Below are 144,179 nucleotides of genomic sequence, written 5' to 3'. Positions count from 1 at the left end.
TAAGTCATACACTGTACATTTTCAGATAAAGGTGCCATCCTGGCTAGTACATAAAAAAAAGATGTTATGCCACTGACAACTTGGGTTTTAAAGGAGTTTTGTGTAATGAGTTACTCACAGGTAGTAATTATATTCATTAGCAACATGAGCTCAGAGTACAGGTTCTGCGAAAGAAGATAATCCCGTAAACTAGCAGTTTAACAGACAGAGAAATTAAATTAACAAAATGTTTTCACCTACAACCTGGTGTAGCTTCTCACTTACATGTTGGAATTTATCATACAGGATTGTAAATGTCCTTGATATGACAACTAGCTCAAACCTTTCACATGATCTTTTATACATAAGCTTGTACTGTCAAAATTGCCAAAAATGCCATCAAGCCTTATACACCACAAGCAACAGCCACCAGTCATATTGCATCAATTTTCCAGCTAGCCATTTTGTTTGTACAGTATTTTTTAACACATAGGCAATTCGGGAAGTGATCACCTATTAATGTTAGGGTACCTTGTGATTAACAGATCACATGTTCACCACACTTTAGTGCGAGGGAAGAGAGAGACAGTGACATCCAATCTGCCTCCTGTTAATAAAAGTAAGTGAAATTATGACTCAGTGTCGTGACAGAAGGTGCAAGATCTTCACACGCCAGGGATGTGTAGAAATTGGAACGTTGGTAAAAGTGTTAACATGAGTGCATACACACAAAGGAGTTGCCTTCATTAGTCAAGACAGGCTGCACAACAGCTGTGTAAGTCAGTCTATAACTAGTATAATCGCAGCATAAACGGCGATGCGCTCCGTGAATAATAAAACTAGTTTATTTGTTGCAGCCAGATTAGCTTAGAAAGTGCTGGTTTAATGCCCGGTGTTGAGAGGCAGGTGTATTTCAGCTCTGAGTTGCAACTGGAAACAGCTGTTGTCACATGTGCTGTGCTAAATTCTCTTGAGCAAGGCACTGAAGCAATACAACTGCTCCAGAGGCATTGTGATGTGGCTTCACCTATACTGATCAAATGTACATGTATAGGAAGACATTTAAACACTGTTTCAAATGAAGGTATCCAAAGAAAAGCCATACAGGCTGACATACTGCCTATATTACAATAAAGCACACTCGCAAACATACTTGAAAAATGAGAGCGTTAATAGGCAGGAGTGAGCGTGATATCACAATGCAGTGGAAGCAGACAAGAGCTCTTTGTAGAAAAACACCATTAGCAGTTGGCTGCTCTTCAGCGGGGTTGTGGGTTCAAGGAGATGCAGGGCAGTGCCAACAGGCTGATGGGTAATCTAACATGACAATATTATCGCGTAGGAGGGCACAGTTGGAGCTTTTCCCTGCCATCTCCGCTCGGCTCCACTCAACTCTGCTAAATTACCGAACACAACACAAAGATTTCTCCCTTTGTGAATGTTCCCATCAAGACGGCATAGATGGAGAGAAGCACTTGGAAGTCAGGGGAGGAAGCAGGCTGAGAAAGATAAAAGAGAGAGAGCAACAGAGAGGGAGAATGACTTGTTGAAGTGGATTTGTTCTAATGAACTTTCACCGATGCCTTTGTTCCTTCTTAAGTTAGTTTAGCACAGTCGAGCTTATACTCATTCAGCACTCTCACATATGAACCACTCACTTGAATTTTCTTTATCGTATCGTATCGTTTTCTGCTTTAGGGTGGACAATAAAAGATTTACTAAATTATTGTTAAAAGAGAACCAATATTGTTCTCACTCCTAATATCCCTGTTGACATGTATGTGTATACTTGTGTATATATACCTGTTGATGCATCTCTTTTCTTTTTCTTTTTGTATTTAATTTAATTTAACATTACTAATTTCTAAAGAGTCCTTTTGACATGTGTTATCAATTAACGTTTGGCTAACAAACACTAAACACCGTGCATCTGGTCTTTGTCCTTAAATGTTACGATTATAATGCTACTGTGATGTCCATATCAACTAAACTAAACTAAAGATGCTGATGCAAAAATACACTAGATCAGAGGCCAAAGTTATTATGTTCATTAGAATTTTGGAAGAGAAACACCGACAGACAATTTATTGCCATATCAGTTCTAGTCCTGTTCCTATGGATGCCAAAGGGACAATGGTAAAGTATACGGAGAGAGATCTTGAATGATTAAATAAAGCAAAAAAGTGAAACATACTTATCTTGTGTTAAGATTAATGCAATGATATAAGGAGAGTAGAATCACTCATTTAAATAACCTTGCTCAAAATAGTGGAGAGCCTCATTAATCTTCATGTCATTCCCAAGGATAAATGGGAGCTGTAATTACACCTAATAGGAATTTCATTTTCCTTCCATTTTGTAGAGTTATTATTCACTATCTGTCCGTAATAGAAAAAAGAAAATTCTGGATTGCACAGAAATAGTCAGAACTTTAGTAGAGTGTATGATAGAGTGAGGTTCTTATTGATTTTCTCTCCATTTCACTGCCAATAATAGAACATGCCATACAGAGGACATCTAACGTGAAAATGAATAAACGTCAACTTAAAGGTAAAGGGTTATGATTATTTTAAACATGTTTCAAGGTTAAACAGAGTATAAATTAACATCACAGAGTACAGATTATTAGCATCAGCCATTGAAATATATTGAAACATATCGATAGACCGAGAGTTACATATTTACTGGATGTAATCTACATTTTCTGCCAAAGAAACTGCTCCGTTAGTTATAAGAACGACCTTTCAAGACTCAACATATGCATTTAACAACCTTTTAATGGTTTTAATAAACTGACTGGTAGAGTAGCGTTTCTTCTAACCAGGCGGTTGTGTTTTGCATTCTTGATCTGCTTTGAAAATCTGACCTTGGAAAGTAAATAATTGAAGCACTACCCCCGGCTCACCAGAAACCCCAGAGAAACCTTTGACCAGCACACTTATTAACCTCCAGCTTCTGAAGTAGAGCTGCTCAGTGGCACACTGCAAAAGACCTGCAGATATATTGGGTTTCTTCCAGATACTTCTCAGCATTTGGAAGGAAATTGATTTGATGTCAAGCAGTTTAATGAAACAGCATTAAAATTAGGATATTACATGAATTATGTATATTAACATTACATGCAATAATATTACTGTGTATGTGCACTGGCAAATCTAACACTATTACTGCAGTGGCATAATAATAATAATACAATTTTGTATTGTTTTTATTGAGAAATAAGCCCAAGAGATCCTATTGAACCTGTGACAGCATGATGGATTGTAGTCATCAAAATGTCATTTCAACAACAGTTGTGTGTAAGTTTTTCAAAGGTGTCAAATGCCAAAAAATGTCAAATGTAGCCCAGTTTTAATCAACAGCAAACAACATATCATCACCTGCAAATCAACAAATGTTCACTGTATTGAGTGTTACCGGCTGTGTGTTACACGTAAAGGTACGTAATGTCCATAACAGATGCACCATTGCTCATTTGTTATAGACGATACACTGTAAAAGAAGCAGTATATAAAAAGTGATTATAAAACACCGTTAGGATTCTTCAGTAGTCTCACTTGTATGGATTTGTTTATGTGCTATATTGTTATTTTTAAGTCTATTCATCGAAAATCCAAACAAACCAAACCTTTCATTTAGCAAATGACTGAAGTACTGCAATGACCTGGGTTTGGCACAGTGAAACACTTCTGGCACCGTTGAAAACCTCCAAACTTTCCATTCGGCTGAGAGAAGTTTTTCAAATTCCCCATTTTTATGGAGTTCATTAAGTTTTTATGATTAAAAAAGAGCGTTTAACTCAGACCGTAAAGATGAAAAAGTTCTGTTCCTCTAATGAGCAAAGAGAATAGAAATGAAGAACACAACTCTCCAAATAACCAGGATAAACAAGATATTTGGGTGCATTCCACATGTAGAGTCACCCTCTCTAACACCTTCTGTCTGCCATGCATTTGCAGAACATTGTCATCTTGTTATGCACTTGGGAGAAAGGAACAATTATGAGAAGCGGTCCATTTCTCACATGAATTGGTTAAAATCACATTTCCTAACATAAAATGACTCCCAAAAGACCACAGTTTAACCGTGGGGGCCCCAGTGCCCATCCATCACCAGAATCGAAAGGATGATTTACAAAAGGCTCCATGAGACCTCAGAGAATTCTACAAGTGATAAATTACCTGGGAAAATATCCTTTCTTATTCTCCTAAGGATCATACCCTAAATGCCATTATTCTATAAGGTCTTGTAACACCTCACTTTCAAGGCTTTTAAAAGAAAATGAATACAGCTATTCCAGTGTCACCAGAAATTGCATCAAATAACCATTCTTTTAGCTTTCATGCTGGATTATCAAATAATATAATGCTAAATGCTTAAAATGTCTGAGTGGCAGTCTCAGTTATTACAAATTGTATGGCTTAAGCCAATATAATACAGGCATCCGCCATTAAGACACAATCTAAAGTGCTTGAATACAACAATTGAAGCTGTGGAAAGAAGCCATCCAGCCGTGGATTCTTATTTTCTTTTTTCAGTGGTGAAAGATCATGAGCAATTTCGGGGCCGGGTGGCCTGGAACACATGTTTTGCCTGAGAGAATTGAGTAATGGTGTGGTAGTAGTACATCCACAGTAAGTAAGTCCTCCAAAAGGGTGTGAGAGTTGTAGTTGGAGGGGGGAGGGGACACCCCTGCTATTAGATACAAACACTATCTCATACATAACTAGTGTCATCAATCTCAGTTTTATCATGCAATCTGGTGCTGGAATATGTTTAATGGTCCTCGTGGTACTGGGCGCGCGCTACACAGCTTGCATCATGCCGTGCTGACTCCATGCCCTTGTAGTCTGACATTGTATATCAGAGCTCCATTAGGGCGACGCCGTGACACCATCTCTGTTATGCATTATCAATACAATGCGTTTAATCTGCTTGTAACACTGTTCATTTATAGTTATTATAATGACTTATAAGTATTTATCATAATACTTCATAATTGCTGGTCACTCACTGAAGGATGATCCTTGCAAAAATATTATACATGACCTTATAGGTCATTCTGAAATGCTTCATAATCAGTGTGATTATTGTTATGAAGCATTATGAATATTGCTTATCACTATAATTACACAGTGCTATAAACAGATTATAACGCATTAGAAGTATATTTATAATGCAATGTAGACTTGGTCGTCATAGAAAGTGTTTCCCATCCATATTGAAAAAAAAAAGAGAGCAGGACAAATGTTTTGGTGTTGGATTACCACTGAGGGACTTATGCTGACACCCACCAGCGTTCAGATCACAAGTGTCCTGTCCCACTGTAAAAGTATTTTTGATAACCATAAATGTGCATAAGCCTCTTTGAGCTGTCCCAGCATCTGTACAGCTGCACGGAAGAATCATTCCCTGCTACCACATCTAAGCCACTTTGCTCACCTCAGCAGGGAGAGAGAGAGAGAGAGGGAGAGAGACAGAGAGAGAGATGAGAGAGAGAGAGTGAAAGAGACAGAGTCACTCTGGGACGATAACCGCTGTTAGGAATTTCAACCAAAAAGAGATTAGGCTGCATTTAACTGCAATGAAAAAATGACTATAGGGAAATGCTATCTTCAGAATATAAAGCAACAAAGAAAGAAATGTACCAAAAAACTGAATATCCTTTTGAAAAGTGGGAGATTTATTGTACAAATACTTCTTTCTGGTAATGAAGATTTTTAACTGAGTTCATATTGGGATTTTTAACAATACAGCAACAGTCCACTCAAGATAACACACCGCTGGAGACCACTTCTTATGGATTTCCCCACTTCTCTTCATGTGGCAGTGAATGTCTTGCATCTTGATGTAGGATTCATTCCTGTTATGCATTTAGACTGCCTTGTTACATAACCGTTTCAAGTACACATGACCACACTAGCCTGAAAAAGCATGAACAATAGCTTGCCTTAATGAGTGGTGCATATTCTTGTGTGTGTGTGTGTGTGTGCGCGTGTCGTGTTTGTGTTTGTGAGTATAAGCCTCTCCAGACAGCTTCACAGTTGATGGGATTCATTTTAGCATACTCAGCAGTATGTTGATGCTTTTTTTTCTATTCCTTTGTTGTCCTACTCCATTCCCTCAACTACACATTGAGTTTGTATTCTATGGCTGTCTTAGGGGTGCTTTAAAGCCATGGTTCTGCAGCACAATGATCAACACCACCCCGGTTAGACCACTGCGGGAATATACATCAGGGTTCACTTGAGGGCAGACAGCATTCGTCACTGAAGTGCTCTGATGTTGGTTATGAGCCATAGCTGTCATTATGGCTCAAAAACCTCCCAACAGTACAAAGGAGTACAAAGTTGTTTTGACCACAAGAGACATACAACAGTGGCATCAATATGGCAGTTCTTGGTTGTTTGATAGTGAGCCAGCAAAGCGACCAAAACTATTGAGGGGTCAGAACATTATGTTACTTGAAATTGGTTTTGTCTGGCTGCTTGAGCGTTAACTCTTCCTTTCTACTGTCATCCTCTGCATGCCTCCAAAAACCTTCTTGTTACTGTGATAACCTCAGATGCAATTAGAAATGGACACCATTGAAATGAAGGCAACTTCTGCCATGGAGGTTATGTGTTGGTCCGACATCTTAAAAGATGCTTCATGGATTTCAATGATATTTAGTGCAAGAAATAGGGTTAGGCTTATTAAATTAAATTAATTAAATGCTTCATTTGTTCTTTGATTTAAGCTGGTGGCACCGACTGAATAAATAAATAATTGATCAAAGTTTACCTGGATCATCTTGTAAGAAAAAGAATATCCTGAGTAGTTTTGAGTCATTCACAATCAGTGAAAAAGAGAAAAACATTCCTTTTGAAAAGACTATGGGCTTATATTGTGGTGGTCTGATAACAAACAAACCACCTTCATTACAGCCTTCTTACAGTTTCTGTCGAGGCCAAAAACAGGTGCTCCCATCTAAACTTCATCTGACATCTGATTCGTCAGTCAAGCTATTTATGGAGCTGTCTATGTCTGTCTCACCACATGACTTGTCAAATACATTATCCTATAAACAAATCCAAGGCTTCAGTAAAGTAACTCCTTATTTGAAAAATGATTTGAAATATTACAATGTTTTTTTGCTATGTTATATAAAAGCCCAGTGGGAGTGTGGGAATCCTTTTTTTTTTCTTCATACAGTAACCACACAGGATGATATCATTTGCAGTGCACAACTTATGCATACTATGATGTGAAAACTAGGACAAATACAAAATGTTTCCTTTTTTTGGTAGTTGTTTCGTTTCTCTCTGTCGCATGAGATAGCTTTCTTTTAGTGAATCATTACACATGGCTGCGTTGGATAAATAAATAAAGATATTTCATTGATGTTACTGGATATGTAGCTCAATCACATTTTTACATTTCTATTTATAGTTCATTTTTTTGTTCTGCAGTTATTGAGACATGTATGATTTGTGTTTGTTCTTCTATTTCCTCAGCTCAGACAAACCATTACCAGTTGGACGAGCTGTGACAACTTTGTTTGTTAGAGCCAGAAATTGAACCTGGTTCACTGCAGCGTTGAGCAAGTGTGTTTTTCCTCTTGTACACCTAGTAAAGAAAACCTTTCAGTTAAACCAAGAAACACAAAACGAATACGTCACTGTCAGGTTGTTCTTTTTTGTAACAGTGTGACATCAGATGTAGGGCTGATGTATAATGTAGCGTTAACTTGTTGTTAAAAAAACGTTTCATACAGTAGCTGTGAGAAAGCATTGTTCCTCTATTCTAATTAACTGTATCACAGCTGTGCCCAAAATAGATTCAAGGACTAATTTGTTTTAGGCATGTGAAGACGGGGAAAACGGATGTTCAGATAGAACACCCAAGTCTGTGGGGAGAGAGACCCTGAAAACCTGCATAAATTACTCAAGTATATTGTACACAGAAATCTTTAATTTCTCTGTGTAACGTGACCTAATTTCTTATACCTGGGGGACCCGGCAGCATCTTTAACTCCCCTCCGTCTCTTATTCTAACACATGCAGAGGGAAGCATTGCAGCGAAGCACAGAACAAGCAGAAGATCGAGCTCTTTGATTACCTGAGGTGGAATGCAGGTCAACACAGGTCAAACTCTGGTATGTGAAGTTGTACTTCTGAGTACTTATATATATATATATATATATATAGCCTAATTATGAACTACCAGCTGCAACATAAATGATGAACACATTAATGATCAATAATGAATTATATAATTATATAATCCATCCATATAGGCCAACTGTAAATATTATTTGAAATGGGCCATTCTCCATATTGAGTATACTTTTACTGTGAGGAACTTTGAACTGGTAATAGAACAGTCTCAATTTAATAGTGATACTAATACTAATACTTCCTCGCCCTTAGCTTGGAGAAGCAGACACGAGTGGCAATACAGCAGCAAAGCAATGTCAGCAAAACATATTATAGCTATTATTTTGTGATGATAAAGTCTCTTTTTTTGTAAGTTCTGATCAGGCTGTAAGTGTTGTGAATAGGCCAGGAGAGCACAGCAATACGTGAAGATCAATATTGCATAATGGGTAGCTCACTGTTTCAGCGGAACGATTGTCGCTCTGAAAGCAGGGACAGTTCCACTTAACGTGTGCCTAAAAATGACACAACTTCAAACCAAAGAGTAGGAGGGTGAAGGACTAAGAACTTGATATGCAAACAGGCATAGCATTGCAGCAGCTAGCAATAAACATGCTAATTTAGGAGTCACTTATCGCGAGCCAAAAAAAAAAGGCACATCAAAAATGGCTCATATCATTCTCAACTCCTCTGCAACAAACAGAGGCAGGAGTTAGCAGTCACAGCAGGCGTTGAGGCATGAGGTGGAGTGCCATAGCTACAGTTGGTTTTCTGACTTCCACCCACAACTTATAAAATATTAAAAGGCTATTTTGATTAGAATAACATAATCATCACTTCTGGCATTTACATATAAAGTGTGTGCTTTCAATGGAATAATGCATCTGCTCAAGGGCAGGATAATACTGTTTACGGAAAAAAGTCTAGAGCCTTTTATTTCTCTGGGCCCTCGCTGCTGTGTGTGTGTGTTTGTGACTCATTAGAATATAGTCATTTTCAATTGCACAATAAAGTAAATCGGAAAAAATTATAATACAAAAATAATACAACTTCATATAAACAGTAAATTCTGTCCAATATGGCATTTGAATTAGAATTAAACTTGCTATTCTGTTGCTTTGTATGTTTGTCTGCTAATAATTACAATTTTCAGTGTATGTCTCGATTTTTGCTTCAGCTGGTTTTAAATCCAATTCCCTCGTGAGGTGAGCAGCCCTCACTTAATGGAGTAATGAACTAAAGTTAAACATATATGGTGGGTATTTATGACATTTTAACCATATTTCTATCACAATAGAAATGATTTATCTTGCTAAGGTACGTGCAAAGAAAGTCAAGATAATGGATTAGAAACACTAGTTGTTACCCCACAAGTTAAAGCCGCTGGTGCTTCTGTTATTAGATGCAATACTTCCACTCCATTATGAATTTCTGTTTTGATGGGAATGGGGTTTCCCAGGAAGGTTCCTTTTTACCTGGTGATTTGAAAAGCATGACAGATGTTACAGAGTCTCATCAACAAGCAGAAATGATGTCGGATGAATTGTGGGCAATTCTGAAAAGGCATTAGAGATGGTGGAGTGCATGTTCACTCGCTATCAGTTTGTGTGGTGTTGCCCTTGAAGAAATAAATTGGCCCAGTGCATACCACAAGAGAAAATCCTACTAAAGACTTCTATTTTGACAGCATTATCGATCTACTTGTCTCTGGTGCAGTTTACAGAGGATTGTCTTAAGACACGTACTTTCTGATTAATGGAATTAAAGATTTCCATTTTTCAATTGAAAGTGTGAATTTAAGAGTTTGAGCATTGACTTTTGTCGCTTGTATTATCGTGATCTTGCATTTTGTCTTGCATCGGAAGTTCTTTCCACTAACTTCAAATTCCTAGAATCATGCACTTCAAACAAATAATTATCCTGTTCATAGTGTTGCATTACCAACATTCATTGTTCATCAACAAACTTGAGCTGCTTGGATGTTATTTTATTGTATTTTGATCCGACTGAGGTATGTTATTTTTGTATACTTACCGTATAGTATACTTTGGTTAAACCAAACAACATTTGGGTTTTCTTTTGGTTATAACTTAACACTCTATGTGTATCTATTTACTAATTAATCTAGAGTATTGTCCATAAGCCATTAATTGTCCCACTATCTAAACGTAATCTGTATAACATGTATGGCATACACTCCCTACACATAACTCATTACACACATGTATTCTATCCCTTCTTCTTCTGATGTCAGTGCTATTGACACAAATACAATATTTGCCATTTTCTTCATTTTTCTTTTTGTCTCTTTTTCTTATTTTTTGGAGTCCATTTCCGTCTTGCTAATGACTTTTCTCTGTTGGTATTAGCTTTACTTTCTTCCCCTATCATTGCAGCTCTCCATGCCCATCTGTCCATCTATCATCATCTCTCATTTGCAGCCAAGGGTTGAGCCGTGGGAATATCATCCCACATCTAACTTCTGTAGCAGCTGCCAGCCACACCGTCTATTTGATAAGCACTTTGATTTCCAGCTATGATCCTTTCATCAAAAATCTCCAAGGGGAGTATATATTCAATTTACATTTACAAGTATTTCAGGTGTTTTTGCAATAAACAGGCCCAGGTGCCAATGTAATGTTATGGCCATCGCTGCATGTTTCACATTTATGTTGATTGTCTGTTTGGTTTATGATCACGCCATCAAATCTAATGAAAGTCATTTGAACCCCTGTGGCAAAGGTGGGGAAGAGGGCATAAGCAAAGCATACACTTTAAAATGAAGATCCTCATGAGCTCCATTATAAACAAGACTTTAAACTTTCTCAATGATTTCATTTCCCTTAATGACGTAATTTAATTGGCAGTTGGCAAAGCATTTTAAAAAGGAATTAAAAGTTTGAGAAAGGAGTCGGTTCTAGATTTTAGAAGAATCATGTTACCTATAGATATAAATAGTCACCTTAAGTACAGTTACTCGTGTAACTCGTCACAAACAAACAGGAGGAGGCAGGAGAAAGATCAGTTTTTGTGTTTCATGGTGCATCCAAACACCATGAAACACAAAAACAGATCAGAGGTTTTCAAAATGTGAGGAGGGTTGAAGAGGAGGTGTGGAGTAACAGATGCTAGGCAAAGACACAGTGAGCTAAATAGGACAGGTGCATGCAGTGTGTTTTGAAAACGACTGGATGTTACTGTAGTTCTGCCAGATGTTTTGGATCGTTACCAATGCCGTCGGCAGTTGCAGCAGTAGCTGTGGCTGTGACACACACTTCATGGAGGCAATTGAGGCAGTTTAAATACCTTAGTGCTCAGACTCCTTCTCTGAGTCACAACTTAACACTTGAAATACTTGAAAATCTTGGGTAAAAAGACGTTCCTTATAACTCCAGAACTTGCTGGCCAATCTGAAGTTTGTTTTTATGGGCTGTCAATGAACCGGCCTGTACCTTTTTACCGTTGTAAGAATTTCTGTAAGTAGTATTATATAGTAATGTACTGTATATACTGAAAAATAGCACTTACTGCCTATACATTGCGGCCAAATATGGATATTGCAACCTATGCAAGAGGAAGCGACAGAAGGGTAGAGCGGGTCGTCCCTCAATCAGAAGATCGGCAGTTCGCTCCCCGACTCCTCTAGTCCGTGTCGATGTGTCCTTGGGCAAGACCTCAAATTGCTCCTGAAGGTGCCATCGGTGTATGAATTTGTGTGAATGCTTAAATAGTCCTGATGGGCAGGTGGCACCTTGCATGGTAGCCCCTTGTCTCCAGTGTGAACGGGTGAATGACATGTTGTGTAAATGGCTTTTAAGTGGTCGGAAGGCTAGAAAGGCACTATGCTATTCTTTGCGGAATGTTTAGACCTTTTCAAAATGGAGCTGAATTTTTACTTTTAATTTATATTTTAACTCATATCATGGCTTGTTTTGGACCTTACAGTGTCAGGACTGAAACAGTGTGGATTTATTTAGGACTCTGATAACTCAAACAACTCAAGTTCAAGTTCTTAATAGATCATATGCTCAACAATTAAAGACAAACATAAATCACAAGCTCCTCTCTGTAGGCAGGGAGGAGGTGATGAAGGATTTGACTATCACTTGGCATCACTTCATGTTTGTTGAGGTAAGTGCTATTGGACGGTAGTTATTCAGGCGGGCTTTGGTCTGTTTGGGGACAGGGATGAAAATGGTCTTTTTCAAACATGTGGGGCTACAGACCAGAGCAGTCACACATAGAAATGTCTGTGAAGACATCTGCCAGTTGGTCTGAACGCACCTTGAGAGCTCGGCCAGGGATGACTTCAAGTCCGGGTGCCTTGTGCGGATTAATCCTTTTGAGAGATCAACCCACCTCTGCCCTGGGTATTGGTAGTGGGCTTAATTACTAGTTCTTAATGTACCGTTGAAAAGCTGCCCTGCTCCTGAGTTCGTCCAGCTTATTATCTAGTGGCTAGACATTTGCTAGAAGACTGACACGTTTCCTCAGCCTGACTATGACCCTTGTTTCCTTTGTCTGTTCCATTTTCCACGTATGGCAACAAGTAATCCAAGCAATGGAATTCTTTAATGATTGTTGGTGACAAAGTGCTGTCTGCAAATGGTCTAATGTGCAGAAGTTGTTCTCTTATCTGCTCCCTTTGGTGGCGCGCATGTTTCATCAATGTAAAAAAGATTAATAACAGTAAAATAAGGAAAAGAACAAAAATGAAGAGGAGCTTGAGAAACGGCAGCCATCCTCAGAGACATTTTACACTCAATAAGAAAATCAGGGTTATGGTGCATGTTTTTTCAAAGATATAATTACTGTGTAGGGATAGTTTTAGTTGACCAAAGAAAATCCTCAGTGAAAATATCTTTACTCAGAGAATGGTAGATCACATTAGCCTTTACTGCTTTTTATAACTTTCCCAAACATCACCAGACCGTCCAAATCAAGTTAAGTCTATGATGCAACTTTAAAAAATTACGTAAAGGTATGATAATACAAACATAAAATACATCACTTATTGTATGCTCAGCAAAAAAAGCTCAGCCAGATGGAAGATCAGTTGAATGGCAATTGTGCTGCCAACATATAACTAGCTATCTCTGGTTTAGCGTTTTGGCTCTCTGGCGTCAAAGATTTTATAAATGTGAGAGTGTCTGCAGTTTCATGACACATGACAAATAGGCCGCTGTAAAAGTGTAGCATGCAATATTAATGGCAGTTCTGAGTGGAAAGTAGCCTTCAGCTTGGGATGATGATTCATGATGATCTGATCAGTCTTGTACTTTTAGGCACGTTAAATAACGCACATTATTTTGGTTTTGTTATCAAATATGTTCTGCTTTGTGTTTTGTTTACATACTATACAGTATATGACTCTCTCTCTCTCTCTCTCTAAAAAAAAAACTATATCTTCTTTCCTCTTGATGATTATCTGCAGAATGTATTTGGAGATATTAAGCATGCATCCTGTTGTGTGAACACTGTTTCTGGCTGTGGAACTGTAGTCTATTGAGTTGTATTCATTTTCCATGATACATTATAAGAAGCAATGAAAAGTGATATTCGGCTCACATTTATGAGATGAATCATGTCTAAACAGTTTTGTCTGTTTAGTCATGATAAGAGGTTTTTCCTCACACTACTGCTGCTGCTTGAGCCAATCATCATTCAATCATGCAGTGTTTGGCTACTTCTCTGCCAATGTCCCTGGCCATGGCAAAGTACCAAACCATTGGTGACTTGATTTCCACTTATGAATTTTGTACAAAAATACTTTTAAGACTCACAGATGGCAGAGCATCGAGCCCAAACCCAGCAGAACAGATCTCCATGGCAGGAGTTGTTAAGTGCGTGTAGTGAGATTTTTGAAGCACTAAAACTTAATTTAATTTGTCAGGGAGATTATTGCATTTTTTAAAACCTGTTCTCAGTCTGTTAACACCATTTCATATGCTATAATCTTCATCTGCAGTTGTTTGTTACTCCAATTTAAATGCAAATAGTCCTATTTTATATAAATTAAATTAAAAAGAAAATGATGCCTGGAAATACTGTTATTACATTGCTACATAATAACATCTCTCAACATAGCATTCATGGAAGTCTTTTTATTTTTATTATGTGATATCACAAATTTACTTTGCAGATCATTTTTGATATGTTCAAATTTCATCCTCGAGGCTGACATTGAAGTGGTTCATTCTAACAGAAGATACATTCACATAGCTGTCATTGAAATACAGGCGGCTAAATATGTCAAAAAAGCTCAATCATGCCTCTGTTGATTCTATCTGGTAGGACAGTGTGGTTAGCATAAAAGCAGTATAAACTGAAATATGTTCCTGCATCACGCACATCACTGCAACACTGCATCCTGTATTTAGCATATAGAATCTTCTGCAGTCACCAAAACAGGAATGTGTGTGTTGTATGTAGTGCAGTGTGTGTGTGTTTGTGCTCCAGCACTGATGCTATCGTCCCCTCAGAGGTATATAGTAAGTGAACAGTCTGTTTGGTTCTCCAATTTTCTCGCTAACTGACAGAACTTCATCTTGTGCCGAAAGACAGCCAACACCTTTGGCATGTTAAGCCAGTGCAAGAAAATGAATAAATCATGATTAAGCAAACATCCACACATCATAGACATCTCACATTTTGTTGATGTGTTTGATGTTTCTACAGTCAGTCTCTCTTATAGCTACACATTATTTTTTTCTCTCTCTCTCTCTCTCTCTCTCTCTCTCCTCTCTCCCTCTCTCCCTCTCTCTCTCTCTCTCTCTCCCTCCCTCTCTCCCTCTCTCCCTCTCTCTCTCTCTCTCTCTCTCTCTCTCTCTCTCTCTCTCTCTCTCTCTCTATGTACAAAGAGTGTTGAACACAGAGCTTGATTTATTGGTAGTGGTCTGGATGTGACCCTGTGAGATGGTCATGATAAATCTGTTCAGATCTTAATAAGAGACGGAGACAAGCACATCGCTTCATTAGCAAAGGAGAGAGGGAGTTTTAAAGGCTTAGTGGTTCATGTTTCTCCGGACTCCTCTAAGTATTACACAGCTCTTACATTGAGAAATAAATACAGGGAGCCTCTTGAAAATGAAGTTTGTCTGACTTCTTGCCAGATAGTACATAGAGAGCTTATTCCAAAGTAGCCCAACTCACTCAGGTTACTTTCTGAGACACATTATTTCAGCACTCTCACAGGAAAACACTCTCAGATTTCACATATTCCTTTATCTCTTTATTTCTATCATTCACGTCATTTGGCTAGTGAGACATCCTCGTTATTAAAAACATGTGTTTCAATAAGTTTGTATCTCTGACCTTGCATTCATTGAACTTCAAGTATGTAAGACCCCATCATCACTCCCTCATCTGGACTCAATCAAAGCCTTTAGTTTCAACACTGTCCATGACAGATACATTTCCTCTCATATCCTGAGAAATATGCACTGTCCCCAGTGGGTTGTGAGTTCCTGCAAATATCATTTTGGACATCAGTAGGTCCATATATTTTCTAGTTTACAGTCACAACAGGAACTGTCTCAGTGGGGGAGGGAGGTGTGGGATACAGGGTGGACACTGACTCCCATATCATGTTGGACGCTATCTCTCTTCGGGTGTGATCAGGGTTAAGTATGGATATAAACTATGAAACAGATGTGCTTGACAGTAATATTAGGGTTAACCCGAATAACTGAGATAACACACACACACAGCCTTTAGGGTGGATATCATAGTAAACTGATGAATGGTTGCATTCAGTTAGCTTTTAAAGTGGTCTTGGTCTGTGTACGGCAAAATGGTATCAGCGTTTGAATTCATACACCAGATTAAATACACTTCAGGCCTCAAGGAAACAGTATTTTGATTGTATATCCCTTCTGCAAACAAATAGTGGTGTGTTTGAAACAAAACAGCACTAAACCAGATGAATATACAGTCTGGTATAAGTTGGTATACACCGTGCTGTAGAAAGTAATCTAACAAGTTGAAAAAGTTACTTATTTCATTGTGACACGTTATTTATAACTCCACCGTCAGACACTCAGCCTTTGATATCTCCATGCACCATTCTCTATTAATCTGAAGGATTCCTCAATGTACTTATTGTGATCATTCATTCAGCACTGCTTCAAGAGTTACCCAATTTCTGTAAATGCCTAAGCCATAAAAAGAGATGCTAAAGTCTATCCTTCCATACAAATAAAAGGGCTTGCTGCACCAAATGTAAGACATCAATGATTCAGTCATCATATATTGGGTTCATTTTGCAGTCCCCTTTGATTGAACAACTGCCTGCATCAGTTGGAGAGCTAATTCCCTCTGTGGCATGCGCTTGCATGAGTGCAAACCCCCAGGAACCCCTTTCATATCAACCTCCCTCTCTTCTGTATCCAAGACATTGAGAATCCTCCCATGTGATATCTGACTGGGGACCAAGCAGCACACCAAAGACAGAGTAATTTACATATCCCACATCTCCTGTTTACACGGCTCCTATTTATTATCAAAGACAAGTTCATGGATAGGTCTTTTAATGGACGAGCAATATTAATCAAGCACAGATCCAGCAGCAAACGGAGAAATCAGAAGCAAGAGGCCAGCATCTTGTCTGTGTGGTGGAGGCCCATGTCTTGAGTAAATATTGCATGCAGATAAAGTGTACGGGTAAGCAGAAAAGGCAAAGGGAGGCGGCGCAGCTTGCAGAAAGCAGCTTTCTTGGACTCAGCATTTTGGCTTTGCCTGATGTGCTGGATTATACAGTACACTGGTGTTTTAAGGGACACGGTGATATGTTTGCAAGCGGCAATGTTAGTTTTCATTTTATGCTACAGGGCACTGATAACATCGAAAAAAACATAGTGTGTTAGACGAGTAGCAGTATAAACATGCTCCATACGGGCAGCTTTGAACAGTCGTTGTTGCTAAACCTGAAGCTCCATGCTGTACATCATTGAGAACAAGGAAAAGAAAAAGAAGAGGTTACAGTGGTTTACAGTAGGTGGTGATTTGAGCTAAAATACTCACATATCCTAGTCTCCATGGAAACATTAAATGGACTGTGATAAAATACCAGGCAGCAAAGGCCACTCACTGTAGAGATCCATCCTGACTAAGGTCTTAAGGTTCATGGTGGCAACTCTGCAAGGCTCTTAAAGAGCATCTCCACATTAAATCTGCTGTGGAGGAAAATCATTGCTCCACTGACCTCTATGGGCACCCGATGTCAAGATTGCCACAATGCCACTCGACTCACAGTGGTGAAACGGACCCACACACAAATCAAACTGTTTCCCCCGGGCATTTGACTATGCTATAACAACAATGATAGTGTAATCTGAATAATCTGTCAGTTTTTTGATTGATAGATCATTATGAATTAGGACTGGACAATATGTTGGTACTAGATATCGTCGTAGATTTCAATGTTGTCTGTTCTTGGTTTTAAAGGCTGCATTACAGTAAAGTGATCTCATTTACCAGACTGTTCTAGCTGTTTCTTGTATTTCCCTTTATCCACATAGTCATTATATCCTCATTACTGATGATTAGTTATAAAAAATGTCATTGTGCAAAATATGGAGGTATGTGGTCAACAATATTGTAATATTTGATTTTCCCCTAAGGGCTCAGTCCTATTATGAATAGATTAATTGTTTGCTATAGACTATTGAAAAATGCAATACAAATCTTAAAATGTCTGCATTTTTTCATCCAATGGTCCAAAACCGAAATATATTGAAATGATTATATACTGTTTGACGGAGCTCATTCAAAAAATGTTGCCTGAAAATGTAAGTAAGGAGTACAAAGACACATACACAGAAAAGCATATATGCAACCCCTGCACACACAGTCTTGGGTCATAGTTCACACACACTGTAATTAACAGACAGAAAGACACAGACTTGTGCACAGCAGGCGCAGACAGACAATTTTTTCACGCTTTGTCTCATTCACAGATGTAAATAGCACAAACACACACACGCGCACGCTCAGAAGCACACATGCAGGGACACGGCACACGTCACCAGCTTGTTGTGTTGTTCACGTGCTGTCCCTGGAGTGAGATGCTGCGAGCGGGGAGTTAGAAAAGAGAACAAAGACAAAACACAGTTCGATACAGTGTAGATGATAGATGCAATGAACAGTGAGACGGTTGTCTCGTAACAATGCCATGTTTGTGTCTTCAAGGTTTTAAATAATCATGTAATTGCTTTTCAAATCCAGACAGCAAGGTCATGTCTATTTATCAACAAGTTCTATAGTGCCAAGGCCAGTAACGGAAAACACAAAGCAGTTGCAAGATTTACACTTGAACTATCTGAGAGTTTTTTCCACAGTATTTATTGCTTCTGAGAAAATATATTGGTCTTTGCTTTGACTTGTATTTGACACAATTTACTAATTGCTGTATGTGTCCTTAGCCTTTCATGGTTTGCAGCCATGGGCTCCATGCTGTGTGATATTTTTCCTCCTTATATGCTGTAATTACATGTTAGTAACACAAGGATTGCAGGGGCACGGGCTTAGATCAATTTAACCCAGATTAAGGCCATCTGATTTCCCTGGTTTACAGTCTTTGTGCTGAGCTAAGCTAACCAGCTGCTTGCAATAGGTTCACATATACCCTAGAGAGTAATCATCTAACTCTGGAATATTTCTATTCTTTAAATTCATGCCAAGAAAGGCCCAACGACTTAAATTTTAAATCTACTAAATCGTTTAAATCGTAATAATGTTAACTTTTTTAAGTAGTGAAGTGTAAAAATAACCGTAGTCTGTAACACCCAAGTCTCTCTCTCTCTCTCTCTCTCTCTCTCTCTCTCTCTCTCTCTCTCTCTCTCTCTCTCTCTCTCTCTCTCTCTCTCTCTCTCTCTCTCTCTCTCTCTCTCTCTCTCTCTCTCTCTCTCTCTCTCTCTCTCTCTGATAATAATAGCTCAAATCAAAGTGATTCTGCTTCCCATGTAGAGGCAGTCTAACATGCACAGAGCATTAATCCCCCAAACCCTAACAGAGAGCCAAACCATATATCAAGTTCGTATGTCTTCAGTCTTCCTGATTGCAGCACAATCAGGATTACCTATGCCTCCAAAGTGAATTGTACTGCTTGTAACCATTTAGCACAGCGGGAATCAAGTTTCCTTCAGAGACACACAGCATTCCCTCTTGTGTTCGTCCACAACCCCCACAGATGTATGCAAAGTCGGGATACTGCAACAGTATTCTGGAGCAAAATATTCTGCCTGTCGAGATAAAACCATGTATACCTACTGCTTCCTGAGTATCATGGCCCATCAGTGGCTTCTTTGGATCACCACAGATGGTTGCATATTAAAATGATAAAAAGAAAATCATTGGTAGTGTATTTGAGGCCATCAGTTTCCTATGAGATTAAAAAATACCACCATCATCATATTCTTTCAAGAGCAGAATAAAAAATAAAAAACATCTACCATCTCTCACAGTCCATCTCCTTTCTATTTGTCTGTGCTCTTGGTTCGGGTAAATCATGTGATGACCTTGCATAACCGAGTTGCTTTCAAGAAATTAGTCAGATTTAAAATGCAAATATTTTCAACGAATTATAAATTGATGATATACATTCCTTTACTATCTTTATATGAAAATACATTCAGGACACATATGATGTCTTTTCCAGCTCCCAACTTTACAAGATTACAACGAAATGTTATATTTTGGAATTTGAAACCACCGTCTTCCCCATCCTAATTCCATGGCATTGTTTACATCCTAATTGGGTTCATAAAGTGTCTTTGCTAATCTGGCGTGTACTGCCAAAGGAGCATTTGTGCCCTGAGTTTACCCTCTGAGGCAGCACTTCCTCTTCGGCTGTCTAGTTCCCCCCAACAAGCTCACAGCATGAGACTAAGTGCAGGGTCTTAATTTAAGCCAAGAAAGTCCCTCTTATGCATGTACAGTATGCTGCCACAAAGCCCCAAAAGGCATGACAATTATATGACATGATGAAAATGCAAAAATAACAACTCAATATTGATAAGAGTAGAGGTACTAAACCAGAATTCCCTGAGTCATCTGGTCACTTTTCAAATTTAGCAAGAACTTGAGGCCATGAGGCACCAATGTCAAAGAGACTGCTGACTGTGACTCTTCAATCTGTGTCAGAGACAGACAACTGGGGCTACATATTCCAACATACTCAGTGGTGATGTGACATTATGCATGCAGACCCCCTGAAAATGAGCCACCCATACTGGAGATGAAGTGGGCAGGAAAGCACACGTTTCCAGGGTTGGAAGTGGCACTCAGTCACGAGTGCCACTTCATTCCCTTGACGAGCCTTCTTGAAGCGGTACGCTGCCAGATCCGATGGTGGGTTTGGATTGAAGTAGATACATGAATGTATTATACAATGAATGAGATGCTCAAACATGGTGGCCCATTCATTTCAGTGAAATCTGTTCTCACGGAGCTATAGCATTAGTTCTTTTAGCATATTTAAAACTAAATGAAATTAAAATATAATGAACAACTCCAAATGATGCACCAAAGCGCATGGATTGGTGTAAAAGGTGAAGGAAAGTTATGGCACACTGGTTCAAAAGCAGAATTTAACATTCAATTTAAAACGCCATCCAATTTGGGAAGTACGGGGAAACTTCGTCAATTGAGTCTCATGATCTCAGATTTGCTACATGAGTTCTTGAGCGTGGTGTAGAGTGACTTATTGATTTCATATAAACACAAAGCACATGATCAGACAAATAAAATGATGAATAAGGGATAAAAAAAAGAAAGCAACACTAGTTAACAGTAGACAAACAACACACGCAGCTTGAACACACGTTGACCCGCACGTTGACCCGCACGTTGACCCGCACGTTGATCCGCACGTTGATCCGCACGTTGATCCGCACGCACACACAGCCTCACAGCTGCTCGTTGGCCCGCGGGGCTGTCCGTATGGAGCGCCTCTCTCTTTAACCCCGTGGCACTGATTTGTGATTGAGCGCAGCCGCATTCAATCACCCGCTGCAGCTGGCATCCAGGGAAAGGGTGGCACCTGAGTGGACACTGAGGGTGGGCAGATGGGAGAGCACAAACAGGATACGTAACAATAACTATCATGATTCTTTCATTTAAAACTTCTTTTATAGAATTAACACTAGTCCTTACGTAGTCTATTTAATTATTCTGTATTTCGAGATCTCAGCAGAAGAGGGGTACCAAACAGTTTGATATAAACCGCTGAATAAAACCTGTTGAATTGTAATGACTTCAATTACACAACATACCCAACAACCGTGTTATCGTGATGAGGTATACAAACACGACAACAGATATGCCTGTATGTAGATATATAGGTGTACCTGTATGCATAGTAAATGAATGGATGCGATTAACATATCAACACCAATCATTCTTTCAGATGAGAGGCAAAAGTTTTTACTTGTATTCTTCAGCCCGAACAGACTCAGACTCAAGGGACATCACTTCATCAGATTTCACACAGCTTCCTGTTGACCAAAAAAAGGCTTTATGAATATTTTGTGTGCAAAAGTACTCCCTAAGACCTGTAAACAGACTTTGATGTGTAAAATAGGTGGAGTAAACCCAACTACAGCATTTTCACTGTTAGGTAGGTAGACATTGTGTCAGCAGAATTTCATTCTCCCTTTTTATTTTTATTTTACCTTCGGTGTTTCTGCCCACAGAAATAACTTTGGTCTAAAGACATGTATTGTTAATTTCCACTTGCTCTGAAGTCTCTTCTGCAGGCATGCACACTTTCCAGACATTTGCCAGGTTTAGGTTTTCACCTTATTTTATTCGTAAATGACAACAGTTATTTAGTTTCTAATATGATAGTATAATGCAAAGATGTGTACTCTGTTTTCTAATCCCACATAACAAATCAACTTGAAAATGTAGCTCTGGACTGCAGAATTTTTGGTAATGATAGCCTGCAAATATATCCAGTGAAAATGTTTACATCACAGCAAAGCACATGCTACAAATACTAAATGCAGTAACTACAGTACACTCAATGATACTCAGAGTCATAGATACTCAGGTAAAAAGTTGACTTATTAAACTTACTGCAATAACTATTACATAGTGAAAGCGTGGTTATAACATGTCATTGTTAACATAATGGTTTTAAAGATTTCCAAAGACGTTTTATAGATTCCAGTGTGACCCTGTGGTCCGGTAGGTCGATGACATGTGACACGACTATGTGCTACATGTTCAGGTTCAGTGTGACTTACAACAGATGCAGAGACATCTCCCCTGGGTGACAATTCTTAGGGAAAAAAAAGAAACCCTCATAAGAGAGACCGTGACAGACACACTGACAGGAAACAAGAGAGAATGGGGCTTGAACGACCTGTGTTCATGTATGCATACTGTGTTGTTGGCATGGGAGACAGAAGATCAGTCAAACAGAAATCTAAACGGGTGAAAATGAGAAGGTGGGATTCAATAAAAAAAATAGGACTGACTTATTGGCAAGATTTTTTTTAAATCTGCTTTATTTTAGAAAAAAAAGCATTAAAGGAGAGGTTCAGAGGCGACAGCTCAACAGAACGATTACTCATGAGTTGTGTTTGCAGTGGGATGCTGAGTGCTCAACAGAGATTTCATTTTCTCAAACAAAAACAAAGCTTTAGGGATTTAGACTGCCGTTAAGTTAGTTCTGGGTCTCTGGTGTGCTCAACGTCATCAAAACCTCCTTTTATCCCATGAACAGTTTTACTCTCAAATTTGTATTCCAATTATAAAAGTTCACTTATACTTGTGACAAATGATCCTCAGTGTGCCTTCCTTCGCATGCACACATGTAGTGAATAAACTGGTTCTGTAACCCACGGGAAATTAGAAACGGAAACCTTTAATATTCTGCCATATAGACTATACAGTACCTATGAGTAAACCTAATGAGTTTTAGTTTGCTTTGCCAGCATCTCTTCCTCTCCATATCTTAAAAATGTATCATTACTCACTCAAACACACATGCACCCTCACTCAGATGTCAGCAACACGTCTGACACCAAAAACATTTTGTAAATGTCCAAAAGCAAGTAGATCCTGAATGGAAAACATCTGCAATTCCTCAGATAGTTGAAAAACACGCAGACCATTTGGAAAGTGTAACACCCCAAAGTCTCCAGAGCGCTGCACGAGAAAACAAGTTGAACATGTGGAGCCTGCGTAGTTTTGTTGCAACACTACAGTTTGTCTCAGATCAGTGGGCTTCATTGTGCTGGTCGCACATGAGTGCATCTCAATACTGTTTATGTTGTTGTCCATCCAGTTTGTTTTTGTTCTAGTTCAACTGAACGTGTGATGAATGAGGTTAACGTTTTTTTCCAGCTTGCCCCAAATAAGAAAAGCCAGCAAGGACATAAAGTGGAATGGAATGCATGTTTTTTTTGTTTTCTTCGTCGTCATGAAAAGCAGAACATTGTAGTCAAATTCCATTACAAGTCCATTGCATTTTATTTTGACTGACTTTTTTTTAATTTGTATCACGTCATCAACAAATTGAAAAACAGGAAAACAATGCTCATATTGTAATGGTATACTGTTTTAGATGGTTAGTGTTGTCCATGAGGGGGAACAACAACAAGAAAAAAGAGAAAGCCACACGGGAGCCCTCCCTGGCTTCCCACTGGTGAAGCAGTGGAACATTAGGTCTCACATGGAGGGACCACTTACTGTGGACCGATTACACAGTCAAATTATTGCAATTTTGAAAGAAGTTGAACTGAATTGACTCGGGTGCTCGTGCGTTTGCCGGATTAAAATAAAATCGAATCTATTCTCATTCTTGGGATAAGGCCTGCCGGTGTGGTCCAAAAAGATCCCAGATTCATCCTGTCAAGAAGGATCTTGGCTGCCAAAAAGGCCCCTTTATCTTTACACAATGTAACCTCAGGCACACTCTTGTACTGTCTTATCACTCTTCGCCCCAGACCTGTGTTTGATAGCATATTGTGTTTAATTTGTGTATGAAAAAATGTGAGTGGATTTCAAAATACAATCAATCAATTCATTTTAAATCCATTCCTCCATAAAAATCCATTGGATCAGCTTTGCATTCATGTAGGTCTGATGCGGCTGTGATGTGGTGTACAAAATTGATGAATTCACTGACAAAAAAGGAAGAGAAGGCATTTGACAACACTGCACAACATTGTACTTTGTTCATTTGTAGGGTTTCCATTTAATCAGACACTGTGGGTGTTCATTTTTACTGAACCATTCAGAGTTTATAACTAAGTTTTATTATGTAGGTCGTGGTTTGATAGACATTCTCTCTTGACGTCACATTCACTTCAAAGCATCGTATTTCTCATCATTTGTGAACCTAGAGCTGATATTTGGAAAGATTCACTGCTTTGTAAAGTATGGCACACAGTATGTGTGTGCATTTGTGTCTGTGTTCACACATTTCGAACTGATGACACTTTTTTTCTGGTAAACTATGTAAACGAGTGTGAATATCAACCAGATGGAGAACAACTGCAACCCACATGTGTGTAATTAACTGTGGTAAAGATGTTGAACAAAACAACATATATGCAATTGTCTGTTTATCTCATACATGCCCCCTAAGATACATGCTTTATGGAGACCTACGTGGGTGGTGGTAGTGGGGACTCAGGAGAGACCTTGACTGATTCATTGTACGTATATGTATGTATTTAGTTATATATAGAGAATGTGTGTGTGTGTGTGTGTGTGTGTGTGTGCGTGTATATATACCCACACACATACACTTGCTGTTATTCAATAACAGTGCTACAGTTGTACTGTATCCAAATGCATTAGAAATAATAGTCCTATTATCCTATGATATTAAGGTCTCGTGATAGGCTAAAAATCTCCTCATCTCCGATAGGAAAAGCAGAATTCGTTTTGCTGGTTTCACTTCCACCAGCAGTGTGCTAATTAATCCGCAGTGTCCTCACTTCCCATAGCTGTTTTTCAGATATCTAGGGGGGGGGGACAACACACATTTTGGGAGGCTTATGTCGCTCAAAGATGACTCTTGAATGGGAATGGAAAAATGTCAAGTGTACTGCTTTGTAAAGAGAGGGATGAGTACATTGAAAATCCTCCTCCGCCTAGCAGAGTTTCTCACTGTCTGACACAGGCGCAGCCAAGACAATCCCCTGCATACCCTCTGAATTATTTACATACTCCGGTGGGGGTGCATAAACATTACTGTTATATGCCTGGCTGGGTGAGAATGGACGCAAACATACTTCGACAGCTATCACATTACAGTATTCAGCCTGAGAACATGTGATGGTGGAAGAGTCCACAGAGAATAGGGGAGCAGTATCTGCAAGCCGGGTCGATGTATTGATCGTAACCCAGGGACCAATGGTACTGTCATGTCAGTGGTCACCCCAGCTCCGCTTAACGTATTGATTATTTAATAGTTTTTGCCATGGCAGTCAATGATGATGCAGGGATTAATCTTCAACATCTACCTTCCCACTGTCTCTACAGATAGATCTGCAGAGTACACAATGTCAGGGCATTGCATTTTAGATTGGTTTAAACCCAAACTGTTGGGAAAGAGATTGTAAAGTTAATACAAAGAAATAATTCTGTTGAGGTTGATTACCTATCATGAAATGGCAGCTTTTCAGGGATGCTGGCCTCCAGGGTGCTGTTCTCTATCAATACCAGTTAAAGGAATGTTTCTGTAGCATACTAGTACAAGGGCATTGGATTGTTGAACATACCCATACGCTTGTTTCCATTATAAATGAGGTCCTTAGTTTGGGATGCACATCATTATGGAAAATAACTTTGGATTGTTCTCCGCTCCTTTCTTTTTCTGTTCTGTCTGTTTTATTTTTTAACACACTTGTCATCACAGCTTCCTTTTTATGTTGTTGGCTCATCAAATATACTCTCAGCTTAGTCATTCAATAACGTGGTGTACAGTATAGATGTTGTGTTGCTCACAAATGACATTCATCTGAACTGAACATATGATTGAATAATACAATTAAAGTAACAGCTGAATTATTCAGTGAATAAACTAAACTAAAACAAAAATAACTTGTCACACATGTGAGTAAGCAAACACTGCGATACTGTTGTTTTCTCTGTAAATGGAAGTGTCAACTCTTGTTTATCTCAGTCATCTCCTCCTTTTCCACCCACCTGCATGTGCTTTGGCTGAAGATGTATCATCATCTTCATCATCGCCGGCTGGGGGGACAAAACCGCTATATAAGTACTCAGAATCAGTACATTTTAAAACATGCCTGTTGAGAACAGAACCGACTGCTTGGCCCTGTGGTGTTGCTGCTTGCAGCTTTCTCGAGAACTGCTCATACAGACAATTTCACACTCGACACTGCGCTGCCTTGGGTCCTGAGCAACACACCTACCATGACAGAGTTGCGTCACACACCCAAGTTGTGCTCACCGTCAGAAATACCTGTGAAATAGGCCTACAGTCTGGTTCACAGGAAAACAAACTCCAAGGGCAGACTTTACCGTTAAAGCAAGGTAGGCAAAATATTACTGTTACTAACTATGTTACTATTCTAACTCACTTAACTCGGAAATAACCAAAAAATTACATACTGTGTACTTTTACTTCAAGAAAAACATTGTAATGCTACATTTAGCTGACAGGGAAATATATTACTGGTTACTTGCAGATTCAGATTTTGCTCACGGTATGTAACAATTCAGATATGCATATTATTCATTAAACTTTCCACAATCATAATATAATTAAAAACTCCACCGTGGACAGACATTAGCTTACTTATACGTACTTGTTATTCCAAATGATACTTGCATAATACTGACATTAGCGCTCTGGGAGAGCAAGAGGGCAACAGCTGAGCAGGAAAAAAGGGCCGTTTTCAAGCATGCTTAAAAAAACAACAACTTGCAATTGAGACTCTAGTACAGGCCAAAAAAAAAGAGAAAGCCCTCCACAATCAGGCACCCTCCTACCTCACCGACCTGCTTCACCACCACACTCCAACCCGTCGGCTCCACTCCTCTGATGCCAACCTCCTGTCCCTTCCACTCAGGACCAAGCACCGGACACGGGGTGACAGAGCCTTCTCCATAGCTGCCCCCTCCCTCTGGAACTCCCTCCCCAAACACATCCGAGACTGCACTGACCTTTCCATCAAATCACAAATCAAAACCCATCTATTCAGAACTGCTTTTAATGTGTTAAAATGTTAGTGTATAGCTTTCTTTTATTTGATTTTAATGTAAAGTGTCTTTGATAATTATGAAAAGCGCTCAATAAATAGAATGTATTATTATTATTATTGTTAAATATTTACAGTTTTTGATTTGTCAGTTGTTCTGCGTATTGTGTATTTGCTCTCTTCACAGTTTTTTAAGTGCCCAGAATTCTCCTCCGTACATTACTTTAATAGCAGTAAGATTACATTCATTTCAGACTTTTCCCTGTATCCTTGTGCTAAATCTACATTTTTAAGCTGATATTTAAAAATGAAATAATCTTGCTGGGGTGACGTGCCTCTGAGGTTTACATCTTTGTCAACTTATTCACCCCTGATGAGTTTGCATCACTGATGTATGTATTTGAACTTTAAAAAGACAGTTTAAGCTGTTATAACCATGTTGGTGAAATGGATAGTTTAGGCATCCTTTGCAGTATGTAACATCATTTGAGAACTCTTGACAGACTTCCATAAAACAGCATGTTTGCTTGTTTATATGGCCTTTTTATGACACTTTAAATACTACACAAACCCACACCATCACAAGCAAATAATCAACACATGCACACGTACACAACAAGCAATAAAATACACAAATACACATTTATGTGATTCCCAAATGCCTTTGTGTGCAGCTTGATAATATGCAAGAGCCTCTGGGTGTCAGTAAATACTATGGTTCTAAAGGAACAGAGGCCTTAAGTAGCCTCAGTAAATGGTTTTATAAGCAGTTCACTGAAGCATGAGGTCTCCTTACCTGAAACCCCTTCGCATTATCCCTCATATACTACCACTGATACAATTTATTTCCCGGCAATTGTGGCACAGACCAACGATTTCCTTGATTGAATCTATTGCTTAGGATAAAAATAGGCCCTCGCTCTTCAACGAGAGTGAGTCACATGTGTCCATGTGCTTTAGACATGGGCTTCACGGCAAACCTCCAGCAACTTTTACATTTGGAGAATCCAAATCAAAGCCCAAATTTGTTGTAACTCCAATTTTCTCCAGATGTTTCTGGTTTAACAGGAATTGATTTAAGAGGTTTGCCAGGACTGAGATTAGTGCAGAGGGCAAACAGGGGCCAGGTGCCTATTGCTGAGAAGCAAACTTCAAACAAAATGTATCTCCTCTGCTGATACTGAAAAAGAAATATCCGGCCTTTAATCACTCGGGTCAGAAAGGATACTCTCAGGACTACCTAAGTTTGTCTTACTGGTTTTTTTAACAGAACATTCTGAAATATTATTTATGAACTTGCTCTTCCATCAAATAAACACACTATTGTGTTAAATATGTAATACTCACCCTGGATCCTATTGCCTACATTCCTACCAGTTAAAAGCAAAGCAGAGCAGAGCCAAATACCTCGGTATACCGAGGCAGTTGATTTGATCAATCAGCCGGCAATGGAAGAGTTGGTTGATTAAAATGCTAATTAAATCAAACCTAACAAGTTGTAATTAACTCACTCAAGATCCCCTCACAACAAGGTTACACTTTTAATCAGTAAAGACTCCTCTTGGTCTATGTTGTTCCTTTTAGTGTTTTTTTTTTTTTTTACTGTTACAACTACAGATGAGCGACAGGACTAATGAACGGGTGGCGATTTTGTGGTGGTGGGTGTCATGAGTTTACCCAAGTCTTTGATGATCAGAGGGGTGGAGGAGGTGGATGGAAGGACCTTCTCATAACTCACATTGTTACATTATAAATCCTGCTGTCTCATGCAGGGGAACAGAATATTGATCTTTGCACAAGAAATATAGTCCCTCTCGGGCATTTGCTTGTGTTGATATGTGGCATTGTGGTGTAGAAAATGAGTTGCAGAGGTCTCAGGAAAGAAGATCAAACTCACAAGCTTTAAGAGCCTCTCCTTAGTGTGACCAACACATTTGTTTTGTATCAAAGATAGTTGCAATTGTTTGTGTCATGATTGCAGTGTTCGCTTCTGCATCTTTGAAGTGAAGTCCTCAGTGAAAGGTCGAGTGTCATCTCTGTAAATTGTTCTTAGAGTAAGTCCCAAGCCTCAGCCAGTGAAGAAAATATTTGTTCAACTCGAGAAGAAAAACTGTCTTTAACTTGCCGAATGGTTAAATTCTGTCCTTGATCTCAGCAGTCATATAACGTGAGCAAAATCTGACTGTGTCAAGACAAACTATAATCCAAACTGACTTCTGAAAATCTGAATAAACAAAGCTGTTTGTGATTAAAGGCTGTTTAAAGCCCAACAAGAAATCCGAATCTGTTAAAATAACACCCTCCTAAATCCTCTTGGTTTGAGGAATCCGCACAGTTAAGTTAAAAGGAGCCTTGCTGAGCCAGACAAACAATATTTAAATGTTTGAAACAACTGTTTTCACACACTACATTTCTTATCTCCAGCTATTCCAGTGATGCCGTCTAAAATGAAACTATTTTCAGACACTGACTGATACTGTACTGAATTAAAGACGAAGAAAGCGTGAAACTAGGCCATTGATGCAGATGCATGTATAGGATTACTTGCACCCCACTCATTGAGTCAGTTCTGACAGATGTTAAGTTATTCGAGCAAAATTCCTAGGTCAATTAAACAGCTAGAAGAATTTTAGAAAGTTAAGAACCGGGTGAAAGCTCATGTCAATCATTCAGTAGAACCCAATATATCACTCTATTATGCATTCAGCACAAACTGACAAAAACACTGTAGAGTGGATCGTCAGTGGAGCATAGCTGACTACTCACCAAACCCAGCCAAATATTATGATTTCCAACCGTAGTTTAAATAAGAAATACAGGTTTGTGGATGATGGGGCTCAGGCCAGTCCCTGAAACACCAGATTGCTGCCTTGGACGTATTTGTAGTGGAAACAGATGGGACGGGGTGCACAGTGGCAGCTCGTCATTTTTATGGTCACACAGTGGGGGCGAGTTATGGAAAATGTTCCTTGTTAGGCAATGTATCATGGTTCATTCATTCTGCAAAACTAAAAGCAATGGGTGACATTGTAAAAGTAAAAGAAATAGGAATACTTTTGATGTGAATGCGTTATCTTGACAGTTGTGTTTTTCTTTTCCTTTTTTTTTTATCATTATTTAGAGATCAAATGCTATTATAGCAGTTGTGCAATCTGTCCAAAAGGCCTAAATGCTCAAAGTAGTTTTATATTGAACACCGCAACCATAGCTCAATCAAAATCTAATTTCTGGTGCCTTTGTAAAGCTAGCACTCGGTTCATTATATTTGCTGCAGGAAAAAAATGATCTTAATAAGCATGACAAAGAGAGGGAAAGCATGAGCTGGTGCCAGTGCTATCACCGGCCTGGGATTAACAGAAGAGGAGAGGAATAGAGAAGCCTGCTGGGGGAACACATAACTCTGCTGTGTGTCTCAATGCTGAGAGAGGAAGGAAAAAGACGATAGAATGCAATATTCTCTTTGGAATTAATTCACTGTCTCTTCTCCAAGAGCATCTAATTTACTGTTGCATGCCTTCCTTACTGTCTCAATCTGCCCCTCGCTCCCTCTGTCTCTCCGACTTTCTTCATCCATCTCCTTTACTATCTCGCTGTTTCCATCCTGCTCTGCGTCTCCCCTCTGCTCCCGCCGCCATCACCACCCTTCTAACCATCGCCTCTATCCCTTTGCTGTCTCCCGATCTCTCTCTTTTCCTCCCCTTAGGCCTTTGTTAGACTGCCTTTGTGGTGAGTGCAGAGAGAAAAAGGGAGACCTTGAACAAGACTCAAGCAGTCTGATTGGGAAGGAGAGCGCGAGAACCTGGAGACATGAGAGCTGAGAGCGGGAGCGAGTGGATATGAAAAACCTCTTCTCCCCCTGTGAGAGACGGAGGGAATGAGAAAGAAAAGGGGGCATAGTGATAGAAACACAGAGGGTGAAAGTGATTAGCCCCTTATCCACTGTTTTAAAGAGGTTAACCTCATTAAAATTGTGGTTATGAAAATGCTGAGGGCACGCTAGATTATAAAGCCTCATGCCAATAGTACATTCTTATAGTCTTCACCCATTAAGTTTTGATTTCAGATAACCTCTGCATCCTAAAGGTCCTTTAGCCCCCCCCCATGTTCATTTGGATGAAAGGATAAAATCGTCGTGCCCTTCAAGGTGCGGATTATTGCTGGAAGAGAAATAGCAGCCACTCCTCTCCAACTCTGTAACTTTTGCTAGAAACAAAAACGCGGCGCCCGTGTTAGCGGATGAAATAAAAACAGCAGTAAATGAGTAAAAAAATTAAAAGGTCACGGAGTTTTCCAGCCCGTTGCTCATCGTAAATGGGTCCCCGTGGCCTTAATGAGGATGGATGTGAGCTGAAGAGGATTCACTGGTCTGAGCTAGGCCTCTCGACAAGGGCAAAGGAGACGAGAAGAGTTGAGTTAGAAGAAGGACTGGCTGTGGCGAGGTTTAGATATACTAGTGTGGAGGATTTACAGAATACAGTTGTAGGAGCTGTGTTCAGTGTGTAGGCTGGCAGCAGAGACTAGGGGGAGGTCAAGGGGCCTGTATTTAGTGTACAGATTTACCAGCAAGCCTCTGTGAATCCTCTCAGATAATCTCCGTTGTTTGATTCTCTCTCTTTCTCTGTCGGCACACATACAAACTGAAGCCTAATGAGGACTTCTGTGCCAGTTTTATGCTCGTATCTGCTAGCTAGTCAAACAAAAATACCAAAAAAGTTATTGCGTTCATCTGATTTAAAGGGTGAATTCCTATCCAACTCCAAACAAAATGTAATTCAAGTGAAATAACACCATATTTTTGAAACAATGGATGGTGCTGTGATCTTAAGAATAGAGGGCGCCGTCTCATTGAGATGATAGTAGACACTTTGGAACTGCAGATGATTTATAGGTCTTGACCAAGTGCAAACAGTTATAGGTCTCTATCTACATTAAGCCATAAGACACTTGATATCTTTCATGATTCATGACGAGGAGCTCGGAAACACCTCAAGGTCAGACTGATAACTATGAGATGTTGGGTAATGACATCAGCTTAAAGTCAAGCCTCGCCCTCCTTTTTCAGTTGTGGAAAATTCTAAACTAATGTGTGGAAACAGAAACTGGCACGATGTCCCTTGAAAACGATGCGTTCTCCTAAACGACCAATTGCTAACCAGTAAATGTCAGAGGAGAACATCAAGTCCAAAATTGCATGTCCTTAGAGGAGGCCATTGTACAATTACAGTGAAAACTTCTACCTCTCCTATTTTGGCCATCACATATTATACTTAACAGTTAACAGAGAGTACAATAAATGTGCAAAAGACCATTGTGAAAAATTACATTTGATTTGATCTGTAATTTTAGTCCCCGTCGTGGGTTAATCAATGTAAAGTTGAAGTCGCCAAAGTGCAATTGTCAGATTTATTTAGCTCCTACTTTCATCAAAGACCAACAGGTGGTGTCTGAAATATCACACGTGCACACATGAATCAGTGCGGTGCCTACCGGTGTGCTAAATAATCTAAAAATGCTACAGCTCTGTAAGGTAGCAGTTTACATTCTAGTTTCATCAATGCCTTGTCAGTGGTGCCTGAATGGATGGATATATGAAATCCCAAGCAGGTCATTAAGATCAACCTTTCAGTAAGATCATCAGATCATGTGTCATTTAGCTGAAGTGCCATTTTTTTAGGAAATGCAATGGTTGGCGGAGTCATGACACAATGTTGCACTACGGACACACTCTTTACCTTTGATATCCTTGAAATCAAAGTTTCTTGCGTGTTTGTTACGCTGTGTTTCAGTGAATATCACATACCACCACTCTTACTTTAGTCTTTTCCTGGAGCAACAGACAATGTTTGTTATACTGATATATTATATAGAGGATGTCCACAGAAGGCACACAGCTCTAAAATAAATCGTAATTATGTTGTATTAGATGTAACTTTTGTTAAGCAACTAATTGTAACCTAATATCTTATCGAAATGATTGCCTAATTTAATATTTTGGGTGAAAATGTTGGTTCAGGATCTGCACCCAACTTTCCAGAGAGAAGATACTTGAAATAGCTATTTACTCAGACTTGAAAAGGAAGCCATGTGGAGTGAAAAAAAAGAGGTGAAGTAAAGGCAAAAGCGGCTGATTTCAAGCCCGAACCCCGGCAGACTTTTTGGAAGTGCTCTTTGGGAGAAGAGAAGGGGAAGAGAGCCCCAGTCGGTTTACTGTGACCGACCGTGAAGCGCACATCCACCGGTGAGCAAAACGGGGACTGTCCTTGAAGCTGCGTCAATGAACACCGTCTATCCCGGATGTGTGGGGAACAGTACCTTCAAAACAAAAGCTTAACTTTTTAATTGTGGAGTATCATACATGTCACATACCTTTTGTCAATGTTATACATAACAAAATACCTTAAGTCAGCATATCTAGTAAAACACTATCTAGTAAAACACTATGTTGCGTAAGCCTTCATACTGCATGGCAATTAATGTATGAACCAAACTACATGGAAATCCGGTAAAATAATGCATGTAACGCATTGTGTACTAACCTAACCCATCCCCAGGAATCCAATGGAGTATATTATGAATCGAAACGAATTTAATTGTCTGATTTTATCTTGGAAGTCTGGTCCGGAAATGATGATTTACGCAGATTGGGTTAGGCTTGACTGTAGTTGTGCGGGAGCGTTGGGCTCAAACGCCGCTCTCTCCACCACATCGCACCACTGCGGTAGGAGCGGGGAAGGCAGCAGCAGAGAGGGGGTGACCAGGCAGGCACCGTTCACTTGTTCCTGCACGGAAACAACCCCGGTGGCGAGATCGTCAGCTCTGCCGACTTTAACACAGGTGGACTTCATCTGAGAGGACATCAACAGATCCCAGGGCAATCCCACAGCCCAGCGAGAGCGAAGCAGAGAGAACTTTTGACTATTGCTCCGTGATTTTTTGTTTGTTTACCACACCTCCGTAACCTTGGAAGTCAGACCTGTTAATTGTGAGAGGATGGGACCGCTACTCCTCTCCATCGCCCTGTGTTTGGGCGCCGCTGTCCCGCAGCATGTGATAGGTGAGTGGAAAAGTGACTGGCCGTCATTAGCGTTGTCAAAACAATTTTACACGACCAGCCTTTTTTTTTTTTTTTGCGTGGGAGTCCCACAAAACTGATCACCAGCGAGCATCTTTACATGTCGCAAGTCACCAAGTAGCCTGAATCCGATTATTTCAAAGAGGGAGGCCCACATCAATAGCGGAGCAAAATGTAATGTGCGTGTATGGAGAGGCTGTAATTGTTTGAGGAATACCAGCAGCCTTTCAGCACGGTTTGGCAACATAAAACTACCGCTTGTAGTCTGTGCACGACTCGCTACTTAATTGGTTTATTTGCGTTTGAAGGACACTTGTTTGAGTCGATCAAACAGATGAACCAATGTTTTATCCGTGCGTAATTGTTCTGTGACAAGGGGCCAAATCGGTCCATGCATCAGGCGCGCACATTCTAAGGTAGCACTGTGCACCGCTCCAGTATTTTGTGCACCCTCGCAGTGATGATCTTCAGCTGTTTATTCACTCCTCCGTGATGCTTCCAGAGGATAAAAAGAAGATGTGCGTCCAGATACAGCCCCAGTCGGTGAAGACAGAAATTACGTCACTTTTTCCTCTTTAACAATGTGAGTTTAGAAAAACAGATAAATGGAAAGACGGCTCGACAGTATGGGCTTTAGGCAAACACAGATGCTTTTGCTTCGAGGAGATATGCTCGAGAGCCTCTGGTATTAGTTGCATCACGGCACCATTATTGACTAAGATGTCACCAAGAGAAGGTCAGTTGTGCCTCGCAAGTATAATGTAGAGTCTTGCCAAAAACTGTCAGACTGTGTTATGTAGAGAGGAAATTGTTGAAAGCTTATATATTCACCTGACCCACTGGATCAGCATTCAAATAATTTTTTCACCCCCCCCCTCCTTTGCCCTGACGGTTTCTGGTGATAGGAATATTGAAGCTTTTGCCCATGCTGTATATTTTCCACGAACAGTGCAGAACAGTACCTGTGGGAGTAAAGAAAGCAGTGTAGCCCTTATGGAAGTGGGTCATGCCATCGGTCCTGTCTCTATTAATTTAGCAACATGCTTGCCTCAGGAGTCCCACATGTCAGACAGACCTCAGTCTCCACACCAGGAGTGAGCCGTAAGCATGAGTTTCTAAGGCTCCCTAAGCCTCGCAGTGTCAACTCAGAATCAGCCGCTAGAAGACATAATACTCCCTGGTAGGCCGGCATAATGGATGCAGAGGAAAAGCAGGGAGCTTTAGTGCCGTGGGTCGACTTGTTTCAAGGCTCAGTGAGTTAAAAATACACCCCGAACTTGTCCCTCAATTAATCACATCCCAGTTAAATTGGTTGTATTGTAAAAGGTTTTTTGTCCATCTGTTTCCTACAGCTGTAACCTCATTCACACAAGGAGCTGGTTTGCGCAGGACAGGGCGGTGGATGGAGAGTCTAAACTGTGTTTGATCTTTCTGTGAGCATCCGTACAACCCTCCTTGGTCACCCTGGCTGCTATTTTACATTACATTACAATACAGTCATTTAGCAGACGCTTTCATCCAAAGCGACTTACAATTCAGATTCTATCACATTTCTTCACCATAGGCACAGCTATGGGAGCAATTTTTGGGCTTAAGTGTCTTGCTCAAGGACACATCGACATGCGACTGGTAGAGACGGAGCCGGGGATCGAACCGCCGATCCTCTGATTGAAGGATGGCCCTGCTCTCCACTTAGCAACATAACTGCTCTGGACGGGCTCCAAAGATCCAGCAGCATTCAAACTTCCCGTCATAAGGAATGCATTGTGGTGATTTTAAATCCTGTTGTATTATAGAAAAGCTGTGTTATACTTATCTTTTGTGGTTGCTCAAAGGAAGCAGGTGTCTTCAGAGACAGCTGCTAACAAACACTCTATTCAGGATGTCACAGGGTGCCTCTGTCCACTGAAACAAATTGATGGGGTAGAAACATTCGCTTTCAGGTAAACAGGCTGCATTGTTCCAAGTCAGTGTGCAATACATCACTTACTCTGGTTGGTTACTGGTGCTGACTCTCACACATTGTTTGGGATCCAGCCTGTCCGCCTGGACAAAGCACATGACTGCACTAGTGGGCGCACTGTATGAACGGTGCTTTTGTGCTTGTTTAGAGAGTCAGTTTTAATGAATTTGATGCATCTTAATTTTAGTCTCAGTCTTGTTATGGCCGCGCAATTACAGCCTTTTAAGCAAATGGCCAGCCATCTGGAGGGGTGATGGGATTGTCCGCTATTGGTGAATCGTGATTAGTGTTAATATTGTTGGTCACTGTTCATTTCGCTCAAAGATTTCACTCAACACAGTTGAAGTAACACAATGCACAGATGTAGAAGCATTGTGATTTCTAGAATGATTGTGGGTTGATAATGGGCCTGATGAGTTGCTCATCATGCTCACTGACTGTAGATTTCAGTCCGTTTAAAACACGAGGAAAAGACTGACAGAAGGCTACTTCCTTGTTAGCAGGAATGACATCTGGTACATTTGGATAAACAAAAGACCTAGCTAGATTTGATTTGGATGGAAATTGTTGGCTGGCTGTAACTAAATACTGCTTTTGGTATCTTGGGGCCATGGATTGCCACAGCACAGTGCAGACTAACTCACTTACATTTCCTCCAACGCATTCTTTTTCTACAGTATATGCACAGTGGGCTATCATTTTCATGAGTTATATGATGTATTGATCACTGCAAATATATAACCTCAGACTTGTAAACAAATTGCTGCAGCAGTACAGTATTGGCTTGAGCTGCAGCAATCAGTTGATTCACTGATTAGTCAAACAACCGAAAATTAATCAACAACTATTTTGATAAAGAATTCATGAAGTTTTTCAAACATTCGTAGGTTCAAGCTTCTCAAATGTGATGATTTGCTGCTTTTCTTTGTCGTATCTGACTGTAAACTGAATGGCCTATTTTTGCCTATTTGACTGTCGGTCGAATAAAACAAACAATCTGAATACAATATCTTAAGCTTTGTGAAGGTTTCTGACATTTTATAGACTTTTAAAATGAATCAAGAACATAACAATAATTGTTTGTTTCAGTTTTAGTATTGGCCATTTTTCAGAAGTCTTAAAAACTAAATTTTATACTTCGCCTTCTCACCATTGGAGATAATGCACATCTCTATGTTAATTGTTGAATTACCATTTTGAATCAAATACTTTTCAGTGAACTTGCTGCCACTGTGCAGAAAATAAGCCGAGCTTGTGTTTGCAAACAGTTGGGGATATTAATAGAATATGTTCTCTTTAAATGCATGCAGAAGATAGCGATCCATCTAAAAGCTCATTAAATTTACTGGCCAGTGTCCACTGAAGGTTATGGAGGACGTATAGGTGACTTTTAATAACAATGACAGGCGACCTCCCTCTACAGTGCCCTTCACTCTGGTTTTAAATGGCACAGTCTTCAATCAGTCGAGAGAGGTCAGACCTCTGTCGGATCAGCAGCCATGATAACCAAAGGACTGAAAGCAACTCATTGGACGACAACATGCACACAAAGGAATACGATATGTGTTATCAGAATATACAGGAATAATTTTTTTCACAAAACCATCTCCTGCTGCTGCAGTGACATTGGCCACTCTTTATTTTTTCATGTTTGTGGAATTTGATTGGGCTATTCATTGTCAGTGCAGATAATCCTATTATGATCATTTGACTCCTCTGCTGGCAAGTTAATGAATATGGAGCTATTTGTGTTTTCTGGAGTAGGGCTTTTGTTGTCCCGCCTACATTTCATGCTTGACTTATTGGCGGGGTACTAGAGGGACGGTTACAGAGGTTGCAAAGACGCACGCTGAGGAAGTGCTCATTAAAGAACTTTAACATGGCCCTGATATAAGAACGGGCAGCACAATTGTAAAATAAATTCTTCGAGCCAGCGCAGACTCATAAGCTTTCAGACAGAAATGAATGTAATTGTGTAACCACAAGACATTGGTGTAAGCTACGCCCTGTGCTTTAGCCCAGTTCTAGATTTTCAAGGTGACTTAAGGCTTATCAGCTCATTTGTACATTAGACAGTGAAAAGGAACAAACACAAAGACAATCAGCAGTAAAAAATAGCCTCTTTCCACACAAGACTTTCCCTGTTTTCCATTAATCCTTAAATCGATCTCTGATGTTTCTATTCACACAACTCTAGAAACATTGATTATGTATTTTCCCAGACAACTTAAAAGCCTAGCATTCGCTAAAAGCAGCATGTTACACTATGACAGCTGGCATAAGCAGAGATCGTCTTAAAATTAAGCAGAGATCGTCTTAAAAGTACATAGATTATATGTGTCATTTCATATCGAGTGTAGGACTACTTCACTTTTTTCAGCTAGATCGTGCAGCAGCACATCCTTTCATAGTTCGAGCAATCACAAGACCACATGCTGGTTTTAAGTAATCCCACTGGGTCACGATTAATGATTCAACTTTTGGAGACACAAGCCGGGACCACACTGCAGGCTCACTATGTGTGTGGCAAAAAAAAAAAACACTGCACATAATGAAGTCATATGATGTCTTGTTTGAAATGAACTGTAAAATATTGTTTGGGATTTTCCCGAGGCTTGCGACTCTCTTGACTAACTAAAAATAAATATTATATTAAGAAAAAAGCCATCCAAAGCCATCCAGATAGAACACATCTCGCCTGAAGAAGATAATGTCATTTTATGGTACAGTTGGCCTTAAATTGCTGTTAAGACAAATCATTTTTAACATGCAACATGTAGCAGGCACAGGTTCAAAGCACTATTCAACATTACTGCAGAGTAGCTAACCATACTGTTAATGCATGGTGATATGTGCATGAACAGTGGTTTAATAGGCCAGTTTAATGTGATGTTGAAATAGCATTTAATATTCATAGAAATTCATCTTGATAGCATGAAGTAAAAGCTAATCAACACCACATTTGTAGTCGCTCACGCACATTTGCTCTGGCTGCAACCGCGGAAAATGGCTGAAATTATTCTCAAATTATGTTTACTTTTTTCATATTGTTATGTATTATAATTATATACATTCATCACAATTTGTGCTATGGCTTACAGGCCAGACTAATTACTGATTAAAGTCAATGATTCCCTTTTAAACACAAACGTTGCTTTGAGTTCAATAAAGTGTCAACACTGCAATGCCTTCATAATGTTTTTTGCAATAAGCAGCATAAGGCTACATTGTAATGAAGCGTTATGGTTTTACATTTGAGGTGGTTGGGGTGCTTTGTGCTAATTGCATAAGAAAAGTTAATTTAGACTTCTCTATCAGATCACACAGCCTGTGATCGGAAAAACTAAAATTAGATTAGAGCTCTTGTGCTGCGTTCCAGACAACTTGGAACTCAGTATTTCCGACCTCCTACCAGAAAAAGGCCCGTGGAACGCCACTCAAAGAGTTCCTACTAAACTTAAGGCAAATCCTTCTTCCTCGACTTCATGATGAAGTTCTGTGACGTCACATATAATAGCAACACCCATGGAAGCGCACGTTGTAAATTAACTCAAAGGCAACGTAAGGTTAATTTGCCTGTATTTAATTGAAACAATACATATTTTCAAATCTTAAAACCTATTCTTTATGTACATTTATGTCAAAATATTTTGGCAATATTACTAGGTAGCTGGTAACGGTAAACAATCTCTTAAAGTGTTTTTCTTCCTCTTTTTCACTTATATAGGCTGCTCTGCTGAGTTCAATCGTGTGTGTCAAAGAAACATCAGTTTGTCACGGTCAGCCGTGTCGTTTTTGTTTACGTTTGGTGTCATGAACCTGGACCGCTTGGAGGGCGGAAGTTAGCAATTTTACTTGAAAAATCTGACCTCAGACCTTGACTGCATAAATCTGAGAAATACAGTCCAAATAACTGTGTACTGGCCTTGTTCCTAAAACAGCATTTGTTAATTTCATTCTGCTTCTTTTGCTTGTCCATGAAATGGGAAAGCCCACATTTCATCATTCTCTGCAGGGTTTTATGGGTTTTTAAGATGCTTTTTTAGACTAAAATGTGTTTTATCAAGTAGCGAACAACTTTCAGGAATGTGTGCATATGTTGTGTGCTAAATGTTACCGAGTGTGTGTGTGTATGTGTTTGAGTATGTATGTGGAGAGCTTCTCCACAGCCCCGATACAGAGCTGGGGATAAGCTGATCATAAATGCTACAGTTTTTAGCCCCGGGGCCTTTATGATACAGGGTTTCATTATGTTTTCAGGCCGTCTTTTGTCATGTGTTTATCTTGCATGTTTATATCGCAATGACAATGAAAATGAAAATATGAAAGACCCAAGCCAAGTTCCCTTGCCTTGTCTTTTGCCTATTGATTAATGCAAAGGGGTTAGCTTCGTTACCCATGTTAGCAACAACTTTGGCTCAGGCTCGCTTGCTTGCTTAAGGTGGGCTGGCCTTTAAAGGTGGAACTGTATTGCAGTGGGAGTGAATAGTGAGCGCTCTGGACCCTCCCTTTTGTTTTGTCAGGAGAGTGTCAGAACAGCAACGGCCATTCATTATGGTTGCTGGCCATGAGTGAAAAGTCCACTTCTCCACAGCAGATCAATAAGCAGAATAAATTATTTTGGATTAAGTGCAGTACTGCAGCAGCCTGTACATCTGAGGAGGTGTGAGCAGTTTGAGTCTGTTTAAGCTCTTTTGTGAGACCAAAGCTTTAAGACAGTGAGATTAAAAATGAAATGTCATTTTTGAGAGTTTAAAGCTTGTACGTGGATGGATGAATGACGCATAGATCTTTGGACGTTTGAATGTTTCATCCTTACACAAAAAGCCAGCTGCTGACACATTTTTGCAATGTAACATCTTCTGAGTGAAGATATAAATATCTGTTTTGTTTGTAATTTATATATTTGTTTCCATCTATCAAAGACTTTTCCGATAATGTGAGTGTATCGTTTCAGTTTTATGGCATTATCAGGTGTGTGTAGGCCATCCGGTCTCATATTAACTTTGTAATAGGAGGATAAAACAAGGGGGATCAAATAAACCCAAAGTTTGCAACATTTATGCTTGTATTCATAGGACAAGCCTGCTTTTGTTGCTGCAGACTGGAGTTAAGCCTGCTTTAGTCAAAAAAAGATTGAGGAGTAAAAGCAATGAGCTTAGCTTTGGTCAGATAAAGTCTCCCCATCGGGCTCTGGAACGCCACTGCATTTGCAATAAGCCCAATCTACTTATTTGAGATCAGATGGGTGCAGGTGGCTTACATTCTTACATCCAACAAGCCCTAAGGAGGTGCAGGCTACTTATTCTTATTCTAAAAGCATACTTAAATCATGAGCACTCATGTTACAGTCTACACACCAGGGTCTAAAAGAAACTTGAGTCATTAACTATTTCCTTCTGTTGTTTGAATGTACAGCAAATTATGCCACAGAATCTGAGAAATGCATGTTTATCAAAATGAACTAAAAATGAGTCGCTGGTTGACAATAATGCGTCTCTCAAATGTTTTTTTGGGCCGGGTGCTAATTATCTTTTACTATTCTCTTTATGTACAGCCGTTGTTCTGATGATCTCTTTCTCTTTTTACTCACTCGTCTCGTACTCTTCACGTATAATGAGTGAAGTGTAGATACAAGCCTTGTTTTAGGATGTGTTTGTGTATTTCATCTCATGCCCAGACTCATCAGCTCTGTAGTTTACAGCATTTTAACTTATATTTGACTATGACAATACCTGTACTGATGATGCCGGGTTCTTTTCTGCATGTGTGTGTGTGTGTGTGTGCGTGTGTGTGCAGTTGGGTGGGTTTGTGTACTTAAAGCTGGGAGAGGTAACCCAGAAATGTCACCACACAAAGTCTAGGCAGCAATTCTGGCTCTTAAGCACAGTGTGGATGTGCATCTATACTCCACTCAATTGCCAAGAAAACAAAAACAGCATCGCTTTATTTATCATGTCAGCCAGCCTGCTTTTACACTAAATTGTGCTGAATGCCCACAAGGGGTTGTTTGGTGAGTGATTGAAAACAAGAAGGAGCCTATCTATTAAAAGAAATGTTAAAAAAAAAATATTCTTTACGTGTTTGAAATTAACAATCTGTATAATGCTGCATTTCAAGTGAAAGCACATTATTCAATTCAGATATGAACAAACTGCCCTGGACTACTGCCAAGCACTTTTCAAAAGGGTTATTGGAGGTAGCGGCATGAAGTATATGCTGCACATTGAGAAGTGAAGTGCAATTTTTTTTAAGTGCAATATCTCCAGACCAGATGTTTTAGATTACCTTTGGGGTTTTCAGTACCAGGCAGGGGGAAAAGCTGAGAGCCAGGATAGAAATCGCCTTTAAAATACAGTTCAATGAAAAGCAACTACTCGACTTCAAACTCCAAATTAAAGCTTATTAGAAAACATGCAGCCCATTGTTGCTAATAAAAAGGTGCAAGGGTTGCAACATTTTCTTAATTGTTAGGTGCAGATATGTAACCGATTATTAGATTGCTTTTTCTTTACAAAATCTTCTTTTTAAGGGTGTTTCAGAGGAGTAATCATAGGCCAACAGAAGCCCTAGTGAATTGAACTTGTCTCGTGAAACTCATCAGAGGCAGCGACAACAAGCAACAATTTAGCTGTTACTCACTCCGATGAGCACTGAAACCCAGGGCGTGGCAAAGAGCTGCTGGTCTCCCTGACTTGGTGACAGGAAGAAGTTGAATTCAACTTAATGCAGTGATGCGGTTTAGCATTGGGCACTTTTGAGCTTGTGTTTTTCTGCTATTAAGCTCCATTTGACTTTAGATCAATAAGAAAACCGAAGAGTGTTGCTGTAGCCAGACTAAAGGTTATGTCAGTGTATATTTACAGGGACATCAGTTAAAAGAATGGGGTGGATTTATTACAAAAAAGATCATATTATATTACTGTGTTAAAAGATAATAATTTACTTTAACACTACCACTATCGGTTTGGATTACCAAAAGGTTTCTCTGCATGGACAGCAAAGCCCAACAAGCACCCCCACAAGCAAAAGCATGCGAACACATTGCTGATAAGATATACTACTCTGAATGTGTGGCACGGGCCTAAAAGTTGGCTGCAGGTGTAATCGCATTGTAAACCCCCTTACACTGGTCTTTGTGTGTGTCCATTAAAGTTATCACTCGGGAGCACACGCTGTCTGTGTGTATTTAATATGATGAGTACAGTATACAGTATCAGTCCTGTGTATTGAGCAGTACTTGCTGATATGCATATTTTTAAGACTGCAACCAATGACAGCAAAGCAGAAGGAAAGACGAAATAAATACATTTAGTAATAATCCAGCAGTTACATAAAAGGAGACGATTTTGAACTGCTACACTGTCTATGGATTATCAGTTGTTGTCACTTAGTGTAACGGAGTTTAAATCACGGAGCGTATTTTTAAATTCAAAGCATTGAAGAGGGATCGTTGTGGGATATCTCACCCTCTCTTTCTGACTCTGTCTCCCTCTAAGTTATAATTATAACACATCAAATCAAGGTTCTAAGGTGGCTGCTGCAGCTGAGCGAAGATTTGTCTTGATGTTGTAAATAAAACTATTTTACAGCTGTTGCCCGTACTGTGTATGTTTGATACTAGACCATGTGCTCATTTTGCCGATGCATGCTTGCTTATTTAGATCAATCCTTTCCAAAGACTGGGTCGGGAACCACAGGTCAGTCGCAAAAGATTTTATTCGCCAAACAAATTTGCAGAATTTCTTCGGGTTAAGAATTTCTTAGCCTGTTAACTCCAACTAAATGCATCTATTTGGTCTCATTTCTAAAGTACTTAACATGTGTATATGTTTTTCAATAACACATGCATAAAATCAAGTGATCCATCAAACGTATATCTCTTCGAAATGGCAAGTTTACCTATTGATGATAATATAAGGTGATGTGGCATTAGAAATGGTCAGGAACGCTCAATTTTCTCTTCTCACAATTTATAGAAAAGACCTGTTGTCTTTGGTTTGTCATTTTTAGAAAGTGGGTCCCCAGAATAATAGAAGAAAAAAGTGAAAAATGATTAGCTGCTGCCATGGCAAACAGCTAACCTTCCTGGGGTCCACACTGATGCTTGTGTGTTTGATGCTATCATTCAGTTATACATCAGTTACTCATTTCCAGTGAACTTTCTCTTCACTGAGACACAAAATAATCACTGAAAAGTAGCTCCACTACAACAGTTTGATGTCCAGTAATCAGCCGTGACTGCACTTCATCACTCATAAAGCTACTGTACGCTGAGCCTTGTCACGCACAATACTGTGGCTCTTTGAGGAAGTGGCGCCTGCTACATGAAATTCACTGACCAAGGAGTAAGCAGGATGAAGAAATTCAATTTGTCAAGGCCTGCCCTTTCCAGTACACACAATGCACAGCTTAGGCCAGCGGGTGTGAAGTATGAGTGGAACAAGGATCAGAAGATATTGTGTAACTACTCTTTCATGTCCTTCTAACATGCATATAGAGTCATACAGCAACATCACACACGGCTGCCTTTATAATATTTTTCGGTTTGAATTGCCAGTGTGACTTAAACCAAACAAGTCATAGTATATGTTCTGCAGCAAGACATTGAGTGGTACCGTTCATTGGGTAACAGGGTGTGTTATTATTTGTGCGATGACAGTCAGAAGAGATTTTAAAGGAATAGAATGACATCTTGGGGAAATATGCCCTTTTGCTTTGTTGACAAGTATTAAATGAGAAGATCGATACCGTTCTCATCATTTGTCTGTTCAATATGTAGCTGGAGCCAGCAAACCATTAGCTTGTGTCTCATTTGTTTAATCTGTACAAATGCCAACGTTTAAAAACAATTTACCATTTAACAAAAGGGTTATTGTCAAGGACTGTTTCATGAAGTCTTGTTGTCAGCGTGAGCGTGCCAGGCAACCACTGGAGATTCCAGAGCGTCACAACTCCTATCCAAGAAATATTCTGGCACATAACCCCCGTGAAATGGCAAATTGTTATTTGCCATCACTTTGATTCACGTATATAATGAATAAACAACATATGCTGTGACAATTAGTGAGTTTTAAAGGAGCATGTAGGTGTATTTCGGTTCTTTGAAACATAACTCGTTTCCCCTTTTTTTTCCAGTCCTTATGCTAAGCTAAGCTAACCAGCTACTGGTTCAAGCTACATGTAGATTGAACCAGTAGGTTCAGTCTTCCCATCTTACTCTCGACATAAGCAAGGCTATTTCCCAAAATGTTTCCTTTAATGCAAAGAAAAGTTTAATAATAATATGTAATGAAATGCTTTCCCTGGATTTATCAAATTTATGATTGGCGCTTAAAAGCTAATGGTCTCCCTGTCTCTTACACATACACACGCAAAAAGACTGAACATTTGAATTTGCCGTACTAGTACATATTGTGGATTTTGAATCAGACGGTTGTTCACTCACAGAGTGTATTTGTGTGGCATAATTTCCCTTTCATCCAAAATTCCACATGGAAAACATCAAGACAACAAGAGAGCTAATGAGGTACATTTAACGAACAGGGTCACAGAAATGCCTTCATGTGCTGTTGAATATGCATCAATCCTGTGAGTTAGTGACACAGTTTTCAAGTAAGTGTTTTTTCCCCGCGCCCATTTTAAATTTTTCTTCTTTCCTTGCCTGTTAATCTGCACTAGCACTTTCCTTCACAGACACCTTCCTCCTCAACTGTGAAGATTCAGATGAGACGTGAGCTCCACTTCTTTATACATGTTTGATGAATCATTTTATGCCACTTCTGGGATACAAGCATGAATGTGAGAGATCTCGTTGCTGAAAAAAAAAAAAAGGTACAAAAGATGGGAGGATTCCAAGTTTGTAATGAGGCTAGCAAGGCTTTCCTGGCTGACGAGCAAACTAGGGCATATGTAATGAGCATGCAGAGAAGCGCAGGGGGAGGGGGGGGGGCAGAGAGAACGGAGAGAAGCATGTTGCAAATATGAATTGAGCCCCAAGCTCAGCTGTCCAGTGGATGTTAGGCAGAAAGAGGTCCATCATACTGTAGCTCCTGCTCAATGATTGCTCCCTTATTTAAGACCGAGAGTGTTGTTTTCTCAGAAACTCATAGCTTGAATTTAGCAGGGCGTACAGAATTGTTTTATACATCTGTAATATTTTTAAATGGATGGGGAATGACCCAACTGTGCTTCTCAGTGGAAGAAAGGACACACTAAAATGAACAGAAGAAGGTTTAAGAGATGCACATTAATAAAGGTAGAAACCATTCAAAATCTGTGATTTGTTCGACACCATTTTGCACTGAAATGTAAATGTATGTATTGTCGAGATAGTCCCATGCAATGCTGGTAAATATATGTAAACAATAATAATGATAATAATGCACAAACTTGTTCTGTATCACAGAAATAATCTGAACACTGCAACCATTTATTCCCTTCATGTACTGCAATGGTATTGAAAATAATATTGTGAATCCAGTAAAACGTTTATGAGCTATAGCTGAACCTGAAATTGGATGCATATGAATTATGTGAATTACCACAATCCATCATACGGCCTTGATGTTATGTTTCTCTGCCGGTTCTTGATTTACAACAGAGATTCAGACACACCAACAATTTGGTTTGGTGATTTATGTTTTTGGTTACCATAGGATTTATCTTTTAAGATAACTAAAGAATTTTAAGGCATGTATTATGTGTGTTAAACGTATCTTCCTTTTATATATAACTATTGTTGATTTCGCAGTTTGGGATAACTTCACCTTATTTTTTTCAGACTTTTTTGTGTCAGATTAGAGGAGTCATAATTGTCAACACCGTTTTCCTGCCAAACTTGCATAAATAACTATGTAACAATATAAGCCTTGTCATACTTTATACGTTAATTATGCTCTACTATTGACCTAAAGGGGTAGTAAACTTAAAATAAATACTCACAGCAGTTAACTTCTGAGTGAATCATCTTTATCACTAACCTGCTGAGGCCAATACATAAATATATTAAGCAGAAGACCAGCTAAGGGCCTTCAGGGGTTAGCTTGGTGTGTGATGATAGTGTTACTGCCGAGCCTTCAGGGTCAGGTCCAGTGTTGTGTTGGATCTGCGGAGTTGGACCGTCCGGGCTTTGCCCCGCGGAGTTCCAATTTTCAACATGAATTAGGCATTCATAAAAGGGGCATGATCATGCAGTGACCCATTAACCCTGTAACATTATATTAGGTGGTGCTCCTACATCTGATTGTGTTTATAATGGCAGGGTGGCGTAAAATCCCTCTTAACCATCTAATGTGAGTTAACAAAATCCTTGATATATGTTTTAATATCTTAAAATCTGCCCAGATAAAATGTCACCATAGTTTTGGAAGCATTGTACATTTTAATTTTTTAGGGACTTCATGGTTCATAACTGCACCTGTTTCACCTGAGGAAAGATCCAGTCCATGGTCTCAGGTTGCTGCAAAATCCGGTGAACCCTCTAGACACTGGGCTGAGTGCATTATCGCTGCCTCTGGCCAATGATGAGGAAAGGTATCGATCTTATCCTCCGACGAAAGCCCTCTGTGCACCTCTGCAGGGCTTAGAGATGGCTGAGGCAGGATGCACAGTAATGAGAGCAATAGAGGGCAGAACGGGGGACCAGCTTTCTCCTAACAAGGATAGAGACCTTTACAGGAAACAAAAGAAAGAAGCTCGGTGTTTGTTTGTTTTTATTTAACCCCTCCTCTTAAGATGGTCACGTCTTTCTCTCTCTGAGCAAAGTAAAGGTCTTAACCACACCATGCACTGTAGCCTTGATGGTCTTATCTGGAATTTAGGACCCCTGTGGGAATATATCTCAGCTGTTTGAAAAGTAAATTTGGTTTACCCCATGTGTGAAGTCAAAGGAGCAGTGAAGGTGGTCTCAAACAATCAAAAGCATTTCTCAGAGAAAGTGGTTTGAGCTTAGCCAGACTTAAGATGCTAGGATACCTCTGGCTGGGAGGAAAGATTCCTACTCCTTTGGGTGCTATGGTTGGAGGTTTTTGTGGCAACAGAAGTCGTTTCTGAGACAAGGACTCCAAAGAGAAGACTTTGTGTGCGCAAGCCTTTGAGATGATGATCATGTTGGTTGAAGCCTCAAACCTCACAGTGACCAAAGCTCCACCACACCATACTTATTATGGGTGGCTGATTCTGGGCCATGGCTGCTGTAGCTTTTAGTTAAGCTTACATCATATATGTGGTGGGGTGAGCGGTAATGGTGTTGAAACAAAAGGTTCTTTCATGCTCAACAACAGAGGAATAAGGTAATGTTGCATACGTATTTCATACGGACATGAAAGGCTTCAGTCTGTGTTACACTAGAAAGTGTAAATGTATTCATGCATCCAGGCCAAATAGATGGTGCTGAAAGATCAGTGGCATTGTGAGTACTTGCAGTCTCAGTTGTTATTTGCGAGTAAGTTGAAGAAATATTTTGACATTTACGGAGATATTGTTAATCGCGTTCTTGCTTACAGTTAGGTGAGACGATCAATCCCACTCTCATGTCTTAAAAGCATAGATGGAGCTGTTGCCAGCAAACAGATAGCTTAGCTTAGCACAGACACCGGAAACGGGGGAAACAGTTAGCCTGGCTGTGTCTAAAGCTCTCAGCTAACGGGCCAAGAGAAAATATTTGTTCCATCTACCCATGTGTCACGACTGACTTCAAACCATGCCACATCTCATTTCTGCAGCTGTTTTTACTCCCAACATTACATCGTTACGCCTAAATCAAATTGGATGATATATAGCTGTATAGTTTCTTCCATTTTGGACTCTCTGGTCTCTCGCAGTTCAGCGTATGTTGACAGCAATTGGTCAACGAGACAAATTCACTTGTCAAAGTTCACCAAAGTTGAACTCTCCACAAAAGAGCTGCACAGATTGATTTCGTAGCCATGAGCAACATAAGGGATTGTGGCAATTCCATAGCAGTGAAATTACTTCAATTTGAAGTTTCCCTATAATAGATGCTGGTCTGACCGAGCCGTTAGATTTCTGTTTGAAATGAAGAAATCAATGGTTGGACCTCTCCATACAATACTAATATCAGCCTCAGTTCCATTAGCTGTAGAAATCTGTTTAATTCAACGACGGGGAAAGTTTAAAGGACAGCCCTCAGCAATTGACTGACTTCACAGGACCACCAAAGGTTTCTCTCATCTTCAAAATGTCCCTGCAACGCAGACCTAGTTCTCTTCTCGGATTAGGTCCTCCCAAAAGCTTTCACAGACTTAGGGGTCAGTATGCTCTCTGTTACCAATACCCATTTATATGTTTGATGTGCTGCCTTTTCTCAGACTCTCCACAGTGTCTCTCCTCTCTGGCGCCTTTTAATTCCAGTCCACATTCCTGCATTTTTCTTTCTCCTTCCCTTGTGCACATCTTTACTGTGCTGCTTCTGAACAGTAGGCTGTGTATGTGTTCAGCTCGATATGACTACGCCGTCTGTCTTTCTACTCTTCCGTGGATGTTTAGCATTTTCAGCCCTCTCTAAACATCTTCTCTCTCTTCTCGCGTTCCCCTCCCCGAGGCCAAATCGAGCTTATTCCCTCTAGCTATTACATCCAATTAGGAGGAGTGAGAGTTTCACCCCTCCTCCCTTTCTACTCTAGCAATGTGGAATACAGTGGAACGAGTGAGGGCTTTTGCTTCCCTTCTTTGATGTGAACAAATCACGCTTCAGATACATACTTGGCAATGAAACACAGATCCAGTTTACTCTTTCAAGTTAGGGTTCTTTGTCATTTGGTGAACAATAAGATACACAATGGAAGGAGAGATCGCTTGGTGTGGATTGACGGAAGCTTTTATTTCAGCTGTTCTCTAACAACTTAAAAAAAATAAAACCTTGTTTAGATTGAATTTGAATGATAACAGGATACATATATACAGTATGTACATATAGTAGGGGCCTTGTGGTAATAATTTTACTAATGACAAAATATGATCATCGCAATGCCAAACCCTATACCTGAAGCACAAGATTTTTTCCAGCATTTCCATGAACACTGTCAGCTGTTCTGATATTATTCAGGTCAGTTCTGCTGACTTCCAGTGATGTGGTTCCCGATGCATGTTCTTCTTTTCCCAGAGCATGCGTATGAGCCTCCTTCAGAGGCCCTTTGGTTGAATATAAAGCAGGGCATTATATGTTAAGAGTATTCATGATGACCTTTAAACACCTTTCTTTTGAAAAATCCACGGTCTACAAAAGACCTTCAGTTAACATTCTAGGTGGTTTTAGGCTGTCTCACGGCAGGTTAAAGCGATGAAATATTCTAAATAAAGTGAACACTTAAAATGATTTGTTTTCGGTAAGTCTCTCATTTAAGTGGCTAATATACATTTTGCTGGTGCTTCTATTCACAGCAGTAAATTGCTTAGCTCTTGTCTCGGTGCTCCGACCGCCATCTACTGTATATAATACACTGTGGATAAGCACCCAATACAACCCCACTTTAAACAATCTGAATTTTCCCTGTAACCTTTAGAGTTCCAACTCAGATAAGTGAAGTAAACTGAGGTTTGCTATCACATCTCTGGAAACAGCTTGTGCAACATTACGTTGCCATTGCACTTTGTCACTTAGGGACCTAATTTGCTTTTGTCTGTTGGTAGTACACACTTTGGTAGATTACATAAATGTCGGTGAAGGAAATGACAGCATTTTCCTTTTGGTGTGAACTGTTCATTTAAGATGGTGGCGAGCCGTCTCATATGGAGGCTTTTTCTCCTTGGCTTGTATTGCTGTAGTCTGTTTCCTCCCTTTCTTCTTCTTTGCCTCGCTCCTCCATTTTTCTTCTTGCACTGTTGCAGTTATAATCCCGATTTGCATTATTCATTTAGATGCGAAGATCAAATAAATATACATTTTCTTGGAAGTGGGGGCTTCTGTGTATACATCCACCGTCTTGCTTTATGTTTTATTATCTGTTTTGAAAACCATCTGACCAGAATCTTTTTATTTCAAGTCCCGTGGTTATTTGTATAAAAACAGCTTTGCAAGTAGTTGTAGCAACTTCTCCTGGGATCATCTTTAACTTGACAGATTCCATTCCACAGACGCCCATCCATCTGAGTTATGTGTTAGGTTTAAGACATTTATACGACATCTCCCATAGATATTTTGGTTATGAGATCTTTTTGCACAGTAGGGCACAAAGAAAAAAAAAAATATGGATAACATACCTTAGAAATAGTTGCTCTGCTGCACTGCCATGTGTGTCAGCCTCCTGTCCAAAGCATCTGGTTGTTGTTTCAGGTTAGAATCATCTCTGGAGGAATAGCAGCACTTATTCTGTAAATGAATATTTTTTTTATGGCATGCAACATGCTTGCGTTTTCGATTTGTTGCCTGAGGAATCGATCAAATCTCAGAATTTGTACACAACTTCAATTACCACCATCAGGGATTGCATTTATTCGACAGAGGAACATGGTCAATTTTGTCCACTTCTGTATTCTTGAGGTAGCCTCCTATTGGCTATGGACAATCAATACTGGCCATGGCACTATTGAAAACATATATAATTTAGCTGACACTTGGTTCAGCACACTGGCACAGAAGAGCAGACATAAAAAAAAAAAAAACATTGATTGTGTGTCAAAAACACAGTATGAATCCGGCCTTGGATCTGTCTGCACTCTGTATTGACCACATTACAAAAACAGTTCCCTGTAGACGGTGTGATCCAATGGGATTTTCTCTATGTTATGCTTGGAATTGCAATGTGATGCCCTATTTGACTGAACACCCTCTCCACAAGCAATCACATACAGTATACAGTCTGTGATATTATTGATTTTAAACAGTTGCATCGTTTCTTTCAATCAAAGGAAGAGCTCTGTTTTGTTTTAGGCCAAATCAATATCTTAAATTCATATTGATATTGAGACTCAACACAATATGTACATGTTTTAGGCTCTTTTCACACCTGACAGTCCAAACCAAGGTTTGTGATTTTGTTGTATTGTATACATTTGATCCAGTTAGTATTGGTTTCACATTGCAATGAAGCGAGCACACAACAAAACACATGACATACCTACTTCGGGTTTTGCTCACCTACGTGAGCTCCCAATACTTGCAGTTGATTGGTTTGTTGACGGGCTCTCCGGTCCTCTTGTATCCTCTCCCTCTCATCGTCTCGGAAAATAATATGAAGAAATGTCAATTGGTCTCCTCTCCTCTCTTACCACAGCTTATTTAGTTTTGATGCATTGTTGTTCTGATTCTTGCGAAAGACTGCCAGAACTTTATGTAATTTGTCCAAAAGTCCGTACCATCTAAATAATGTTTGCACATCAGAAATGAACCGAATAATAATTTAATTTGATCCGCACCGAGACGATCCCTTTCTATCGGACCAAGGTTTGGCTGGTTGGTCTAGTCAGCGATCCTCTGTAGATTTTGACAACTGTAATTTTGGTTTGGATGAAATGGAAAAGTCTGAAAGTCTGGTCCAAACAAGTAAGGTGGGAAAGTGCCCTTAAAAGCCAACAAGTCACAGTGAATATACTGACTAAATCTCCAAATTCAATGGTATTTTGGGTTTACTTGCTAGTAGTCTGTTACATTTGTCTGCTGTTTACATTAATACTGATGGGTTGGGATTATGTATAATTTCCTTCAGTAAAGACTACGCTTCATTGGGCTCACTGTATGCAAGCCAACTTTATGATTTTATTAACTAGGATTTTGAAACACATCATTTATCACTACTTTGTTGAGCAGTCCCTTAATATACTGCTTTTGGCAGTGGTTTCCCCACTGCATTGGGAAACACAACTATAAAGCAAAAATGTTATACATAGTAAATCATACTATTGTAGTAAAGTTGTAGTGTCTGTCAGTAATATTGCAATAAGCATCTTAAGCATCCCTATTAGCAAGATGAGCTGTATGGAAAAAAACAAAAATCTTGTCTCTCATCCTGGAGTTTTCTTTTCTTTTTTTTCTTCCTAAACCACGTGTTAAAGAGATAATGGAGGACTTTACCCTGCAGTCCTGCTCGGCTGTCAAAAACGTAAAATGAGAATGGATGGGTTATTTACTTACAAAGAGACAGTGTTTGCCACTCAAGTTGATATGAAGGGATGTGCTACTGAACTTCCTTATCATTAGTTGAAGAAACATCAACAATGCCTCCCTAATTATTGTTGGTATTGTGTCTGTGAGTCATTACACAGTTAGCCACCCACTCTAGAGCAAGATGATTTAATGTTAATAAGCACTGCTATCACGGAACAAACACTTTTGAGGGTGATGTTTTGTGGGAGATAGATGTGCAATGAACATCTGCTGGGGGTTGGAGAGTGAATGAGTGTGTGTGTGTGCGTTTGTGTGTGTGGGTGGGGGTACAAGGAAAGGTGATATCTGTAGTGCTAATGTAGCACATGTACACAGATCGTGCCACAGTGAAGCTAACTAAATCCTCATTTGCAACAAACCACTTTAGACATTTCTTTTTTATATCTTTTCTGTCAGACAAAGCTCAATTGAGCTGATATATATTCTTACAGTGTATTTTGCCAGTTGGACAGCTGTCTTAAAACAAAGAAACACAACTCTTCCAGCAGTCAAGTCTGCTTTTCTAAATATTCTGACTATGTAATTTGAGTGCCTTTAAAATGTAGCGAGTGTTAATGTTGGTTTGCTACATTTTATCATGCAGATCAATAACAACTCTTACCTGGAATTACCATTTCAACAAATCTATCACAATTTATGTCAATCTTATTCAGCTGCTGCCTGGCAAGTTGATTGTAATAATGCTGCTCATTTATGGCTGCAAACACGTGGAACCTTTTAAACTGCAACTTGAGTCATGCTGTAATTGAACGCAGTCCTGTGGCAAATTAAACTTGTTTGTTCACTGCCAAATAGGGTAAAGAAACATGAAAACTCCAACAAAAGTTTTACTGCATGGGATTCATAACATGAGACACTTGACGCAAACAGGCTTTGTCAGCCCCAGCGAGCGGTGTCCGGGCTGCCAGAATTAGCAGTGACAGTTGACTGTCACTCCTGATGCTACACTGCTAAATGGGAATACGACCCAATACCCGGATTGTTTCTGACTATGTCGTGGGCCGATTGGCCATGAAGGTAAGAGTGATAAGCTTTACGAAGTCATCATGCCAGATGGAGCTCAATTTGACTGGTGGCCAGCTATCATTGTTGGGGTTCTCAGTTGACATCCCAGCTGATATCTAACTTTTGCCAATATAATCAATATATAGAAGCAGTATAGAAGCACACAATCAAACAATAAATCATTTTACTTTTACTTAAGTTTTCATATGTAAATGTAAGGGGTACCACTCATGCAATATATAACACTAGCAATAAAAGAAGATTATTATTGTAATGAACTAAACATTAAAACATCCACCAGGTCAATGCCATCAAACACAACATCACGAAACAGGCGCTAGCTCCCACGACTGCATGTGTAATGGATTGCTATCATCATTACAATTATTGCAAAACACAATGCATTGTGTTGACCTCTCACGCAGGCAAATGTGGGTATCAAAACAATACTTTCATCTTTATTATTAAAGCCTTACAGGGTTGCAGGGTTAATGCTAATGCTAAGGAAACAACACTGGAAAAAGTGCATAAAATGTTTTATGCAACCTCTTCCCACTCAAAACAATCTAATTGTATTGACATCAGCACATTGCACTTAATGGACAATTATTTCTCAGAATTATAAATATCATTTTTCTCTTTAATTAAAATTAAGAAGGCAAGCACAATGTTAAAATCCAGGTAAAGAATAATCTGAGATTTATGCTGGCTGCGTCTGCGAGGGTTGCAAGTGTTCACACGGCGTCTCAAACTCAGGACTCACATCTATTTACATTTTGTTATAACTCTACAATACTAACTGTGCTCCTGTCAGTGTTCACTCTATCTACAGTATCTTATTGCTCAGCCAGCCAGTCGTACCCTTGTTTTAGGCAGCTAACAAGTATCCTATCAAATCTGAGTACTGTACTCCAAATCTTTTGACACCTCAAGTGATCTTGAGAGAAAAGAAGACACTTTATTGTCGGTATTCTCTCTCTGCAAAATCACTTACACTGACATCATTTGCTAGGACACTCGTGGCTGTCAAGAACTGAAGTAGGGCTTTCGTTTGTTGGAATATAAGATGGCTGCATTAAAGAGAAACAAAAACTGTGCACACAACCACAGACCAGATGAAACACTTTGTATTGAAACCTAAACAGAGCAAAAATAGCGCTCTTTTGTTTCTTTGTTGTACCAATTGATTATATACTAGTGTGACCCTGTGATGCAGTGAGGTCCATCATTTTATGAGTTTAAGTCATGAACTAATATGATCACTTACAGTACTGCAGGTTCCTTTAGTGCTGAGGCTTTTCTTTCTGTCCCTCTTACCTTCTATAATTCCATTTTTAGATGTCTGTCAGCTTGTGAAACTGTGATCACATGGTTCATCAGAGGTGATCCAAATGCATTTCACACTCTCATTCACTTCAAGTCTACCACTTTCCTCTTGACACCTTACTGAAATACATCACATCAACCATCAACTCTATAAATCTCCAAATCATTGGTAAGGCCAACGCCATATTAAAGCACACATGTGACATGACATACCAAGAGTACAACTCTTTATTTTCTCATTTTGCTGTAATTCTTTTTAAGATGTACGAATTTGGAATTGAAAATGTTAGAAGCTACTAGAGCAAATCTGCCCTTAATCACTAGCTATGATCTATGCCCTGCTGATCCACCTTAATTAAGTGGAGGGATTTCTGTTAAGCCAGACTTAACTGCTAACCCTGCAGTCTTTATTTCAACATCTGAACACCTAGCCCTTACTGTACTATAGGCTGTTGGTAAAAGCAACTATATAAAGGTTCTTATATAGCTGCATATAACATGGTGGCTTTAGTATTGATGACTTGTTTGCTTCCTCAATACACCTCCTGATCTTCACAGTGAGGTGGTTACTGTTGATGTAAATTAGAACTACATGATTCCTGTTTGATGCACAGTAAAACACTTTTGCAGGTCTGTGTCTCAGAAAACAACCATGGACTGTAGATAGGAAGTCGACATAGTCACCGTGACATCACCCAGTGGTTTGTGGACTCAGGTTTTTCAGCCTGGAGTTCAGCATTTCAGCTGTTGCCATCTTGGGTTTTTTGGACCGTAAATGGGAGGAGCTAAGTACAACCGATAAATAGAATGGGGCTGCACAAACGTTTGAAGTTCACTGTGACTCATAAAAGTAGTCTATGCAGGGTGTAATACATTACATACATCTTAGGTTTAGATTAATACGAATATAGAAATAGAATAAATGAAGCCCAACATCACTATTGGGGAGGAAAAGCAGATTATTGGATTTACTGGTCTATGTGTTTGTTATTAAATGTAGGCTACTATTGATCCATATGGTGTTATTGATTTTTTGTAATTTATAAAGTGTGATTAGATGGTGTCTGTGCATGTAAAAAAAGTAATTGCTGTTGAAGGGCATGCCCAGTCAGCCACATTGTAGAAACAAAGTCAAAACTGTTGCTATTGATGAATGGAAGGAAATATTACATCACATTACCCACAACCAAACATCTATACATCTATATATGTAAACACCTTCATTTGTGTGTTTTATATGTGCATATGTATCCTCCTCCTTATGTATGTATGTATGTCTATGTGTGTGTATACTATGTGGGTGTTTTGTAGTGGTTTTTGTACTTGTTCGTCCTGTGCACCGGCCCCTATATCTCCACTGAACACCTTGAGGTCACAGCAGCCCTATGCTGGACAGGCTGGCTGGTTCCCATTTAGATTATGGATGGTTATTACTTCCTCCCGGCTGTCATTCAGATTAAACCAATATGTCCAACAGAGAGAACCTTCTCCTGGGAAGGAGGAGGGGCCATTTAAATAAGCCATCTCCAGAGCCCTCCATGTTCTACAAATGTATTAATTCGTCAAATGTAGGAAAAATATAAGAAAACATATACATAGGCCTGTAGTATTCCCATGTAACACACTCAATTAATTATATAAACTAATTTGTAGTTTTAATAGTTGTATTTCTGAATAATGGTGAAAGTTAATATGCTTACAGCTCAAATGTGCAGGTTGGGTTTTCGCCACTTGTTGATGATAGACATTAAACTGAACTGACTGCTTAATGTTTGTACCGCAGCACATTTTAAAATAGAATATGAAGTAAGCACACCCAGTCGTAAATCATGATTGTCTCTAGATAGATCTGCTTATAGCCCGTCTGCTGAGAGTAATATGTTGGTTTGGCTTTGACGGACACCTTTATGGGAAATGGGGAATTTAAGGATGTTATTTTTGTAGGATAATATAAACAAAACCATTTAATTTCTAAAAAGAAAGGCACATGTTGCCAGGATATGACTAAAACAATAGTTTTTTTTCTCTTTGGCTATTGTATTGAGTGAACAACCAGAATAGTACCGCTTTCCTACTATCCTAGTAGTATGTTATGTGATGTCTTTTTTTTTCTGGAGGCTTTGCAAGTATTTCCACCAGATGATGTGTGCCGTCAACAGCCGGATGAGACAGACATGTAATTGTTCAAAACCAGTCTGTGAAGCTGGAAGGCATGGCACATTGATATTTACATGAATAGATACAATATTAAGATAAAAGAAAATAAATAATGGCACTGCTACATGGAAGCACCTTTAGAATACCCAATTCTAAAACATATAGCCATTTCACAAACTACACATGCCTGCTCTGTGGTTAACGCCTGGATAAGATTATGTGTTGGTTAAGGTTAGGAAAACAACGCTGTTGGGGTCAAGATAAATCAACATTGGCTGTTGGTACAAGATGGGGCATGAACCATGCTCACATGTTTCAGAATCACACCTTGTTAACTCAACCACCCATCCCAAATTCCTCCCTAAGAGGTTCTACTGTATATTATTGTCACATTATCGCTGCTTTTGCTGCTTATTGAGGACATTTGCCTAAACATCACATGTATGTGAGATTAAGACAGTTTTGCCTGTAGTGTGTGTACAACTGCCTGGCATTTACAAATGGCCAACTATAGTTAACTTACAATTGTGCTGGTTCACTATTTCAGGAGAGGCAAACCCTTTTCTTATCTTATGGGAAGTACATCTTCTCTTGTCAGACAACGATTAGTCTCGCATAGTCAGACCTGTCTCCATTGCGCTGTGTCAGCGCTAAAGACAGGTCTGGCTTCACACACTATCATTTTGGTATAGGGGGGAAAAAACGCTCTGACTTGGTTGTATTTCTTTAAACCTTACAGTCGTCTTGGGCTGTGCGAAGCCCAAGACGTGCAAGTGCTCTTGCAAATTAGATGGCGGAGATTGCGGAACGGGAGGAGAATGCGGTGTGAGATATGCGACAGGCCTATACTCACTGTCTACATCCCCTGAGTCAGACTAGACAACAATAGATACATTTGCATCATTTGCATTGGTAATAACTCAAGTGATGTGACTCACATGGGTTGTTTTAACTCATCTTAGGGAACACCAACAATTGAAGACATACATTTAGCCAGCCCGTATCTTATGCACTATTATGATTCACCACATCAACATGTGCAACACATAAAAACCTTTTTATATGTCTATATTTTCTCAGCTTGTGTATTTATGTGTGGGTGTGAATAGTTGTCTGCACTCGGAGGCGTGTTTTCCCTTGTCTTTGTGAGTGTGTAATTGTGTGCACACCATATACACAATGTGTCTGTGGACTTGCATGTGTGTGTCTTGACCCCTATGGTAAAAGAGGAGCGGAAATAGCAGAAAGAAAACCGCTCCAAGTGAAGCGTGGAATGTGCTTGGTTTTGGGATTACATTGGCCCATGTGCATGGGAAAACACAAAGGGGAGCATCTTCTGCCAGACAGATGAGAGGTTGGGAAAGTGCTTGGCTTTGGCTCCTTGTGTCTTCAATTTGAGCTTTCTCTTACAGTTAAAGAAGTGTTAAAAGGCTGCGGTTCACTCTTTAATTCTCTCTGTTTATCACAGGGATGTCTAAGTGAGTCTATTTTACCCCTCAGTTTGCAGCTGCTGGGGAAAGATTCATGGCTGCTGTCTGAGTTGAAATAATTTGTTCCAGAGGTCTCTTAAGTTTTTCAAAACAGTCAGCTCAGCTGGTCTTGCTCGACATTTAGTAGATACACAGAATACAGCCCCCCCCCCCCCCCCCCAGAAATACGGTATCACATTAAATTAGATTGGCAATATAAAAGTTTCTTAAAAACCTCTGAGAGCACTTTGTGAAGTGATTTTTATTTTCACAGCTAAAGACACCACAGGGAATGCAGACGTGACAGAGCACTGATGTTTGGTTTGTGGAGAGGAGAAATATGTACTCTCTGCATGTTTCTCATTGATATGATTGGAAGTGTTGACTTGATTGGTTTTCTAAGATGGATTTGAAGGCATTTGCAGCTGCATGCAAGGCTGACATCCATATATGTCTCCCTGTCTGCATTGTGATCTATGCGGCGTTAACCCTCTCCATATGCTAATACCTCATTAGTATGCAGCACTGTGAATTGAAAAATGTACATGAAATTGAATCATATTTTAATTAAGCAAGCATGCTCATTGGTAGGTAGTATCATTAGTGACTGAAAACAGCCCCAAATCCCAATACATTCAAGTTTATCCATCCATCCATCCATCCAACAAACCGATCCAAGGGAATTGGTTCACCCTGTAACACGTCTCTGATCATCCCCAACAATAATAGCAAACGTTATTTGTCATCCCATGAATCTGACACCCTTGGTCTTTTGCCTCTGTAGCTGTGTCCAGCTATCAGGCACATTTTCAGAGCAATTTTACGAGTGGGGATGGAGATGGAGGGTTGTGGTAATGGTGGCAGACAGGCAAGATCTCAGCCATGGAGCTGGACTGGGATTTAGGAGCCAGGGATGCAGTAAACAATTATGAATGCCGCAGGGGCTAATCCTACGCTGGTCCAGAATGATGAACACATATTAGTCAAAGGCCACCGACCAGGACATATAGCAGTGTAGAAGTGTATAAATGGGGGATGGGCTATGGCACGGCGTACGCTCCATGGTGGCAGTGTGGAGTAGTTCTCTTGGCAGGATGTTTTACCCGACAGGTAGCAGGCGTGTCTGGCTTTACATTCTGAATGATCCCTTGGATTACACGTGAGATGTTAATGCACATATGGTAGTGCACGGTGCAATTACTAATATTGTTGAATCAGCAGCGTTGCATGCAGCTGAATCACCGAATACTGTGACATAGTTGCGATAAAGCTAATTTTATTTTACTCCCCTCCCCTCCTCCCTCTTCTCCTCCTTTTGTGTCTCAACAGCAGCAGATGGTGAGGAACCAACTTCAGCAGGTGGGAAATGTTTATGCTTGGTAACGTGATTTCCCTTCATTTGTCGATGTGTGTGAGAGGGAGGGAGAGAGAGAGAGCTCGTTCCCTGACTAAATCTTGACCAAGCCCCCTTCCTCCCTTCATTACCATTGACTATCAGCTCACCGATCATGCCTGTCAGCATCACTCATGATTATATCATTTGGTAGTTCAGTTCATACAGCAGTCCTATTTAAACCTCTTCTAATAGTGTGACTCTTGCGAAATAGCTCGTCTTTGTCTGGTACCATTATGAGATTGTTTTCAGAAGCTCACAGTCCAATTCAGCTCCGCAATTGCTTTACCTTGATTGCTTTTCAGAATACCTGAGCTTCTTGCGTAATTTCACGGGAAAATGGCTCCTAGTGTGTGTGAGCTTTTACTTTACAATCCATTAACTTAAGAGTAGCATTAATATAAAGCAATTTCAACGTTTCAACATACTGTCTTATATCTAAAGGACAATGCATTGCATCCTTAAATGCATGCCATTAGCATCAGTTGGAATGTACAGGACAGTGTATCCAATCCCGAAGGAGCGCGTTGAGAGTGTTTTGTGCTGCTCTTAGTGTTTGTAATGAATAGTAAAATAAATATCTGTTAATTATCATACAGAAACCTCCTCATAAAAACATTTTCCTCAGGGGAAATATTTGGTATTCAGAAGTAGTGCTTCTCATTATTGAAATAACTAATGTGACGAGAGTTTTATTACAAAAGCAAGACCACAGAGGACAACAGTAAACAAGAACCTGATTTATCTTCATCAGTGATATAATTAAAATGTCACTTCACATCCTGGGGAAGTACCGCAACTGAATACAAACTTCCTACTTCTAAGTGCACCCTCAGCATCTAATTGTCTTTGTCTACGTTTCTTTCATCAATATTAATATCTGCTGGTTTATTTGAGATCAAATAGGTTAAAACAAGAAAGATATATTTAGATAAGAAATAATACCCCACAAATCAAAGCAGTTTATTGTTGCTATTCTACGCTTAGTGTAATCTCAGACTCTAATGGGTTAGTCAGAAAATAGGAAAGCAAACATATATACCTACATGTACATGTGCACACATTCATATATAATATGAATATAGATTTGATATAGAATATAAACATAAACCCTTTCAATTAAATACAAAAATGATATTGAAAAGTTTAATAACACAAACGAAAAAAGATTGAATAATTGAAAAATTAAATTAAATAATAAATGTCAACTTTTTCACCAAAGTCAGAATACACAATTCAGATTCAGTTTATACAGTACGTCAAGATAAGATAAGATAAGATAATCCTTTGTTAGTCCCGCAGTCAACCCTACTTTCATGATTTTTTTGGCACAAATATACTGTTTGAGTAACTACAGTAAATCTTTTTGTTCTATGTACTGTACACATTTCAGATAACAGAGAAGAATGCGACAAACAGCACAAAAAAATAATTAGCAGATTAGGTGCGACTTGTGACCACTGACCTGGAACTGGACTTGGAGAGAAAATAGGACAGGGTGATGTGGAAGGGCAAATTACTCATGACAGGTTTGAAGAATTTAGCATATCAGCTGCTATTTCACAGCCTCTGTATCTCTAATGCATATCTTCACGCCCTTATGTGTGTCGGCACACATAAAGAGGACTGTCTTAAGCAAGTTTGGCCTGTGTTTCTTTAGCTCCTGTGTGTATCTCTGTGTCTATGTCCATGCTGATTTGATTGTATTGTAGTATAGTCTATGAACATTGGCCCACTATCTACATGGCATCTGAAGCTATGATTAAAATTAGAAGTTTGAGGTTGACGGAGAGAAATTCTGCAGAGTGTGCTAAACATGACAGAACATCGGATTTAATGTTGTCCTCCTCCCCCATTGGAATAATACAACGATGAAATTACTTGCATTTTATCTACAGGGTCGTATTCTTTCTTTACATCTAGGAGTCTTTTCATACTGTCCAAAATATCATACCAAATGGAAATGTCTTAATAACATTATAATAAAAAATGATGTGGGTAACTTACTGTATCTTTACCTTTTTTGCTGCATAAAATCCCACAGAGAAATAGCACCATAACAATATAACTACAGCAATAATACATGAGCATAGTCTGCCTGCCCTAAGTGCCTCACCTTCTTTATTGTGTTTTAAGGTGTAGTGGGAGACTGTAATTTTACTTAGTGACATTATTACCACTTTGATTATTTTAACTATTTCATAAAATTTGAGCTTGAATGTTAATGTGTTTAATGAGCATCGTTCCTTTAATGAGTCTCATCAGTGAGCTCAAAATAACCAGCTCATTAACAGTACATTCAAATGTTTTTTCCCTCCTTTTTTTGAAACAGGAGGTGATTTTAATAGGCACTTCCATTCATCAGGAGAGTCTAATATTCAAATACCCACAAGAAGAAAAATGTCCCTCCTTAACATCCGTCCTCTCAAATCATTACACACACAGCTCCTCAGTGGCTTTCAGCGCCATTATATGAGCGAATCATGTGCACAAGATGTATGAAATTAAATTCTCTACATTAAATCTCTTGTATGAAATGAAAGACAAAGAGAAAGAGAGGGATCATCTTCTTGCTCATTCATCTGAGAGATGAGAACTGTGTCTCTGTGTTTAGGGTGCAGTTCATTGAGAGCTCTCCACGAGGGGTCGGCTCCGGCATCCACGCACCAACCGCTGACTGAACGTTTGCAAAGCCCATCGTAGGAGCAGCTCAAATAATATCACAACAAATACTATAAATGCACCCTGGTTGCATCATTCCACTAAGACCTCAAGAAACTTAAAGGTTAAGTGGATAACAGACGGTCCCTTTGCAGAATGCAGATCAGTAGTCCTCCGTTAAACAGGCTGGAGCCAGCCTCTGTCTGATTATCTAAATTGTATTAAGTTATGGCTAAGTTCTCTTGCCAAATGCAATTTGGGATTGCTCACAAACATAAGAATCAGGAAAATGTTTTTTTTTAGAGAAGACTTTTGTGAGGCAGGGACATTTTCATGGCATTTAGTCTCTGACGAGACGACCTCCTTTTCTGCCTTTCTCCTCGTCTTGCAAGAGCAATGGTGATCTTCAGCGTGACCTCTCCATTTGGATATTTCTTTAACATATTCCTAACCATTGTGTTTCTGCGTGATTCCTACTTATTCCAACTCTTAAGTGCATTTGTCCGACATTGTCAAATGATGATGGGCTGAAATGGCAGAGTGGCCAGGGCACAGGAGAGTAGGAGGCCAAGGACTCACTAAAAGCATCAACGTACGGCGGCTCACGCTGAGAGCACTGATGTAATATTGGTGGTGCGGTGCCAACTTTCATCAGTCGAGGTGAAGGATGGGTGCAGTGACCATGAGCCTGTGAACCAGTGAAGCCGTCATAGAGATAGAGGCTGGGTTCAAATAGATTTGACACAATTAGGCCATGTCAGATTTCCCTGTGATGTGGCTGGGTGCACATTCAGAGCCGAAGAGCTTCAATGTAAATTTCAATCTTGTGTGTGTGTTTGTTTTTTTTTAAGATTTTCTAAAATGTTAACAAGGTGGTTGATTGGCCAGCTTGTTACCTCAGTACTGTGCAAGACAAATGAATTGGAGCTGAAATTCAGAGTTGACAATTTAATTTTCAGGTTCGTTTTTCATTGAGAGTCAATTAAATGATCTACTGATTCTTTTTGAAGTGGAGTTTTTTTAATGAAGGTGGTGGGTGTGACTGAGGTAGTGTTGCTCTGTAGAGCTGTCAGTGACCAAGTCGACTGCAGATGCTTGTTTGTATTTAGTGAGATTATTAGATGCACTTAATCCACTGCTGCTGTAAATGGTCAGCTGGCCCCACAACCTGACCCACTTCACTGGGATCGGCATAAATCTTTATTAAGAACACTCAGTCGTGCTTTGTCTGACCTCCTCATGACACCAACCAACACAGAGCAAGCAGTAGCAACACTTTTTTTCTATTGTCAGTGAAAATAGCTATAATACTGTATATTGTTCACTATATTGTTCACATTTTGTATAGAGCAATGTTTTCTCTCAGTCTCTCTGGTAGAAACACAGAGTGAAAAGTTAATTATATCGCCCTTATAAATCAAGTGAGTCTTAATACCTCTCAGTTTCAATGGTGTATTGTACAATTTAGTGTGGTAAAATATATCATTTATAAATGGTTATTGTATAATGTGAAGTCTAATGTAATTAGTGTTTGCTTGTAGATTAAAAAAACACTAATGTTTGCTACATGTGTAGCTTTAACCTTGAAAATGTCAGGCCTTTGTGATTGATCCTCAAGGAAACAAAGGATGCTTTCCTGTGTTTAACCATTGGTCTGGTTTTCAAAGCTGATTGATTGGACTCTCTTTGCAGCCAGAAAAGAAATCACAGCGCTAGTGCCGGACACAACACAGGCTCGCATCAATCACTGAGCGAGCGTTGGCTTGTACAGCGGAGCAGCAGCTGACATTCACACAACAAAGCTGCGAGTGTTTCCTCCAGACATGCATCACACAACCTGCACACTGAGTGAAGAGAGCATCTGTTGACAGCCTTACGAGATCGCCTAAGATGACACACAATGGCCCCCTCTCTGGCATTTCTGAAATAAATGTTTTTTTTTTTTTATTCAATTTTCTTTATCTCCTCTCATCCCTGCCACTTCCATCATGCCTATACATTTCTATATACATTACTGAAAATGCTTATTGTTGCAGTGGAACTTTTTCATAAGGAACACAAAATGGAAACACGTGAATGGTAAGCCAAGTATGTGTAGTGTAATTGTAAATGTCAACTCGTCATGAAGACTTTTTAGCCCAGCAGCCACATATTTATATATATATATATATATATATATATATATATATATATATATATATATATATATATATATGTTTTGTTTATTTTTAAATAGGTTTTAAAAGAGTTTTGCAAATCTCAACCTACTGAGGACATGATAGTAGCAAATCCAATTAGGCATGGTGTTTTCCTACTGCCAAGGTTAGTTTGCATTCTCTCAGCAGAGTTGTTGATATAATATGCTGATTCGATGTCTTGTGTTTTGTGTGTGTGTGCTAATGTAACTTCGGCATCCGATTCGGACTCAAAACATCATTGCAGTCCATCAAGTTTTTTTTACTTTTTTTCAACACACAGGGTGTACAAATATGCAGTGTTTGCCCCACTTTGTAGAATTCTTGGTTTAAAGAAATGATCATCCAGCTTCATCAATCATCAGTGAATCAATCATTGTTGAAATATTACGTTGTAGTCTTTTGTAGCCTTTTATATCTAAAGAAATAACAAATTTCCGATTCAAATGTATCTGTCATACAGAACACACTCTCACAGTATCACTTTCTCTCTGCCTGCTTTCCTCCTTGCTTTCCTCTGCTTTATGCTTTTTCTGCTTTATGCGCTCTCCATTAGGGAAGCTGTCGGCACGCATTGGTCTGACTATAGATCATCACGTCAAAACAGCCCTGAAACGTGTCACCCCCCCTCTCCCTCAGAGAGCAGGGCCTCTGTGAAAGCTATTATATGTTTCTCTGTTCAACTGATTAGCCACCGCTCTCATTAATACTGATACAGGTCCTGGCTTTGAAATGGCTTGACTTCGATAAGATTAACTCATTTGTAATTCATATCCGGAGGCCTTCTAATTCCAACGAGAGAACAATAATAAGCTTGCTTGTGGTGTTTATTTATTTTTTTATTTTCTTGACTGAGATTGTTTTTAGTCGTACGTTTTCTTTGTTGGGGCTCTAGTCTTAAATGGTTGAGCAGATGATGTAGTATACAATCCAAGGCCGCGCCCGTTTACTTGACATTGTCAAAGTTTGTGCTCATGGCTTCTCCTTTGTCAAATTGACTAAAGAGGGCATGATAGTCTCACCCTTGAGACTTCTTCTTGTTGCTTATCACTTAAAATGAAATAAGAGACCTGTCAAAGCACAGTTTACCTGTCATCGCTAAGATATGACTGTAAAAAGACTAGAATAGAAATTTTATCAAGAGACAGGGAGCTTAAAAATAGGCTCACAGAAGCAAATTTGTTTTTCTTCCTCTGGTTCTTCTGTCAACATACTTTTACAAACTTCAAGCTGACCACAAGTTACCACAGAGACCACCAAACGTTCTTCTCACAACGGTATTTTAATGTTCAACATGTGCGGCGCTTTGGCCAGGTTTTCATTAAAACCCAATGGTAGACTGCTAAAGTTTTCCCATCCAATATCAAACCACAAAGTTTTGACAGCACTCGGGGCACTCGTACAACTCAATGTTTAAAAGATGAGACAGCTATTGGCAGGCCCGTGAGTTATGAAACCAATAACCCTGCGTCAAGGCCTCGTCATTTACATTTGGCCCCACTCTGCAGGTTGGTCCTCGAAAGATTTTAGATGGCAGTAATATGACACCATGTTGTGGGCACTGCCAATGAAGTAATATATTGCTCTGTCATATACATGTGGTTGTAATAGCTTTAATTCAAAGCTGTGCTTTTCACCATTGGACCCGAAGAGATAAAATTATGTGAATAAATTGAAAAAAACACACACTCACTGAACAAAAAGTGCTCCACTGAGTTATTAATCATTACCAGCAGAACTTTGAGGATGTTTTTTTATTGAGATGCTTTTGTTTGCCAAAACCCCAAAGCGTGAATTCACTCACGGCTGCAAAGCTTCCCAGTGTTCGCTACACCCAAATATTCAAGAGAAAACAATGGTAGTGATGAATGGGGTGCTGCACACACAGCGAGAATACATGCATTCTCTTGCAAATGAATGGTTAGCACATAATGGCCTTTTCTGCACTGAGCTGTATGACCCTTGTGCAGGGTACAGCATACGCACCCTTTGATTTTTAGGAGCAATGCTGAACCGTTGTGATCAGTTTGTTGTGGAACAACAACATGTGGAAACTTTTACAAAGTAGGCCAGTACTCAGAGTGATTGGAGGCATTGAGTACACTTAAGCTGTAGCACAGCAAAGTGAGCAACACAACTTGAAAGAAATGGATTAATACGAACTATGCAAGAACTGATCCATTCATACATGACTGAAAGCAATCCTTAAAGTCTACACCTATTTAGTTTCAGTGTTCTTTGCATCATTTTGCTACTTTATGAACTTTATCATTAAATGGCAGAAGATAATGAAAAGTAACTATCTCCCTGTGGTGATTATGAAATCATGTGTCATAAAGGAGTTGTGCTGAACATGTACTTGTTAATCACCTATATACTCAGTTAGCAACCAATAAACGCTGTTTCAGCATATGTCTTAAAAATACAGAGCATCTTGAGAATGACAATGAATTGTACTCTAACCAATCTTAGACAGATTTATCTTTGAATATTTTTTTATATAGACTCATGCTAACTTAGCTACTCAAAGAAATCAAAGATTGGTGTGATAGCTCTATGCAGTGTTACAGTATTAGCCATTAGTTCTGCACCCTCTGTTAAGAATAAATAGAAGAGGAAGAATAAATAGCAGCACCAATGGCAGGAGGTCAGTTATTAATTATACAGCTTGCCTGTGCCTCATACCCAGTGGAGCAGAAAAGGTCTATGCAGTCACTCAAGCAAATACGGTTTTGCGCTGAGGAATAGTCCACTATTGACAATTGATCACATAAATTGGGGTATGCAAAGATCAGAACTAAGCTGTTTGGCTGTATCTGTTTTATATTTCAATCGTGCATGAAAACGCAATTTAAGTTCTATTCATTTCCAAGGAAACAATTATTTAAAATGTGTATAAAATAACCCATTAAAAGACTATTATATGTTTTAGCATTGTTGGTATCATTTTCATGTTACTGCACTCAGTATCTGGTCACTCTCATGTGTGAGTGTGCCACTGTGTGTGTGTGTGTGTGTGTGTGTGTGTGTATTTGCATGTATGATTGTCTATGCATTTAGGTGATAGTTCTCTACCTTGCAGCTAGTCTGTGCTCTCCACTTAGCTCTGTTAGGATGGATTGTTGCCTCCCTGGGGGGGGGGACATATTACATGTTGTTCAGTCTGTGTTTTGGGCTGCTCTCCAAACCACAGAGACCAGCAACAGTCACCAAAAGCCAGCCTCCCCCCGCTCTCCTGTCATCCTCAGCTTTCCTGTCAATCTGTTTTACTCATACACTTTCTCACAAGGTCCAATTCAGGGTCCTTTATTCATTCATTTAAATGCACCGGCAAAGTCCACTTTTTATTTGTGTAGTTTGCTTTATTACATCACTGGCTGTGTAAGGTCGTGTAGAAATTGTTTTTGTCATTTGCTTGTTCATTTTATTCATGCACATACTTAAAAAAGCATGCTACACCAGAGTGAATCAGTTACCTAGAACATTGTGTACTTGTATACACAAGTAAAAGTTGGAGCTCATCATCAGTGTCTCATGGCCTGAACACACTGTTTTAATATTGGCACAAAACAGACTTTTTAACAGTGTTTTCTTCTTTTTTTTTGCGTGCAGGCCCTTGCCATCCAAACCCTTGCCACAACAGAGGGGCATGTGAGATCAGTGAGACCTACAGGGGAGACACCTTCATTGGTTACGTCTGCAAGTGTCCACCGGGCTTCAGTGGAGTTCACTGCCAACACAGTAAGTTGAACCCCTTTTCTCCCCTTGCCTTCTCTAAAAATCCTCGAAACAGTACTTACAGTTAACTACTTGCCAGTATGGACCCTATACTGGTATCGTTATCTATGCATCCCGACTCACAAAATAGAAACATGTAATCAAAGAGCTTGTACAGTCTTTTGTCTCCTTTTAAACATTCCATGAAGTAAAGTTTGTCCATTTGAGCCGACAAATTTTTCCAACACAAATAATGACCTTGAGCAGTGAATAAATGTCAGGCAGCTGACAGGAAGTAAATCGCTGTTAAAAGAACGAGTTCAGCAAAATGATAGTAGGTTTGGTGGAGAAAAGAAATGCTGATCTGGCTTTCTTTTGTTGAGCATGCTCTTAATAAAGGTTAGTGTCAGAAGGTTTTCGCTGCCTATGAGATAATACTTTACATTAGACCAGGGGCATTGTTCTCAAGCTCTATCTTTAAACAGACTTCCTGAACTCTTTAGCCTCTAACGACCTGAAACTGGGCACAAGGGTAATCTCTAACGTAAATGTTGAGGTGCAAGCGGATGTGGGTGTGACCAACACCAGAAACTGAAAAGACATGAACATGTACACAGACAGACAGATGAGCAACATCTCGTTTCTTAAAAAGACAAAAACTTCTATCGATTCTATTGGTGCAAAGCTTCTCTCTGTGTTTCCTGAAACCTGAAAGCTTTTTGATTTGATAACTGTCCACGACAGCAAGGAGCAGCCAGAGTGAGCTCTGTTCTCAGCGGTTTTGAAGACAATGTCACAGCAGTGTTAAGGCTTGCTTATGATAAAATCACTTGCAGTACCACCTACCAAACAAGTCTGACAGGAAGTGAAACCCAGTGAATGTATCAATTAATGTGTTAGTTTTCTATAACAAGTGGAACCAACATCAGCAAGTTTAGCATCAAAACCTCTACATTAATATCTGGCTTTAAAAACCCTCTCCATTTTGAATAGATCCCAGAATTTGGAAACAGTATATAGCTCATCGTCTGTAAGTGCTAAATCTTGCTTAATTCTGCAGGATGATGTATCGGCCAAGTCATGTGGCTGCCATGCCTCAGTGTGTGCTTCACTGAGCATTGCATTAGCTTGCACAGCACAGTTGTCCTTCATTTCATCGCAGGTGTGCTTCTAAGGAATGGATTTAATGTATCATGGTGCAAAACTGTTTTGTGAGATGGATCATTATCGGTTTCAGAGAGAAAGTGAGATAAACACGCAGAGAGAGAGAGAGAGAGAGAGAGAGAGAGAGAGAGAGAGAGAGAGAGAGAGAGAGAGAGAGAGAGAGAGAGAGAGAGAGAGAGAGAGAGAGAGAGAGAGAGAGAGAGAGAGAGAGAGAGAGAGAGAGAGAACGTTAACCAGTGCTTACAGAAACCATTTATATCTGTCTCATAACTCCGCCACACTCACACCAAGGTTAAACAAGACAGCAGTTTAGTGGTAAACTGAAAAAGGGGGCTTTTGTTTTGGGACAGTATGTGTGAGTCATTATTTATTTGTTTCCATAGCTTTCTTTTTCCATTTTTAATGAAAACCCACAAAACGTAAAATCAAATGGAGTGAGTCGCTGTATCAACGGCCTGTCATTGTGTTTGTCTCCAGCCTGAATTGTGAGCAATTGCCTAGTATTAATGTCATAATTCAGTTATTGTTTCCCATTAAGCCCTTAGGGCGGTGAAAAACTGATTCGGTATGGGCTGAATACACATTAATGTCTGCCAATTTTCCTCACCTTCATTACAGTTGAATCAAAGAGAGTGGGTGTGTAAGAGAGAGAGGGAAAAAAGGAAGAATTTAGTTAATAATCAAATCTAGCGTATGGATAATTCCTACAATTACATGATAAAGGCGTACTCATCATTGTTCCTTTTGAATGACAGCTTAGCTGGCTTTGTTATGGTGTGATGTTGGCTTTTAATGGCTGACAAGCTCACTGAAAAGGATAAAAATTTGAAAAAAGACACTGACTGAAATCTGTAGGATCCAAGAAACAAAACAAAAGCAATGGGCGTTTGAATCCTGCTGAACTATTGTGATGTGTGTGATATCTTCATGAATATCACACAATTTTGTGAGTGGATAATGAGGTGTCCATTTTCACTGTTGCCGGCAGTTCAAACTTGAACATAACTTCTTGGTACTGCCTCTGTCAATACTATGAATTCATCAATACATGAATTAGTCCTCGGGTTAACAGGATGAATGACTGCTGCTTGGAATCATTTATAAAACCCTTAAAGGAACACACCTTTTACTCAGCGCACACAGTATTCAGTATAAGTTGGATTCAGGATTGAATCATTTTGTAGGATTACTCTTTGTCTTATGTTATATCTAATCCTGTGTTTTAAATCGGTACTGGCCCAGATACATGTTTGGCTTTGTGTACACCACACAGATACAACATAATATGTGTGGGACAGCCCTGGCTTTTTACTGTTGCTCTTACTATCTCCTTGCTCTGTCTGTGCCAAATCCAATTTCACACCTGTGAACGTTATCCGAAACACATGCACTACATATACGGCCTGTTAGACCGGTTTTATGAAGCGTAGCCAGGAATGATGTTGAACATGGACAGCTAGTATAAGTACGAGCTATTTCAGACTCCTTTGGTGAGCGGATACTGTATGAACTTAATGTTGTTGACGGCTTTGTTGTCGTTTTTTTTTTAGGATGCAGTCTTCAATGACTCTACTTGAGGTGATGAGATCTCCATATTGAGGGCAGATGTCAGATAATCACAGCTCAGGGTGTTGGCAGGGTGTGCAGCCACAGCAGCCATTAAAGTGAACATTTTATAAGTTTGATTACACTCAGACACTTTATATGCAGCTGAATCTCACAAGGTCTTGTTTCCGTCTTATAAAATATTACTTATACGTTAAACTACAAAGGTGTCTTTTGCTCGTTGCATTAATAATGTGCTTGTGCTAAAAGTTTTTATCCCATAGCATCGGTTTAAGGTTTCGCTTTTGAAATAATGTGTCTGTTTTATATAAGTTTTAAATCGGTTTCACCGAGTCCAAGTCTCAACACGCCCTGAGAAAACCAGAATGAATGTCGCCACTTTTATTATGAGAGCCCTTATTATCTCAAAGTCGTTCATCTTTTGAATAGTGTGGCGTCATGTCCCTGTGGTGACAAGAGAAGAAGCGGTACGCTATTGGGCGAGTAGCCAAACATTGTAATGACCTGTCACTGTGTGAAGATTGGGACTGATTGCAGATCATATTCAGGTCACAAGTTATCAGCCTATCAAGGACAAATTAAGTATAAACTGTTGGACTCTTTTGAGGGGAAGTGTTTTGAACAGAAAACCTGCCGTATTGTCTCCATGTAAACAGCCTTGTGGAACAAGGCCCACCTCATGGTGAGGCTGAACAAAGATTTTAATTTAATTTGATGCAGTAAAAGTAAATCATATCTTTGAAAGTTGGCAGAATAGATGAAGATACGTCGACCTCTTTTCTCTTTTAGAAGGAAAGCGTGATCGGAATTTTCTGCGGCTTCTTCTTCTTTACTCTCTGTCAAAGATGTTGGTGTGAGCCAGTCTGTTCGGGCTGGTGGTTATCCATGAAGAAGCAGATACACTCACTGTACAAGATAAAACAATTAGCAAAGTTTATTTGGCTAAATTATCTCTCAGATGATTGGTGTTGACTTTATAACTCTAACTCTGTCTCTTTCCTTCCTTGGCCTGCAAGTCCTTGGAGCAGATTCTATCTTGGTCTTTGATCAATATGTCTTTGCCTTTCTTTTTGAAACACACCAGCAAGGCAGGATTGATCGAGGCTAAATGCAGGATGTATGAGGTCTTTTTTTAAAGCTTGGCCCTGTATTTGATCATGTATTGACAGTTGCTATCATGCTGCATTAGCGCTGCTGCCTCCAGAGCTTCTAGCCACAGGATAGTCAGCCGGTGTTTGTGGCTGTGGCCCCCTAGCGTAAAAAAGAAAGAAAGAGACTCCACATGCTCTGTGCTTACTCGGTGGTACCTCTCTTAGGAGTGCATTAGTGACCTGTTTATTGTGTTTTGCAGGTGAAAAGGAGGTATACAGTGGCATCCTTGTGCTTGTTTATGTTTTCCTCTCTCATATTTCACCAGGCCTCCTGACTCCTCGCCTTCACTTGGGTTTCTTTAGAGAGTGAGCAAGAGAAAGAGAGATCTGACTTGTGTTCCGCTGGCATCTCTGTGTAATGTCAAGATGATACCACAGACAATAGCCCTACAGCCCGAAGCAACATGAATAAGTATGAGAAGGGCAGTGGTTATGCGCATCTTAACCGTTGAACATTTGACTAGAACAATAGACTGTATCTGTCAGGTACAAGGCAGAGGCAGAGGTCTGACAGTATTTTCCCAGCACCCCTTCTGCCCCCTGTGAACACCCACCACTTTACCAGCACACCTCTGAGTGGTTACCTGCACCTCTTAAAGAGAGAAATGACTTGCCCTTCTCAAACCTGCCACTGCCTCACAGGAGGTGACTTTGTGGCGCCGGATCTTCAGTTTGTTGTGATAGCAGGGGGAGGGAGGGAGGGAGGGGGGGAGGTGGAGGAGGGAGCTCTTGTTAGCCGGCATATCTGCCACCGAGAGAGGACAGCGGGTGGGGTGGAGAGAGTTGCTGGGCTTGTGGTTTTCTGCTCCCTCTTGCCATGATTGAGGCACTTGGTATCTCCTTCTTACTGTGAGGTTGCACGGTTAAAGTCACTCCAGCAAAGATTGCGATGAAGCATGCTAATTACCTTCTCCTTTTGTAGCAGTTGTTAAATGTTAATAGCGTTCTCAGTGGCCCACAAAAAATCCCAAATTATTTCAGTAAGTAATAGAGATTTCCTTTCGTGACAAACAACATCGTGTTTTTTGAAGTATGCTTACATGCTTTGAACATCAATACAAAAGGTGACACAAAAACGTTATCATTTAAATGGTAAATTTAATATCTATGAGCATGTATCAAGATCAGTTTGTGAGCTGCCCCTCTGAACTTATGGTGTCAAACATGGGGACTAAATGAGCATTTGTTTGCTCTTTCTGTTCTTAGTTATGTTGTAGAAAGGATAACAGTTCTGAACCATAAAACAAACCCATATTTCCAGCGAATTTGCTTGCAAATTGCCACAATATCAGCTTCCTTTTCATCTCAGCTGTAAAGCTCCACAAAGTGCTTTTGCTATTTTGTTTAAAGCTCCGGGGGAAAGTTGTACATCTACAGAAATCCACTAACTGTCTTAGATCATATGAGCAGTATAGCTGAATTGTGTTTTAGGGTGGAAGTTTTCGGGGCAGGCTTAGCTAAATGGATTAGCTAGATTGATTTAAGTACAACTAAAAGTTAGTGAGAGAAAGTTTGTTAAAGAAAAACTTTTCCACGGTAAACCGTCGGAAGGAGTACTTAGTCCACAGAATGTTAACCTATTTTCCAAATAAACAGAGGCATCAGCTTAGTCATAGTGCCTGAGGTCTGTTCTGTGAGGTATAAATCTGCCTCGTCTTAACAGCCTCTAGGTTACAAGAAATTATGCTAATCTGCACACCACTTTTATTTTTAAATGCATAAATTATCATGAATAACTTCTAACACCGGTTTGTTTCTCATAATGATCTATAACTATTCCAAAATGTTAAACTTCATCCGGTCCACTTCTTTTGTTCTTAGGGTCAAAAACGTACATAACATGTGGGAACACATAACAGTGTTCAGTACAACACTATTTCATAGTATTCATTTAGATTATTAACTCAAGAGTCTTTGATGTGTTTTACAAAACAGAGTTCATTTTCGTGACATTCTTCCACAACCTCCCATTGTTTACCTTGCGAATATAGATTCACTACTGCTGGCGTTTACCAAGGTCACCATTGTATCACCGATCTAAAAATGTGCCCCACTAACAGAAGTGCCCTCAAAAATGTTGTGAACACTGGCGGCCTCAAGGCTCTCCCCACCGCTCCATTACTGTGATGTAGAGCGGTGTGGAGGACATTTCCAGACACCCTCTCAGCATTACATTCACAATTCCACAGCCCACTCACTCCTCACAGTCTGTGGCTAGAAAGCTACATTTACAGGAAGAGATGAGTGTAGAGAAGCCTGGGGGAAGGCTCCATACTCCCCTAAACGTCCAAAGAAACCACCACAATCACACACAGCCAAACCGTCAGACGCCAATGATCAACGATTCATGGAGAGCCACTGAGTGGGTCTGCATACTCTCTTTCTGGCTCGAAGGAGTCGCCGCAGATCAAAATGGAAAGATGGATATGCTCGTGGGCCAGCAGCCCTGTTGTTTCAGCTCACTGCACATTTGGTCTTTCTTACTTCAAGGCGGCCCACATTTATGTCCCTGGAAACAGCAGAATGCCTCTTTTTGTGCGGTTCAATCATAATCTGGTCTAGATCTGTCCTTTAAAGTACTTTAATGTTTTCCTTTTTTAACTGTGTTAAGAAATGCACTTTAGTATCTTTTTCACCACTCATTTGATATTTAAAAACAAAACACCAGATCCACCTTTACTTTGGGCACATGGCGTTCATCAATTTATCTGAGGAGGAAAATAAAGAGTTACGGATGAATCAAAGACAAGAACACGTTGTTTTTGTTTGCGTGTCTTACGTGAATATTTCCCCTTCGAACTGATTCTGATGATTATTGTGGAATCAGAATGTCACCTGTTACTTGAAAGATGCTTAATTATTTTCATTGTTGGGCTACTGAAGGCATACCTGACATGTTACTCTGACTGGGAGTTTGCATTCTGCAGGTAAGTAGGGTTCAGTTGAATTCAGGGCAGGGCTAACGTTACTAAGTGGAAATGTTGCTCAGTGACACGGTCAGTGAATGTAGACTGTATATAAAGATCTTCATAAACAGTCTGTGTTTGAAAAGTTACATCTCCTCTCCACATTCATAATCTACATACATTGCAGACTTCTTCCTTCTGAGCAGTCAATCACAGCTGTTAATCATGACATCACACCTGCTTTTTATAGTGTCAAATAACTAATTAAAACCCCCTGACAGGCTCTCCTCCCCGGGAAGTAGTCTCCTGGTGGCGATAAACGGATATACGGCTTGTTTTCTAACTTTCGCCACTTTGGATTTAATCCAATAAAATAACTATCAAATGTACATGCATCCTGTACCGTCATGTATATATGCTTTTTTGTTTGCTTTGAGTGTGTGTGCTTCTTTGTGTGTGTGCATGCATGCATCCACAAAGTGAAGGAGACCCGGTCAAAGATCAGTGTTGTACTTCAGATATCTATTTTCTCTGGTATTATTCTGCTCCTTTCTCCATCCCAGGAGCAGCTGACCCTATGTCCCTGTCAGAGGGCATTTTGGATAACAAGCTGGGGAAACAAGCTTGAATCAAGGTGTTTAGGGCCACCTTCTTTGTGCCACTGACACAGATGTTTTATTTAGCCTTCTAGAAAGAGTCTTGTGCTTACCAGATCAAAACTGACCTGTTTTCCTTCAGGTTTATTGAATACATAGAATGGCATCAGACAATATTAACCAGGATCCGTCTGTGCTTGGCCCTGATCTTGTCAGCGTTGTTCTCACGCATGCTCTCATACCTTCAATTGTCAGTCCTCTGACCCATCATTGATGATATAAAAGTGATGCATCACCTCTTCCATATGCCTTTAGTAAGCACTCAGTTCTGCGAATCCTGCCAAATAAAAACTGCTGTAGAAACACACTTTGAGTAAGATGACCTTTCTTGTTTGGCAAGGTGGTGCTTTGCTCGTAAAATTACGGACTGGACAGTTTTTTTTCCACAATGCATCTTTGCTGTTAAAACCAACTTAAATGACACAGAATGCCTTCAGGTTGTGGATGCTATATGAAATGGTAGGACTGACTTTTTGTTAGTCTTTTAGAGAAAGGCCAGCACTTTAGAAAGAATATTGGATGTGCAGAAGTGCTTCAGGAACGGTTTTCTTAGAGCTTCGATTCCTTCATTATGTTTGTTGGGATTAAGTGGAAATGACTAGAAACAAAAGCCTTGAAAATAAGTACCTCGGATTTTATGAAGAAAAACCGCAGGAAAAATAATGACATGAGACTTTTGAATAAAGAGCATTGATGCATTTGTGTAATTTAGTGGGTTTATTTCCCCCCTCCCTTGTTCCCAGTCCCTGGACACGTACTCACCTGGTCTGTGCTTCCTGGGGGAGAGTTGTAGAGAACAAGCGGTTACCGAGGCCTAATTGTGTAAGGCCCCCTCAGACACTTGAGCCTTGCTGTCACCTTCTAGCTTCTGCAGTAAGACAATAAATCCTTTTGGCAGATGGCCAAAGCATAAATAGAGATGCATTTCCAAATCCCAAGTGGCGGAAAAGTGGAAAGATTTCGACTCATCCCTGCCCAGGGCTTCTGGCTGGCCAAAGCAGAACACTGACAAATGTTCAGCTTGACGACACAGAACTGCAGTAATTCAGAATGGTAAATATGCCAAATTAGTATTAGTGTTGATTTAGTTTGTGTTCAATGGGACTGAAATTAAGGTTAATGGCCTTAACATATTATTTTGACTGGTGCCCAGCAGAGAGATCTTATATTATTATTCAGTGTCTCATTGAATCATAGAATCCTCAGCGTGGACAAAATGATATGGATGTGTGAATGTTCCTTATGAAGATTATAGTACTTTTTTACCAAAGCATTCATGGGATCTCCTCTAGACAGACAAGGATAGATCAGAGAGAGGGTCAGCAAAGAAATGAATTAATAAAATCAGTGTGAAATTACTCTCTGTTGAAACCACTGAAGTATCTTAATTCAGCCCCACTCTCAATATTAAACTCCGCATAAGTCATTCAAAATCTGACCCGTATCAAAATCATTTTTATTTTAGTGGATATGAGTTTAAATATTTAGGATGCAACTTTTTCTTCAGATGTTATGTTTTGAACTAAACTTCATTCATCCCTCATATCTACTTGTCTTTATGACATGCCCTGGAGTGTTCTTGTCTGTAATATAAAAATGTCAATGTTGTTTGGTTGAGCCACCACTTTGGTCCGGAGTGAAATATGTTTTTGGATGGACAACCAGTAAATCTTGTACAGGCTTTCATTGTCCCTAGAAGATGAATCTTCCTGACTTCGGCGATCCCCTGACTTTAGTTCCTGCACTACCATGAGGTTGACATTGTTGGTTCAGATTCAATATCTTGACAACTATCAGATGGATTGCCTTAACATTTTCTAAAGCTATCCAAGGTCCCTAGAGGAGAAATTATAATGGCTTTGATGATCCTCTGACTTGACTTGCAACATCACCTGCAGGTCAAACTTTTCACTTTCATTCAGTGAACATGTAGCCTACTCCCTGGATTGGCACAATATTTGGTACAGACATGTTTCCCAAACGATGTACTCTACTGACTCTGGTGGTCCCCTGACTTTTCCTCCAGGGTCACAATGGGGTTGACATCCATATTGAAATAAGAAAACGAATGGATGGATTGTAGAGAAATTTGGTGCATACGTTCAAGGTAACCAGAGGTTCCAACTGTAATAACTTTGGATATCCCCTGACGTTGTATATAGCAACCCTGTTCTGCCACCTGGATGTAACTAAGGCTGTCAGTTATGTTAAAAACAACATTTTGTATTTCTACTCTCTAAATGTATATACTCAAATAATGTGGTCTCCTAAGAAAAGGCATCTTTTGTTATCCTTATTTTACACCTTATTTTTGCTCTTTGGCCTGCCTCCACACATCTTATACCATTTGAGTGTCTCTTAAACATTCTAGTAAGTGTACCTCAATGATGTTAAAGAGCTTTTGGATCACACTCGGTTGTTCCGAGCTACATCATTATTCTCCTCACACACCTACTGTTGAGGCTCCTTCTGCAAGCTTAAAATGACACTTAAGGCATTCCTCCAAGTGTCAATCTGCCCCCAAGCTGAGGGCTCTTCACATTCTGCTCTCCCCAGCTTCGACAGAAACCCCCGGTCTGCATGTCTTAGAAATGGGGTTTTGCTTCTAAGATACTCAAACCTCTCTGCCATGCATCTTAAGATACCTTTCCATAAGGCTTCTGGAGTGCTGCAGTGAATAACCTCTCAGTGGGATAATCCCACTTCAAAAAGTGTGTCTTCCAACACTATTCTTAATCCTGAATTCACAGCGTCATGCATCATCATATCCCTTAAAACATACAGCATGTGCCACTGTGAAAACTAACCTTTTTTTCATGTCTATGTAGGAGATCAATACAATCAATACTCATGGTAAGTCGAGATACACATGACCATGCAGAAGTGAATCTCTGTGAAAACGCATATTAAGTATACATCGGGTATTAATAAATATCTCTTTCAACTGGTTGTTGCACGTCATCAGATTCCAGATAGGAATCCTGTTTTATGTGGTGATAGTCACTTCAGTGACATGGGTAAGGCCAGGATAGATTGACAGGATAGATTGACAGTGGAGACAGGCACTTCCATGTTCAATCTTCTATCTCTGACTCAACTTGGAGAGACAGGTCTTGTCCCGGCCTTGTGTAGTGTGGAGTCGACACATTTCACTGCACCAGCACCTGTCAAACACGGCATCCAAGGCTGATCGCCCATATGCGAAGATGCAGCTCTGAGGACAAGTCAGCACTTGAAGTACAGTAGCGTTATAGAACTATTCAGCCGGGAATTCAATAGGCAGGCCATCATCTATTAAACGTAGATACTGTAAATGCAATGTGTGCGTATGCACGTGTGTTGCATTTACAGTAAATGGTAAAGCTTTAGTGAGCATTTAATCATACAAAAGCAGGAGAGATGAGATTAGATATAACATGTGATCAAATGCAGTCGGATAAAACCCTCACTCTGTGCTATACATACAGCAGATGGCTTTTACATCTCTGCCCTTTCAATAGAGTTCTGCGTTGCATCAAAACTGACAAGAATGAGTGGGAAAAAGTTATATTCACAACAACAACAAAATAAGCGTTGAAGATTGCGTCACAGGATAAATGAGCACACGAATCACAGAGGGACTGGAAGAGAGGACGGCCCAAGATAAGCTGTTCTTCTCAAAACCACAACATTAAACATGTTTTTATATTGTTCCCATGTGATACAGTATCGCCGTGTGTATAACATGTAATGTGCAAAACATTTTCTGCAATGTGTTGCTCCCTTAGATGTATCTTGGTGGTCACTGAATGATGACACCATGTGCTGTTGAGTATACGCAGTATGTATGAGCCTGGAATTAGGGCTGTATATTATGTCCTTGTGGTGGGCCCCATAAAAGTACTCCAAATGATGTTGATTGTCACTCAGACATCCTTAACAAAGTGGTCTGTCACAGAGCTTATAAGCTAATGATAAACATTCTTCCTGGTCAGAGTAGCACCCAAGGAATTTAAATCATTGGCTGTGTTTTTCATTTTACCCCTCATAAATTCATTCAATGTGTCCGTGGATTGCAATCTTTTTTCAGTATCAAATCCAACATCTGCAGCATACCAACATGAATCACAAGGCATCAGCAGCAGCCTGTCCCAGGGTAAACCCCATCCACTATGGAGAAAAAAAAATAGGATGATTACTTCTTTGGAAGTACGAGTGTTCATGGTCAGGGGTTAATTATGTGGCAAGCATAAACAACCAGTTGTCCACTTCATTGATGTCGATGACTGTAGAGGTCATGCAACTATTCCTTGCCCTGATAAAGATGTCAAGAGAACCAGCTTGCTTACCAAACATGTGTGGGTTCACTGGCTCTGTGACATAAAGACAGATACGATGAGATGAAACTTCCCCAGGGGAAACTGTGCATGAGGGCTAAAATGAGTCCAGATGGAGAGATGTAACACGATGAGACATCTCCACATGAAAGCAAAATCTTGACTAACCTCCAATTGTGTGGCTTACAGTGTCTTGGCAGAGGAAAAAGAGGGCTTTACCCAGATTTACCCAACATCTGACTGTAATTTAATGAAGGAAGTGGGTGAGATGTAGGGGCAATGCTGCTGGGACATTACCTTTAATTCTGCTAATTAACTTTGGGGCTTTACAAGTTTGAGAGGATTACACGCTATTAGCAGGCATTTATTCCAATCATTTGTGTGATTTATGTTGTTGTTTGGAGCCAGTTTAGGATTACTGGTGCTGCTGCATATATATATATAGTTAAGTCCAGCTGAAACAAAAATGCTTATTTTAGTGTAAATCAGCTCTGTGAATATAATTTCCGCAGTTATCTTTTCAGGAAAACAATTTGTACCATAGATGGAGAACATGTGTATCCATTGTTTTTTATTCCCTTTAGAAATACTATTAAAAATGCTTCAAAATATCTGTTTTCTGATTTTGGTTGACGTCAGTTCTCTAAACTCTTCTCTAACTGCAAAATGAATTACACTCAGACAGGGTTTGAGGGTGCAGTGTGTAGGATTTGGCGACATCTAACAGTGAGTTCGCAGAGTTTGCAACCAACTGAAAATTCTCCTGTGTGCCATGCGTGAAGGAGAACTATGGCGGTCAATGCAAAAACGCAAATGACTCTATATAGAGAGCAAGAGGATACGCTCTGTATCTAGATATATAAACGACTCATTCTAAGGTTACAAAACACAATGGTTCTTATTTTCAGGTGACTAAACACTAAAGAAAACATACTTAATATTGTTACATTCAATTTCTGGCGATAGATCCCCCCTAAATGCTACACACCTATGGAACTTCATCATTTTTTGCCTCATCTTTATGGCACGTATACATCCTTCGTTGTGCAAGATTTGACACAATACCTTTTACTGTTGAATGAACTGGAAAGCAGATTCATCGGCCGTGTGTTTGTGTGGCTGTAGCAGGTGCAGACACCGCAGAGGTCAGTGCAGCCCAGCGGAGAGGGCACAGATAACCCCCCCTCCCCTCCCAGGTCTCCTCCTGCTCTCTAGACACACAAAAGCCAATTTAGCGCACACAGGCAGTGCTAGTTCCCGACATATACCACTATTCATTGCTCTCATTATTGTCCGACTGAGACACTTTTTAGATAGCAATAGAGGAGCAAAGCCAGCTAGCGAGACATTCCAGTGGACCGATGAGAGTCTGATCAGAGACTGATCAGATGTATTCTGGGGTTCATAGTGTCCGGAGGAAGATGATGATGATGATGTTAATAACAGTATATGGTATTAATCATTTTATTAATCCTAATTGTATTATGTCTCACAACAACATCCAATTCATTTATAAAACTGCATTATATTCATTAATAAAGAAACTAGTGTTATTGATGATTGTCATAATGAAATATGCACCTGTGCAATATAATACACTGTATTAGCCCATCATCATTTTGCTACATCATTTGCCTGGTGTTACCGACCAATGGCCAATTGTATTTTGTCCACCACTGTATGTGCAGCAGGTGGACAAAACATCAAAACCTTGTTGTTGTCTATTGTTACAATCTAATGTAATAACGCCAAATAGAGTATAAGTTAAATCAACATCATCCTGGCTCAGTTTCAACAAAACATTATGACCTTCACAAGTATTGGAGAGCCAGTGTGTTGTATCATATTAAATTATACGCCTTTTAGTTTTATTGTCTCCATCCGCTGTGGACATCTTTACACAAACTGGCTTGTTAAATCCAGTATAACCAAGATGGCATCATTCTCATTAAACTAAAGACATCAGTTGCAAATGTTGTTTTACCATAAGGCTTCAATGACCTGTTCAATGTCCTGGAAGAATCGGACTATGAGGGGAACTCCTTGGATGCATGCCTGTAACTGTGTTGCGTAAACAGAAACACTGAATGTATTTACCTGACCACTAGGCTTGCTCATATTTCTCTGTTACACCCTCCTCTCTCTTTCTTTCACAGTTTCTATCCCTCCAATCCTCTCCTCGCTTCTCATCACCTCTCTTCTCTATTTTATGTTGGGCGACTTAACTGCATTCTCTGAAGTAATCCCTTTTCTCCCACCTGAGTTACTGGCAATACACCACTTTTAAGTCTTCCTTTCCCTGTGTTTCTTATAAAAGGAAAGCAAATCGTAAGATGGGCTTGTTGTGTTTTCCCCTCTCTGTGGTATGTTGTGCTCCCGGCTATTTGAGTGGCTTGCCCATTTGGCTCACCTTTGTACTTGGACCTACAGTACTGGTGGCAACAAAGCAGGAAATGAACCTACAGGGTAACAACAACATCACTTTTCTAAGTGGTGTGATTACAGTGGTAATATAACAGTGAATTGTGCTGTGTGCAGAATGACCTGCAGATTGTTTATGGGTTTGGTGCTGTTGTATATAATAGTGCCCTGTGCCTCTCTCCCGCCAGCGCCCATCAAAGTTTAGCAGGTATGGCTAATGGGTGGATGTACATTCCTGTTTTATATATACTTCTTTGACATTTGAAGTACTAGTCTCTACAGGGTGTGCTTTTCACTTTCACATTTTTTCACATATTCCTTTGTACAAATGACTCTTCTGTGAATTGCATTAATGTGGTTTTATATGGCCTGCTGTAGCTTTGATTAATAACTGGATTAGTATTAGTATAATAACAATTACAAAACACTGAGAAGCTGAATTGTTGAGTGAGGATTGTTGTTCTCTATAATGTAATTGTTCAGGTTAACAGTTCTTCACAGGATCGTACACGTAATCCCCCTTAATTGTATTAACCTCCCATAATTGAGATGTTTCCTTCTGACAAGTGCTTGTTTTTTCATCTCTATGCTAATTGTGTGTTGTCAGTAAGGAGGCATGTTGTCATGCTGGCTGTTTTGGGATTTGCCACTGTAACACATTGTCCTGTACTAGCTCATCAAAGCACAGTTTAAGCCGAGGCCGGAGCATAAGAAGGATCACAGGCGAACATGAGGAAACTGGTTAATGGGAGGCATTATTCTGTGTCACATTTGAAACATGAAAGGTTCTGGAGTTAGCTATGGAGAAGTACAATAACTACTGATTACAGTATGTTGTGCAGCTGATTATTGCAAGCACCTAGAATGTTGCAATAATCCCAGAAAGACCCAAATCCAACCCGTTAATGACAGAGTCTTTGAGTGATTGGCTCTCTTAAATGCAGGCTAGATTTAGATTGTGACAATCGTGAACATTTTTTAACCAATTTTCATGATGCAGGATAACCACCGCTTCCCCCGACTTTATCTTAATTAGGGTGCTGGAAGTATCAGAAAAGCTCAAACTGGTAGAAAAGATATCCGCACACTTAAATCTATGCAGAGAACATTTTATTTTTAGCTTTTCATGAAATAAAATGAAATAAAATAACAGATTGGATTTTTCTGATTTAATATTTTTTAATTGAAATTTTCTTTCCTCTCTCTAAGCTTATGATTTAAGCCTCCGTCCATAATATGTGTGCAGTGCATCTCTCTGTTTGTCTCCATATAGATTGAATCTCCATAAGTCAAAGCACATGGATTCAACTGCATGGTCCCCAGCTGACTGTATCAAAATGTAGATCCAATCATGATGCAATTTTGGTGGAGAAGCAATTAACCTGTGCAACTAACCTGCCGCAGCAGATGGTTTGTTTCACAGAACCGAGGCGTCATTGGAAACTGTTTGTAAAAGGGCAGGCACTGTAAAAAAAAAAGATTTGGCAGGTAGTGAGACGAACTATCTGTCAACCAAACTATTGTTGAAGCCAGTTGGCAGAATAGCGAAAACATCTTTTCCACTGGGAAAAGCTTTCAGTGTCATTCTTTGTTCTTATTTCAATGAAGAACAATGTGCAACAACTGCATATCGGAACTTGAATGGCTTCATGAAATTCTTTTGTAAATGTCTTGAGAAACAGATGCTGGAAAACAGCTAGGGTCTACACTTAGGCATGCACCAACAGGCAAATGGAAAAACACAAAAACAAGGCAACACTTACAATAAATGTCATATATACAAATCTTCACAGCTTGACAGGCAAAATAATTTCACTTCTCGCTGTTATAATTTATATGTTCGATTATAATTAAAGATGAGTGGCCCCTGCAGTTTGAGTTTGATCTACCTACTTTGTGTCTAGCATAGCTGTGTGTTGATGCAGTCTGTCTTTTGAGAGAAGTGATTTGAATGCCAACTGTGACAAGTCAAGCTCCGTAGCCACAAAACAATATGCTGGCTAGTAAAACATTTTTGTTCAATCTCCCTAAGAATGAAGCTCTAAAAATATACAAGTTGGGTCGCATCACATACGGAGGATCTGTGTTTATTTCATGTGCAGTGAATTTGATCCATCACCTGCTGTTTTTCACTAAACTGTCTGTGTAATACAGGATTAACAAAGTACAGGGCTTCTCTATCATCAGCTACATCTGAAGCAGGATGTAACCGCCATATTAAAAGACACAGCAGGCCTTGTCTTGAGAGTGCTGGCTGGGTGCTCACAAAATAAATAAAAAAACACAGTGTTTGGTGATAATCAAGAATATAAATAGAGTATATACTGCATAGAGAGGATTATTCACGTCCAGACAGCCGCATACGCAAAATGTGTCCTTATGAAATCCAAGACAAATGAAAATTAAATGTGTTTCAAGTTCAACCTGCACAACGTTTGGTAGTTCTAAAGTTCAATTTCATTATTTCACTCTATTTATATATATATATATATAATTTTGTGCTTTGCTGTAGATTAAAGATGCTACTGCTTCCAGTCACAGTTCCTCCGTGACCATTATGTGTGAAGAGCATGACTGTATTTCTCTGCAGCATACAGCACATTCACCGAAAAACACTGTATTTTGAGATATTACAAACGTGCTCAAGTGACTATTATATATATTATAGATAACATCTCAGGGAGATACTTTTATCATGTTTCACTTTGTTCTCAAACCTAGTTACATATTCATGAAGCCAAAATGTAGTCACAGACTCATGGTATGTTTTAGAGGATTAAAAGTGTGGAAATCATTAGAACATTGTTCAAAGGTTTACCTCCTTTCCTCTCCCACTGTTATCCCATTTCCCTTAACTGTAGCTGTACTAGGACAGAGTGCTGATGAGTGGGATGGGTGTGGCTGTGGGTCTGTCACCTTCTGTAATCAGATGATGAATCAATCAGAGAAGATCATATTGCTGAGAGCAAATACAGTGCAAAGATGGCTGTACACAAGATGATAATTATGTGGCAATTTAGCATATCTACAGTCTGTTTTGCTCTTCTATGTTTCTGTAGACTGAGGATATTTACCAAGCCTATTGCAAAATAACTCAGTGGTTAAATACACTGAAAATGTATTTAATTATTTAAACTGCAAAGAAAGTACACTAGGTTACTTAGTTATGTGTTCTAGTATTAGTGGTCTTCAGAGGAGCTATTTGATTTATTAGTTCCAAGAAACCGGTGTCTGTGAGAGCTTCTATGGGCAGACTCAATCTAATAACACATTCAATATATAAACAAAATTCAATATATACGCTCCCTACCAGTGCATTCCAATGACAATGAGGTCTTTTTAATTGCCTGTGTCTGCTTCAAATGTATGAATGCACCTTTTCTTTTGTTTTGTGGCTCTTCCAGATATCAACGAATGCGAAAGGGACCCATGCAAGAACGGGGGCATTTGCACAGATCTGGTTGCCAACTATTCCTGCGAATGCCCAGGGGAGTACATGGGGAGGAACTGTCAATACAGTAAGTGCTCATGTTTCTGTTTTGATTATTGTTTTCTTTTATCTTTTACATCTTTGACAGCTATCCATTGATTCTTAACAGCACACACACAGCAGACAGTTTGCTGGTGAGCTAATTCCCACGAAGAACATCTCAACACATTTCAGTGGATAGTGTGCCGACCTTTGATGACAACTTTTTAAAGGTTATGCAAGGTTGATAAGCTATGAGGACATCCTTTGTTTTTTGGGTATATTTTATAATAGCTATTATTGTTATTATGTGCTTAGTGTGCACCATTGCAGTTGAAAAAGAAAACTACATGTTTCAGTGAAATGAAGCCACAGAGAAGTAAAGTATACGTTTTCAACATGTGACAGTGGAAAAGCGATGTATCTTATCTTATCTGAATAGTTTTGGATATGGCTAGCGCAGCGTGATCATTTATTATTTCTAAAGTACGGAGGAGGATTAGCGCCTCCATGTGAAAAAAATATTTGAGTTTAAAGTGAGAATTTTGAGAATAAGAAGGAGAGTAGAGTTTTCTCACATGTGGCTCTAATTTTCTTTCGTACTAAAGTCTTCACAATGTTCACGTCTTCTGAATTAAAGGCAAATAAGCATATGCAATTTATACACAGCCCATATTTAAACTTTTTAAAAATAAAATCCAAACTTCTCCTCATATCATCTTAATGTTGCATGTTCAGACAAACACAATGAACCCTAAAAGAAAATGTGAACACTTGAATGCTGAGAAGTCAAGGCCACTTTGTGCTTGCAAGCCCTCATTTCATTCTTCTGCCCGGTGGCTGTGTATGAGAGAGAGCTTTCGTCTTATCACAAGTAGCTTTCTTTTTGCAAGACGCCGGAGAGCTTAAAGTGCCCTTGTGTGTTTATTATGCTATTGTGGGGATTTGGTCTGCTCACTCTCGGAACATATTAGGATTAATGTAGCAGTGGACCCGGAGCCCTGAGCCACCCCTGCACTGCTACTCACAAATTAATTTATCCGATTTTCTATCTTATGTTTAGCAGAGTTGTTCGACAACATACTCAGGAATTTTCAAGAACAAGTCTGCATCGGAAAGAGAGAAATGTCGGAAGTGCCTGTAGTTGTTTTATAAATTGAATAACAGAAGGCAGAGGGTAATTTGTGTACCGAGAGGAGTTAAGAGGCGAAGCCTGATTGATAAGGTTGGTGTAGTGAGTGAAGAACTCAAGGATAATGATTTAGTCTTACTGACTGAACATATGCTGAGCTCCATTGTTTGTTTAATGGCGCTCATTTCCATTTTCTCATATAAACTCTATATTTGTACAGCATATTATACAGCCATTAATTCAGCCAGCCAAAGTGGCAGCGCAATCTTTAAGTACTATGGTTTGTTTTGGGTCTGTACTTGTGCACATTAGATTTGAAATAAAACAAGGACCATGAGGTGAACGTGCAGACTCTCTGCTTTAATTTGATGATGTTTACGACCAAAAAAGATCACAGTGTATCTTTCACTGTGTAAAGGGAAATAACACTGTTCAATCAATATAGATGTAAACAACCCAAAACACTCCGAAAGCTAAACGTCTGCACTAGTCTGTTACCTTGTTTTGTTTTTTGTTTCATGCACTGTATAGCCAAACATACCACGCTCCTCATAATACTGTCCGGCTGAAATGTATGTTTTCTGACGAGGCTGCTTTACGTCAAAAACAGCCTGAAACAAGAGACTGGATTACAAGGAACAAAAAAATCTATCACAAAATGTATAACAGAAGGAGCGCCTTCTCTCTCTCTCCTCTATTTCTAGACTTCCGTCTTTCAGATAAAGGCAAAAATCCTCCAAACAGATTGTTGAATGGTAAAAACAATGTAAACCGAGTTCCAAAAAAGTTGAAACCTACATTTCCCATAATGCAACAATGCTCAATACTGTCTTCCATTACATACTCCCTGCCTGCTAAACACCCTCATCTTTAAACTTTACATGCTCACTTAGCCTTCCAGCCCAAGCTGAGACAACCCTGATGACATCACAGTTTTCTCACAAGCTTGTTACTTGTGATGAGTAAATTGGTTTTCATGCCTAAACGTGGTGGAATCCCTCTCTAATTCTGCCTTTGCTGTTTAAATGCATTATTTGTTGAATATGTCGCAGCCTTATTATAAGAAATACAGTCTGTGTGGTCCCCAATAAATATAACATTGATAGAAAAAGGCAGAATGCCTGGAATCTACTTTTATGCAAGGACTCGTCATCTCTTCTGACTTGTTCCTTCAACCCACGTTGTGTGAGTGGGCAAGTACTGCACACACATTGGCTGTTGCAGATGAAGCAGCCGTACATTTTCGGCCATACCGGAAATGAGTGACGTGATGACAGCAGTGATCTTTTGGCGATTGTCTGTCTGTTCGGTGATTAGCTGATTTTGCTGGAATAATTGCAGCGCCTTCAGTATTGATTCCCACGATCCAATGGCAAAGCCAGTAGTGCGAAAAAGAATCATATCTGTCGCTTGCCAACATGAATCCCGGTAAAATATACAAGAAGGCATACAAATACAGGGCGATAACACTTGGCACAAATTTGGGATTGTTACGGCCGTATTCGTCCAGGGACATTCACATTTTCAGACACTAATATGGGTTAAATGGTCGGTTAAAGATCCAATATTGAGGAAAGGTGAGGTCTGTTCAGGGTCAGAGAAGATTGTAGAACCATCTGCCTTGAGCGGAAGCTAAATCGATTAAAGTATGCCAAGTTACAAATAACAACCAGTTGTCCTGCATCAAATAAACTGCAGTAAGATGGAAGCTCTGGCTGTTTACTGCACATTAGCCAACAATTTCATGTTCTCATAACATTAGTTAGTCTTAGACCATATTCAGGGCTGAGATTTATTATTGTTTCTTTAAGCGCTTTTGACAGTGACACCTCTTAACACTGCTTTTCCTGACACTCACTATTTCTGTCTGCTATAAACCAAGAATACCCATGTGCCGGAAAGTGGGTCGCATTCCTACGACAACAAGCAACCATAAGCTATTGGCACCGGTATCAGCTGTGGCATAACTCCATATTAAACTTAAATATTGATACGGTGATTTGGACGTTTATTAACACATTTTTTTCCCGTTCTAATAGATTTGAAACATACGCTCAATCCAGTGGATCATGTCAACTAATTTGCTGAGAATAAATATTTTAATATATACTGACCTGAATGACGTTCAACAGGAGCTGAAATGCTCAGACACGTTAACAAACGTCTGAATGTTTTTGTTGCACATGCACTTGTTATAGACAACCAATATAATGTGTCCACCAGAGAGTAGTGAGAAGTCTAATTTTCAATTTTAGAATAACCTACCCAGCACATTTATTTACGTTATGGGTTGTGAAAAACATATCAGCCATCATCTATCCTTCTACATTTTTTTTAAAAACTCAAATATCACTTATCAGTATCGGCATCAAAAATCCTGAATTGGTCGGCCTATAACTTTCGAATCATTTACTCTCTTTTGCACCTGTGGAACCTCGATTGTACAGTTCGGCTGGAATCTGTTTTGTGTGTTTATTCTTCTTTTCCTCATCCCCTCATTCCATGCTCATTAGTGTTAGTATGCTTACATTAATTTCAGTGGGGCTCTAATTTGTTTAGGCTGTAGGTAGGGCTTGTGGGAGACGGATTCAGCTGTCACATCTCCGTAGTGCTGGTGTTAGTGATGTGTGCTGTCGTAGAGCTGATGTATGCTCAGGGGCCAGCAGGCCAAGGCCTGGGGGCTGGCTGCCTCTGCTGCTCTGACGGACGACTGGCAGGCAGCTCGTTAAGAGAGGCCCTTCATTGCTGCAAGGTGAGAAGGACTGCGACTTTGCAAGTGTCTTGCAACAACATCCACATAGAATACTTTACAAGAGATCTGCCGAAGAGGTGCAACAACTAGACAAATATGATAATGTGTTGACACAACCTTGCTTCTGGGCCCCTTAGCTTCAGGTCGTAATGAGGAAACATAGATTCCATTTCCAGTCAAATCCGCATGATATACCATCTGTTGCAGGGCTAGAATAGCATATGTAAGTCCACAGGGTCCCTAATGAATTGCAAGTCGGTATTCATGAAGGATGTTGTATTGCTCTTAGTATTGATTTGCACTCTCTACTTTCTTTACATTTGGTGAGGAGTTATCACCCGCAAGTCAATTAACACCCCTTAGCTTGCCATTTGTAGACACGCCTAATTACTCAAAGCAAATGTTGATCCCCTGACTTTACACAGTACCGCCTTGCAGAGGTGTTGGCATGGCTGTAGACCCTTAGTCTTGTTTTTCCTGAATGAGAAAAGATATTTACTGCATTGTGTCATTTTAGGGGGACACTTGTTCAACTTACTGTAAAACCTAAAGACATGTTCCTCTCACTTCAGGTTTGAGATCTGAGCTTGAGAACATACCCAATATGTTTTTAATATCATTTCACAGTTTTGGATACAATTATTTAATGGGATAAATGAACTCTAATCAATGAATCAATTAGAATTTTGAGATATCTCGCTGACGGACAGATCTTATTGGAGAGCTGTTAAGCAGAGATTGACGCTAATACACACAGATATGACTTGTCTCTAAATGAATACGATTAGGCTTAGAGTGCTAAAATGCAACATTTATTACTGTTTATCCAACACCGTTGTAATTTTGTCTGAGCCGTGGGTTTAGTCTGGTTCACCATGTCTCAAAATGAAGGCTTTATGTTATTTCTAAGACTTGTTAAAAGTACTGAATATAGTTCATCCATTAGGTCAGAAAATAAGAATGTTCTTTTAGCTTCAGCAGTAGGCTACCGCATCCACCTACACCATCCTTTCAGTGAGTTACCATAGTGGAATATATAAACACATCTATGTCAGTACAAACACACTCAAACAATATACTCTTTGCTCTCTCCCAGCCTCCAGTCGATCCCCCAGGACTGTCCTCAGACATTACTCACTGTCTCCCTGCCTCACTGTTGCCTAGAGCCCCACTGTTTTAGCAGATGGATAAGTCATGCTAGGGTTGTCTTCATTGTTCCATTCTTCTCTGACTCTTTCTTCTGTGGTGAAAGTCGCCTTGCAGCTCCCAAGCCTGCCAGTTTCATTGTCTGCAGGAATGTGTGTGTGTGTGCCTCGCCTGTCTGTGTGTAAGTGTTGGGTTCAAAATACTTAGCTGTTTTGTTTAAATGGAGAAGGCATCACAGCCTTAGGGTGACCCCTGCTCCAGGCTTCCCCTGAAGGCTGGTTTACACCGACACCAACAGTTCAGTTGGCATGAGTGAGCAGTGCCTCTGGCAGGACTTTGCACTTGATATTTCCCCATTCTTTTGACACAAGTTCCCTCAGCATTCCCAACACTTGTTGTTTTAAGGCCCGTAAACACAGGTCCTAACAGTAGACATGTAAAGGCGACTGTGGCTCTGGTAGAGCGGGTCGTCCTTCAATCAGAGGATCGGCGGTTTGATCCCCGGCTCTGCTAGTCCATGTCGATGTGTCCTTGGGCAAGACACTTAACCCCCAAATTGCTCCCGTAAAGTGTGCCTGCGGTGTGTGAATGTTGTATAAATGTTAGTTAGTCCTGATGGGCAGGTGGCACCTTGGTGCCATCAGCGTATGAATGGGTGTGAATGGGTGAATGACATGCAGCGTTCAAGCGCCTTGAGTGGGCATGTGACCAGAAAAGCACTATACAAGTACAAATCCATTTACCATATTCACAAACAGAAATATAATACATTCGTCGTCTGTCGACTTTCAACTCCGATAGAGAATTACACGTCCCAAACTGCACTTTTTTTTTTGTATCCTTACTGGTTAGCACAATTTAAACCGACTTTGTGTCATCTCTCAGCTGTTTGGTTTTTCCTTCAAATTGCACAGCATTGGAAACCAGGATTATTTTAAGTGCATAAGTTGCATACAATTTACAGGTTGAATGCTATCCGATGGAGAGACAATCTCACGTAAAATCTCAGTTTCACTATAACATGATTTATTAAGGCTAACATACAGTATGGATACATAAGCCCTTATCATCAGCTTCTTCATTGCGTTTTGTTTCTCATGTGTTTTCTGTTAGTATTTTATTTCTGAAAAGGCTTTTTTTTATTTTCATGGAAACACAAAGAAGTAGTTGTTTAGCAGCACAATACACAGCCAGAACTCCTTTCACCACAGTTATGCAGGTCTATTAAAATGTCCTTGATGTGTCTGGATATGCCAATAAGGATTAAGAGGGAAAACAAGTTGCTTACAGAAGAAAGCTTTGTGTTTTTGTCTGAAGATATTGTTGTCATGCCTCCCCACTGCAGCCTGTAGGATGTCTGAAACTGTTACAAAGCTTGTTGACTTTGGGCATGATGCTGTCCAGAAGTGGCAGCAGCTCCTTGGGAGGAATCCTAAGGTCTGGGGTTGCTGATGGAAGAGATGAAGGAGCAACCTGTTAGCCCCTCGGATATGGACGGCATGAAGGCAGATACGAGTCCTCTTGATGGCTGCCATGACTCAAAAGGGTTTTACCATGATGGAAACAGTAACAAATGATCTTGTGATGAATCAAATCAACATTTATAATATGAGAGACAGGAGTCGTGGTGCACAAATCTATGACATCTATGACAAGGTCTCAGTAGGAGGCCATCACTAAAAAAAAGAGGGCAGGAAATGTTGCAGTTTTAATAACCATGTGTGATACTGTACACGTAGACGAGACTGAGGTTTTCATCTCTTAGACAAACAAGGATTTTGACTCTGATGTGGAGAGTCAAAAAATTAAGAAACATATGGAGGACAAAAACACAGATATTTTAAAATGCGGGCTTGGTGGTATTTTTAGTAATGTATATGCTTTGCACACGCTCAGTTTCTGAGTGCTGAAATGACATGATCATACTCATCTGTCTCTTTCTCCCTCTCTTCGCTCAGGATGCTCTGGACCACTGGGCATGGAGGGCGGTATAATCTCCAACCAACAGATAACAGCCTCTTCCACCCACCGCGCTCTCTTCGGCTTGCAGAAGTGGTACCCGTACTTTTCCCGCCTCAACAAGAAGGGCCTGGTGAATGCCTGGACTGCTGCCGAAAATGACAGATGGCCATGGATCCAGGTAAAGCACAGTCAAAGGACAGGACACACACACACACCGAGCAGGGCCAGACACAAGTGAATGAACACAGTCTAAATTATAGATACGCTTTATTCTCTTGTTTGTTGTGGCTTCAGACTGTTAGATGTAAGCTAATCACTTGTTTGTAGTTGTTGTTTAGAATAAAATGTGAAAATGCAACAGTGATAGCTGTGGAGTTAATTACTTGGTAGAACAGATGTAGGTGTAATCAATGGTGATGAACAATGTGAAAGGGCGTAGCTGTTTTCAGCTAGTGGCTGTTGCGTCTGTGGTGATGATTTGAGTTACTCAGCTCTGCCATCTCCAGGTTTTACTTTTAGTTGTGACATGCTCCCAGTTGTATGGTAACTGCATTGGCACTTGCTGTATTTCGTGTCACAATAGAAGTTTTGTTGCAACAAAAGTATGATGCAGAGTATTGTCATGACTCACTATTGTATAATTATAACCCTAAGGGTTTCATTGCATTAGGCAATGATTAAAGTGATGTTGTTGAAGCTGCTGCAGCTCCCTCGACATGATCTGGCTCCAGTTGATGACCTATACATAGAACTAATTGTCTGGATTTATGTTGAGCAAATAGTCACACATCATGACTCCATGCTGAAATGGCTGTGGCATAAAGAACAACTGTCAGATGATGCATAGCTTTGCATATGAATATCCCCCCCAACTCCAAATTGGATGCATAGCTATGATATATAGATGTCTTACCATCTCCAGTTCAGTCCGAATGCGTGGAGTATATTCCAGATAGAATTATAGACAGATGGTGAAAGTAATTCATCATTAAGGTAGTTATAAATAATGTTTTTTTGGCAGCGTTACATTTCTCTTACTCTTGAGTCCGTGAGGACAGAAATGCTGACAGCAACCCTTTGAAGTAGGCTGTTATCAGATACATGACACACGGACAGTGAACCGTGAACAAACTGTAATAGGAAAACATACTACAGTGTGACAGCATGATGGAGAAAGCGAAGCTGCACCTAACAACAAGAGAATAGTATCACAGGGCAAAAGTTGATGTGTAAAAGAAGGAAAAAAGAGCGAGAGAGCGTCAAAGAAACAGCCGACGTGAGTGAGAGAAAAGAAGCCTGGCACACGGAGAGGCTGAGGAGAGCGCGACATAAAACATTCAGGCGGTTTGTTTGACTATAATGATGCCACGTGGGATGTTGTGCAGGATGCTGAAGGCATTGTGTGTTTCTACAGGGGGCCTACGATAATTGGGACGTGGGAACAGAGGTGTACGGTCAAGTCGGTGTTTTGGGATTATGTTAAGGAGGCGACCCTGTGCTTTTGTAGTGCAGGGTGATGTGGCGTGACTGCGTTTGCATGTCTGTATACTGACGGATGACAACTCTATCAGGATAGGGATCAGATTGGTCTGGGTATTCGTAAGGTTTTCTCTGGTGCAGTGTGTATTTTTGGAAGTCAGCCTGTGTCTGCTCTTTCAAATCAAACACAGAGCAACATACTTTGAATAATACATCATAGAAGTGCAAACAAAGCATGCATTCACTGTAAATATTTAGTTTGTATTCATGTTGTTTCGTCTGTTTGTGAATTGAGCTTGCTCCTGTTCACACATTTTTGTACTGTCAGAATATCAGTTTTCCACAGCTTCGCCACGACTAGCTCACACATAAAATTGCATTTGAACACTCAAGGGAAATATGCTGCAGGTCTGGCCAATCTCAGCAAAATATAGCTCCAGCCGGCTGCGTTGGAAGAATGAAACAATTCAAATCACTTGTGAAGGTTTAGAGGGTCTATACATAATGTATTGCAAGGTAAACTGTTAATGACGTAATGTTCCGATGCAGAATCTTTTGGTATGTACATATGTAACCTGCTTAGACTCAAAGTCTGTGTCTTTCTGTCCCTTTTCATTTCAGTGTAAGCTTTGGAAATATTCAACTCTACAGTGTGTGGTTGAGATGTGACCCTGACAAATGCCCACAGCATGACTGCAGTCAAAAACAGCTTTTGGATACATACACTGCAGTACAAAAAGTGTTATTCTGCACTATTATATAACATCTTTGGGCTGAATGCAATAAGCTTTCCGACCAAATCTTGATTTGGATGAAAATGAGTTTGGGTTCATGAGTCTAACCTTAATGCAGCGCTCAGAGCTAGAAACCTGTCTGCCATGAGCAATTCATCGGTCTCTAACAGCTGTCTAACAGCGACCACCTCTTCAAACGCTTCAAATCACTGGCAGGTGTTTGGTGGGGCGGTCTCCTCCTGGTCCTGCCACAGTATCTCAGATATGGACTGTTGGTTCAGGCTATTTTAAATCCTATAAACATTTGCAATGCCTCTATGACCAAACGGCATAATGGCATATCACTGTCTATTACTGTGAGGTTGTGAACCGGTCTGGATTGTTTTTATGCTGTGGTTTTACAATGAGTCACTAGTATCTCAAACCTTCTCTGGCGTGTGATGGTCAGGTGAAATACAGACCATAAGGTTTAATTACCTTACACACCAAACATCATATAAATTAAACAAAAAGAGAAGAAAAAACTAAAAGCTGATTTAATTTCAGTATGAACGTAGTGTGTGTGTGTGTGTGTGTGTTTCTGAATGTTTCTGAATGTTTTTCATTTCTTATTTTTTCACACAACAGTGCCACAGGGCTCTTTTGTAGCTTCAAGGACACAGGGAAATGTAATTGTTACAATACTGCTGCAATTCCCTTAACATTTGTGATCTCAATGTGTAATCAACAGAGGATATTTTATCACTTTGTGTGCTCCTGACTTTTTAATGCATGTGTGATGTTTGTATGAGGTCTTGCTTGTTGGTATGACATTTGGTAATCGTTAGTGGTCTTGGCAAGATAAAGACCTGGAAGCTAGCTGTTAAATAAACATGTGGTTTTCTGTTAAATGAGCGCTGGGGAGCATTTCTTGTAAATATAAAAAAAGGTATTTGATACGGTTCTTCATTGTTTAGCAGAGGGCTTTCAGGTTTTAATATGATATGACATAGGTTAGTGAGCCAGTCCCTTACAGCAGCACTGCAGTACTACATATTTAAATTGAAGCTGTACTCATGAATAGTGCCACACTTAATGGTTATTATTTTATTGAATATACAGTTAACAATTTTCTTGATCCATTAGTCAACCATTCTCTCTATAAAATGTCAGGAAATCGTGAAAAATGCCTGCTGAAGTTCCCCACAGCACAAGGTGTTCTGTCATCCCAACAATCCCCCCCAAAAACAAATAATTTGTAAATGACGAAGAAATCCTCACATCTGGAGCCAGAGAATTGTTGGCTGTTGTACTTGAAATATTCAAGTAAATTAATGATTGATTTATTTTTTTAAATAGTTGCCACTTGCCAATTAATTTCCTGACGGTCGACACATCAACTGATCGATTCAGCTGTAGTTATGATGCACGACTCAAAATTGATTTTCATATTGATTTCTAATTGCACTGGGCTCTACATCTAGATTAAAACATATATCCAAAGAACAAAAACAGTGTGAAAGCCAGAATTCTCTGCACATCTTAACGCCTGTGTCTTTGTTCAATGTAACTCAAGACCTGCCTTGTTATAAGCACAATACATACAGTATATCCAAGTCATTACTATACTATGTATGTGGGACTTCGAAGAGCTAATCGTCAAAAGGACCAGGACCTTAATGATCCTTTCCTCAAAATTATTGTAGAAAGTCTGTCCCAAACATATCATTTGAAGGATGGCTCAAAATGGTGTTTTTCTCACACAGCAGTGAACGTTTTTCAGAGAGAAAACAGGTTAAACTGATATGATGTAGAAGCTTTTTTCTCTGGAGGCTCATGTTTTTTTACCCAGAGCATTTCATACCCAGGACACTGTATGTTTTAGGGAAAGGGTGAAATGATGGAAGGGTAAGAGTTTCATTTAAAACATTTTCTTCTGGCTCCCTTTGGCACAAACGTAGAGAGTGCAAACATCTGCTGAGGACAAACAAGTCAGTAATTTGACATTTGTATTCCATATATTGATAAAGATCTGCATCAAAATATACTTAGTGGTAGACCATCATGCTGATTTTGGAAAATATTTGAGTCATAGTATGTTTATGTCTTGACATAAAGATAGACTGTGAATAATCTGAAGTGATTCAGAGTAATGGAAATAAGTTAAAATGCTACATTTTGCTTAGCGTTCATCTCTGCATGTGTCATCAAAGTTTGTGTTCAATTGCACATTGCAAGATGGTATTATAAAGATGGTATTATAAAAAAATGTGTTCTAAATTTGTTGTGGCTTAATCTGCAATGCTGAGTGTAGTATTATCCGTAAATTAGGTATTTTAGGTTAAATACCTCTCAGACTGACGTATTTTCCTTCCAACTGACGCGTATATGTCCTCTGACAAAGGTCTGCCTATGGAGGATGTTTCCGATGATGCCTCACTCAACCAAATACATGCATCACTATTAGCGCTGAGGTGACAGACGTATGTTTCTGTGTCATTAAAAACACGAACGATCACCCCAATTATCCCGGCAGTGGCCTTTTAGTGACATAGCTTCTAATTAGTGCGAGAAGTATATTCTCTATAGAGAAAACTGAGAAGAGCAAAGAAATGCTGTGAATGAGAAAGAGTGGTGGGAGTCATCGCAGCTCTGAGGCTCTAAGAGCGGTCCTTGTGTATAATTAACTTGATACGTTGGTTTAAGTGTGTATAAAAATATCTGTAATTGAGTCTTGTCTCTACAACTGTAAATTAGTCAGGAAATCAACACTGCAATAGAACTAGTATGCATTACCCCATTAGATGTTGACAGTTCAGACAAGGTCGGTGAACATTCACAGTTATTTCCTTGTGCTGGATCTGTAAGAGCCATTATTGTGATCTCTAATGTCCTCAGGAGACACAGCTTAGAGTTGTTATGTTTTTCTTGAACAGAAGAAGAGAGTATAACTCAGTGGGCTCAGACTATCAGTTTGAGCTTTTACTCTCAACTATTTTACTTGCCTTATTTCATAGTAAATTGCCTTATTTCATAGTGATGCTAAACATTCCTGCACCGGAAAGTGAGCTCAAGCCCCTGGAATACCATCCTGAATGTGGTCACATTGTCAGTGAAGTTAATCTTCCATTTGTCATGGATTACCTTTAAAGTGGTTCATGTTCTTAAATAGAAACTGACTTCAGCTTCGCAAACATAAGCTAAAAAATATATAGTCTTGTTTGTTTGCAACATCACATTAAGTTATGGATGTTGTTGTTTAGAATGCATGATCTTAAAAAGGAAACTGTAAGAATAAACTGTAGTAGACCAATTCATGATGTAATTCACATTCTGTTTTAGTGCGCGTTTCTTTCTTTAGGTTTGGCCATTCCAGGTTAATGGTCCTTTCCTTAGTACTCACTCAGTATTGTATTATTGCTTCCCGTCTGTTCTGCAGCTACGGAAGACTAGACAGCTGTGCCTTTATATTTTGTCAGAGGGTGAGCCAGATGAGGCGAAGTCTCTTTTCTTCCTGAAAATGAAGCCGCTTGTTGTGAATGTAGTGCCAAAATGATTAATGAATAATTGTCATCAGTGTTTATTTACTTTATCTCATTTGTCACAGACTATCACAAGTGTCTTACTGTATTATAATACTGAAATTGCCTTGTGTAATGCTGCCCTACTTTTTGTATCAATATTGATATTCACTGTAAAGAAAACTAAATAGGCAGTGTGTGTGTGTGCGTGCCTGTGTGTGTGTGTGTGTGTGTGTGTGGGTGGGTGCCTGTGAGTACAGTGTGTGACAAAGCTCCACTCTTTTGTAACCACAGGCTTCTTCATAAGAAGTGAGCTGTCAAAAGCCGTTAAGAAAAAGTTCAAAATAACTCCAGAGACTTCTCTCATTTTTTTAACAAGTTCACCAGAATTACACAGCGAGAGTGAGGCACTATTTAAGACATAGACTGTAGGAAAACATGCAGATGTAACACCACTCATGCTTTAGGTCTCTGAGGCGTGCTGCCATCCTGCATCTGGAGGTAGGTTATTCAACTGTGGACATGGGAGGAGATGAGGAAGCACCAACCACCACTACAATGCTGTGATAGGCACAGAGACTCCTGTCAATCAATCAAGAATGCTTTGAAATGTATCCCTTTTATCATTTTTAATTGCATCCCTGGTAAACATTAGAAGCCTAATAAAATGGCTCTTATAGGGCATATGCTGGCCCTGTATGGAGGGATCCTCTAGGAGCCAGGCATTATGCTGTGGTCATTAGTGATGAGTGGAAATTCAGTTTTGACCATCCAGCATGTCATCCACTTAGTTTAAACATATAAAGTAAAGAAATACAAGTTTGCAAATGATGTAATATTTAAGATGTATATGTGCATTTTTATAGAGCACATTTTTGTAGTTATCCACCTGAAACCTGTAAATGCATCATTAAGAATATGTAGTGATGAGCTACGCTGGAATGTAAACACGAAAACATAAATTAAACATACACATACCAGAACCTAATTTGTGAGAAGAAAATATGTGGAATATGTGCACTTTCGCCGAAATGGACTCGGTCATGTCAAAGCAAACCTTTAACTGGTGTGCAACACATCTTTCGCGCTTCGATAATAATGATCCTGCTTTGTGTGCGCTAAGCAGGATCTATGGAAACATTCATCACATTCCTCTTTCTTAGCCCTCTCTTTTCCTCTTGGCTCTCCAAGCCGCTTTACATTGGCACCATATTGACAGTCTGCACAGGGTTAACAGACTGGATCTAGAGCGTGAGGATTGATTAAATGTTCTATTTGATCACAGACGTTCTGAATAAGATGGATGGCCCTGACAGAATAGATACAAAGGGGTGACTTGATTCCCATGACGTGCGTGTGCACACTGCTCGTGCACACACACACACAGATGCACACATTCAAACTGTCTGGAAATGAAGCAATAATTTCTTGATTTTGCCTTTTTTTTTTGGCTCCACAGATAAACCTGCAGAGGGGAATGAGGGTCACAGGTCTAATTACCCAGGGTGCAAAGCGTATCGGCAGCCCAGAGTACGTCAAGTCTTACAAAGTAGCCTACAGTGATGACGGGAAAACCTGGAGAACATACAAAGTCAAGGGCAAAGATGATGATATGGTGAGTACACACACACGGGTACACAAACACAGCGCATACACAACTCTTGTCATCTCTCCCCTCTTTTCCTTCAGCCTCTCACTCTGTAACACACAGACAAAGATACACACATGCCCGCACTCGCACGTGCACACACGGCAACTAGAGACTGTGCACTCAGTCAAGGGCAGGGTGGAGGACATGATGAGATGGCTTTTTAATTAGCTAGCACACACCGGGCCCCATCTTGCTGCCCCTTACCCCCCTCCACTTTTATGACTTCTAGATTGAATTTTTATACTATTTGGGGATGAACAGCCACAAGATAGGCCACACAGCGTTCTATCATTCCTGACAGCAAACCACGGCTCTCTTCCATTTGTCCAAGCTCCGAATGACCCCGACTTCCAAACTCTTTTCAGATTTGTTACCCGGAACAATGAGTCTGGACTTTAATATTCTGTGATCTCAGTTTTGTTCTTTTTTTGTTCTTTTTTATAGCGTAGTTATCTGTAACGGCCGTAGTTATAGCGTAGTTGTCTGGGCAGCCGTGGCACGCTGGGTTAAGAGGGTTGTCCGGTAACCGTTCGATCCTTGGCTGGGACCTGTCATGTGTCGAAGTGTACCTGAGCAAGACACTGAACCCCTAACTGCTCCCCGGGCACTTCTCAGCAGCCCACTGCTCCCTATAAGCTAGGGATGGGTTAAATGCAGAGGTCAAATGTTGTGTATATGTATATGACAAATAAAATCCAAACTTTAAAAATGTGTCCTACAGAAAGCAAGGATGTGAGTGAGATTGTGAGTCTAAATTTGCAGTAACAGTATTTTTGGAGGTGGAAGTTGTAGCCGTATGAGCCGACTGGGATGAATACCTAAACAGTAGGATCTGTCGGTGTGTTTGAGGTAGTCACATGCCCTGATTCTTGACCTAATATAAATCGGGGACTTTTGTTCACATTGACCTGTTGCCACCCAGTGACAGCTCCTACTTCTTGTATCGCATGAAAACACACTGCTCTGTCTCTCCCTTGCTTTCTCTTTCTGTGTCGCCTTCTCTCTGCGCCTCACATATGCAGTACATGAGTCACTCATATCAGAGTTTTTCTGCCAGACTATCTCTGGCCTTTAGGATAAAGCTCTCCAGAGAACGTATGGCGATATAATTGGAGAGCTAATTTAAAACACACCACTGTTCTTATGAATTGCGGGCTCAAATGGTGCGAGAAATTGTCTATTTATCCCTGCAATTCTAGCTCATTGACCTTGAATGACAGCAATTTGTTGAGTGTGGAGTAGACACTAGAGACAGTGTCAGATAGACTGCTACATAACGGCAAAACTGATCTGCTTCACCATCCTCCCCGCCCCCCATCTGCTGTTATTTCATCCCCTGCAACAGATTTTCAGAGGAAACGTCGATAACAACGCTCCATCAGCCAACTCCTTCACCCCTCCCATTGAAGCGCAGTACGTGCGCATTTACCCCCAAGTCTGCAGGAGGCACTGTACCTTACGCATGGAGCTGCTTGGTTGTGAGTTGACAGGTGAGGGAGCTGAGCATGTTTCATCCAACTGTACACACAAATTACGGATGTAGTGATCTGAAAATCCACCACAATTGTGTCATGCCGCATTTTGTTATGTGGCAACAGCACTGAAAATATACAGTTATTTGGAAAGGAGGGGGCTATGCGGTCAGGAAGGTTAGAACAAAAGTGTTTGTTTTTGTTGTTGCCAGGCTGTTCTGAACCACTGGGAATGAAGTCAGGCCATGTCCAAGACTACCAGGTCACGGCTTCCAGCCTCTTCAGGACGCTCAACATGGACATGTTCACTTGGGAGCCTGGAAAGGCTCGGTTGGACAAACAGGGCAAGGTCAATGCTTGGACTGCTGGACACAGTGACCAGTCACAGTGGCTACAGGTAAGACGTTATCTGTAGCTAAATGTGTTATCTTTTGTAGCTACTGTCGAGATTTTTATCAATATATTAGCAGGGAAATGAACAACAGACGGTCAGGTTCCTGCAGATAGCTGATTTTTGCTCTCCTGAAGGATCAGCTCTTTCCTCCGTTGCACAGTAATTGATGGTGTGTACATCGTAATGCATGCAAATAGATTCAATTATACAGCATTGTATAGGGAGAGACTTCATTGATGTGTACAGTGTGAGCTGTGGAGAAATTATATATCAAAATCCTCCCTCTATTAGCTAGCATTCAGTATTATTCATAAAAACAGTCAGTAATAGGTCGTCATTTCTTTTTTCTTCGTGCCAGTCCTTTTGAGTCCAACACCCACACTGCCTCTGTTTGAAGAGTTTAGCCCTGTTATCTTTGGCTGCAGCTCAGGCTTTCTATCTCTATGAAAACAGCCAATCCATTTGTTTTCATTACAGTAACTGATGGCAGAAAATGTCTCCTGAAAGGGACAAGACGCATCTCTAAGTGAACGTTTACACCCCAGTCTTTCTGCTTAATAATATGTGAGATTGATGGAGGCCTAGGGGGTTTAAGATACATATCAATCAGACTCAATCATGCCCAGTTTGCCCTCACGTATGGCCTCATATATTGGATTTTTTTTTTTTGTTCTTTTAAGATAAAAGGCAGTAAATGCTCTTTGCTTTTCTATAAAAAAAACCCACATCTTACTTTAAGCTGTACAACTGATAGTATAGAAGAAATTGTGATATGGATCATCTTCTCAGGGTATTGAAGATCAGAGTGATTGCTTTGATTTCTTGGCCTTTCTGCTGCACCCGCTCCACACATACCGCCTCCCAGCAGTGACACAGTTAGCACTCTGTAGTCACGCTGACTTGTCTGGCCGTTATTAGATCGGCCGGGTCTTGAGTCAGATATGTTTTTTATTAAGCTGAAAGCTTTTTGCCCAGGACAAGGGTATGCTGGGCTACGTGTCGGAGGAGACAGGTACTTAGGCAGGCCCCATCCAGGCCAGGGAGCTCAGCTAAGCAAAATTGATTGCTGTGGGTAAAATAAAACTTGTGGTCTCATATTACATGCTGTGCCGGCCGGAAAGGAGAGATGCTGTACAGACGCAATGAGAAAATCAATGGCTTCCACTGCCAAGGACCATTTCTGCACACACAGGCATATACAATATCTGGCTTTTGGAAAAGTAGACATTCGGATTAAAGTGCTGTTTCACATGTATAGAGATACAGCTGTTGGTGCTGACCACTTTTTTATGTTTAGTGATTGTCGCATATACATTTGTTAAACTCCCACAATCAGTGTCTTCTTCATACTGGGTGCCATGGCAAATAATTGATTCTCAGTGACATTACTGAATGACTTTAAACTTCACAAATTAATGGAATTAATCAGCCTTAATGACAAATTAAGTATTACTATTAATCAAGACGACTGGTCTGGTGTGCAGTGGAAGCAGTGGGGACCTCTACAAACATCAAATATCTGACTAAATGTGTTTATATATAGGATTGGACAAGATCTCGTTTCAGTAGCAGATTATGGAATTTAATTTAATGTTAAATAAATAAATGAGGAAATAAATAAATGTAAATATGTACATTATATATATATATAAATATATACATATACAGACAGTGGTGACAGATTTGTATCTTCTACTACTACTAAAATAAGTATTCTAGCCTTTTAACAAAGCATAAATGTATATCCAAGCTCTAAAAATGTTCTTGTGACTTCTGATTTTTTGTGTTCATAGTAATAGTCGGTGTTCTTTTGTTGTTTCCTTAAGAATTGTATATCCATAACACGGTGACATGTCATAATACTCAGATGAACACCTCAGTTTGTACACACTGTTCCAAATAGTGGTAATGTCAATCATAGAAATACACGACTCAAACATGCAACGAATCATCAAATGGAGAACATAGTTTTCAGCAGTTTAAATACTTACACAATGGAAATTGTGTGGCACAAAACATTGTAAAATCTTAACAAAAACACCTGTTTGTTTGGGGACCGTCCAAGCTAAAGTTATTCTAGCCTGGCAGGAGATACAATTACACAGAGGTAGACCGAACCAGAATCTTTCAAGATGTTTTCAAGAGAGGAAGCTGTCAGACTGAACTGCAAGTGTTCCAGCTGGCATAAGCTGATTAGTTAATTATGCACATTAACATGTCCACATAGCAAAGAGAAATTACCAGAGAGACGGTAGCTACTTTTCAATTTCACAGTGTTCCTTTTAATGCAACACACGCACTGCAAATTCTCTGGCAAGTAGTGTTCCAAGACTGTGAGGAGTGTTTTGGGGGATTATGGTAAACATTCCTCAGACAAAGAAACAAACAAGGTTGGGAATGGTGTGATTGTGTCTCTTCATCTCATATTTCTTAACTGCATTAGAGTCAAAAAACTACTTAGCAAGGATTCACTTTCCTGGATTATGACGTTGAATTCTGAATCACATCTGATGTTTTAGGTAGCACTGATGAGGAATCCAGGTGTGATATCCACTGTCAGGAAGCAAAGAAGAGGAAAATACTCAATTCACACTACGGCTGCATGAGTCTTGTAAGAATTGATATCACAATTTTCTCAGGGATAGAGTTAATTTTCTTCTGTAAACAAAATACATTATTCCTATTTGCATTTCTTGTCCAGAAAAGTCCTCCAAAAAAATCAAAGCAAGCATTGGATTTATACAACATTTCTTAAAATACCAACACGGTCAACATCATACCATCAGATATGAAAGTTTTGAATAATTTGTGCTGGAGATTAAGACATTAAGAGAAGTTCACATTGACATACATGCCTTGCATATCCTTACCGTCAGAATATCCAGCAAGAATATTATGTTCACTAAAATGTTGGTTATAGTCAAGTTTAGCTTTAACTCCAACTCCATCTCTCTGCTAATGTAACAACACTTACTTAATACTTAATTTATTTAAGTTGTCCCCACAAACACTATTATCTCTGGTTGTGCTAATCTACATTTAACGTTAATGCGTGTCGCACGTTAGAAAAGCGGCAGGCTAGGCTTGTGTCCACCTCCAATGTAACCGACGTAACCCAGCCTGACCTTTCATATAGCTTTGTGGTTTATTTGATTTATTGAGTTCAAGGGGGAATCTGTCAGAAGCAATTACAAATTCCAATTGAATTAGCCTCCAAACCTTCAACAAAAGTTTAAAATGCTCTAATTGGGATCTAGCAGCAAATCTGTTTGCAAGAGGCTCCATACTGCAGGGGCAGAGAACATAAAAGCGTCTTTGCCCATTTCAGTGCGAGCGTTAGGGACAGACCGTTAAAAGGTGTCATTTAAGCACGAACATTAGGGACTAGTTTTAGGTGAGAAATACTGACAAAGAGAGGAGCAGACCAAGAATGGATTTTTAAATAAATTTGCACCAGTGAGTGTTAAATACAAATGTATTCAACAGCTTGTCACACTATGGTAACTCCAAATAAATATGTAGACACAATTGTGTAATATATAGAGTTTATCCTACACATGCACACTTCTTACTTCAATTTATTTATTTTGTATATTTATTATTTATATATATATATATATTATCTGGAGTTGAAATAAAGAGACATTTTCACACAAAATAATATGAGGATAAATGTAATATTTGAGTTGAATATTACAAATCTTTCACTGATCAATTCAACATAGACCCACTTGTAATTCTTCGACATGTAAAGATATCAGATTACTAGTTGTTATTCATAGAGAGTTGAAAAGATTACATGTCTCAAATTCTTAGCATGTTTTCGCACACCCTTAAGCCTACAAAGCCCTGTGGCAAAGCAAAATAAATAAGAAATGGTTCTTGAGTTTGTTTTGGTCGGGTGCCATCTTTAAGCTTTGTACACAAGATTAAACAAAATATTAAACCTTAAGTTAAGCTACAGCAGAGCGACTGGTTCCATTGCCCCCTAAGCTAGTGCAGTGCAGATGCTTCACTACAGAAGAGATTTATCTTCAAACGCACATTATATGCTTTTGCTGTTGTTTTCTTTCATAACAGGACATTTTCTTTTTCTTTTCCTGATCCAAACACGCAGTTCAGGTGTCACACACAACCACTGCCGTGCTGTATATGGAAGGCATTGTGTACGTTGGTGATATAATGGTTCACAAGTTGAACAAACAGAACAGATTCATAATAATATCAGGTATGTTCTCCATAGCTGCAGTTCATGTCTTTGTTTCACATTATTTTTTGCCACTTTTTTCCTCCAAATTTGGAAAGAGCTCTCTAGTAACTGCACTGTCATGTAAATTCACTTTTGGCTATTACCTTCTACCATTTCCACTTTCACCCAGTTCCAACCAGTGAAAGTCTTTAGTGCAGAGACAAGAACGAGAACCCTTAATTCTATAGAGCAGAGGTCCCCAACCTGTTTTTGCGCCACGGACCGGTTTGATGTAAGACAATATTTTCACGGACCGGCCTTCAAGGTGTGGCAGATAAACACGACAAAATAAAATGATACAATCGGCATGAAAACAAATATAAAATGCATAAATAAATACAACTCACAATATCGCTGAGTCAATGGGAGCCCTGAGCTTGTTTCTCTGCAACGAGACGGTCCCATCTGGGGGTAATGGGAAACAATGACACCCCGAAGTGTGTTCCTCATGTCCAGTCTACTTCGTTTTGTTTTGATTGCTGTCACTGCAGAAAATCCCGCTTCACAAAGATAGGATGTGTGAAATGGAAGCAGGGTTTTCAGTGCTTTAGTGGCGGTCTCAGGATATTCAGCCTTGATTTTAATCCAAAACACAAGCAGAGTTGTTGTCTGAAACATACTTGTAAGGCCACCGTCATTTACAATCTCCAGCAGCTGATCTTCCTCTGCCGCCACATATTATGCAGAGCGGGCATGGCGCCTTCAGAATTACTCCTGATATTTAATTAGACTCCTTAAATGAAGCTTTCTTTTTCTTGGAAGTTGTAGGTTCTTCTTCTGTCTCCTTAGTGGGCCTTTTCCCCTTTGCAAAGAAGCTCTCCAAAAGTTATTTACTAATTTTCACTCGCTTGCCTGCTTAATTTTTGAGGTCACTTATCATGTGACCGTGACAATTGTCTTGACATGTGTCAAGAGCCACAGGCGGATGAAATTGGGAGAAAATCCGGTCATTTTTCAAAATAAAACTTCTTTCAGACTCTGATAATCAATAAAACGGAAATAATATAATATTTATTCTTTCTGTGCGGCCCGGAACCAAATGACCCCCGGCCCGGTACCGGTCCGTGGCCCAGTGGTTGGGGGCCGCTGCTATAAAGTAGTCTTTATAAAGCATATCATGTACATCGTACAGTAAATAATGATTTAGTGTAAGTTTTCTTTAAATAACACCCCAACAATGAATGTAAAAATGTCTTTTGTGGACATTGATCGTGCAAAGTGTGTCACTTCATTTGCAAGTTGTTTAATTTATTTGTATGCTGCAAAGGTTACAAAACAAGCTATGAAAGTAATTTCGTTCTGGTGGTTCATTTGTTATCCCCTGTCTCCAAGGTTTTCACACCCAATTATCTCCTTAAAGTGATAAATATGTGTGGTGTGTGGCTGTGGCACCCTGATAATCACCTCTGCCTCTGATGATGCAGAGTGAGCTCAAACTTGAGTGTGAAAACTTTCAGATAATTAGCGCTATACAAATGGTATATCAGTGCTAATTTTAAATTCGGCATATGGGTAAAGTCTTTGTCACACATCAGTCATTTAGGCACCTGACCTGGTAATATAATGCCTCATTTCCACTGCAATGTACATCGCGTGTTACTACCATGACATCATTTTCACCGCGACACCTGAATCCTTTCATTGGCAACTAAACAGAGGAACGTCTGCACTCCATTAGCTGTACATAGTCTACGTAGTGTATGGTCAAGTGTACAGTGTAGTGTGCGGTGTGGTTTTGTAAGCTGACATTTTTTCAAATCTATTCACCGTACTTTGGCTTTTTAAAAATGGCAGGTTTGTCCAGGATGTCCCGTGATTCGTGATGACAATTCTCTCTAAACAATCAGCAGTCTGCAGTGTTTTGACTCCATCTTCTAGTATCGGCTGGACGTGGACCAAAAAAAGTACCAGGTACTATCCACAACTTTTGCCAATGGAAAACCAAAAAAGACGAGTTGGGTGGAGTCATGCTGTACCATGAAGTGGGAGTGCGGAATAAGTAATCACGGATAAGTAGATCGAAGGCCTTCATGTCAGATAGTTACATGATGGGCACTTGTGTTATTGCGTCTATGGAATGACTCAAATTTCTTCAACATGAATTGTAAGTTTCTACACTATTTACCCTTCAGTAATTAAATAGTAACAATTTCAGTAAACTAAAATTGTATTCGACATTGATGTTGAAAAATCTCAGGAACCCATAAACCTGAGTAAATGTAAACCTCCATACGACCATATGTAGAGCAGAGCAAAAGTAACAATTAAGAAAATGACTACTGCGGGAGTGGAGGTTTGCATTGGCAGATGCTGATGAGTTAAATAGTGGCAGCTTTGCAGCTGAGGCACTGCCAGCACATGGGGGAAATGTGTCTCTCTGCCGGAACACACAGGGCCAAGGAGAAAGCACAGTGGGAAACTATAAACCCAGACAGGAGAGACAAAGACAAGTGGAGAGTCATAAGTAAAGTGACCTATCACAGTCACAGCTGTATCAAGCCTGTGGAGTCAGTGTTATTACTCTAGCACCAGTTTAGCTGGATACATTTCTTTATTGCTAATATCATAGTTTATTTCCACTGGGGTTGTAGCAGGATGCGGGGTTTCAGATTATTTAGGAAATGGTGGTAGCCTCATACCGAATAACTACCATGATGATCAGGGTGGCTCAATATACAGTAGGTGCTATGATGACACATTACTTGAGCTCAGAAGTGCAGGTGAATATTTTGAATAGAGTGTAAGATTAATACATGGCACTGCCACAACAGCTTAATTTACTTTTACTGGTAGAAGTTGGCATTTATCATAGCTGTGTGACAGAACTGGGTTGCGGCCATTTGTTGCCGACTTTGTTGGTAAAAAACATCTGTACAGTAAATGGCCGCCAGAGATGATGAAGCCAAGCATAGCGCTGGTCCAGACACGGCATTCGCACTTTTTGGATTCAACAAAAAAATGATGACCTTGGAACCATGTAGAGCATGGTCTTTAAAGAGACTCGTGGAAAATGACGAAAAGACGAAGCAGTAGAACATGCCACGAAGAACATTGTTGTTGAGTGCTTTGAACACAGCAAGGGCGGTAAGAGATCCAGAAAGGTGTCACCAGCAGTTTGAATCTTCCACGCATTGCTTTCATTAATGAATGTGAGATGATTGACTTGCACAAGCCAAGCTTTAAAGTGAGATAAAAGGCACATGATAGTGTCCTTGGCGGTTATAGTGTTTAAAACTCTATAATCAACATATACAAGAAATCGGTCCTTCCTTTGAAGAAGAACCCAGTGCCAGTAGGCAAAGGATGAACTTTGCCCTCTTAATTTATTTCCCCATGAGTGTCATTTTTGGGCCAGCAAAAGAGTACAGTTTTGGCAGGATTAGTACCTGGCAGAATGGAATGATCTGTCATGGGCAAACGTGGTATCTCAATGTTTATTAAGATGACAGATTTGCATACTCAAAGAACACTACAAAGGTTTGTGAGATCCCCTAAGATAGTGATGATAGGAGAAGATTAGCATACTTTTGATATTTAACACAGTAGTGCTGGCTTTAACCAACAAAGAATCCCCAAGAGAGAAATGTGAAGGTCATGTGAATATTGTTCATCCAAGGCACTGGCTTCCACTTGGGGGCGACTATGGCTCAGCAGTAGAGCGGGTCGTCCTTCAATCAGAGGAGCGACGGTTTGATCCCGGACTCCGCTAGTCCATGTCGATGTGTCCCTGGGCAAGACACTTAACCCCAAGTTGCTTTCCGTAAACCATGACTACGGTGTGTGACTGTTGTATAAATGTTAGTTAGTCCTGATGGGCAGGTGGCACCTTGCATGGTAGTCCCTGACATCAGTGTATGAATGGGTGTGAATGGGTAAATAAACATGTAATGTTAAAGCACATTTATATAGGCCATGTTGGTTTATTCCACAGTGCAAAGAGCTTCTTGGATCCGAACTCTGTCAGCACCAAGGGGGGTTTCACTGGTTATACCAGAGGAGACTGCAGCAGTCTGAATGTCAGAGAACAGTCTTGTCATGTTCAGGCTAGGCACAGTACAAGCTGCACCTCAGATAGATGCAACCCAACACTTGATCTGGGATCATTAATCTTGTACTGCCCAGCTGCTTTGGGTCACTTTCTCCTTGACTGTTAGTGACAAATTCTTTTCTGTCCCATTAATCTGATACAAACAGTTGCAGACTCAAATACCAATGAAATATAATTTGCATAGAGCAAATATCATAGAAATAAATCTTGCAAAATGCAATGTTAATGAATTCCACTTTTAATAGCTTTTCCTGTGCTCACAGTTGTTACAATTTGAAGCAGTAATAAGTTAGATCAAATGAATGTTGCATTTCCATAGAGGAGAATACCATAGAGCATTCAACTATTATAAATGATTTTCTCTTTATTTTACCTAAAAACAATGACCTTACATAATACATTTTGCTTATCATATGTATCCGAACATTAAAGTTATCAAATTCATTTCAGAAATTGCTTTTATTGGAACAATCTTGATTAAAAAAAATTAGAGTTTGGCATCCTAAATACTGTTTTAACCCTTACATGACCATACGGTGAGGTTTGTGGTCAAAAGTAAATTTGTACTGCCAGAATTTAAATTAATTTAAGCTGAAGAGTTAAGCCAGTTTCAGTGTAAATCAGGTTTCCCTTTGATGATTACGTTTCATCTTTTTATTTTCTGCAATTGGCAGGGATCATCACATTGTAAACATTAACATTTATTTTATTTAATAGTGTTTTTCAAAATAACAATGAATTACAATGGCAATAATTAATAAACCGCTGAAGTAAATTATTCCAGCTTTTGCAAGTGGTTCCTTAACCATCAATGCTTGTTGACACTTCACATAAAGCATTGTCCCATGTGGAGTAGAGGCTAGAAAGAACAATAAGTAGACATAATGCAAGATTGATTCCCACTCAGTGCCTGTGAGCATGCATTTGTTGTAATCAAACCGGGTATTATCATTACACCAATTTTGTCGAGCACAGCTTCCTAATCAAATCGCTACCTCAAATACAGCACTGCTGACAACAAACTCCATTTCTTTTAATCGATAGAATTAGCAGGGTGTTTGTTCCATCCATCCACAGAGGAAAATGGCTTTAATTTGTACCATTGAAACACTCATCTCTTCTCGAGTGTTTGTGCAGCAAAGATGAAGCGTGTCCTTTCTAAAGACAGAGAAGCTGCCTCCGAGAGAGTGAAGCCGTTGTTGCATGAAAGGATTTAAGAAGGATTTTGATAATATGGACTTGCAATGATCGTGTCTATATTTCAAGAAAAAATTACCAGTACTGTGTTAGAATTACTTGCATGGCCTGTGAGAATTTATTGGGAACTTTCAAGGGTGAGATGTCTTCTGCGTCCTTCAAGCTTGATCCCCCCCCTCAATGGAAAACACAGTCCTTCCAACAATGAATTGTGAGGCAGCATTCAGCGGCTATCCTCTTAAATCCAACATTTGTATTACTGTCAGACTATATTCATCTGGTAGAAACTAGATAAAGGCACTTGTCCCCGCAGATCTGGCTATTCAAAGTTGTAATCACATTAGAGATGCATCCTTTATGCTACTGCTCACCTTTTTATCATTATTTGTCATACTACTCTACACAAAAAACTGGATCAATGCGAACAGCACCTGCAGCCAAGTTTTCTTGCTGAACTAATTAAAGAAACAGAACGTTAGCGGGACAACGTCTCCAGGTGTTTTCTGTTGCAATCAGTGAGAAGCACACAACCATTTACCCACAGCTGTGATGCTGTAAAAAGTATGAAATGTATGAACACTGGCTTGAGCATACATTCTAATCGGTCGGGCTGCATTTTATTTTGATTAAACCTTCACAGGAATTACCATGACAATATCAATAATCCAACACAGTAGGAAACACATTCCCAACTGAGCCAACAGCATCGCATCTTCTTTGTTTTCTTTGATTCCACAATTTGGTGACAAAATCTGAGCTATGGCACTGCACACTGATATGAGACTCTGAAGCCAGGATGACGGATGTAAAATGCTCCGCCAGCATTTGCTTTGGCAGATGTGCCAGCCCAGTTTCAGAAAGGCATGATCAAGTTTGCACCGTGTAGCTACTCTGTATAGTGAGTGCATGATTATAAGACTTGGCAAATTGTATTCATCATAGAAGGGCTTGTTGTGGGTCATTATCCAACTTCTACGGAGAAGCATGTCGGATGGGACCAATCTGATACTGGATATGTAACTGCTGGCTACCCAGTTGGAGACTCCTTCATATTTAACATGTTCTCAAATTTAAATAGACATAAATACAGTAGGTTCAAAAAAAATGTTGCCAACAGCTATTGCTAATTCAATCATCTTGAGAACATTATCCAAGAATCCAAGGAGAATTTGAGAAAGAATCCACACTAATTTGAAAACATGCATGATGTAAATTTCATTAAGGCATTATCGTCAGAGCCTCATTTTAATCCTGTCCAATGTGGCTCTATTTTATTCAATTTCCCTGCAGCTAGTATGCTGATTTAATTAGCTTCCAAATTAAGTTACGGAAGGGATGGTAAAGCTATCTGCTTCCCTGATTCAATTGGGTGGTTTTTAGTGTACCCTCCCTCCAACTATAGCCTTGATGTACAGGTCTGCTTGGAACCTGTGTAATGTTAGTCTTTTTGTTTTCATTACCCAAGGAAGCCATCTTATCCTCCAACACCACATCCTGATCCTCATCTCCCTCTCTCTACCTCTGCCCCTCTCACTCCCTCTCAGCTACCGTAGGAAGCATTTATCTGTTTTATCTTGGGATGAGTGATTCATGAGTCTGCAGCAGCGCCTGCTGTAATCGTGGGATCTGCAGGAATTGTCAGAAGCGATGGCTCTTGTACTTAAATCAGTGCAGCAGAGATTGGGTCCAATGTGTTCTGCATGTGTATCTCGTGGTTTCAGTGTGTCTCTAAGCCATCTCTTGACAAGCAAGGTATCCAATGTTTGAATCAGACATCTTTATGTTATGTGCCCAGGAGAGTGTGGCCTGCACTTACGCATCAGCACTACATGCAGTATCCTTCAGTATTATGATTAATTCAGAATAGTCCACAGTTAAGCTAAGGCTCTGTAGAAAACTGGACATTGATTCATTTTAGGGTCATTATAATATTGCAAAGACCACCTATGTCCATAAATTGTATCTGTTTGCAATTTCATGGTTCAGCTATTCATTGCGTGTGAAGCACATCATGCTTTTGTGTGTGCGTGTATGTGAGCACACGTGTGAGAATTCGATATGAATATTTTATAGACCATGTGAGAAGCAGGAAAGGGGAGAGAGGAGCAATGATGAGCTGTAAGTGCAGCAGCCAGAGTCGTAAACGATTTTATTTTTAACTCACTTCTTTGTAGGACCATTAAAAACCTGTATCCTCATTTTGAGAATGGGAACACCATATTTCAGATCATTAAATCATTTCACATTTTACACTTGCTTAATATTCCAACAGGAATCTTTTTTTCTTCCCCTCCAGCAAGAATTACAGATTTGATTTCAGACAAAGTCTCACCGGGAGACAGACTACTTTAGATTTTATCAGTGAGTAAGTGTCCATCACATGTGTAGTCACAGTGAACATTAAACAGAGTGTGAAATCCCCCAAGTCCCTTGCTAGTGCAGCGTCAAGGCTATTTTTTACGCACATAGATCCCTCACTTCACTCATGCTGACACAGGATGCAAGTCGCTGGTTCTATTTATGCTGTTCTCCTTGTGAATGCTATAGCTCCAAATGATATAGCTCCAGACCACCATGGTTGATTTCCTTCCTGTTCCTCTTGCCATGGCCAATTCCCTTCATTGGTCCTACAGCCATTTAGACTTAACTTGACATGCTGAACTGAGGCTACGTCTGTTTTATGACTGTGTGCTCTGAGTTGCCCATAAGAACCTCGGGTAGTAATGTTTGTGCTTTAATGTGCTCCGGTGCACTGGCTTTGATGGAAGGCTGCCTTTGTTATGGGGAAAAGAATAGGAATTAAATAATAATTTTATGTTTTTTTCTAAAGCACTCAAGTTATTTTGTTAAATTATAGATGGAGAACAAGATGTCTACAAAACAAAACACTGACGATGCACCGTGTTGCTGTTGCAAGCTTTTACAGGAGAGGGTTACTTTTCTATACAGACTTTAATGAAATGTTAGCATTTATAATGACACATGACACGGCCTCATCGATACTTGTACCTCTGAGAAACTTTCCAATTATATCACCAGTTCCTCAGTGGGAGGCAGCATTTGTTGAGCCCCCCAAAAAAAAATTTCTTTTAAAATAAGAATCTCACAGGGCATTCACATACAGTATGTCTGTATGTTCTACTGTTAAACAAGACAACACACTACATAGCAACATACTAACGTGAAATGATCACCATGTTCACCATCTTAGTTTAGCGTGTTAGCATGCAAACATTTGCTGAGACTGATAAATTGTGCAGATATTGGGTCATAATCCAAGGTATTTGGCAATTGAAATGTTTGACCAACATTATTAAAATTCATTCTAAAGGGGGACAAGCATATCTGTACCAAATTTCACATCAAAACCACATGTGTCAACCTCATGGTGGCACTAGAAGAAATCCATCCGATAGGTATTCAGGTAGATATTTAACTGGATAAATGAAAATGATGACATACTGGTGGCAGTAGATAAAAAACCAGAGAATCACCAGAATAAGGATTCATCCTCTGGGCACCATTGATATCTGTTCTAAAGTCCATGACCAAAGCAGTGGATCAATGGAGCGACCACCAGACAGACAGTGGCATCCCTAGAGCCATGCCGCTATCATGGCTAAAAATGTGTGACAGCACTGCGAGCACCGTGTTTTTGAAAAAGAAATGAATTCTGGTCTTTGCAGATTGCCTGGGGTTATCTACATGCAGGTACCATTCATTATGTGTTCAAGCATATTAGACATACTGTGAATATGGGGAAAATGTCAATGTTTTTTTTTTTTTTTCTTTTTTGACAGAATAACAAAGAATTTAATTTCAGTTACATGTAGCAATGCTCCATGCAAGTGTGCTGGCGCGAAGACTAGAGTGAAGAGGAGGTTAGGAGGGGGAGGATGTTCAATGCATAGCGATGTCTTTGCTATGGTGAAACTGTTTGGCTTACAAATTTGTGTTCTTGCTACAATATTGCAATTCAGTGTGAGTCACTGCATGGTGATTTTCCCGTATTTATATCCCCAGCATGTTGGCTTTAAGATGTGCCTTAACCAGCCAGCCAGCCGACTCTCTTAATGTCCTGCCAAAACTAGTCATCTTGCTCTGTAAAAAAGACATCTGTCCCTGTGTCAAGACAGCTCATTTGTTTCTTTCAGCAGAGTGCATTTGATCCACATTCCACATTTAGCACTTTCAAAAACATTGTGTATAAGTCAAATTTGGAAAGGGAAAATGTTTTAAGTTCATGCAGGAATGTGGTTAGTGCCACACTGACTGGCCTTGGACAATATGATGCAGCCATGAGGGGACTTCATCTCTATGACATTTCCTTTACTATGCCCAGTGCTCCTGAATCACACTCCAGACTGTCTGCTCACCAGCCTTTCACAGTGTGAGACCTCAGCAGGCATTTATACCTTCTGACATCCCGCAAACCCATGTGGAAACACCGGTCACAAAAGGTGTCAGAAAGGAGATTCACTGTGTGTGTGTGTGTGTGTGTGTGTGTGTTATTTGTGTGGTGCGTTTGCACTATGCTGAAATTTAAAGGACTTACAATTTGTTTCACAGTGTGCAACTGACTTTAATCTGATGAGGTGACAACTACAATAATCGTGACAGTGACAGTTATTCAATCTATCAAGTTACCCTGAAATTAAGTTATACATTTCCAAACAAGGCATTGACCAGCCCGTTCTCTTCCCGAGGCGTCAAATACAGGCGCTTTGTCACGCCCCTCGACTTCTGATACTGACGCACAAGGCACTCACCGGACTTTCAGTTAACAATAATCAATGTAAACCCATCAGCATTATTATTAGACGCTCAGAGAAAATGCTCTGGGAGTGTGATAACATAAAGACGGAAAAACTCTCACAGGGCAGGTGGACGAGTCTTTTAAACGCAGGACTTTCAACCAAGAGACTTGTGTGAATCCAACAATGTGTTACAGCTTTTGTGTCACTTAGGCCACCTGTGTTGTGTTTAAGTTTAACTTTCACTTAACAAACAACTGATTGTTTCCTGTACATGTTTTAAGCTTCTTTTTCACTTTAAAAACTTAATTTAACCTAATTTGAACCCAAACCCTGATGTTTTTTCTTAAACCTTACTGTTGTGGCTACACAGTGAGATGTGATGGCAAAAGCTCCTGACAAAGCGTCAGTATGTGACGAGTTGTGGTGAGAACTATTCTATCTATTCATTCCATATAATTAACCTGTTGTTGTTTTGTTTCATCATTATAAAGACTATTTTTGTATCCATTCGTGGGACATGCATCATGCTCCCTATTGCCTGCCTGAAAGTGGAAAGGTGTACCCTCTGAAAATATTTAAATTTGTCGATCGGCAAGCTGTTTGCAAACTTTTCTCTTTTTATTCATTTTTACCAGCAGCTATTTATAATCAGCACTCTAGATTGTAATAAGTCATTACAGCATCTTTGTCCAACAGGCTCAGTCTATGAAGGGCTACCGGCTGTTTGTTTTCTACAGTAATGAACAAAATAAACAAAATAATGAATATGAGTCTCAGGCTAGTTAGTTTGGGCTGATGTTATTGCTGAGTAGGGCTGTAAGTATGCCACAACCTATTTCAGTACTGTTCATTTTGACTTCCCTGGGTCTGGCACAATGATGTGCTTTTACACAGGAAAAGTCATACATGTCACATAACAACCTTTCAAGCTCAGTGCCACTCAGCCTCCTGGTTCATCTCAATGAACTGGCTCAGCTAGCTCACCTCTGTGAGGAATGGCACATTTTTTAAACTCAGAAAGGTTTCATGACACAAACAGGCTTTTCTTTGCACTCAGTAGAGATGTGCTGTACTCAGTCGGCCATTTGTCTGAAAATTGTCCACCTTCAGCTTCATCCTTCCTTTTATAGCCATGTTAGCTTTGCTTTTCAGGTTAAGGGGCCTTTATGAAGATAGCTTGCAGCAGCACAGAATGGCCTTTTTTGGCATGTTGTATGTATAACTATGTTCAGATAGCAGGCATATCTGACATCTCATGTTAAAGTTCATGCAAATGGCACTCAGATTCAGTCAGGACACTTCTTCTTTGACCAAAAACACACCATTTAACCGTTCCCTCCATGTGAACCAAAGACATAACCTGTGAACATTCACTAGGATGTGGTGTCTGGTCTATTTACTCTGTACTGCACAGTATGATTGGACATCAAAGAATACACTGTGACTGTGTTGATGATTTACCTGTTGCAAAAGAAGATTTCAGAAATAGAAGAGTGACTACATTAAATGTGCATTCTTGTCTGTAGTATATATCATACTCAGTGTCCCACATTAGTAGTTTACCATCCTGGTCATCGGGAGCTAGAACTGGTACAGTTGAACCACATTGAGTATTACCAGAATATCTTGACTTTCAATATCGGTCAAGCTCCAGAAATGTTGCATCTTTCGTAAGACCGTCCCTCCATTTTTCCGATGCAGACTTTCTTTTAGAAATGTTGATGTCAACAGGGGTTTTATCTTTGTATTATTTATTTCATGTTAAGCAACAACATGAGGTTTACATTGCACACTGTTTTAGTATGATGTGGTGTTTCTACGTATGGCTAGCTACAGGTTTTTCAAGAGCAATGAAACGGGGTGTTTTTCAAGCTTTCTCCACATCTTTAAACTCTAATGATAGCTGCACTGTTGAGGCCTTGATGGGCCATAGCACTGTTCTCCTCATTTCTCTGTGAGTTCTGCACATTCACTTCAGAATTATGCACTGTGACCTCGGAGAATATACAGAAAGTATAAACACACACATATTCAATGTCCCACAGGCTTTGACGATTGGATGAGTCTTCAGCAGATATACAGTAGTTATTTTAGCACAGCTGGAGGGGGAATGTTAGCAGGATGCCATGTATATGCAAGTGCTTTATTCATAAAGAAGGAAGCTGGGCCTTGTTCGGCTCCTTATGACGCTTCCTCTCACTGCATTAATCTCTTTATCCTGCAATGGCAAAGCCACTTCAAATAGGGACTCAAGATTTACACACCAGCTCTCTTCTTAATGAGCAGAGGAGATGAGTGTTCGTCTGGCAGAAGTGAACAAGTTAATGTAAATGACGCTCTCTCACTTTTTGTAGCTGTGTAGCTGTATTGTTGGGAAAACTGGAGGCTTAGGTTTGAGCTACATGAATCTTATTTTTAATCTCAGACACAGCAAGCAAAATCCTAAAATTGATTCTCATGGTTTATTTCTCTGAAACATGTATGCCATGAGCGTTCGGCGACTGCTACAAAGACTTCACACAGTCCTAGTTTGTCTGGGTTAACAGCTTGTGGAGGAGGGAATGGGGTTGAGAGTGTGATGGAAGAAAAAACAGAAGGTGGGGGCTGCAGGAGAGGCCTTGCTTTAACAAGCTTATCTCGCCCCCTAATTCAGTTTCGGCCATCAAAGTGTTGAGAGCTGCCGTTGCTAGGGGCGGTTGTATTTTTTGACCGCTACCTGTGACAGCAATTAAAGGTTCCCCTTCAAGCCTGCCTTTGTTTTGGTGGCAGACTTGACTGCTTGAGTAGAACGAGATTACCTCAACATTCTGCAACTGGAGTATAATCAAAGCCTCACAATGCAAGGTGTCATGCCCCTCTAAATCAACCAGGCAGCCCCTGCCACTGTTTTTTTTTCTGCCCCGCTTTATCCAGTGGGTTGCTGTGACATTATTGTTGTTATAACAGAACTGTTGTTTTAAAAGTATTCGTATACATCACAGGAAAATATTCCATTCTGCTGCCGCAGCTGCATTGAGAGGCAGAAATGAACATTACTCTACAAACCAAAAAAAAAAACAGATGCAGAGGCTGCTAGGAGAAACTTCATGAATATTGTATTCACAACAAATGAAGCATGCTATGTACTCTGCAGCATCTGCATAATTGCATACCTAACCACAGCATTGTTAAGAGTAAAATGATGTCTGCACGCAAACTTCAATGCCTGCTGTCCTACTTTCATTAGCTTAACATCACACAAATGGAGAACTGGGAGTTTATCCATTTGGATGCCTTTTAGAAAGCCAAGAGTTTGCCTTGTACTTGCTAAGGCATGGCTTTGTCTACATGTGTGTCAGGACCCAGGTCTAATTATGTACAGAGCAGCGGGTCTGCACTTAAAAACACCCATCTAATACCCAGGGAGCAGTCCTCAATCTTAAAGTAGCTGGGAGAAAGGAGAAACTCTAACATTGCAGGCAATAAAGGTGCAGTGTGGTTTGGCGCAGCTTACGTCTTGCGATGACATGCATAGTGGTGTTCTGCAATGGGTCTGGGACCGGGAGGTAGAAGGAAACAGGCATAAATCATGCATTCAGTTTCTTTGCTTATTTGTTTAATCTACAAAGATCCTTTTTTGTTTTGTCAGAGCCATGTGACACAGTATATGTTGACCTATTACCAGGCCAATTATTGTGATGTATGGCTGCCTCAATGTTGTATGTGTACATTCAGCAGAAGAAATAAATCTGCATACGTCTATGTTTCTCTCTCTGGCTCTCTCTCTGCTTCTAAATGTTGCCACTATCTTCCCATGTGACAGCAAAATGCCAAGTGGCACACTGTTTTTCATCCTGTATTGACTATGAATCAGTGCCGCTTAGATGTATGTGATGCGTGAGACAGTTTTACAGTGACATTTAGGCTATTAGCATTTAAGGGATGAAAATGCAGAAGGCAGTGCTATCAATTATTCACATCTTTTTACATTCATAAAAAAACAAACATGCTCTTTTAAAGAAAGTGAATCACATGGGAGGTTATGGGAATTTTACACCCTTAATTTGTCATATTATTTTTGATATTTAGAAGTAGTTTAGTTTTATGTTGTATACAAAACAACACCAACCGTTTGGCTTAATGTGTTTCATAGACATAATAAGTATTTCTGCACTGTTTCCATTATGTGGAATTGAACTTGTAACAGAACACCTGCTGCTTTATGCTTATGAAAGCTCAATGGGAGTGACATGTTTATACTTATTTATGTTCCATCCCAATACGAGCTGTATATCTGCACTTCTACACACCTTCCTCTTAAAGTTAAATTGTTAAAATATATTATTCATTTGACATCATTAACATGGCGGACTTGACCTGTGTCTGACATTATTGCAGTATATTTTGCTGAAGCAAAGTGGGCCAGGTAAATGCGATGGAGCCATAATACTACTTCGTTCTTTTTGGGTTCATCTTTTTGAATCTCAGCCCGACAGTGGTATGTATATTACCAAATAATAAAGTATAATTGAATCGTACAATTTCCATATGAGTAACAGTTTGTGTGTTTACTGCCTAGCATCCATCCATTGCAACAAATGAGAACCTATTAAAAATTAACCCAAATGGAGCAGCCTGTATCTCCGAAGCTGCTGCGGCGTGTGATTTCTGTTTTGCTGAGGCGAGGTTGTGGACTTAGCCTTGTTGTTCAATATTCTGTGAATAATTGAAACTGACTTTTTGCGCCCATTGTCTACGTACAGTAAATCCTCTGATGACATCAAACGAAAAAAAGATGCTGACTAGATTGTGCATCTCTGACACTTTTTTTACATGCTAGGTTTCTTGAGAAAGTTACCATTCTACTATCTCTCTCTCTGTGTTTCTTTCCTCTCTCAGGTGGACCTGCTTGTGGCGACCAAGGTCACAGGTATAATTACCCAGGGAGCTAAAGACTTTGGCCATGTCCAGTTTGTCGGCTCATACAAACTGGCATACAGTAACGATGGAGAGCGGTGGAAAATATATCAAGATGAGAAACAGGGGAAGGACAAGGTAAGAAGCTTTCACAGCCCATAATGAACACCATCAAACAAAAATCGCACAGTATTAGGTCATTTCTACCAACGTTAACTGACAAATTGGTTAATCAGATTAAACACATATATGTTCTCATGTGCACATAGTAATCGTATTGAAAAATACTGTAGAATCATAAATGCCTGCCCGTGAGAACTGTGAGTACTGAAGGTTTTGAATTATATATCACATCATGAGGAAAAGGGGCATTCTGGGTAGAGAGAACGAACAGAAATAATGGATAAGGAAAACACAAAAACACAGAGCTGCAAACGTTTTTTAATATTAAGCGTGAACATTTCCTTTTCAGGACCTGTCGGTTTCTCTTTTTTCCACTTCCCTTTAGCATTTTCTTATCTGTGGCTCAAACTGAACCTGCCTGGTCTGTCCTCCTGCCTCTCTCTGGTTTGGGATCAGATAAGACTGTGCTGTCAACTTGGCCTGACCAGCGCTATGCTGAAAATCTTGTTTACGGCCCTTCAACAGAGTACATGTCCATTCCAATCGCCCACGACTACAGAGACAGAGCAGGACTGCAGCAGCCTCTCTGCTGATATCAGGAGGGCTGCAGGCAGTGTTACAGCCACAGCTGAAGCCCCTTGTCTTTCAGATACACGGTGGCAAGAGAGGCAGTGTTTACTTTTCTCTGTTTTGTTATTGAACGATAAGCCAAACCTCTTCTGCTTATTCATGGACTGCTAAAGTGTTGACTATGGTAAATCAAGAGCTCTAATAGAATTCATACATGCGTTTGGCGCAAAGCAAATACTGTAGAGGTGCTTTAAAAGTAATTCACAGTATTACGAGATCACGATATATCAACACTATTAAATACTGTATAATCTCTTTAAATCTGCAGTGTAATGCAAATCTTCTTCTTTCTCTCGAAAGTTTTTAAGATCATATAAAAATACTACAGTTTAATATTTATTCATGGAAGACATTTTCATTAATATATATAAATAACAGTGAACATGTATAAAATAGTTCATAAAACTGTTTTATGTGTACGTTTTGTTCCACGTAATTGAAAGAGTTGTAGTTGTGCATTTTATTTTGTGAACAAGTGTAAAAGTTTGCACCGGATTAATCACATCGGAGTGCCCTGAGACCCATATTTTGTATTTGATTCATAATTGAAGATGAATAGATTTTGATTGCGCTATATTCAATCTTCAATACACATTTGCACTCATTCATTTAGGCATGCACATTTATTTCACACATTTAAAAATAATAACACAATATGAAAGCATTTGTGGATAGTCCTCAAATGGCTTGAAATCCTTTAGTCTTTAATTTGCCGTCATACTTGATTTCATGGTTCAACTGCAGTCCGTGCATTGCAGTCTGTGCACATAAACGCATTAGCTGTGATGTTGGGCTTTCTCATAAAAACTGATTTTGAGCAGTTTGTAAAGGTTGTGGGGTAACTCCAGCTGCCGTTTCAAAATTAGATTTTCTTAAAGAAAGGCTTTTTATTTTGTTTTTTGCTCAATGTGGTAGACCTAGAGCTGAAATATGACAACACCTTGTTAAGTCAAATAACACCCCTCAATAGGCTGATGTCAATTCATGCCCGTATCCTTGTTTTGGAGCCAGTGCAGCAGCCAATGTCCGCAGATCATTTTCAATCTCTGCAGTTCACATTCCTTGCTTGAGGAGTTTATAATTTAAACACCCACGATTATCTTTGGATACGGGCCACTGCATGCTCAGCATGATTTTCACTCGAGCAATCTCAATACTGAGTACTGGATGACTTTCGAAGGCCCGGGAAGCATCAGCTGAGATCACAAAGGGAAGGAGAGAAAAGCGCTGGTGGCTTCTCAGGACCCTGTTATGTTTTATTTCTAAATCTCATTTTCAGAGATAACTCAGTGGGGAGCAGCACTTTCGTCAAGCTCAAAATATCATTAAATTAGATACAAGCCATTTATATAACCATCTATTGCATCTGTGTTGTTTTTGCTTTATAAGTCAGGGATAGGCAGTCAATCTGAGTGAGTGTGCTCTGTATTAGAGGGCAGGCGTGTTAAGCAAGGCTTCTGAGAATGTCAATCAGTTTGTCCCTAGACGGAGCCAAGGGGCTGCTCAGATGTATGATTCTTCAAGGTGTTTTCCCCCTTCAGACAGCTGAAGCAGCTATTAATGCTAGAGGACACATTTGGCTGTTGGACTCCTGAGGCTCCTCCTGCCACACCACAATGCTTGACTTGGCAGGGATATACTGAGAACGTGTGAGTGTGAGTGTGTGTGTGTGTGTAATGTGTATGTTTAGGTGTCTGGTTCGGGCACAGTGGTAGAGGCTTGTAAGTATTCTTCTCAGCTCCCCCCTCCAGCTCCTGTGTGGCAGAGGCTGCAGGCAGTTAGATCTAGATTGAGAGAGGAGGCTCTGTCAGAATACAGATGTTGTCACACAGTGGAGCACACACACCACAGTATCCCTCTACAAAATCCATAGAGAACCTTGTTTGCCTTTTCTTCACACATAAATCCCAAATACCCGTGTACCGCACTTGTGACTGAGACAAGTAACAACGTAGTCCATTGTTTGAACATAATTAAACTGTAATACACTTCGTAATTATACATATCGGCTCGGCTGCATTCCCACATGCACACACCGAGGTCACTACACTGACCAGTCCGGCATCACTGCCCTTTCCTGGATGTCAATATTTACAAAGTCAGTTCATGGGGGCAGTCAAGCACAAAAGTAATTGATTTATGTTTGATAGAGTTTCACTCGGGGGACACAGGGTTAATTAGCCATTAGAGCCCTCAGTTCCCTCCAGGTCAGAGGGTAAAGAATGTTACATAGCTGTGAATACAATCATGTTAAGATCCCCCACTTATATTCAGTCTTCTTTTGCAGTCATGTAAAATGTTGGCTGCGACGTTTCATGTACCTCAGGATTAGAAAAATACATAACTAGAATACATATCTCCGTCCTCTTTAAATAAGTTATGCATTTCAGGTACAGTTCAGTAACCGCCTCCTCTCGGCTGAAAGGCTCCTCTTGACCTCTCAATGAAGACGTGGCCGAGTTTCCCTGGTATCATTTTGGCCGCCTACGGTATCGTGAGGGCAGAGAGCAAAGAGATTTGAGTGTCCTGCTCCCTTGACCTGTGCAGCAGGTTTAAATAATGGAGCATGGGGGGCACTGGAGGCCTGCCTTAGTGATGTCTACCCATGACTCTAGCAGCCTGGAAAATCAATAGTTGGGAGCAGAGTTTTTGCCACTGGGTCAGTGTGAAGACACACACACACAGAAATGTCCTGTAGACCCATGTCTCTGGATAAAATAATTATGCTTTGAGGCGATGAAGTGAGGCTTACTCTCAACCACCTCCACATATTTGACTAACAGATGTGAAAATCCCTAGGTTGTGTATATGTCTACTGGCTTGGATTTTTGTTGTTTTGGACTAGAAGTGCTGGAGAACTTTGGCAAAGAATCCAACTTAAACTATGGAATTAAAATGAAACCCAGCAGCATTGCATTACATACATACTCCCAAAGGTTGGGAGTTAGCCTTTGGTTTTGAACCAACTCCAGCAGTATAGTTACTAAAGTGTTACAGGACAAAACTAAAGCAGGAGTGCTTCAGTGCTTTTCTAAAACTAGCTTTTAATAATTCAGTTATCATAACTGATTGCTTGCTAATACATCTGTTTAGAACATTTTCAGTTACAACAAATAACAGTGTTGTAGACTTTGATCCACAAAAAGAGTTCAGAAGCAGCTGTGGCTTCCTGCAACACACCCCACACCCACGATCAGGAGAAGAAATTACATATTTCAACCTGCTGCACAACTGGTCCAATTCTGATGAAACTGAAGGGGGGGATCCATCAAGGCATTGTGTTTAGCCATTTACAAATAAATAAACATAGCATTTACAAGTTTTTAATTACTCTTGATTATAAACATATATGGCATACTTGTGAAGCTGGCAACCATTGCTGATATGGCAGCAACCACTGTTTAAAATGTGCCCTTTATAGAGCTTGGCTCTGGTTGAAATATGTGTAATTGTTCAGTGTAGTGAATCAAAATGACATACAGGGTTTTGTGCTCACTTTCTTTCTGTTCGCTGAATTATACTACACACCTATTTATGTTAACCAATATGTTGAGGATACCTTAATCTGCTCATCCCTTTTCTGTTTTGTCTTCCAAAACAGCATTTGTCTCATTGTTGTGATTCTTCACACATCCTGTTCCAGACAGTTTATTTTAGAGACACTGCCACGGTCCCTGTGCAGGTCCCCAGACAGTCTAGGAGAGATTCTTGTCATATTTCAATCAGCTGCTGCTCTCATGGTCTTCCTGTCCTTCCTTTTTATATTGTGCTGTCATGTGCCCTGGTTGTCACGTTGCAGTTCTGGCAACACTCTTGGAAATGACACATTTCTCTCTTCCCGGTGTCAAATGTTGCAGTTCTGAAATACAATGAAAAGTGAAAAGAACAACAGAAGCTGGTAGCAGACCCTGTAACAGAGTATCCAGCTCTATTAAAACGCCCATGCTTCTGTCAGCCTGTATGCCAGCTCAATAGAAAGTGCAACATGGCCCCATTCAGACAGATTCATGTCTATAAATGTTGTTTTATGTGTTTTTTTCACAGTATACTCATTGCTTGTTGTGGTTTCTTTTTATTACTGTAGGGTTTGAGTTTTTATCATTATTTCAATACATCTGGAGCCTGTTTCATCAAATTTGCAACATGCAGAATGTAATTTGAAAAGCAGAAACAGTGTTGGAAATGAAGCATTTTAAGTTCTATAATGTGGATTTTAAGTTCACAGAAAGGAGCAGAGGACATATAGTGAAAGAGGGCAGATTGCCATGTGAGGTAATGTTGTTTGCTTGTCTGCAGATGCAAACCTTGTCTGAATAAACTTAATATAGATGAAAAGCAGGAGAGAGAATGGGTTTCACTGTAGGAGGAAAATGATGACAAAGAATGTAGGATGAAAAGGTGGCCTGCAGCTGTTTGTGTAATGAAATCGTACACCTGTCACATGATTAAAGCTTAAGGTCTACAGTAAGAGTAACTCACAAAAGCACAGAAAATGACAGAATAAAGAATTAAGCGAAAGTGGTCATATTAATGGAAACACGTGCTAGGAAGAGGAAGCAGAGGTTTGATATCTTGTCACATTATTGCATATTAATCAGGCCATGTATCATCAAGTCCAGCTGCTACTGGATAAATAAATGGTCCATAAAAGAATCTATTACAGTGTCTGTAAAGCATGTTTCATGCTACAGCTTCTATAGAATCTGAGCAATACTGTATCCTTATTGTCTCACCAATTCCTCTTCTCAATTTATATTTGTAATTACTCAGGAGGTTTATCCAATTGATTTTTTCCAGTTGGTGGTGTATTTAAAGTAGCACTTCACCCAACATCTTTTTTTAGTTAAAATATGGCAAAAACTAAACGCTTGTACCATTCTCCGTCAAGCACAGAGGTGCTTCAAACTGAAATATTCAAATCCTGTCTGATCTTTAATTTTAGGAAATATGGCGTATGAATATTCTACAAACTCTAAACAATTTCTCCCAAATCCTTCATGTGAGTGTTTAGCACTTGTTGTAGTGAAACCTCCTTTTAAACTGTTTAAATGCAAACCTTCTACTGTATGATTATGTGAAAGATAATTAGTTGAAGCTTACCTCTGAAAAGGTGATCCTTTGTGTCCAGCACCTGCTTGGATTTGGCCCACTGATTTTCCTTTCCACTCCAAAGTGAGTCCCATTACATCCCAATTACGCAGGCATAATCATGTCTGTTTAATTGAAATGATCATATCCTTCAATGAAGCAGTCCCTGTAGGTGCATTTCTTTCTAATATACTTCATTTCACTGTCTATTAAGCAAACACCAACACAAAGCTTCGTATAATCAAAAATTGAGCGCACGTCCCAGTAAGACAATTAGCTTATTTGTATCTTGTATCTAGTTATCCCTTGAACAGTTTTCTTAAGGCTAATCTAAAGGCTTTTAAATGTCATCGAATTGGTGTAAGAGTGGTGCAGACGCTGAAATCTCCCTCTTAACGACTTGACTGTTAAGCCTAAATTAGATACCACTGTTTTTTTTTCGCACTTCGGTGAAGGATATGCCAGTGGCTACATAATCAGAGTGGTGGGTTGATCCAGGATGCATATCAGTCTGTAGCACAATATGTTATGAGTTGTAAAGAGCCAATACTGGAGAAACACGACTTTCCCTTTATAGCAACATTTCTGGCAACCACCAAATCCTTTTATCAAACGCCAGGTTTAAAAAAAAAAGAAAATGTACGACAAAAACGAAGGAAAAAAGACCAACAAGCATAAGGTGCATGTTAATGACACCACTTAGTAAGCAGGAGAAACAACAGTAGATGTCTGTCACTAATTGTGGAGGTGGGACTTCCAGCTGTGGCGCACACAATTTTCCCCTTGGGGGAAACTGTTGATGTGCTCACATGTGTGGTGGATGAAAGAAAATAACCACGAATAGGACTGAATTTAGAGAAAGTTTTGTTATTGGCAGTGTTTGGATTGAAGCTCTGACTGGCTCAACTTCATTCAGTACCTGTTCATGCATGAGACCTTGAAGGCAACAGTCTGGAAAAATCAGGCAAGAAATGCACCACGAACGTTCTGCACCTGCCTCTCAGTAAAAGTGCATTAGATTTGGTTTCTGTGGTAATTCACTGAAGATATTTCTCCACAACATGTTGACTTCTAAAGCATTTGATGACCATGTTTATGGTCTTACAAGCCTTCAAATATTGCATCACCATTGAAATTCAGTTTTCACAATGTATTTCTTGGTGTCAAGCACACAAACGTGTCTATAGTTTCTGGTTTCAAAATGAATAATTCCTCCATGCTGCTGTCTTTAAAGGTATTCCAAGGGAACTTTGACAACGACACACACCGAAAGAATGTGATAGATCCACCCATCTACGCTCGACTCATCCGGATCCTTCCCTGGTCATGGTACGGCAGGATCACTTTGCGTGCAGAAGTACTCGGCTGCACAGAGGAAGAGTGAAGTCCTTTCTTCCATCTTTATTGCCATTCCCCCTTGTCCCTTGGCATACTGGAGTATCTCACCCGGTATTTCAAAAATAAACTGTGCAACCTGTAAAAAGAAATCAATTTCCAATGGATTTTTCAAGAATACGTGTTTGGTTGTGGTGGGTTGCTGTTTGTTCTTTTTGTACAATGATTTAAAACCTGCCCTTGATCACTTTTGTCTTTTAGTTTCCTCTTTAAAGCGTGATCTTTCCGTCTTTTTATTCTTCTCAAGATTTACCATCCTGTTTGGAATTAACTTCTGTAATATATGTGGGAGGGGTGGGGTGGAGTCGGAGAGGGGTTCTCCCTGTGGTTTTAACTTGTTGCCATGGAAGCTATTGTACAGTGTCACTTTTTAACAAAGATGTGAAATCTGTCTGCCGCGCTTCATTGGACATAATTAACCAACTCCATACCATAACTAAACTGTCTAAAATACCATGTAGAGATCACACGTTATTGTCAACTCTCTCAAAAATATTTTTACTTTGATTACGACACTTACTCAAGCCATGCTTTTCCCCTAATGGACACTGGCATTACTACATCAATCAAAACACTATTAATGCTCTTGTATTATATGTAAAAGATTAAGAAATTGCATGGTGCGTGAATTATAAATGTATATTATGACAAATCATTTAAAACCTCCAGCCCTGAGAGCAATGGCTTTGATTTAGGGACCTATTTTTATGTGCATTTTTAAATAGTTCTGAAACATTAAAACACACTGCAAAAGTTTACTGAAGATAACTGATATGTGAGACAATAAACAAGCACTGCAGTTAAACTTACTGCAGCCCTGACGCTGAGGCTCGAAGGCTGTCTCTAGCTGAATTGTCTTAAAGCTCTCATAAGGAGTTCCATTTTTTATTTTGTATTTGATTATCACAACACTTTTTCTAAGATATTTGGAATTATTGTTTGTGCTTGTTCTATTTTGTATTTATTTAGATTTATTTGTCTCAGCTGTCAGATGCATAAATTCTGTGTTGTCTTGGAGATCTAAGTTGTATAAATTACAAAGCTCAGGATAGATACCATTCATAATAATATGAATCATTTTTGGCCACATATTAAAAAAGAATCTGTATCATTATTGAAAGAAAATGTCAAATGAGTGAGAGCAGCTATTTAACTCATGTCCATATATGCATAATCCGAATATTGAAAGCAGTCTCATATTTTCTTTAATACCTTTGATATGATAAATGATAACTAATGTCTTTTTCCAAGGTTAATAATGTATTCATATATTTCATTATCTCAAAACCTACAATGATAACAACACTGAACTCTAAACTAATATGGACAGACTGTTTATTTCAGGAGCTCTAATCTTTATTATCATGCTGGAAGAGAAATGATATAGTAATGAAGTGTTAAAGAGCTTGTGGGTGTTTTCACATAACATGACAGCAGCGATCTGCATGCAAAAATATTTGTAGCTCCTGGAAACCATTTGGACACGTTCACGTTACAGGGGATAAAAAAAGCCGTAATGCCAATCGCGTCAACAAATTCTATTCATGCAGTTCTCACTGTATGGATTCTGCTGTTGGCTGCATCCTGCAGTAAATGAACTGTGATGCTTGGCTAGTTAAATACATAGAAGTAAACAAGTACCTGAGGTTTTTGCTGCAGTGTCGAACCTTAAAGCCCCATCTTACACGACTTAAAAATAGTCCTGGATGGTTTCCCACTCTTAACTAGTATTCCCAAAACTCTTGAGTGCTAGAATAAGAGCTTAAAAGGAGCTACTTTTATGCTCCGTGTTCCACTTAAGACTAGCCAGCTTTCAGTCACTTAACTTTCATATCGTAGTAATATGATGCATTTTCTTTCTGAGATTGCAGCCCAGCCTGAAAGAGAAAGTAAAGAAAAACTTTTTAAATTGAAAGCACCAACCTCTCCAAATAATTCTGGTTGCCTGACTAGACTGGAAATACAAAAAGTGCCACCGTTATTTTCATCTCTTTATATTCAATGAATGAAAATGCATTTAAATTAATACTTGTTTGACTTAATGCTAAAAGCACAGCAAGAAAATGTGTCACCGTTCAAATATTGTGGTACTTACTTTACATTGTTGTGTTTCAGGGCATACCATCATCATGGATGTTGTTGTAGTTTACAAGTAACCATAAAAACATATTTCGATTGTTACTTGGATATTTGGAAATTAGTATAGCCTATTGTATTCTGGTTTGGCAAATTACAAAAGGCTATCTTGGAAAAATGTAGTTGTGCTATGTTGCCATAATCTGTACTTCAATGTAAGTTACACTGAAAGACTTTGCTGTAGATTACCAATATGTGAAAACTGTTATTGGTGTGAATCAGTGACTGTCATTCCTTAGGTTCATGGACACAGGATAAGCATAATACAGATTATTTGTGCACTTTTTAATTCTGTATTGCCAAATAACTATATTTTGGCCAGCATCTGCCCTGATTGATCTTTGTAGTCAGCTTCCTGTCCGCAGGCCTGCTACAAAGCTTTGAGGACGTTTGCATGATGTATGAGTTTGAACAGTACAGTATAACAAAGATGTCCACAGGCACATTATGGTCTTGAATATCATAAAGATCTAATAGGCTTTACTTTGTACCTTTGATTGTATTGTGCATTGTAAAACTTCATCTCACTCTTCAAAAAGGGGAGCCAGGTGGAAACTCATCCTGTCTTTGTATTTCTGTGTCCGCTGCTCACGTATTATTTCTTTTGTCAGTCTGAGTGTCAATCACTATCTAGAAAATGTACCTATCATAATGCTGGTTAGGTTCAAGCCTGCAGAGAGTGAGAAACTGTGTACAGTCAAAAAAGATGTTGCTTCAAACAAAAGCTCTTTCAGTTTGACAAATAAAAAACATATCTGTGAAAATAACGGGGTTGCTTTGTTTTCATTAAATGTCTCATTACTTATTGTTTTTTTTTAAGTCTTTGTTTAGCGTTGTGATTCTTTTGCTTTTGACTGCCTATTTTTGCCGTTAAAAAATTACAGTTGCCATTAATTCTATGCTTATCATACATATGTGTTATTATAATGCTATGCACCCAAACAACTCGGACAATGGCAGATTGTGGCTGTGCACATTGTGGCTTTAGTCCTAGAATAAAGGACAAAATGGCAAAAAAGTTATAAGAATGGTTTACTTACCAAGTGGTTTGTGACAAAAAATAATGTATGTTAAGTCTTAGGAGTCGTTGAATAAACTGTGCACTGAGCAGTTTCTCTGCTACCCAAAATTACTAAGAGTTAACTCTATTTTTAAAAAAAAACTGAACTCAGATGTATTCTGGCTTTAGCATGCTTATTAGCTAAAGGTGAGTCATCGATTGACAACACACTCATGTTCTTTTTGTTAAATGTGTAGCTTGAGCTAGCAGTCAATTATCTTACTTTACTTTAACATAAGGACTGGCCCTGTCCAAAAGTAACAAAATCCCCATACCTTCACCTCTAAAGATTAGTAATTAACATGCAGCATTGGCCTATTATCTCGTTTGTTTAATACATGCAAAATCCAAAGTGTCAAAACGACTTCTCAATTTCAAGGGGGATTATGTGCTGGACTATTTCTTGGCTTGGACCAGTTACTTCCTGGAGTATCCACTGGTTGCAGACTTTTCAAAAATGTCAAATTACTAGTTAGGTTAGTGGCAGTTCTGTGTGTAAAGCAAGGGCAGAACTAAGGCTGGAAATGGCTAATTATAAAAAAACATACCAACAGTGTCCTCTTCTGTAAATGATCACTATAGCTCAGTCATTCATTCATGGTCAGTCACTCATGTAGTGAGTGACTGGTGGAGGTATTTAGGTGGAGGTATTTGATGCTGTGAGCCAAGGAACCGTTATATAAATGTCTGTGGTAGATGTAAGTTAGTGAGCATTATATGTTGCATTTATTCTTTAACACTACAGCATTGCACGGGAAAGCAGCAGTGTGTTGTTTCCACGTGCATTGCACCTGCTAAGCAGAGCGCTGTACGTAATAGAGCTGTTATCACATAGGTGGTCAAGAAACTGTGAGTGAAGTCAGTGTTATTGAAAATGATGGCGTTCTATTTCATTTGTACAAGATGTAGACCATATATATATATATAATATATACTTATTTTTTGCACATATGTGTTATTATTTAAAATGCTTAGGCCTAATATGTACTATTTTTAAATGCAGTTTATAGGTGTGTAAATGCAAATGATAAACTGTAAAAGAGTATTTGCTTATGCAATTTGAAAGTCTTAATGAGCAGCACTTTTTGTGTTTATTTTTAGTTTTCACAGTATTAGAAATGGTGCTGATCATGCGGCTCATTATGATGCCAGAAGAATTTGATGATTACACCTTTAGAGACACAGGTGTGAAAGAAGATGTGCTACATCTTCCCTTAACTTACTGTTATCAAGTGTAATCAGGGCTTTTTAAGCATCAGTGCAACAACAATCAGATCACAAGTTGATGAAACTTGAGTTCTAATTACAATTCAAGTTTCCAAATATGATTATGGTGGTTTGACCCCTTGGATTAGTATTGAAGTATGAAGTATTTCCCATAATGTCCAAACAGCTCTATTGTAACAGGTTGCAATAGAAAAAGCATTACATATTCTAGCCATTACTGACTCAGCTAACCAGTACTCTCCCACAAATGTGTTAACATAGTTGGAAATATTTGTATTAGTAAGAACATACTGTAACTTTGGATTATAATAACTCAGACAAAGATGTTCTTGTAAAACAGTCTATTGGCATTGCAGTGCTTGGCCCTCTACTCCATCAAGCTTGGCTCAGTGTCAACATGGTTCTACCATATTAAGCTGCTTCCATTGATTTTCTTTGTCCTGCCATTGCCAGTTTATGTTTCTCAAATGAGTTCTCACAGTGGTGGCAGGGCTGTGAGTCGCAGGGCTGAAATGTCCAGCAATGATTCTGTTATCAAAGTGCCAACGCAGGGGGGAGGTAATTGCCTCTTAACTCAGGTGAGTGAAGCTACTTGGCAATTAAAAGCTGATTAGAAAACAATCAGTTTAGTCTGGTTGTCCTTTTTATTTAAGCTTATTCAGTGGAGGTTCTACATTCAAAGTGAGCCCTTTTTGGTGGATTGTTTCCTCTTTAAATGGATGTTTCCTGCGTGGTATTTTTACCTGCATCAAATCAATACAGAACACAAGACGTTTACTCACAGATTTTCAAAGAACTCCAACACTGAATGCAAGTGATCTACTCATATTATGTCTTCTATACTTTTAAGAACTTTTTATCTATAGTTTGCAGCAAAATTTCACTAGTAACAGAGCGATTAATCAGTACAGCTCGGCAGAACTGATAAGAAATATTGTGCTCAAAGCTGTAACATTAAAATGATTAGTATTGTCAATGTGCAATGCAGAACAAATGAAAGACATTGAGCACAAAATCTGCACACTACAATATTACTAATATTTGTAATATTGTGAATATATTTTGCTGTCTTTTGCTGCACACATGCTAAGCCCAGCTCCGTTAGTGACTAAGACATTTCTTTGTGATCTGTTTTAGATCTTTATTGCTACACGATTCACATCATTTCTGTTAATTTATATCTAACTTCTTGTTCTCTCACTTCCAACTTGTGTACTCCTACCGTCTATCTATCTACAATAATCTCTGGTTTCTTCATCTTGCTTCTATAAAAGCTCTCAGTTTAATGGAGCAGCCACACATTGTTTGCCTTCTTCATTTCAACATCTGTGTAGCTGCTTGGACCCGTATTTGTTTCTTGACCTTATTTTTCCCTTTTTCCAATTTCCCTTTTTTTTCAAAGCAGCGTAATTCTGTTACTGCGATCAAAAGGCAAGTCATATTCATTCAGACCCACTGATTAAATTTATCTTTGCAAACTGATGAAATGAGCCGACAGATTAAAGCATCACTGACTCTGTAAACCTGAAGTGAAAGTATATGCTAAGACGCATTCTTTTAAAACACGTCTTCTGTGAAGAGAGGAATTTTCTCACTAAGAAAACAATTATTATGATTTGATGGTGTTCAAAATGTGGTTCATGTATACGTTAGAGATTATTTGTTTTAAATCTAAATCCTACTTTAGATATGAGGATTACATTTGTCATTTGTTGAATTGTAACACACACACACACACACACACTTTACATCAAAGTTACAGAATGAGCAAATGCAGTGTGTAAAAAATGACACAAAAATAATGAGATGACACTAAATTCTGACGAGAGACATCAGTGGAGTTAACTACAGTCAGTGTTAATAGTGTCGTGGTGCTTCACTTAAAATAAGTACTTCACTAACACCAAACTCCAGAAGAGGAAACTGTGGTAAAATATTGCACAGTGGCATCATAGAACCTAATAATATCAAATATGTACAAAGTCTTGCAAGGATCCATTTCAAACACTTTCTTTTCCCTCTGAATTGTTTAAGGTTTCAGGCGTGATGTTGCATAGCCAGAGAGATATTAGGAGTAGCACATGATGACTCAGAACGGTTATTTTTAAATGAAGAGAGCAGGGAATTTAATGTTTGCAGAGAGTGCAACGTAATCTGAAGTCTCCCTGATTGCCTGTCTATAGTATGTGCAAAAAGCTATTTGTAGAACTGTGTGGAGATTAGAGTTCTTGTTCCCATCAGGAGCGTGTCCACCCCTATGCTGTGAAGGGTTACATGGCTTGGATCACATTAAATATGCTCCTGTTGTTCCCATGAGTAACTGACTGACTGGGTCATAACAGGATTGGCAAAGGAGACCGAAGAAAAGCGAAAGTAGAACAGGAGCTTCCTCCTACAATACAGAAACAGCTCAGATGTAGAAATAGTTTTTTTCCGGGCATTTGAAAAATAAATCGTATTTGTTTGATTTTTATCATTTTTTCTGCCAGTCAAAAAGCACTCTTCTTATTGCTGGTAATGATCTTTGCTCTGTGGGACAAATCTACAAACATTGTTTGTTTAATGGTATTACATGATTTTGACTTTTTACCCCATTTGTAAAAGCTGGGATTACAAATTGAATCATGCCTCAGCCAGTGCGCTTTATATCTGGAACATTACAGCACCACCCAATGTTTGAGCTATATATAGTGTCAATTATCATATGGACTAAATTTGTCTGCGCGGCACTCTGTTTGTCACAATGAGTATTGAGGGCAAATGAGCTGCAAGTGCCCTGTAATATCTCTCTTGTTATCTTGTTTGTGCAGTCTTTGGGGAGTTTTTGGCAGAACTGGGCCATTGTTGTGTGTGCCGTTCACCTCTCTAATGAAACCGATGCAAATGTTATTTTAGGTTCAGTTATTGTACCTGTAGAAGATTCAAGTGGGACAGAAATTGGCTCTAAAAAGCTTCTGCAACCATAAAACTCCAGTCATTTATTATCGAAGACAGCTCGGATACCTTTTAACATGTATTGTGCACCAGAAGTTTCCTGAAACAAATCTTGATGAGGTGATAAAACAAGAGAAGAGGGTGCATGAACAAAAGCCTAATTCAGTCAAAGTAGATATCACAAGGACATTTTAGAGGCTCCGAGTCATGTGGGTGTATGCTTTATTTTATATTACGTTTTTATGGAGGTGCATTTCTAGAGACCAATTTAGACTTAATGCTTTCCCTGATGTCCCATAGATAAGTGAAATATTTCACAGTGTGTCACAGTGTCTGGCCACACCAGTGAGAGCTCCAAATTCCATCCACTTGTCCATCAGTGGCCTATGAACAAAAGATGAAACATCTAAGCGGGCTAAATGGTACATAGAATTGAAGACAGATTAAGAGTATAATAGAACTGTCCTCATATTGACATAGACAAACCTTTAGCTTGTGTGTCTGTAACAAACACCCGCAGTGTGCAAATGTAATTTGAATTCAAAGCTTTGTCATGATTTGAATCTACTTTATTACTTTTTCTTCTGTGTGTGGTTAAGGGCTGAGCGTGACGACTCTGGCAGCAGAATGTGGAAGGTTAATAGGAAGACTTATTAGACGAGTCAGTTAAGCATCAAAATGATTGGCAAGGAAATTAAAGGAAAGCAGAGGTTGGAAGAGAATAAACGCCTGAAATAACCGATCAACTGTTTAAACTTGATCAAAACTGTTTCCTTAACAGTCATTCTCGACGATAAGAAAAAAGTAATTGCTTGCATTGCATTGGCTTTACATCATTACGAAAAAACCTGGGTTGTCTTAAGCGCTTTGCCTTTTATCCAGGTTTTTTTTTGTCTGTTCGTTTTTTAAAGATTTTGACAGTCTTTGACCTTCTTTTCTTATTTTTTGTTTAAATGTATGCAAAATGTGTGTGTGTGTTTTTTGCTTTGTCGAGACAAAATGAGGTCGACGAGACGTCTGGAGACAAGGTCCTTGTCCCTCAGTGGTGTGACTGTTTGATGGAGGTGACAAGAGCTTTGCAGCGGAGTTTATGAAAGCGACATGAGCCAATATCCAACGAGCCTCCAGTCCATGTCACAAAGAAACGGGAGATTTTAGGGCCAGTGAGTCACCGCTGAACAGAGATATGGTCTAAACTACTCAGTTCTTGATTCTTAAAGCTTTGAGAACACAGTGAAAGCTTCAGACTCAGAGCAAATAGTCCTTAGAGACCTGAGCAGTGTGCACATCCCAATGTCAGCTGTCCATGCTGTCTGCACTGTAAACCTACATGCCACCTGTACAGTCAGTCCTCTTTGTTTTGGTCCTTCTCCAGACCAAAGAGTATTTCAAGAGAGATAGTTTGAAAATACGCTTGAACAACTTGAAAATGCCACAAGTTGTGATTGCATTAACATTTTCTCTTATATTACATTCATTTAACATACATTTTACTGAACATGTTAAAGATAATCATGTCATTATTTAATGGTTAGCGTATTCTCTCACAAAACATTCTTTAATAAAAAGCACATTAACCCTGCTGAAACAACTAAATGTGTCTTCTTCCCCATGTCCCACTGGATCTGCGTTTCTAAAATTCAATTCAATCAGAGGGAATATTGAGGGGATTGTATTGATAAAAGTTTTGATGTGAAATCTCAATAATTGGATTCATTATTTTCTTGCACCTCCCCGTCTTTCTGTCGCTCTTAGGAGAAAAGTACATTCAAGGCCACACACACTGAGCCACTGGTTTGCCATCACTGACTTCTGAATGGTGTTTAAATAAATACATTATGACAGCTCTTATCTTTTGTTGATCCTGTAGGCTTGTGAAACTCAACACACATGTCAAAATGACTTCACTGTCTGGTAGTTCAAATATGCATGCTTTGTGGAGCCTCTGCGGACCCAATTAGAATCAAATAATACGAATAAAATCCCTCAAGGTAGCAACAGCGGGGTTTGGATATCCATTTCTGCAGTGATTTGGGTGCTGTGTAGCCTAAAGCATTTTCAGTGCGTATACTCTGACTGTGCATCATTTAGATTTGCCCACTATTGTTTTTGTAATCATATTTTTGGCTCTGAAACTCAACAAAACCAACAACATTGCACACATTTTATATTCTGTCTTTCATAGGACAAATGCTGTTGCCTTTTTTACTCGGCCTGTTACAGGTTATTTTCTTAATGACTCCTCTTTATGTTGTTGTATGTAAATGTGAGTCTACACATTCCACTCTTATGTTTTGCATCCTATTAATAACAATTACTCTCATTCATATAATTAATTATTTGTTATTGGTGTTGTTATCATCATTTTGGATTATTATTTCTACTGTTATCATTCTTATAATTATAATTATTATTAATTTAAAATGCATAGCAATGTCCATGGGATCATACTCGCTTCACAGATTTCAGCAGATGTTCTACTGTTTTTGCACTGGAAGGGGAAGTTACGTTGCTTCTCCATTCATGAAGAGAAACGTCTGAGAGAGTTTCTTGTGATTTCTACACCAAAGTGAGCATATGTGTACATATATATGCTCATGCACGCATGTGTGCATGTGCTATCAAGTTCAATGCATAGAGCCAGTGTATCAAGTGTTACAACCAAGCTGCTGGAGGTGAATGCGCAGTCAAATTTAACTGAGGATGCTCTTTCTTGTAAATGTGCCATGTCGAGCCTGTCCTCTAACATCAGAGCTGAAAGCGTACCCTTTGGGCCTGTTTGAGGGGTGGTACTGTTATCTAGAGGGTAAACATGCCATCTCATTCACGATCAGAATCCCAAGGACATTTTACCTTGACAGAGATTGAATCCCTGGGTCGCTGTGATGGATGCAGTGGCTTCTTTGCTGATAACACACAGATGTACAACGGCAGTGAATTTACACAACCTGGCACTTTGGTGACAGGAAGTTTTCTGTTTCATATTAGTATTTATGTTATTGAAATATTGAGGATCTCCAAACTAATGACAGTCTGTAATGGATAACTGATAAACAAAAAGCCACATCCGTGAAAAGGCAGGTCTTCAGAATGAAACTAAATACAGTGACGTTTAGCCGTAAAATTGACTTTTGACTAATTTCTGACTTATTGTAGTTTTTGTAAACAGTGCTGTATGATCTGTCCTTGAAGTCAAATTGATGTTTTTGTTTTTTTATTGTATTGTTGTGGTTGCCTACATTTTATCTTTAAAAAAAAGAAAGATTTTCTGCATTATGTGTATCATATTTGTCTCTGTTGCTGAATTTCCTCTTTCTTTTAAACACATTTTGTCCAAAAAGACAGTCAAAACCTGTCGTCAAATACAAAAATAAGCCAACACTATCTGCATATTCATACAGTATGTTTTCCCAACTGCTTCATATGAAAAACACAGATATCTTCCCCGGGAGTCATATGAGTAAACAAACATTCAAATCCTCGCAGAAATATAAAATCCTACCATTTGCATAAGCTTTTTTTATTTACATTTTGAGATGGCAGAGATCATACCAAATTGACATGAAAGCCCAATGAGCCATTTGGGTGCAGCGTTTCACTTCAGAGAGCCTTTCAAATCAACCGCTCTCTCATCTCTGCCAATGAATGCTGCATGTCATTAAAACTTAATGCCAAAACACAGGAAGCGACTCAGTAGTTTTATCAAGAGTGAAAAACTGTGACTTGAAATCCACATCAGGAAGGAGAAAAAGACATGAAGAGGAAATGAAAAGGAATAACCACTGAGCTCGTCTCTGCAGTTATACATGTTTCATTGCATGAAATATATTCAGGGCTGAAATTGAGTTCGGTGAAAATAAATGGAGCTAAAATATGCATGCAGGACACATTATCCTCATCCTGCGAAAGAAACGTGCAGCTTATTGCTGGTTATTGGTTGTAAACAGCAGGTAGATTGTACTCAGTAGCAAATATAATTCTGATAAAAGCATGTTTTCATTTTAAACATTGTCGGAAGACCACATGCCAAAGTGAAAGCACCATCTCTAAATCTTCAGTAGAATTATCATTTGTGAGTATGCTGCGGGGTTTCAATACAAATCAAATCCTTTTTTCTATTCAAGTCTTCAGTCTATTATGTGCTTTGCTAAATCTCCGTGTAAACTTTTCATGCAATCAAAATTTGGTTGAAAGAAGAGTTTGTTGCAATGGTTCATTGGATCTCTTCTGTTGTTTAAAAGAACCCTGGAGTCAGAGATGGAGAAAGCAGACCTGAATAAAGAGCAATCAGGTCTGACCTGAGCCAAACCCTAAGAAGCCCTTAAAGCTTGAGAGACAGGAGAAGATGAAGAAGGAGAATGTGGGGGCAGGATGTGACTGGGAAGAGGAAATAGCTTTGATGCCTGCAATCTCAATCTGGTCAATCAGCAATCAGAGCGCACTGAAACACTAATGAGGGGTTTCAACACAGGAGTCAGCACCACTGCTGCTGATGCAGATGTGATATGACAGTTAATTCAACTATGAGTAGAACATTCGCTCGGCCTGTGTAGTGCTGCGACGGAGCCAGCTGCAGAGTCTCTTTGATTTCCAAGGGTTATTTGAGAGGAAGAAAAATATTGCTTTCCTGCAGGTATGATACTAGAATCAGAGGAACGTAGCAGGCAAACGGCCCGGGAGAAGTGATAATAATATACATCACTGACGTCTCGCACACTGTGATGCGAGAGACCCAGTTTTATAACATCCTCGGTCTGGCTGCGAGTGATACTGCAGTATACATAGCTCATCAAACAGAACAGACTTTCTATTTCATACATTTAGTCTTTCTTTGTTTAATAATTCTGAATATAATGGCCGTTTTTAAAACCAGTCCTTATGTCACACTGTGTCATTATCATGCCAGATGAATACACCAGTAACTGGCCTGCTGGCTACAATAACATGCCCCAGTGTCATATAAGCACAGCTGCATCTGTTTACATGTGTATTTCTGAGTGTTTGGGGTCGGGGAAGAGAGATCCTTGAATAAGCACAAGGGAAGGAAAAACATCAACAGGAACAGTAGAGCACTTGTCTTGTGTTTTAATAAAGCAGCCTGTTGGGGCAGAACCTGCGAGTCTGCATTGTCTGAGCTTGAAAACGGTGTATGTTAGCAGCTTGAGCGGCGGCTCCACTGCCTTGACAACCCAGCCTTATAAAACGGGCAGTTAAAACCCCTATTGCTCTCCAAACGGCAACATCTGTCCCGAGCAGCTGTCCTCGCTTGTGCTCTCGTGTGCTCAGGTTGGGCCACCTACCGCGACCTCTTTTGCGTGGCTTTGGGTTCAAACATCACCAGGACTACTGCTGCCAGTTGTTCAGGCACCAGAACAGGTGATGTGCCTTGGCTGCATCCAGTCATCGCTCAGTCTGTTTGATCTGCCTCATGAGCCCCATGTGTAACACGGCACATTCAGCCAGCTCCGCTCGGAGGGAGGCCTTGTTCAAGCGTGAGCAGCTAAACTCTCACAGGGGTCAAACAGATGGGAATGCCGGATGCAGAAATTGTATTGGATTAAACTGATTTGTCAAACAAGATCAATTATCTAATAGTTTTTGTCTGGTTTAGGAGTCCAAAATTCTCTTTAGATTGCTGTACCCTTCTCCTGGTTGACCATGTCAAACTGGCTATGTAATAACAGCTGTATCACGTAGTATACAAATTACAGCCAATGTGATCTCTTTGTTGCTTGTTTTCTACCCAGTGTTGGTTCCCATCTCTCTCATATGTCTCTCTCTCTCCCTCTCTCTCTTTCTCTCTCTCTCTCTCTCTCTCTCTCTCTCTCATGTCTTTAAAAAAACGAGCAAACGTCAACTGTTAGATTATGAGCAGACATGAACATCCACCACCATTACCTCCACGTCCACTACCTTCTGCTTTATTACATAAAAGACACTCCTTCCTGCACTGGCACTGAATGTTGGCAGTAGATGTTAATCATGACCTGCGTGTTCTGACTGCTGCAAGTGAGAAACTAATTCCACCAACTCAACATTTCTAAATTTGTGTAGTTTTTATTCACCTTCAGTTCAATCTCAGAGGTTTGTAATTTAGTTTATTTCATTCATGTCCTTGTCTTTTGCTTTGCTAGCTAGCTTACCGTTCGTAAACGATATTGTTGTTTTGTTTGTTCTTTGTATTCGTATTTATGGGCTCTATGCCTACAAGGCTACACTGAGAAATCACAGGTATTTTCTTTTCACATGAGGCAGAAAGAAGAAATCATCTGGAGTTTAAATCGATTAAAGCAGCCGATGTGGACCTTACAGTTAATTGTTCTATCGTGATGTTGTTAAATTACCCGTTGCTCTATGTGTTATATCATGTCGACTCTCATTATATCCTCTGTATTTTAATGTATCTCCTGTAATTTTACATGGAATCATCCTTGTTGTTGATTGGGAAACTAAGGAAATTGAAATGGCAGTGGATCTATACTATAAATATATATGTTTCAAATAATGCAGAGAAAACATATTAGGCTGCACCTCCATTTATGCAGTAGAAATGAAAAACGTCTGACTGAAAATTAGCATGCCGGCCAGGCCCACTTAATATGCATCTGATAGGCAATATGTATGTGCATTACTACATGTTTATATAAACAAGCGCAGCTGCATGCCCGTGTTCATGTGTGTTCATCTGTCAGAGGTGTGAGCTGAAAAGGTTCCGAATCATCAAAGCTGGCGATCATGAAACCTAATTTACTTTTTTTAATGAGATATTTGCACATGGTGAATATTTCTCCAAACCAATCCCAGTATTACACAGATGAAATGTAATTGGCTAATTGTCAAAACGCTGTGCAGTCTGTTGGGGCCATACATATCACATTATTGAGATAGCTGATGTGAGAGCGGTTGCAGCATGTGGTGTTGTCCGGGAACACACTAACTCTATCTTCCTCGCAGGCCTGAATTAAGAGCTGTCTGTGAGTTCTGATAAGAGACAACAAATTAATGACGTTTTAATTACTGAGTCATTTGGATTCTCTGCCTTTGTTTTATAACAAGGACAGTGAAATAACCTTTAGGTTGTATACAGTGGGCCACCCTATCTCTGCAGCCCCTCTGTCCTATAAAAGACGTGGGGTGCAATGTTAACATATGTTAATATCAATCAAAATGAAGGCTGTTAAAAC

At 39.6% G+C, this 144,179-nt stretch overlaps 1 protein-coding gene across 1 annotated transcript; it reads left to right on the top strand.

The window, feature by feature from the left end:
* Nucleotides 1–34,291: 34,291 nt before the first annotated feature.
* On the top strand, nt 34,292–129,715 carry edil3a (EGF-like repeats and discoidin I-like domains 3a; the record flags this gene model as incomplete). Its single annotated transcript, XM_079161166.1, has 10 exons — nt 34,292–34,355; nt 60,748–60,777; nt 69,280–69,408; nt 86,969–87,082; nt 94,022–94,203; nt 101,198–101,353; nt 102,735–102,879; nt 103,074–103,258; nt 122,385–122,540; nt 129,478–129,715. The coding sequence occupies 10 exons, from the start codon at nt 34,292–34,294 to the stop codon at nt 129,625–129,627; spliced, it is 1,311 nt and encodes a 436-aa protein (XP_079017292.1). The 3' UTR covers nt 129,628–129,715.
* Between the last annotated feature and the right edge of the window lie 14,464 nt (nt 129,716–144,179).

This window comes from Pholis gunnellus (assembly GCF_910591455.1).
Source record: "Pholis gunnellus genome assembly, chromosome: 6".
NCBI classification, from domain to species: domain Eukaryota; kingdom Metazoa; phylum Chordata; class Actinopteri; order Perciformes; family Pholidae; genus Pholis; species Pholis gunnellus.
Note: the sequence above shows the minus strand (reverse complement) of the source record. Positions and strands in the feature narration are given on the sequence as shown.